Source organism: Cetorhinus maximus, chromosome 18, assembly GCF_964194155.1.
Source record: "Cetorhinus maximus chromosome 18, sCetMax3.hap1.1, whole genome shotgun sequence".
NCBI lineage: Eukaryota > Metazoa > Chordata > Chondrichthyes > Lamniformes > Cetorhinidae > Cetorhinus > Cetorhinus maximus.
Window position 1 is genome coordinate 72395587 of NC_135896.1, and position 144179 is coordinate 72539765.

The window sequence follows — 144179 nt, forward strand, 5'->3', positions numbered from 1 at the left end:
TGATGTTCACATGGGGGGTGGGGGGTGTTGTATTGGAGGTGATGGTTTTAACTCACTAACAGAATAGTTACTCAGGAAAAGTTAGAGGAATTAAAACTAGTTGTAACTCCTGGGCAGTTACTACTGACACCCAAATCCCCCGCTCCCATTCATCGACCTGGGTGGCTTATTTTTTTGGCTGGCGCAGGTGGCCTCTTTCTGTGCCACAAACATTCTTTGCTGGACCATTTCAGGGTCAACCACATCCTGGTGTATTGGGAGTCATATGTATGTTGGCAAATTTTTTAAAAATGGCAAATGGGATTTTAACCCATGCCCCCCCAGACCATTAGCCTGCACTTCTGGAGTACTAGTCCAGTGACAATACTACTATGCCACTGCTCCCCCTGTTTAATTCAGTGGGGGTGGGGGTGGGGGTGTGTTGGCAAGGGTGGACAGGGGGTTACAGAGAGTATTGTTTACAAGGGGAGGGTACAGGAGGTGTTGCTGTTTACATGGGGGAGGGAGGGTATAGGAGGTGATGATATTTACAAGGGGAGGGTGAAGGAGGTGAGGATGTTTACAAGGGGAGGGTATAGGAGGTGATGATGTTTACAAGGGGAGGGTATAGGAGGTGAGGATGTTTACAAGGGGAGGGTATAGGAGGTGATGATATTTACAAGGGGAGGGTATAGGAGGTGATGATATTTACAAGGGGAGGGTATAGGAGGTGATGATGTTTACAAGGGGAGGGTAAAGGAGGTGAGGATGTTTACAAGGGGAGGGTATAGGAGGTGATGATGTTTACAAGGGGAGGGTATAGGAGGTGAGGATGTTTACAAGGGGATGGTGAAGGAGGTGAGGATGTTTACAAGGGGAGGGTGAAGGAGGTGATGATATTTACAAGGGGAGGGTAAAGGAGGTGAGGATGTTTACAAGGGGAGGGTAAAGGAGGTGAGGATGTTTACAAGGGGAGGGTGAAGGAGGTGAGGATGTTTACAAGGGGAGGGTAAAGGAGGTGATGATGTTTACAAGGGGAGGGTATAGGAGGTGATGATGTTTACAAGGGGAGGGTGAAGGAGGTGAGGATATTTACAAGGGGAGGGTATAGGAGGTGATGATGTTTACAAGGGGAGGGTGAAGGAGGTGAGGATGTTTACAAGGGGAGGGTATAGGAGGTGATGATGTTTACAAGGGGAGGGTGAAGGAGGTGAGGATGTTTACAAGGGGAGGGTGAAGGAGGTGATGATGTTTACAAGGGGAGGGTGAAGGAGGTGAGGATGTTTACAAGGGGAGGGTATAGGAGGTGATGATGTTTACAAGGGGAGGGTGAAGGAGGTGAGGATGTTTACAAGGGGAGGGTATGGTAGGTAATGATGTTTACATGGGAGGGGGGGAGAGAGGGTATAGGAGGTGATGATGTTTACAGGGGGAGGGTATAGGAGGTGATGATGTTTACATGGGGGAGGGGGAGAGAGGGTATAGGAGGTGATGATGTTTACAGGGGGAGGGTATAGGAGGTGATGATGTTCGTTATGAGCGTGGGATAAAGATGTTTGCACAGGGGAGGTATGGGATATAACGACGTGCAACGCCGATGGGATGATGAACTTCCCGGACGCGGAGTTATGATGATGCGGAGACATATTGACACAAGGAGCAGCGTGCGCGGCCACGAGGTGACGCAGGAGAAATCGCGCGCGAGCACAGGGTGACGCAGAGGCAGTTGTTCCGTGAGCGAGGCCGTGCTGCCTAGGAGTCGCCATTGACTCCGAGTCAGAATCTCCGGGTACAGTGAGCCGTTCGGTTCGGTGAGTCTCGCTGCCAGCCGGGAGATGGGAGTTAAGGTTTTGGGGGGACCGTCGAGGGTGTCAAAGGCCCCCTGGGTTGGGGCGATCGCATCGAGGCCCGGTCTCACCGCTGCTTAAACTAAGAGTGGGCCTGGGTCCGGGCCCGGGCCCGGGCCCAGCGTCTCCATCATTACCGCTCCGTGTGGTGGAGCAAGGGAGAGGAAATTGAGGGGCCTGGGACTGGAGTTGGAGCTGGCCTTCAGTCTCAGGTCGGCCTGGGCCTGGTCAAGTTCCCTGTCGCTGAACATAATGTTACCGGTCCTGCCATCAGTTTTGTCAATCAGTGAGAACGGCTGCAGTTCCAGTCGGCTTGAGTCCGGATTTGGAAGCAACGCTGCTGTTTGCTGTGGTAACCCAGTTGTGGTAATATTTCCAGATTTTCCAGGATTATTGCACATTACAGTTCCGTGCAAACGGGAAAATACTCTTGTCGCCATCACTAACTGCTTCTAATTTACAGCTTTATTCTGTACAAGTTTCCAAAATCATTTCAGAGTTTTTCTCGGAGAAGCTGAGTATTTTCGCCATCTTGTGTAATGTCCCCGGCACAGACCTGAGGGATTCACCGAATCAAATTACACCCAGCCTTGCATTTCCATAATGCAATCTCGTTTAAGTCAAAGCCCCCTTAGTTGATGAGTCTCTTGCATAATAAATATTTAAGAAAAGGCAAAATGTGGTTTGTGGCACGCATGTCCAATCTTATCAAAGTACAGTACATGGTATCAAGCACACCAGCTACATTACCGTTAAATTATGGAATTGGAAGAAAAATGTTGCCACAAAATGGTGGGCATTACAATGAAATGCCTATCTGCTGTATATACCCAAAAATCAGTTATGTGATTATAATTTCTCATTCAGGAATTCGGATGGGAAACTAACAACAAGAGTAACATTTTACTTGTGGTTGCACATCAACGAAACATTGAGATTGAATAACTTAAATTTTCGGATAATTTGCCCATCATGATCTTTTAAACCACAAAGCATTGTGTAAAAACACGATAGAAGGATTGTGACATAAGTGAAGGGGTAATAATTAGCTTGGGTGGACAAGTTAGCATAATCTTATGAGAGTATGCAGGAGCAAAGTTCGATTTGTAAATTGTTACATGGAGATGCGAAGTGCTATTTTGTTTTCTAGAATAGTACCAAGGAATATATTTTTAAATAAACTAATTTCCATCACAGGTAAGTAACTATAGATTTCTTCTGTACTGGTACTAGTTTAGGATTTATTTTGGGAATTCTACTGTTAATCTTTCATAGAATCCTGTTTAGCAGCAGCTCCCTCAAAGGATCTCTTTTGGTTTTTGGAATTATGTCTAATTGTTAGCTCTTGCCCATTTTCTACACTCCTGAAGACATTTATTTCTTGCTGGGGTATGATATTATGATGCCAGGGTCATCACCCCTGTCCTCATGTCAGCATTCACTGTCCCTCAATTTGAGGGTAATGTCTACTCAACGTTGAGAGTTTCTGCATGGGTCTTCATGTGACTGCACAGGCTAATTCTCAACGCACAGATCTTTGGGTGCATAGGGCAGCATGTCCCATGAGGTAGTGAGATCCAGAGTACAAAACTTGCTTCCTTTTCTTTCCTTCTCTGCTGCTGCTTTGTCTCATCATTAAGACATTGTGACTCAAAGCATGATGCTGGTTGATGGACAAGTTACCGTCATTTTGAACGATTGTTAGCAGACTCCTTTGAGTCATTAATATCAATGCTGTCACACTTCAAGGAGAGCTTCACAGTGTCTTTGAAGCATTTTCTTTGTCGTCCTTGGAACGTTGACCATTTGAGAGTTGAGAAAACAGAACCTGTCTGGGAAGACTGTTTCTGGGCAAGCAGACACTGTGTCCAGTCCATCGGAGTTGATTTTGCGGAGTTTTGCCTGAATGATTGTGGAGCTGGCTTCAGGAAGGGTGCTAGCGCCTGCTCAGTCCTCCCATTGCATCCTGAGGATGCGGCAGAGGCATTGCCGATGGAATTCCTCTAGTGCTGATACACAGTCCAGATCTCATTGCAGTGTGGTGTTGACAATTGTTTTGTACATTAGGACTTTTAGTGACTTGCAGAGGTGTTTGTCGTTTATCTGCCGTAGTCTGTAGAAGGCTGAGATAGTGCAGCTGATTCAAGGTTGGATCTCCAGTCAATGGTGACCTTTTTGAGAAAGGTGGCTGCCAAGGTGTGGGAAGTGCTCCAGAGTCTTTCAATGTATATTGGAGATAGAATATTTGGCTGACCAGGTGTGGGTTGATATATGAATTTTCTTTTGGTATCATTCAAAGTCAGGTTTAGAGTGGCTTGCAAGTCTGGTGCAGAGTGGGCAATGACACTGCAGTTGTTCGCAAACTGTAAATCATGTATCGGAACATAAGAAGTAGGAGCAGGAGTAGGCCATTCAACCCATCGAGCCTGCTCTGCCATTCATTTAGATCATGGCTGAAGACCTACCTCAACTCCATTTTCCCGCACTATCCCCATATCCTTTGATACCTTGATTATCTAGAAATCTATCAATCTCTGGCTTGAACATACTCAATGAGCCTCCGTAGCCCCCTGGGCTAGAGAATTCCAAAGAACTATCACTCTCTAGATGAAGAAGTTCCAGCTCATCTAGGCCGAAAACTGTTGTTCTGATATTGTGTTTCCTGGTTCTGGAACACCACCCCTCCCAGTGGAAACATCCTTCCTGCATCTACTTTGTTGAGCCCTTTAAGAATTGTTTGTGTTTCAATGAGATTATCTCTCATTCTTAACTCTAGGGAATACAGGCTCAATCTCTCCTCATAGGACAGTCTTGTCACCCCAGGAATCAGTCTGTTTTGTACTCTCTCTATAGCAAGTATATCCTTCCTTAGGTAAGGAGACCCAAAATAGTATGTATTACTCCAAGTGCGGTCTCACCAAGACACTACGTGATTGCAACAAGACCTCTTCTGTGTTCAAATCCTCTTGCAATAAAGGCTGATGCACCATTTGCCTTCCTAGTTGCTTGCTGCATCTGCATGCTAGCTTTCAGTGACTCTTGAACAAGGGCACCCAGGTCCCTTTGGGCACCAATACTTCCTAATCTCTCACTTATTTAATAAATACTCCGCATTTCTGTTTTTCCTACCAAAATGGATAACTTCATATTTTTCCACATTATATTCCATCTGCCATGTTCTTGCCCACTCACTTAGCCTGTCTAAATCCCCTTGGAACCCCTTTGCATCCTCCTCACAACTCACATTCACACCTAGTTTTGTGTTATTAGCAAACTTAGAAATATTGCATTTGGTCCTCACATTCAAATCATTGGTAGAGATTGTGAATAGCTGGGACCCAAGCACTGATTTTTGTGGTACTCCACTGGTCATGGCCTGCCAACCTAAGAATAACCATTTATTCCTACTGTTTTCTGTCCATTAACCAATTCTCAATACATGCCAGTGTATTAAACTACAGTGCTCTAATTTTTTTTTACAAACCTCTTGTGTGGGATCTTGTCAAAAGCCTTCTGAAAATCCACTGAAAACCCCTTCTCCATTCTGCTAGATACATCCTCAAAAAACTCTCAACAGGTTTGTGAAACACTATTTCGCTTTCATAAATCCATGTTGACTCTGCCCGATCAAAATCATTTTTTTCCTAAGTGTTCAGTTATCACATCCTTTATAATAGATTCCAGCATTTTTCCGACTACTGATGTCAAGCTAACAGACCTGTAGTTCCCCATTTCCTCTTTCCCTCCTTTCTTAAACAGTGGGTTACATTTGCTACCTTCCAATTTGCAAGAACCATTCCAGAATCTATAGAATTTTGGAAGATGACCGCCAATGCATTCACTATCTCTAGAGTCACCTCTTCAGCACTCTGGGATGTAGATCGTTAGGTCCAGGGGATTTATCAATTTTCAGTCCCATTGTTTTACTAATAATTTCTTTCAGCTCCTCATTTCTGCTAGTCCTCTGGTATTTCTGGAAGGTATTTTGTATACATTAGAAGCTTTTACAGTCCGTTTTTATGTTTCTTGCTAGTTTACTGTCATTCTGTTTTCTCTTTCTTCATCAGTTTCTTGGTCCACCTTTGCTGAATACTAAAAAGCTCCCAATCCTGAGGCTTACTACTTTTTTGGCAACTTTATTAGCTTCTCCCTTTGATCTAAATACAAGCTTTAACTTCTCTTAGCAATGGTTGGATCACTTTTCCTGTTGGGTGTTTGTACCTCAAAGGAATGTATATTTGTTGTAAACAATGCATTGATCCTTTAAATGATAGCCATTGCCTGTCTACAGTATTACCTTTTAATGTAGTTTCCTAATTTACCACAGCCAACTTGCCCCTCATACCTTCGTAGTTTCTTTTAAGATTTAAGACCCTAGTTTTGGATTGAACCATATTACTGTCAAACTTAGTGTAAAAATCTATCATCATATCACTAAAGGCTCCTTTACAATGAGATTATTAATTAGCCCTTTCTCATTGCACAGTATTGGATCTAAAATACCATCTAAATTTATTCCATCTATCCTATTCATACCCCATCTAAAATATCCCAGCTGTGAAGAAGAGTCATACGGACTCGAAACGTTAACTTTTTTTTTCTCCAAAGATGCTGTTAGACCTGCTGAGTTTTTCCAGCATCTTCTGTTTTTGTTTCAGATTTCCAGCATCTGCAGTATTTTGCTTTTATCCCATTCCTTAGTTTGTTGCTCAACAAACTGTTCTAGAAAACCATCTCTTATTCCAGGAAATTATGCTACAAGCATTGGTGCTAATTTGGTTTACCCAGTCTATGTAGATTGAAGCTAATAATGATGATTATTTTTGTACCTCTAATTTCCTGATTTGTACCATACCCAACATAACCACTACTATTTGGTGGCCTGTGAATAACTCCCACCAATGTTTGCTTCCCATTGCTGTTTCTTAGCTGCACCCAAACTGATTCTACATCACTGATGATTTTATGATTTTTATCCTTTATTAAGTGCTACCCCACCTTCTTTTCCCTTTTGCCTATCCTTCCTAAAATGTTGAATACCCTTGAACATTCAGTTCCCAGTCTTGATCACCTTGCAGCCACGTCTCTGTAATTGCAATTAGATTATACCCATTTACTTCTATTTGTGCTGTCAATTCATCTGCCTTGATGCAAATTTTGCATACATTCAGATAGAGTGCCTTTAATTTTGCCATTTTAACATTTTTTGTGTTTTGACCCAATTTCTTGCAGGCCTTTGTTTCCTCTGCCTTCCAATTTCCCTTCTACTTTTCTTCCTACCATTACCAGCTTTGTTTCTGTCCTATTTAAATTCCCTCCCTGGTTCCTATTCCCCTTCCAAACTAGTTTAAACCCTCCCAACAGCACGAGCAAATTTCCTGGCGAGGATATTGGTTCTGGTCCTGCTAAGGTGTAACCTGTCCATCTTGTACAGGTCCTACCTGTCCCAGAACGAGTCCCAGTGCCTCAGAAATCTAAAGCTCTCCTTCCTACACCACCTCTTCAGCCACATGTTCATTTGCTCTATCTTCCTATTTCTGTACTCACTAGCACATAGCACTGGTAGATTACTACCTTTTGAAGCCCTGCTTTTTGATCTCTTTCCTAGCTCTCTAAAATGTACTTTCAAGACCTCATCCCTCTTTCTAGCTCTGTCGCTGGTACCGAAGTGGACTCCAATCTCTGGCTGTTCAACAACACCCCTCAATAACAATGCCCTGCAGCTGCTCAGTGACAGCCTTGGCCCTGGCACCAGGGAGGCAACATACCAAGCTGGAGTCAGGTCTGTGGTTGCAGAAACACCTGTTTTCCCTAACTATTGAATCCTTTACTACTATTGCTTCTTCCTCTCCTGTGCACCTGAGATACCCCTGGTGCCATGGACTTGGCCTTCGCTATATTCTCCTGAGAAACCGCTGTCCTCACCAGTATCCAAAATGGAAAACCGGTTAGTGATCAAGATGGACTCGGGGGACTCTTGGAATACTTGGCTGGTGATCCTAGACTGTCTGGTGGTCACCCATTTGCTCTGCCTCTGCTCTCTTAACCTGTGGTGTGACCACCTCCCTAAACATGCTAGCCACGTAGTTCTCAGCTTTGCGGATGCACCACAGTGACTGCAGCTGTTGCTAAGGTTCCAGAACCCGGAGCCCAAGTTTCTGGAGCTGGAGGCATCCTCTGCACATGTGGTTGTTGAAGCCATGACTTTCCACAGGCACCAGGATGGGCATTTCATGCAGCAGAGCTGCCCTACCATGCCTTAACTAAACTTAGACTATAAACCTAGACCCTACTGCTCCTATTATGTTTACTAGTAATCAAGCTTTACTACTGCTCATAAAATCTTACAGTTGCTACTAAGTTACCCTAGTTTTGAAAGATGAATGATTAAAATACTCTCCAATCATTTATCTGTTTCCTTGTGATGTCATACTTTGAATTTTTCTCAGAATACGGCCGGTCCACAGACTGAGCCCCCTAGCTATTTTAAACAGGTCCGTCGCTTTTCACGCTCTTTTACTCCAAGTTAAGGTAGCTACTTAAGTGAACAGCACCTCCTCCCTCGCTGCACCGGGTTCCCTTGCTTGCACTCTGTGACTAGCTGCTGTCTTCATGTTTGATGTCTATGGTGGTCAGTTTAGTTTTGGCATGGAGGCAACTTAGGTTGACGGGTTTTCCATCTAGGCAGCATGTAATACTCACACCAGAGGGCAGTTTATCTTTAAGGTGAATAGCCCCTGTCAGGTAGATTGTATGGGGGCTATCGGACAGCCTTGCTTATCATTGGTCCATATTTTGATGGCATCTTATTTCAGATCTCCCATTCAAGGCAGTTGCAGTTATATCTTCATGAAACAGTTGCAGGATTGTGATGAAGTTTCTTGGACATCCAGATCTTTGGAGCACAATCCGCTAGTGAGTCAAATGGTTTGGTCATGTTGACGAATGCAATGAAGGGTTCCAAGTGGTGTTCTCGACAATTTTCTTGGATTTGTTTAGCAACAAAGACCATGTTGGATATTCCTCTGGAAGGTCTAAAGCCACTCTGTCTCTGGGAGGATTTCCTCAGCCACAGCAAATAGGCCATTCAGGAGAATGTGTTAGGATTTTCCCTGCTATGGACAAGAGGGGAATACTTTGATAGTCTCTGCAGCTTGATTTATCTCCCTTCTTGAAGATTGTGACAATTGTAACATTCCTGAAGTTGGGGAGGGGTGTTTGTTTTTTTCTTCAAAGTCCATAGGATTGATAGCTTTGAGTCTTAATGTGAGCAAAGTTCTGCCAGCTTTGAAGTCCACAGCTGGAATACCGCTAAGACTGCAGGCTTTGTTGATTTTCTTTCATTTTGCTGCTTGTTGCAGCAGTCCCATCCATGGTGGTTCACCCATGGATTCTACCACAGGGTACTGGGGAATAGTTTGGAGAGTATCGCTGTCACTGTGGGTTCATGGTTGAGTTGTTGAAAGTCTTCTTCCCAGCGTTGACACTCTGCATTGTCACTCTGAAGAAGAGAAACACCATAATGTGAGTGAAGGGGATTTTGTCCTTTTGAGGTTCGAATATAGATGGCCCTGGTGGCTTCAGAAAAGCTTTGTATGTTATGATGGTCAGCATATTGTTAGCTATCTCGGGCTTTTTCTTTCTACCGCATGCCCTTTTATTTTCTGCTTTTGTTTTTGAGCCTCGTCTAACAACATACAAATAGAATCATTAAATAACAATGATAAGAGTATTTAAAAGTTTGAGAAAGATAAAGATCATGCATAAACCTTCAGGTTGACTCAGTGGAATGAGGTGTACACCAAATGCGTTAAAGTGGGCTGAATTGTTGAGGAAAAAACCTATCAATGAACAGTGGAGGTATTCAAAGAAGCATTTTGTACAGTGCTTCCCAAACATTTTTGTGGTGTGACCACATTTAATCCCTCAGTTTTCTTGTGACCCCAGAGTGAAAATATAGGATGTACAAGAATGAGCAGGGAGGGGAGATAGGCTTTGGTTGTTGAATAACAGGGAGGCTTTAGTAGTTGGAGGGGGGAAGCTTCAACTGTTGAACAGCGAGGCAGGGGTGCTTTAGGACTTGACTGGAGAGATGGTGGGGGAACAGGAGTTAAGCATGAGGAGGGAGTTGTTGAAAAGACAGGGTTTCTACAAAAAATACATATACCTACCTTTTCACAGGTTTTTTTTTTGCAGAAACAGTTGGACCTCAGAGTAGTCATTAGGCCATACCCGTCAATAGAAAAAGAGCAAGCATTTAAAGGGGCCTTACAGCTTTCAAAAATCAGTCTGAGCTTCCACAGCAGCTATTGATGTCTTGGAGCTTGCAACCTCAAAATCTCATTTTGCAACCCTACTGGCCCACTTTTTGGGGAGCCCTTATTTAGTAGTGTCAACACATGCTTCATAAAGACCAAAATTTCATTTGTACAGTCAGGCAGTAATGATCAGCATACAGGGTGAGACTCTAGAAAGCTAAAGCAAGTGACTTGCAGAAATATCAGGAAAAACTAGTAGATTGAAACATAGAAAACAAAGACACAAAATATTAAAAGCTCGGAAGGAAAAATAGAAACAAAGCATGGGAATAATTTAGCGTTTTCTAAATGTATCAAAAGTTTTATAAATGTATCAAGTGATATGTTCCTATTAGAGGTAGGTGCAGGGGATATAGTAATATAAAACAAGGAAATAGCTGGTTTATGAAATAAACACTTTGTATCTGTGTTCACTGAAGGAAAATGGAAGGGAAGCTAACAAATCAAGGTGGAGGGGTGGCAGGGAGGTTGTAAACCTATTGGATTCAATATTAGTAACAAAATGCCAATAGGGGAAAAAATGCAACTTTGAATGAATAAATCTCCACCAATTGATGATTTCCACCCCAGGATGTTAAAGAAGTGATGAAATCACTGAAGAGTTAGTTATCTCTCAAAAGTTCTCTTGGTTTAAAATTGTGTCATTAGACTGGAAAATTGCTAATGCCATGCCTACCAATTTGATGTCACTTGTGGGGAAGCTGGTGGAACCTGTCATTGGGGGTGAAATGACTGAGCATTTGGGAAAATATGAGCTGTTCAGAGAGGCATTAATGCTTTGTTAAAGCTGAATCTTGTCTGTTGAACGTTGTTGAAATTTGAAGTGTTATGGACAGGAGGGGGGATTAATTTAAACAGCCTTGATTCCTCCTCTCACCACCTGTCCGTAAACAGAAAGGTATTTTGATTTTCCCCATTATAAGTGGTGGCGTATTTTCTCCAACCCCTGAGTTTTAGTGAGATCCATTTCTATTTACTCAACAGCAAACAGAAGATAGAGTAAACTCAGGAGGTTAGTTTATTTTGCACACACTCAAACACAGGAGGAGGGTTTGCAATGTTCCCCCGCCTCCCCTGCTTTTTGTCTTCATACTGTAAAGGGGGATAAGGAAAAGAAAGAGGTACAGGGCAAAAGACTACAGAGAAGATATTGTTTCACAAGAGTCCAGAATCAAAGTCCAATGGTGTATTCTTTCACAGAGTCGGCAGGCTGAAGACTGATGTTGATGCTACTTCTCCAGTAGAGATGACTTCCACGCTGAGCTGGGCACGCAGAGGTGAATTGGTTAAGCAGGTGATGGTACAGAAGCTCCAGTAGAAACAGTGTAGATGGGGGGGGCAGGCATTCATTCACCTGGACTGAGCCCTAGTTCTGACCTGCTGCTTGGTTGGTGGAAGATGGCAGTCTGCTTTCCTGCTCCACAAGGCAAGCTAACTGGTTCTCCTAGCTGGGGGATGGGTTGGGTTGGGTGGGGGGGGGGGGGGGTGTCATGTGATATGACTCCCACTCCTCCCCTTTGGCTTGGACAAAGGATGTATGTTTCTTATTTTAGATTCTTAAGATTGTAATGTTTCAACTATTAATAGTTTCCTCTTACAGATGGGTTGTCTCTGTTGGCTCGGACTGGCCTTAGAAATGTAACCCCACCCACCTTAAACCAATTTATATTTCTCCCTTGTTGAAACTATGCTTCAGTTCTGCTGAAGGGCCATGAGGGCTCGAAACGTTGACTGATTTCTTCTCCGCCGATGCTGCCAGACTTGCTGAGTTTTTCCAGGTAATTCTGTTTTTATTTTGTTTTAGAAATGTAAATGGCCTTTGTACAATTCCCTTGGTTTTGATCCCTGCAGTCACAGGGGTAATTAGCATCTCTGAAGAGATAATGAAGTGGCAGTTGTTCTGAATGTCAGGAAGTTCCTTTTGTTTAAGTCTTAGCCAGTCATGTCTTCAGTCATTTTAAAGCCTTTGTCCAGTTTTTTTTTAACGGATTTTATATATATGTGTATGTGTGTGTATATTATATGTGTATGTGTGTGTATATTATATGTGTATGTGTGTGTATATTATATGTGTATGTGTGTGTATATTATATGTGTATGTGTGTGTATATTATATGTGTATGTGTGTGTATATTATATGTGTATGTGTGTGTATATTATATGTGTATGTGTGTATATTATATGTGTATGTGTGTGTATATTATATGTGTATGTGTGTGTATATTATGTATGTGTGTGTATATTATGTGTGTGTGTATAGTGTATGTGTGTGTGTATAGTGTATGTGTGTGTGTATAGTGTATGTGTGTGTGTATAGTGTATGTGTGTGTGTATAGTGTATGTGTGTGTGTATAGTGTATGTGTGTGTGTATAGTGTATGTGTGTGTGTATAGTGTATGTGTGTGTGTATAGTGTATGTGTATAGTGTATGTGTGAGTGTATGTGTGTGTGTATAGTGTATGTGTGAGTGTATGTGTGTGTGTATAGTGTATGTGTGTGTGTATAGTGTATGTGTGTGTGTATAGTGTATGTGTGTGTGTATAGTGTATGTGTGTGTGTATAGTGTATGTGTGTGTGTATAGTGTATGTGTGTGTGTATAGTGTATGTGTGTGTGTATAGTGTATGTGTGTGTATAGTATTAGTGTATGTGTGTATAGTATTAGTGTATGTGTGTATAGTATTAGTGTATGTGTGTGTATAGTATTAGTGTATGTGTGTGTATAGTATTAGTGTATGTGTGTGTATAGTATTAGTGTATGTGTGTGTATAGTATTAGTGTATGTGTGTGTATAGTATTAGTGTATGTGTGTGTATAGTATTAGTGTATGTGTGTGTATAGTATTAGTGTGTATAGTATATGTGTGTGTGTGTATAGTATATGTGTGTGTGTATAGTATTAGTGTATGTGTGTGTATAGTATGTATGTGTGTGTGTATAGTATGTATGTGTGTGTGTATAGTATATGTGTATGTGTGTGTATAGTATTAGTGTATGTGTGTGTATAGTATTAGTGTGTATAGTATATGTGTGTGTGTGTATAGTATATGTGTGTGTGTATAGTATTAGTGTATGTGTGTGTATAGTATGTATGTGTGTGTATAGTATGTATGTGTGTGTGTATAGTATATGTGTATGTGTGTGTGTATAGTATATGTGTATGTGTGTGTATAGTATATGTGTATGTGTGTGTGTATAGTATATGTGTATGTGTGTGTGTATAGTATATGTGTGTGTGTGTATAGTATATGTGTGTGTGTGTATAGTATATGTGTGTGTGTGTGTATAGTATATATGTGTGTGTGTGTATAGTATATGTGTGTGTGTGTATAGTATATGTGTGTGTGTGTATAGTATATGTGTGTGTGTGTGTATAGTATATGTGTGTGTGTGTGTATAGTATATGTGTGTGTGTGTGTGTATAGTATATGTGTGTGTATAGTATATGTGTGTGTGTGTGTATAATATATGTGTGTGTATAGTATATGTGTATGTGTGTGTGTATAGTATATGTGTATGTGTGTGTGTATAGTATATGTGTATGTGTGTGTGTATAGTATATGTGTATGTGTGTGTGTATAGTATATGTGTATGTGTGTGTGTATAGTATATGTGTATGTGTGTGTGTATAGTATATGTGTATGTGTGTGTGTATAGTATATGTGTATGTGTGTGTGTATAGTATATGTGTATGTGTGTGTGTATAGTATATGTGTATGTGTGTGTGTATAGTATATGTGTGTGTGTGTGTGTATAGTATATGTGTGTGTGTGTGTATAGTATATATGTGTGTGTGTGTATAGTATATGTGTGTGTGTGTATAGTATATGTGTGTGTGTGTATAGTATATGTGTGTGTGTGTATAGTATATGTGTGTGTGTGTATGGTATATGTGTATATGTGTGTGTATAGTATATGTGTGTGTATAGTATATGTGTGTGTATAGTATATGTGTGTGTGTGTATAGTATATGTGTGTGTGTGTATAGTATATGTGTATGTGTGTGTATAGTATATGTGTATGTGTGTGTATAGTATATGTGTATGTGTGTATAGTATGTGTGTGTATAGTATATGTGTATGTGTGTGTGTGTGTAGTATATGTGTATGTGTGTGTGTGTAGTATATGTGTATGTGTGTGTAGTATATGTGTATGTGTGTGTGTAGTATATGTGTGTGTGTGTATTGTGTGATCGTGTATGTGTGTGTGTATAGTGTATGTGTGTGTGTATAGTGTATGTGTGTGTGTATAGTGTATGTGTGTGTGTATAGTGTATGTGTGTGTGTATAGTGTATGTGTGTGTGTATAGTGTATGTGTGTGTGTATAGTGTATGTGTGTGTGTATAGTGTATGTGTGTGTGTATAGTGTATGTGTGTGTGTATAGTGTATGTGTGTGTGTATAGTGTATGTGTGTGTGTATAGTGTATGTGTGTGTGTATAGTGTGTGTGTGTGTATAGTGTGTGTGTGTGTGTGTATAGTGTGTGTGTGTGTGTGTATAGTGTGTGTGTGTGTGTATAGTGTGTGTGTGTGTGTATAGTGTGTGTGTGTGTGTGTGTATAGTGTGTGTGTGTGTGTATAGTGTGTGTGTGTGTGTATAGTGTGTGTGTGTGTGTATAGTGTGTGTGTGTGTGTGTGTATAGTGTGTGTGTGTGTGTATAGTGTGTGTGTGTGTGTATAGTGTGTGTGTGTGTGTATAGTGTGTGTGTGTGTGTATAGTGTGTGTGTGTGTGTATAGTGTGTGTGTGTGTGTATAGTGTGTGTGTGTGTGTATAGTGTGTGTGTGTGTGTATAGTGTGTGTGTGTGTATAGTGTGTGTGTGTGTGTATAGTGTGTGTGTGTGTGTATAGTGTGTGTGTGTATAGTGTGTGTGTGTGTGTGTATAGTGTGTGTGTGTGTGTGTATAGTGTGTGTGTGTGTATATAGTGTGTGTGTGTGTGTATAGTGTGTGTGTGTGTATAGTGTGTGTGTGTATAGTGTATAGTGTGTGTGTGTGTGTGTGTATAGTGTATAGTGTGTGTGTGTGTGTGTGTGTATAGTGTATGTGTGTGTGTATAGTGTATGTGTGTGTGTATAGTGTATGTGTGTGTGTATAGTGTATGTGTGTGTGTATAGCGTATGTGTGTGTGTATAGCGTATGTGTGTGTGTATAGCGTATGTGTGTGTGTATAGCGTATGTGTGTGTGTAGTAAATGTGTATGTGTGTGTGTAGTATATGTGTATGTGTGTGTGTAGTATATGTGTATGTGTGTGTGTAGTATATGTGTATGTGTGTGTGTAGTATATGTGTATGTGTGTGTGTAGTATATGTGTATGTGTGTGTGTAGTATATGTGTATGTGTGTGTGTAGTATATGTGTATGTGTGTGTGTAGTATATGTGTATGTGTGTGTGTAGTATATGTGTATGTGTGTGTGTAGTATATGTGTGTGTGTGTGTGTGTGTAGTATATATGTGTGTGTGTGTGTGTAGTATATGTGTGTGTGTGTGTGTGTGTGTGTGTAGTATATGTGTGTGTGTGTGTGTAGTATATGTGTGTGTGTGTGTGTAGTATATGTGTGTGTGTGTGCGTGTGTAGTATATGTGTGTGTGTGTGCGTGTAGTATATGTGTGTGTGTGTGTGTGTGTGTGTGTGCGTGTAGTATATGTGTGTGTGTGTGTGTGTGTGTGTGTAGTATATGTGTGTGTGTGTGTGTGTGTGTAGTATATGTGTGTGTGTGTGTGTGTGTAGTATATGTGTGTGTGTGTGTGTGTGTAGTATATGTGTGTGTGTGTGTAGTATATGTGTGTGTGTGTGTATACTACACACACACACACATATACTACACACACACACACACACACACATATACTACACACACACATATACTACACACACACACATATACTACACACACACACATATACTACACACACACACATATACTACACACACACACACACACATATACTACACACACACACACATATACTACACACACACACACATGTACTACACACACACACATATACTACACACACACACACACATATACTACACACACACACACACATATACTACACACACACACACACATATACTACACACACACACACACATATACTATGTGTGTGTGTGTGTGTAGTATATGTGTGTGTGTGTGTGTAGTATATGTGTGTGTATGTGTGTAGTATATGTGTGTGTGTGTGTGTAGTATATGTGTGTGTGTGTGTGTGTAGTATATGTGTGTGTGTGTAGTATATGTGTGTGTGTGTGTGTAGTATATGTGTGTGTGTGTGTGTGTAGTATATGTGTGTGTGTGTAGTATACGTGTGTGTGTGTGTAGTATACGTGTGTGTGTGTATAGTATACGTGTGTGTGTGTATAGTATACGTGTGTGTGTATAGTATACGTGTGTGTGTATAGTATACGTGTGTGTGTATAGTATACGTGTGTGTGTATAGTATACGTGTGTGTGTATAGTATACGTGTGTGTGTGTGTGTATAGTATACGTGTGTGTGTGTGTGTATAGTATACGTGTGTGTGTGTGTGTATAGTATACGTGTGTGTGTGTATAGTATACGTGTGTGTGTGTATAGTATACGTGTGCGTGTGTATAGTATACGTGTGCGTGTGTGTATAGTATACGTGTGTGTATAGTATATGTGTGTGTGTGTGTATAGGATATGTGTGTGTGTGTAATATATGTATGTGTGTGTGTAATATATGTATGTGTGTGTGTGTATATATGTATGTGTGTGTATATATGTATGTGTGTGTATATATGTATGTGTGTGTATATATGTATGTGTGTGTGTATATATGTATGTGTGTGTGTATATATGTATGTGTGTGTGTATATATGTATGTGTGTGTGTATATATGTATGTGTGTGTGTATATATGTATGTGTGTGTGTATATATGTATGTGTGTGTGTATATATGTATGTGTGTGTGTATATATGTATGTGTGTGTGTATATATGTATGTGTGTGTGTATATATGTATGTGTGTGTGTATATATGTATGTGTGTGTGTATATGTGTATGTGTGTGTGTATATGTGTGTGTGTGTGTGTGTGTGTGTGTGTGTGTGTATATATGTGTGCGTGTGTGTGTATGTGTGTGCGTGCGTGTGTGCGCGCGCGTGTGTATGCGTGCGCGTGTGCGTGCATGCGTGTGTATGTGTGTATATATGCATGCGTATGTGTATATATATATATGTGTGTGTATATATATATGTGTGTGTGTGTGTGTGTGTGTGTGTGTATATAGAGTGAAGTCGTAGCTCCCTGAATTCTATTTTATTTTTTTAATGTGGTCTTAAGGAAGAATAGGAAGTGAAGAAGCATATATGTAATCTCTCCTCATACTGGCACATCAAACACACAACCAGCAGTAGTGGCAGTTCCCTGCTGCATTTTCTTTTGAGCTTTAAGCCTGCATCTGTAAGGACATTGTCCTTTCCTGCGATATGGGGGTTTCGTAGGTTGAAAGGCTGTAAGAACAGAATTCAGTGAAATGGTTGTGTATTGGTGGCTTTGAATTTTTCCAAAAAATTTCAGAAGATTGTGATGAGTGTATACTAGGGTTTCCTAGTGCCCGTGACAAATGTAAATTTCAAAGTGCTAAAGCCCTAGGAGACCTAAGGTTTCTTTCTCCACTGTGAAGTATGTTTCCTGGTGTGGGTTGACATTTTTTGAAAAATAGCCAATGGGACTCTTGATGCCGGACTCTTACCTGGATGGCTCCCATTCCTAGATCGCTGGTGTCTATGGCTGCTTGATAGGTTTACTGAAGTTGGGAGCTGCTAGTATTGGCTCATTTGTCAGGACAGCTTTCAGTTTTTCAAAAGCTTCTTGGCAGGCCTTTGTCCACACCATCTTTAAGTGTTTTTTAAGGCATTGGTTAAGGGGGAGGTGAGAGTGCTAAAGTTTGGAATAAACTTCTGATAGAAACTTAGGAAACGCCTGATTTCCCTATGGTTTTTGGGAGTGGGAAAATCGATTAGGGCCCATACTTTGGTCTCAGGAGGTAGCATACTCCCTTGTCCCACCACATGTCCCAGGTAAGTTACCTCAGCCTGAGCGAGCGAACTCTTTTCTAAGTTCACCGCCAAGTTGGTTCTCTTCAGACCCTGGCACACTACCTCCAAGTGGATCGAGTGATTTCTCCAGCTGTCACTGTTGATGATCAGGTGCTCCAGCTAGACTGCACGATTGTTGAGGCTAGCTACTACCTGGTTGGTCAGTCTCTGAAAGGTGGCTGCAGCATTTTTAAGGCCAAAGGGCATGACTTTGCATTGGTACAGGCCATCTGGGGTGAAAGATGCAGAGATTTCTCTCACCTTGGGGGTCATGGGGATTTGGCCAGCACCCCTTTAAAAGGTCAGCCTTGCTCAGGTAGGCTGAGTGACCCACCCTGTCTATGTAGTCCTCAAGGCGGGTATTGGATTGGAGTCAGCCTTCATTATCGCGTTGATTTTCTGGTAATTGATGCAAAGCTGCTTTGACCCGTTTGACTTTGGGACTAGCACAATGGGAGAGCTCCAGCTACTCTGGCTCAGCTCAATGGTGCTATTTTCCAGCATGTACTGAATTTCCGGTTGGACCTGAGGCAGCTTGTTGGGGCCCAGCCAGTAAGGGTGTTGTTTGATTGGTGAGGTGTCTCCCATGTCCGCATCGTGGACCGTTAAGGTAGTAGACCAGGGCTGGCCCAAAGAGCACTCTAAACTGTTCTAGCAGGTCTACCACGTTCTCCCTCTGTTCCCGGGTCAAATGGGCTCGGTAAAGGTCGACTTGGTCTCTGGGTTGCAGAGTTTGGGCCTGGGCACGTCTGTTTGCTTGCCTTTTTATTGTCTGTTGGGAAGCTATCAGATGCTCTTTAGCCATTGCACAGCATTGAGAAGTCTTTCCTCGAAGTTGGAGACATACTCCAACATGGAGGCATCCTCCCTGGGTTGCCTCCTTTAGCAGTTTTTGGGGGCTCTGCACCTCATGCCCGTAAATTTTTTCAAAGGGGGCGAAACCAGTGGATTTGTTTGGGTGGCGAATAACAGGAAGCCCAATTCTTGTCCCAGTCATGGGACTATTTGGTGCAGTAGGCCCTAATTATGGTTTTCAGTTTGGTGATATCGCTGTAGCGCCACCTGTAACTGTGGATGATATGCTGAGGACTTCAGTTGGGTTATACCTAAGCTGTGCATAACTCGCTGGAACACTTGGGGCTGAAAGTTAGACCCCTGATCCAGTTGGATCTCTTTCAGCAGGTTGTACTGAGTGAAGAACTGGGTCAGCCTTTCGATCATGGCCTTGGCTGTGATCTTCTGGAGGGGAATGGCTTCAGGGAACCTGCTGGCTAGATCCATTATGGTTAGGAGATATTGGTAACCAGTCATACAGTCTACCAGTATTCAATTGAAGTGTTCACCAAATGCTGGGGTTGGCTTGAGATGGGGCTGGTTTAATAGCGGCCTGGGGTTTTTCCTGCAACCTGGCAGGCATGGCAGGTTTTGCAGTATTCTGCTACATCAGACCGCAGACCTGGCCAGTGGAATCGCTCACTGACATGCACTAAAGTTTTACCATCAGGATGGCATGGGCAATTTTTTAGAATTTCCTGGTAGTATTCTGAGGGCAGGACAATCTGGTGCACCACTGCCCACTCTTAATCTGCAGGCCTCCCTGGAGGTCTACCTCACCTTGTAGGTAATAACACTGGGACCTAGATGGCTTCTTCTGAACAGCTAGTTTGTGCTGTGCGCTGGACCTAAGGATCTGCCTGCTGGGCTTTAATCAGGGAGTTGTGGCTGAGCACTTCCTCCCCTTCAGTCAGGCTTTAAAAGAGTGCTTCCACTAGCTCTCTGCTGACTGAGCTTGCCTGCCTAGACCGGGATCGGGACACTGCACAGCCAGGGAATATCTCTGGGATGTCCTGGGATTGTTGAATTTCTCTCTCTTCGTTTGGCTGGCCTAAAACTATAGGGGTGGCGACCACCTTGCTACCAGTCAAATCATTCCCAAGTAGAAAATCAATTCCACTCACTGGTAGTTCGGGGACAATCCCCATTGTCACTGGGCCAGAGACCAGGTCACATCCGATGGAGGGGTACAGACAGGTATCCCCCCCTCCCACTCCACTTATCAGGGCCTTGGTTTTCAGGGAGAATTCAGGGGCTAGTTTTAGGTTTCCCTTTAACATTAAGGATGTTAGAACAGTACAACAGACTTGCTCACATTTTGGGACGGGTACGGGGACACTGTTCTGGCAGGACAAAACGCTGATAACTCTCAAGAATTTTTGTCCAGCCCAGCTACACATTGGGCTGTGCCCTCAGGAAGGCTAGCCCCTGTAGCGAGAGACTCCCTGCTCAGCTGCACTACCCATTGGGGTGTCCTTTGGGGGACTACTCATGGAGCCCTTTTAAGCCAATGGGCATGCCGTGTAATCTCCAGCATAACAAAAATATATCCCCGTGAGGAAGAAGGATTCTAGCAAGGGGATAAACCAACCATAATTAACCAAGGAAGTTAAGGATAGTATCAAATTGAAAGAAAAAACATACAATGTGGCAAAGATTAGTGGTAAGCCAGATGATTGGGAAAGTTTTAAAAACCAACAAAAGATGACAAAAAATGAGGGAGAAAATAAACTGAGGGTAAACTAGCAAGTAATATAAGAACAGACAGTAAGAGCTTCTTTCAATATATAGGAAGGAAGAGAGAGGCCAAAGTGAACATAGACCCCTTAGAGAATGAGGCTGGGGAAATAATAATGGGAACCAGAAAATGGCAGAGGAGCTGAATAAATACTTTGCATCAGGCTTCACAGTAGAAGACACTAATAGCATTCCAAAAATACTAAATAATCAAGGGCAAAAGTGGGGGGGAAGAAATACAATTATTATCACGAGAAAAAGTACTAGGGGAACTAATGGGGCTAAAGGCCGATAAGTCTCCTGGACCTGATAGGTTGCATCCTAGGATATTAAAGGAAGTAGCTACAGAGATAGTGGTAATCTTCCAAGTATCTTTAGATTCTGGAAAAGTCCCAGAGGATTGGAAAACTGCCGATGAAATACCCTTATTCAAAAAGGGAGGGAGACAAACAACAGGTAACTATAGGTCAGTTAGCTTAACATCCATCATTGGAAAAATGTTGGAGTCTATTATAAAGGACGTAATAGAGCATTTAGAAATGCATAATATAGTCAAGCAGAGTCAGCATGGCTTCATGAAGGGAAATCATGCCTGACAAATTGATTAGAATTCTTTGAGGAGGTAACAAGCAGGATATATAAAGGGGAACCAGTAGGTGTAATATATTGGGATTTCTAAAAGGCATTTAATAAGGTACCGCACATAAGGCTACTTAACAAGATAAGAGCCCATGGTGTTGGGGGTAGTATATTAGCATGGATAGAGGATTGGCTAACTAATAGAAGACAGAGTTGGGATAAGGGGGGCATTTTCAGGATGGCAACTTGTAACTAGTGGAGTTCCACAGGGATCAGTGCTGGGACCACAATTATTTACAGTATATGTTAATGACTTAGATGAGGGAAATGAATGTACTATCTCCCAAGTTTGCAGATGACACAAAAGGTGGTATGACAAGTGGTGAGGATGATGCATAGTCTACAGAGGGATATAGACAGGTTAAGTGAGTGGGCAAAAGCTTGGCAGGTGGAATATAATGTGGGAAAATGTGAGGGTACGCACTTTGGCAGGAAGAACAGAGGAGCTGAATATTTTAAATGGAGAAAGTGCAGAAAACTGCAGCACAGAGGGATTTGGGGGTCCTTATGCATGAATCACAAAAAACTAGCATACAAGTTCAGGTAATAGGGAAGGCAAATGGAATGTTGGCCTTTATTTCAAAGGGAATGGAGTATAAAAATTGCTAAAACTATACAAGGCACTAGTTTGGCCACACCTAGGATACTATGAACAGTTTTGGTCAGATTTTTAATCAGTAAGGGAATCCAGGGTTATGGGGAAAAGGAAGGAAAGTGGAGTTGAGGATTACCAGGTCAACCACGATCTCATTGAATGGTGGAGCAGATTCGATGGGCCAAATGGCCTACTTCTGCTCCTATGTCTTATGGTCTAGGCCTGGAATGGCCTACTTTGTTGCAATGAGAACACACAGGCCTCTGGCTTCTCCTGCCCTCTTGTGTTTCCTTTCTAGGTGGGGATCTTTCCTATCTAGATCACCCTCCTTATCTTTCCGATGCTCACGGGTATGATTTGGAAAGGATTAGCCTGAGTTTTCAGTTCTATGGGTAAGATCATAGCAGTCTGCTGTGACTGCTGCACCCCTGGCTGTATTGATTCTCTGTTCCTCTAGATGTTTCCGCAGGTTGGAGGGTAGGCAATTTGTGAATTCCCTCCCGTAACAGGGGCTAGCCCTCCTGAGCGCACAGCCCTATGTGTAGCTGTTCTTGCTCATGCAATCCCTCATAGGTGCGCAGGATTCTTAGGGATCTTATCCATTGGCCAAACATGATTTCCTTCAACTGTTCAAACTTGATATAGTTTTGTGTGGGCTTCTTACGAGTGTTCTGGAATTGCTGGTGCTATACCTCTGGGGCTAACTTAGGATGGCTGCCTTGGTCTGCTTATAATTCAGGGACACATCAGGAGGCAGAATGGAGGTGTAGACCTCTTGCACTCTCTTGACAGCAGCCCTTGAATTAAAAATGTCCAGATATGAGGGCCATTTTAACTACCCTTTTCAAAAGTGGCAAAAAATGACTCCACACCACACTCTTCGAATTTGGGAATGAATCTTGCACACTCGAGGGCCTCAGAGTGGTTTCAGGTCAGGGAGATAGTGGGTGCTACTGGGTAGAGAGAGATTTTCCCTTGCTGCTTGCAATTGTCTGGTCTCTCGCTCCCTTTGAGCTGTTAGCTCCATTTCTAATTCTCAGAGCTGTACTTCTCTTTCCCTTTCCCTTTTTCCCTCTCCTGAAATTCTAGCGGCATTTTGAGTTTTTCCAGCTCGAAATTGGCTAGGGGAGAGGATTTGGAGTCATGGCTGAGCTCTACTTCTAACTGTTTGTGAGATCCAAATGTTCCAGCAACAAATGGATTAGTTCACTTTTCATTTTGCTGGGCAATGTTAACTGTACCTCCCGAGCTACAGCTTTCACTTGTTCTGTGCCAAGGGCTGCCAAAGTTTCACTGTTTAAATTCTGTTGCTGGACAAGTGACAGGGCATCAAAAGTTGTCATTTTCTTAGTGTTAGGGGAAAAGAAATTTGCTGTGGTAAGTTAGTTGTGTTTTAAAATTTATTTCTTAGCTTCCAGTTGACTCCTTCATATTAGATTTGGCTCGTCTGTTAACTTGGACCCTGGTCAAATTCAGATTGGTTATCCCGGAGCTCCCAATTTATGTTGCGGGGATGGGGTGGGGCAGAGAGGCAGTTTAACTTGAACAGCCCTGATTTCTTCTCCTCACCACTTGTCCGTAAACAGAAAGGTGTTTTGATTTTGATTTCCCCAACCCCTCCATTTTGGTGTGATCCAATTTCTATCAACAACTATCTATCAAAACATGGGAAGAGGGTTTGCAGCGTTTCCCCCCCCCGCATTCATACTGTAAAAGAGGGATAAGGAAATTAAAGAGGTACAGGGCAAAGACCGCAGAGAAGATAATCAGTGCTTCACGTGAGTCCAGAATCAAAGTCCAATTGTATATTCTTCCACAGAGTTGGCAGGTTGAAAAACAGATGCTGGATAATTCACTTTTTCAGCAGAGATGACTTCCATGATGAGATCGGCGCGCAGAGTGAATTAGCCTTGCAGGCGATGGTGCAGAAGTTCCAGTAAAAAAGTGTAGATGGGGGCCAGTTATTCAGTCTGGGCAGAACCCCATTTCTGGGTTGCTGCTTGTAGATAGTAAAATGGCAGACTGAGTTTTCAGTACAGCAAGGCAATATAACTGGCTCCACCAGCTAAAGGCTCATGTCACATGAGTTCCACCTCCCCACATTGTCTTTGACAAAGGATGTGCATCCCTTGTCCCGACATGGTTAAATGTTCCAACCATTAAGGCTTGAAAGGACAGTTGCAGTGTCCTTTGTCCTCGCAGACAGACAGGCTCCAGTTGGCCAGGCCTGGCTTATGAAATGCAGATGATTCCTGTATCTTTGAATTTGGTCTGTGCAGCCCACAGGGTTGTGTTTCTTCAGAGATAACTAGGTGCAAGTTTCTGTGATACTGCCATGGCAGCTCCTTTGGTTTGAGGGTCACAGACAGACATAGCTTTAGCCGTTTTAAAAGGTCCGGATTTTAAAATTTTATAAATTAACCATGAGAATATCTTTATGTAAAATATGGTGTGTGAGGTCCCCTGGGAGAAAGTTAATTCGTATGAAGATCCATAAGGCATTTGGTAAGGTTCCACATGAGATTATCTGAAGAGATGAGAATTGGGATGTAACATTTTGATTGGGTTGAAAGTTGGTTATTGAGGTAAGAGACAGTGAGTGGGGGCAAAAGAAATGTATTCTGATTGGCTGGGCATGGCAAGTGATTTTGTCCATGGATCTGAATTTATCACCACATTAAATGACTTGGATGAAGATATAGAGAAAATCAAATCCAAATTTGGAGTTGCCACTGAGGTGAGGGCAGTAGAATCAGTTGTAGAAGAATGTAGAATCACTTTGAGTTGAGATGATAAATGGCAAAGGTAAGAAGTCATTTGTCGGAGTAATTCATAGGTCCCCAAACAGTAACTAAACTGGAGGATGGGGTATACAGGAAGACATTTAAGGAGATATTTCAAAACACTCAGCAAAGATACATTCCAGTGAGAGAGAAATACTCTAGAAAAAGGATGCATCATTCTTGACTAACTAAGGAATTCGAGAAGGTATCAAATTGAAAGAAGTGTACAATACTGCGGAGATTATTGGCAGGTTGGAAGATTGGAAAATATAAGAAAACTAGCAAAGAATGACTAAAAAAAGGTGAGAGAGAAATTACAGCATGATAGAGAGTGCGCTAAAAATATAAAAACAAGCAGTAAGAGTTCTACAGCTACGTAAAAAGGAAAATAGTATCTAAACCGATTATTGGTCCTCTAGAGAGAGTCTGGGGAATTAACAATGGGAAATAAGGAAATGGCCGATGCATCAAAAAGATATTTTGTGTCTGTCTTCACTGTGGAAGATATAAATGACCTTCCAGAAAGAATTGTAAATCAAGAGGTGAAAGGAACAAAGGAGCTTAAAACAATTATAATCGCCAGGGAAAGGGTACTGAGAAAATTATTAGAATTAAAGGCTGACCAGTCCCCAGGTTCTGATGGACCTCATCCTAGGGTCTTAAAAGGAATGGCTGCTGAGATAGTAGATGCATTGGTTTTAATTTTACAAAATTCCCTACAATCTGGAAAAGCCCCATCAGATTGGAAAATAGCGAATGTACCTCCCCTATTCAAGAAAGGAGCAGGACAGAAAGCAGGAAAATACAATCCAGTTAGCCTAACATCTATCATAGGAAAAATGCTAGAATCTATTATTAAGGAGGTTATAGCAGGGCATTTCAAAATTCTTAATGCAACCAGGAAGAGTCAAGATGGTTTTGTGAAAGGGAAAATCGTGCTTGACTAATTTATTGGAATTCTTTGAGAAAGTGACAAGGAAGGTGGACAAAGGGGAACCTGTAGATGTGATGTACTTGGATTTCCAAAAAGCATTTGACAAGGTGCCACATCAAAGATTATTGCACAAAATAGAGTTAATTGTGTGGGGAGTAATCTATTAGTTTGAATTGAGGATTGATTGGATAACAGGAAGCAGAGAATAGGGATAAATGGGTCATTTTTGGTTGGCAAGATGCAACCAGGGATCAATGCTGGGGCCTCAACTATTTGCAATCTATATCAATTACTTCGATGAAAGGACTGAAAGAATGGTTACTAAATTTGCTGGTGACACAAAGATAGGTGGGAGAGTAAATTGTGAAGAGGACATAAGGAGCCTGCAAAGAGATATAGGTATGTAAAGTGAATGGACAAAAGTTTGGCAGATGGCATATAATGTGGGAAAAAATGAACTTGTCCACTTTTGCAGGAAGAATTGAAAAGCAGCATACTATTTAAATGGAGAGAAATTACAGAGCTGTGGGGTGGGGTCTGGGTGTCTTGGTGCATGAATTGCAAAATGTTAGTATGCAGGTACAATAAGTGATTTAGAAGATAAATGTTGGTAAGTATTACAAGGGGAATCGAATATAGAAATCGGGAAGTTGTGCTACAATTGTACAGGGCGTTTGTGAGACCCTATCAAGGAACACTGCGTACAGTTTTGGTCTCCTTACTTAAGAAATGATCCTCAGGGGACTTCACAGGATGGATGCTGAAAAGATGTTTCCTCTTATGGGATAGAGTAGAACTAGCCGACACAATTTAAAAATAAGGGGTCTCCCATTTAAGATGGAGATAGGAGAATTGTTTTTCCTGAGGGTTTAGTATGTGGAATTCTCTTCCCCAGAGAGCTGTGCAGGCAGGGCCATTGAATATTTTTAAGGCTGAGTTGGATAGATTCTTGACTGACTATTGAGTCAAAGGGTAGAGGGGGTAGACAGGTAACTAGAGACCACAATTTGATCAGCCATGATCTTATCAAATGGTGGAGCAGGCTTGAGGGACCGGATGGTCTACTGCTCCTAATTTGTATGTTCGTGGTAGGCATTGTGAAGATGGGATCAGAAAATTGCATGGGAACATGGGCATAGACTGATTAATAAGTGGGCCAAACTATGGTAGATGGGATTTAATGTGCGCAAGTAAGAGGTTATCCACTTTGGACCTAAGAAAGATCACAGAATTTTAATGGCACAGAAGGAAGCCATTTGGTCCATCATGTCTGCACTGGCTCTCCAAATGAGCATTATGACCTAGTGCCATTAGCCCTGTTTTCTCCCCATACCCCTGCACATTGCTTCTATTCAAATAATCACCTAATGCCCTCTAGAATGCCTCGATTGAACCTGCCTCCACCACACTTCCAGGCAGTGCATTCCAGACTCGAACCACTCGTGTGAAAAAGTTTTTTCTCACGTCACATTTGCTTCTTTTGCAGATCACTTTAAATCTGTGCCCTCTTGTTCTTGATCCTTTTACGAGCAGGAACAGCTCCCTACCTACCCTGTCAAGCCCCCTCATGATTTGGAACAACTTTATCAAATTCCCTCTTAGCCGCCTTCTCTCCAAGGACAACAGTCCCAACCTGTCCAATCTATTTTCGTAACTGAAGTTTCTCATCTTTGGAACCATTCTTGTAGTCCTCTTCACTTTCTCCAATGTGTTCACATCCTTTCTATACTGTGTAGCCCAGAACTGTAAATGAGAGTATTTTTGAAATGGTGATTAAGTGGGATCTATATAGACAGTAATGGATTGGAGGTCCAAGAACATATAGTTAAAAGCCACTGGATATGTGCAAAAAGCAGTCGAAAAGCCTGGAAGGAAGGAAGGAAGTTTTCCTTCAGTTGTACAGAACCTTAGACGTCGTTTTGAATTCTCTGTTAGGGGATTAAATTATAAGGACAGGGTGCATAAAGTTAGCTTGTACTTCCTTGCATTTGCAATAACAATTTGCATTTATGATGCGCATTTAATATAGTAAAACATCCCAAGGTGCTTATAGGGGTGTTTTTAAACACTCAGCCACATGAGCCATGAGGACAGGTGACCAAAAAGGGGGTTGTTTAAGGAGCGTCTTAAAGGAGAAAGAAAGGTAAAGTGGCTGAGGAGGGAATTCCCAGACAAAATATTTTAAATGGTCATGGTGTGATCTAATCAAGGTGTTTAAAATGTTAGATGGGCGATACAGACAAATTATCTTCTCTAGCAGTGGAATTGAGAACAATGAGTGAAATCAGGAAACACTTTTTAACAGAGTAGTAGAAATTTGGAACTCTTTCCCCCTTTTGGCTGTGGCTGCTGGAGATTAATTGGAGTTTTCAAGACAGAGATAGATGTAAATGCTTATTGGGCAGGGGATACTGAACAAAGATGAGTAAAAGGAGCTGAAGCACAGATTAGCCTTGTTCTAATCAGCTCCAGGGCTGAGTGGCCTACTCCTGTTCTGATAGTTTCCTTGGCATTCTTCTGTCTTGCAAACGCACTGTGATGGTGAACTGTGTTGTGCGTTGCTGGTGTGCCTCAGAAGCCCCACTCTGGCATGATGGTCTCTGCTGCAGAGGAAGACAGTGGGATGAGAAGGTCCATAATTTACTGACCTCTGTTTTCTCTGGGCCCTCTTCTCAGTCAGCTGAACTTTTCATTTCTGTTTGCCTCTTCAAATGCCCTTCCAAACATTGTCTCCAGTGCTCTCTGTTGTCAGCGATTGTCTCCCAATTATCGTTATCAATATCCGCCAGCTTCATATCTCGCTTGCAGGTGTCCTTGTAGTGGAGGTATGGATGTCCAGGAGGTCAAGACCCAGTGGCCAACTCACTGTACAGAAGGTCTTTGAGTACAGCTGTCATCTATACGATGAATGTAGCCGAGCCAGCACAGGCATTGTTGGCTTAGCTGATGGAATTAGCACGTTCCGGACCTCTGAGTTGCTCTTGTCCTGCCAAGAGATGCCGAGGATACATCTGACACAGCGAAGGTGGAAACTGTTCAGCCTTTTCTCCTACCTAACATATGTTGTCCAGATCTCACTGAGGATGCAGGCTTGGTAGACCTGCAGTTTGGTGTTCTCAGTTTGCTGTTGTTCCACACTTTCTTACTCAGCTTGGACATAACAGCTGCAGCTATTGCAATTCGTATGTTGATTTCGGCATCAATTAATGGATTGCTGGTGATTATGGAACCAAGATATGTGAAACTGTCAACAGCTCCAGCATCACATTGTCAGTGCTGATAGTTGGCGGTATGGTAACATTCTGGGCCATGACATTTGTCTTCCAGATGCTGATAGTCAAATCAAACTCTTTACAAACCTGAAAGTATCTGTACATTTGCCACTGTAGGTGTTCCTCGGTATGGAATATTAATAGGGTGTCGTCAGCGTAGAGCAACTCTCTGATGGAGACTTGACCTAACTTTGTCTTGGATCTTAGGCGAGCAAAGCCGAACAACTTTCCGTCAGTTTTGGTATGTAAGTAGACACCCTGTGTAGTTGACCTGAAGGTATATGACAGCTTCAAAGAGATAATGCTAAGGAGTGGCGGTGCCAGAGCACAACTCTGTGACCCCACTGTGGATCTCAAAGGATTCCGATGTTGCCCCATCATAGCTGACCTCATGGAAAGAGGAGATTGAGTAGCTTTGGCGGGCAGCCAATTTTTTCCAGCTTTAATAGATTGTCTCTGCTCACGTGGAATGCCTTGGTGAGATCAGGGAAGGCAATGTAGAGTGGATACCTTGAGAGAAATAATCGCGGCACACGATTTAGCTCATTGCACCTCTGCTGACTGAAACAGTTATTCACTTCAATCTATTCCTCACTATTTTCATTTTTTTCTTTAGAATATTTATCCACTTTTTTTTGCTTTTGTAGTTTCTGCTTCTACCACAAATTCTAATGGTATTCAGTGCCGTAACTGCCAATGGAATAAAGATAATCCCTAAACCCCCTCCCTTTTGTTCTTTAGTGATAGCTTAATTTAGTGTCCTCTCGTTACTACAGACCATTGCAGGCAGTTTCCCCATTTACCAGAACCCCATAGAAGTTTATATTTAACAACTTCCATTTTGATCTGAACAGCAGACACTCATACTAATTATCTTCTTTCCTTCCCTAGCCCAGAGCAGTAGTGCCCAGTTATATTCCTTTGACAGTCCTCACTGTTAAACATATATCCTAGCACAGGCTTGGGATTGAATATAGGACTGTCTATGTCAGTGTAGCTCAGGCTTAAATCAGCTGAGCATTGAGGGAGGGAAGAAAACCAGCTAGCCTTTGAAAGGTTTTATTAATATCAGAGCCACTTGTCCCCAAAAATTGAAAAGGGAAACACTTGACCTGTTAGTTGTTTTAAAGCTCTTTCAATCTGATGTTTCTGTTTTTGTCTGCTACATGCAACATGTCTGTGATGGAGGCTAGGAGATCTTCCATTAGGGAGTACTGTAAAGGAAAATTACTTCCCTTATGTTTTCTTGTTAATTAGTGTTAGATTTTTAATAATGTACTCGTGCATAGGATGTGGGCTTCATTGACAAGCAGGAATTTGTTGCCCACCCTTAATTGCCCTTGGAAAGATGGTGAACTGCCTTTTTGCACAGCTGGAGTCCGTGTGTTGTAGGTACACCTGCAGTGCTATTCCACAGGGAGTCCCAGGATTATGACTCAGCAATGATGCAGGGATGGTAATATACATCTAAGCCAGGGTGGTGTGTGGCTTGGAAGGAAGTTGCAGGTGATGGTGTTCCCATGCACCTGATGCCCTTGGTCAGAGGTTGAGAGTTCAGGAGGTTCTGTCGAAGAAGTCTTGGCGAGTTGCCTGTAGATTTCAGTACACTGTGGCTGTATCAGAAATGGATGCTTTGTGCTACAGGGTCCTGGATAAGAAACCTGTGTTTACCTGTGTTGGTAAATTGAATACTCAGTTTGAGAGAGCGCCAAATGGCAAAATTCAAACATTAGGACTGGTGGGAAATAATCAGATTTCTTTCTGACATCTGGTTCAAGCTCCTGGTGCCTGTTTCTCTTAGGTCTCACATTGTTCCCTATCAGTTTAGTTTCCTGCACTGCACAGTAAAGCCAACAAGTTCTCACTGGATTTGTGTGCACTTGTACCTTGCCCATGAGACCCACATACCTTGCCCATGTGACCCATTTTCAGCAGGTCAAGCAGCATCTGTGGAGAGAAAGAGAGTTAATGTTTTAGGTCTGTGACCTTTCATCAGAACACTAACACAGAACGCATTAATTCTCTTTCGGTCTCCATACATGCTGCCTGACCTGCTGACCTCGGGGGAAAAAAACGGGTCAGTAGAATGCCACAGAATCACAGAATTGTTACAGTGTAGACGGAGCAATTTGGCCCATCGTGTCTGCACTGGCTCTCCGAATGAGCATCTTACTTAGTGCCATTTTACTACCTTCTCCCTGTAGCCCTGCAAATTGTTCCTTTTCAAGTAACAGTCTGATTCTCTTTTGAATGCCTTGATTGAACCTGCCTCCACTATACTCTCAGGTAGTGCATTCCAGACCTTAATCACTTGCTGTGTGAAAAAGTTTTTTCTCATATCACTTTTGCTTCTTTTTGCCAATTATTTTAAATCTGTGCCCTCTCGTCCTTGATCCTTTCACGAGTGGGAACACGTTCTCCTTTCCTACACAATGGGCTGAATGGCCTCTTTCTGCTCTGTAACATTTCTATGGTTCTGTGGTTCTATGGTGCTCTGTCCAAACCATGATTTTGATTACCTCTATCAGATCTCCTCTCAGCCTTCTCTTCTCCAAGGTAAATGGTCCTCACTTCTCCAATCTATCTTCATAACTGGGACCATATCCCTGGAACCACTCCAGATTTTTTATTAGTCTGTGTCAGCACTCCAGTTGCCTGACGTAATTTTCCAACAATGAAACATGCAAAAGGGAAAAGAATAACCTATAAATGGAAAAAGGCTGGACAAAATTAGCAGGTCCTGCAGCATTTGTGTTGAAACTCAGCTTCACGGGCCAGAGTGCTGAACCTTGTCTAGAACTGAAAGCTAAATCTGAGATTCCTCACCAAAGATATAACTTCAGTTTATTCTCCTTGATTTCTGCCCTGGCCACTACCTACTCTGTCGTTCCCAGTGATGTCATGGAGTAGCACTGTATTGGAAGAAAATGCAGCCATTTTGAAATTGTGCCCTGGATACCAAGCTCATTAATATATATCAGGAAAAGCAGGGGTCTCAACACTCACCCCTGGGGAACCCCATTGCAAACTTTCCTCCAGCCATAGTAGCATCATTAACCACTACTCTTGTTTCCTGTCACTTAGCCAATTTTGTATCCATGTTGCTACTGTCCCTTTTATTCCATAAGCTATAATTTTACTCAAGTCTGTGTGTGGTACTGGAGCAAATGCCTTTTGGAAGTCCATGTACACCACATCAATAGCATTGCCCTCATCCATCTTCTCTTTCTCCTCTTCAGAAAACTCCAGCAAGTTAGTTAAATATGATTTTCCCTTAAATCCATGCTGTCTTTACTTAATCAGCCTGCAATTGTCCATGTGACTATTAATTTTGTCCCAAATTATTGTTTCTGGAAGTTTCCCCATCACCCAAGACTGTCCTGTAGTTGCTGGGCTTATCTTTACACCCTTTTTTGAACAAGGGGGTAACTTTTGGCTCTGGTACCACCCCTTGAGTCTAAGGAAGACTGAAAAATTATGGCCCGTGCTTCTGCAATTTCCACTCTCACCTCCCTCAATGTCCTTGGATGCATCTCATCCTGTCCCAGTGACTTATCAACTTGAAGTACAAATGGCCTATCCAAAACCAGCTCCTAATCAATTGTAAATCCTTCTAGTGTCTGAATTACCTCCTCTTTCACCATGGCCTGGGTAGCAACTTTTCTTGCTTGGTAAAGACAAATGAAAGTGTTAATTTAATACCTCGGCAATGCCCTCTGCCTCCATGTGTAAATTCCCCTTTAGTTCCGAAACGGCCCCCCTCCTTTTTCCACCCTTTTACTATTATATGCTTACGGAAGATGATAGGATTCCTTTCTAGTCCCTTTTCATACTACCTCTTTGCTTCTCTTATTTGCTTTTCTACCTCCCCTCAGCCTGGTTCACAATTGTATTTTCTACATGACATCTGTAATAAGCACACCTTTCGAGGGAATATACCATGACTGTGCCAGAACTGTCTCTTTTTTTTGAAGGTAGCCCATTGTTCAGCTGCTGTTTTTCCTGCCAACTACTAATTCCAATAAATTCAGCCCAGATCTGTTCTCATCCCATTGAAGTTGGCTTTCCTCCAGATAATCGTACTACTCTGGATTATTCTTTGTCCTTTTCTATAGTCAGCCTAAACGTTATGATATAATTGCTTTCCCCTAAATGTTCTCCTACTGACACTTGATCTACTGGGCCTACATCTAGTACCAAGTACCATGTCTAGCAGTGCCTCCTTACCCATTGGATTGGAAGCATACTGCTGAAGAAAATTTTCCTTGCCCCTCTCTGATCTTGACACCACAATTATCCCAGTCTATATTTGGGTAATTAAAGTGCCCCATTATAACTACTCTAATTTTTGCACCTCTTTGTAATTTCCTTGCAAATTTGTTCCACTACAATATTCCTATAGACTTTACTGAGCAATGTAATTGTACCTATTTTGTTCCTTAGCACAAGCTATATAGATTGTGTCCTTGACTCCTCTGAGGCATCATGTTTCTCCAGGACAGTAATGCTCTCCTTAATCAATATCTTCACACATACCCCTTTTCTTCCTTTCCTATCTTTCCTGAGCATTTTGTATCTAAGACTATATAACATCCAGTACTGCCCTCCTTTGAGCCAGGTCTCTGTTTTTGCCACAACTTGTTAATCTGCTCTTATAACTTACCGGTCTTATTTACCTGATTTTGACTTTATTTACTTTCTCTCTGATTCTGACCTCACCTCTTCATTTACTTTTCATTATTCTATTGCTGTCTACATCTCCTAGCATTCTGTGCACTTTGGCATTCATCTCTGATATTACCTCCTGTTCCCATACCTCAGTCAAGTTAGTTTAAACCCTTCCAAATAGCTTGAGCAAACCACCCCGCAAAGAACTCAGTCCCAGTTTTGTTTAGGTGTAACCTGTCTGGCCTGTGCAGGTTCCATTTCCCCCAGAGCCTGTCCCAATGTCCCAAGAATCTAAAGCCCCCCCTCTTGCACTATCTTTCCAGCCACACGTTCATCTGCTTTATCCTCCTTTTTCTATACTCGCTTGGGTGTGACACTGGGAGCGATCTGAAGATTATTACATTTGAGTTTATGCTTGCTAATTTCCTACGTAGCTCCCTAAAGTCTGACTGCAGGACAACATCCCACTTTCTGCCTATGTTGTTGGTACCAGTGTGGACCATTGCTGCTGGCTGTTTATCCCCCTTCCTGCCCCCTGCCCCACCCACTTAGGAGGCTCTGTAGCATCCTTGACCCTGGCACCAGGGAGGCAGTGCACCATCCTAGATTCACGTCTGCAGCTGCAGAAACACCTATCTGTTCCCCTAACTCTCGAATCCGCTATCGGTATTGCTCTTCCTGTCTTCCTAGTACCCCCGTATGGCCGAGCCAACTGTGGTGCTATGGACTTGGCTGCACTCCCCAGGTGAAGTGAATCATCACCCTCATCAGTATTTAGAACTGAATACTGGTTGGAATGGGATGCACTCAGGACTCCTGCAGTAAACGCCTGTTTCTTTTTGACTGTCTGGTGGGTGACCAACCCCTCTGTCCGTGCATACTCTTAAGCTGTGGGATGACTACGTCTATAAATGTGCTATCCATGACTTAACCTCGGATGCAGTGACACCACCTGCTGCTCAAGTTCCAAAACATGGAGCTTGAAGCTGCTGTAACTGGCGACACTTTCTTCACGAATGGTTATCCAAGACACAGGAAGCATACTGGAGTTCCCACATAGCACAGGATATACACTCTCAAAGCTGTAGCAGCCCTACCATTTCTCTATTTATTAATTAATAACCTTGTTACTGCAAATAAACGTTAATATTGCTAATAAACCATACCAATGAAGCTTTATCAATCCTAATAAACCATACTTCTAGCAATAAACCCTACTAACACTTAATGTGCCGTACTAGTGGTAATCCTATATAAAAAATAAAAGGTGCACCAGCTATTCATTTGTTACTTATTATTTAATATTTTAACTTTTTAAAGCACCCAATTGTTTAGATTCAGTCCTAAAGCAGTAATATTCACCAGCTAGTCACCGTAGGATTTTCCTATGATGTCATGGTTTGATTTTTTTGGTCAATCCTGCTTTTTCCTGTCAGCTGCAGCAGCTCCATTCTGCCTCCGTGCTCTCCCAGGTAATGAGGCCCCAAAGTTCGTTCTGTATTTACACCCTCCCTTTCTGGTGCTTTCTTTTGCAGGTCCGCTACCTGCCTGCTGCCTCCACACTCTCACAGGTAACTCATTTTTGAGCTCTTACTTAGCAGAGATTGTTCTGGGTTCCCCCAGCAGAAGAATTTGTTTCACCATACCTACTCAATTGAATCTCTTTGTGATTTTAAGCACTGGGTAGGTCATCTCTCATCCTACCTTTCAAATGTTGTATTTCTATGTTTGCTTAATACAAACTTACCAATCTCTCACATGGCTGGCAAACTAAACATTAGTTCAGTTTATTTCAAGTTGTAGCACTGGATTACCACAAGTGGCTTGGGCCCTATTTACAAGGTTGCCAATAAGACCAAACTTATAGTGTGTGTAACTATAAGAATCCCAACACGTATATTGACCATGAAGGTCGGCTTGCAGTAGACCATGGTAGAGAATTCCTTGGCAGATTTCTGAACTACTGTGTCAAGGAAGGGGAGTTTGTTTGGTTGCTGCATTTCATAGGTGAGTTTGATTGAAGCCAAAAAGATGTTCTGCCTATTACACAAATGAATAATGTAGTATATGAGTTTCAGTGCCAGTATAATGCTAGGTATGTAAGCCGTACGTTCCAAAGACTGGTGGATCATATCAACTAGCATGTCCCAGCCGCTGTTCGCAATGAGCAGGGCACAGACTGTACCCAACTAGCCTGGGCTTGCAAAACTCAAAACACGGTGTCCAACATTAGAAGTGATTCCACGATTGGACAGCATTTGCTAAATAATCCTCAATGCGCTAAGAATTATGCAGACAATCAATTTAGGATCATTAGCCGGGCTCACAATGTGGCGCATTTGTGTGTACTGGAAGCTACATATAATACACAGGGATAAAAGCAAAAAACTGCGGATGCTGGAAATCCAAAACAAAAACAAGAATTGCCTGGAAAAACTCAGCAGGTCTGGCAGCATCGGCGGAGAAGAACAAAGTTGACGTTTCGAGTCCTCATGACCCTTCAACAGAACTAAGTAAAAAAAAGTTTTTTTTACACAGGACTCTATACTTTGCAGACTGAAAGAACATGTACATACATTGTGCCTGTTTCAGCTAAACAAAATAAGTGACAGCCATTCACTGACTCATTCCCCAGAGCAATGCCTTGACCAATCAGGGTCAAACTGCCTGGTTTAAATTTCAAACAATGCTTGGCTGTTAACTGTCAGTCACCATCAGTGGTGCATTCTCTATTGCAATGCCACGTGCCAAACAATCAGCACTCTCTTCACAGACAGTATAAATTGTTTTTGCCTTATATTGGTATTCTTGTGAGTGTCCTGATGAGTGCAAAATGATAAGCTTAGATCTGTCTCTTTTTCCAGCAATACTCAAGTTTTGTACTACGAAATGACTATTTATACTACCTTCTGACTTTATTGCATTGCTGTATTGATTGCTAGCTTAGGCAAGTGTGTTTCCATAGTTTCATTGAATTTTATAGCAATTTCTTTGATCCATCATCAGGCTTGTGAAAGGTAATTGCTTACACCCTTTTTACACAAGTTAAATACTTTGCAGCTCAACATGCTCAGTTTATCTTCACAGGAGCATCCTCCCACTCTACTTCATCTCACTTTACTAACATATTCTTCTATTTCTTTCTCTGTTATATTTATCTAGCTTCCTCTTAAATGCTGTTCGCTTCAATTCATGTGGCAATGAGTTCCACCTGAGATTTCTCCTGAATTCTTCATTTGATTTATTAGCAACGGTCATACTTATAGTCTGTAGTTTTGAGCTCTCTCAGGTGGAAACATCACTTTATGTTTACAGTAACAAACCCCTTTGTGATTTTATAGACCACTACCAGGTCACCCCTCAGCCTCAACTTTGCTAGATCCCCAGCTTGTTGAGTCTTTCCTGATAGATGTATGTTCTCAGATATGGCATCATCACTAAGTCTTTTCTGTACTTTGTCCACTGCTTCCATATCCTTGTTGTAGAGTGGAGATGGAAACTGTGAAAATACATCATTTAACCAAGGTTCTATATAAATAAAGCCATATCCTTTAAATTATAATTTTATAAAGATTTGAAAAAGAATACAGAAAGAGACTGGTCCTTTGGGTTTATGCTAGAACTTTGAAAGATATCCTATCACCCGTCCAATCTATCCTCATAGACTTGAGTATTGTTGCCCTTCGATTCCTTTTTGAAAGTTACTACCCTTTCAGTCAGTGAATTCCAAATCAGAACAACTTTGTTTATTTAAAAACTTTTGTTAGCCCCCCTGATTTTTTTTGGCAATTAACTCAAATCTGTGTCCTCTGATTACCTGTCACTGCAAATGCTTTCTCCCTATTTACTGTATGAAAACCCGTCACAATTTTGAAGACTTCGTTACCTTTTTATTTGCTCTAAGGAGAACAATCTCATCATCTTTTCCAGTCTCTCCCCATAACTGAAGTCCCCCATCCTGGTACTATTCTAGTAAACCCTATCCAAGGCCTTTTGCACTTCCTTGTCATATGATTGTACTGTTTCTTGTAGAATGCTGCATGTCCTAATAAACCATTCTGATTACGTCCATGCAGTCACTGACTTGCTGATCAGAGAAAAAGCTTTTCTCTGTTTACAATATTAAAACCCAAGTTACAGCATTAGATTGAAGAAGCTGGGGCTGCTTTCCTTAGAGCAGAGAAAGTTGAGAGAACATTTGTTAGTTGTGTTCAAAACCATTAGGGCTGGTGGAAAGGTCAAGAACTGTGGGCAGCAATTTAAGACGAATGGCCAAAGAAGCAAAGGCGGCCTGAGGAAAAATTTTATCCAGTGGGCTGTTTAGGATCTGAAATGCACTATCTGAGAGTGTGGTGGATTCAGTCATTGCTTTAAAAAGGAAATAGGAGAAGCACGTGAAGTGAAAGAACTTGCAGAGCTATGGAGGAGGAGTGGGGTAGATGGTGTTGGACTGGTTGGGTTTCTCTTACAGAGAGCTGACACTAACACAACGGGCTGAATGACTTGTGATGGTGCCATTCTGTGATAATTTTGATACCTTTACCCAATTGCCACTGTCACATTTTTGAGATTTTTTTCTTACATAAATTGCAATATCTGCATTTGTGATTGAAAATATCTGTAAGTATATCAGTTTGTAATGATGTAATTTGACCAGCAGCTGGCACTTTACCTTTACACCACAAAATTGTTTGAAATGCTTTCTGAATACTTTTTGTCATTTGTCCTCCATAACTGAAAGTTCCAATGTTCAAATTCAGCTTGGTGCTTTTTTAAAAAAAACTTGCATGTTTCATATGATCATTAAATTCTACCTGGCTACTGATGTGGTGTCGGAGGATTGGAGGACATTGTAGCAAGAGCAAAGGATAGTATGAGTAATTGTAAGCTAGTTAGCTTAACTTTGGTTGTGGGCAAATTATTGGAATCCGTTCTGAAGCACAGTATAGACCATCATTTAGGAAGGCATAGATTAATGAAGGAAAGTTGGCATGGATTTTTTTAAGTGAAGGTCATGTCTGACTTTATTGGTTTTTTTGAGATGACAGTTGGTCTGATGAGGGCAGTGCAGTGGATGTGGTCTACTTGGATTTTTGCAAGACTTTTGACAATATTCCACATTGGCTGGTTGCAAAAGTAAAAGTCCTTGGGATCCAAGGGAGAGTGAGCGTATTGGATCAAGAACGCAAAGGGTGATGTGTTCTTGTGACTTGAAGGCTGTTACCAGTGGTGTTCTGCAGGGCTCAGTACTTGGTCTATTGCTGTTTATAGCTTATATAAATGGCTGAGACAAAGGGTTTCCAAACTGTGGGTCGTGGTACCAGTGAGGCAGCAGAGGTCACATTTGGGGTCACGAGGTCATCCCCCTCTGAGCTGCAATGGCGACTCTGAAGAGATGACCCAGCCCGGAGGCTCTGGTGGAATAGCCCTGGACTTACTGGATCATTTCCGCCAAGCAGGATGGGGTGGTGAGCCCTCAGTGCTCTTTAACTTAAGAAAACACTTCTAGCAGTGAGTTCAAGTGGGCCCACGATGTTTGTGCACCGGCATGGTGCAGCTAGAGGCCTGCAAGTGCAGCTCGGTCATTGTCTGAATGTGGGAAAAACTGGGAGGCATATGGCGCTGCCAGACATGTGTGTGGCAATTCAAAGTTACTGCGTTTCTGCTCCTGTCTGTCTGTTGTACTTGTTCCTTACCCCAGGATAGCAATGACTGGCAACTAGACCAAAAGGAGGGGAGGAGAGAGGAGCTGGTGAGTGAGCGGGGTTGGGAATAGGGGCTGCTGAGTGCGTATAGTGGGGGGTGATTAGGAAGAAGGGGCTGAATGAGAGAGTGGCCGAGGGGTTGGGTGGTGGCAAGAGGAACTAGTGTAAGTGAGTGTGGGGGATAGGGGTTGGCAATAGGAGCTGCTGAGTGAGTGGGGGAAGCAGTTGGGATGACGGACTGCTGAGTCAGTCGGGGGAGAGAGTTTGGGAAGAGGGGCTGTTAAGTGAGTGAAGAGGGGCTGGTGTGTGTATGGGAGAGGGGTGGAGGGATGAGGGGCATGTGTGTTTAGGGGAGAGGCTGATTGCAATGAGTCTGTTGGGGTGTGGGGAGAGGGGCTTCAATGAGTGTTCTGTTGCCAGGGAATACGGGGAGCTTGGCTGGAACCATGAGTTCAAAGAAATAATAACATTTAAAACATAGACTTTGTATTTATGTAATGTATTTTAAGTCAGTATACGAGTTTTAATAATTATATACGGAATGTTACGACGTTGTTTCATTGCTGTTTTGCTTTTGTTGGCATCTGGGGTCACATTAATTTTCAGGTGTTGAAATAGGTCCACATTAGAAAATAGTTTGGGAAGCACTGGTTTAGACTCACATGTAGTGGGCATGATAAAGAAGTTTGCAGATAATATAAAAATTAGCCGTGTGGTTGACATTGAAGAGGAAACCCTTAGCCTATGGGAAGATATAGATGTCTGCTCAGTTCGGTAGAAAAGGGAATTCAGTCTAGAAAAGCATAAGATAATGCATTTCAGGAGGTGCAACAAGGCAAGAAAATAGACAGTAAATGGGAGGATACTGAGTAGTGGAGAAACCAAGGGAGCATGGAGTGTATGTTCACAGATCCTTAAACATAGGGCATGTCAGTAAGGTGTTTCAGAAGGCATCTGGCATGCTTTCCTTCATTCGTCGAGGCATAGAATACAAGAAAAGGGAGGTTATGCTGGAACTGTATTCAACACTAGTTAGACAACAGCTTGAGTACTTCATACAGGTCTTGTTATCACATTGCAGGAAAGATGTGATTGCACTGGAGAGGGTGCAGAAGAAATTTATGAGGATGTTGTCAGGACTAGAAAATTTTAGCTATGAGAAAAAAATTGGGCTGGGGTTACTTGGAACAGAGGAGGCGGAGGGATGACTTGATTGAGCTGTTTAAAATTGCAGGGGCCTACTTAGAGTAAACAGGGGCAATCTACTTATCTCAGCAGGGGAGTCACAAACTAAGGGGCATAGATTTAATTGATAGCAGGATTACGGGATTGATAAAGAACATTTTTCCATCAGATAATGGTAGAGATCTGGAACTCAGTCTTGCAAGGACGGGAGAGGCAGAATCTCTGACCTCATTTAAGAAGTGCTTGGATGTCTACTTGGAGCTGTGAGCTGCAGGACTACAGACCTAGTGCAGGAAGATGAGATTAGGCTGAGCCTGACTAGCATGGACATAACGGGCATAAATTTTCTATGATTTCATATTATGAGAACAATCATCCACCCTGTCTTTTTGTGCTCTGTTATGTCTTCGTTAAAGATTTTAGTTGAAAACCTGGCATGGACCTTTGTGACTAAGAAGTGTGTGAGCATGAGCTTGCTATCCAGTCGTGTTTTTGTTTTTGAGATTATCTGTTTACTGTCATTCGTTTTATTTTGTGTTCTGTCTTAGAGTTCATCCCTTCTAAATGGTTAAGTGGAAACTGAGATACTGCTTTTGAATTTCTTATTTCTCAAGATACACAAGTATCATTTAGTCAGCTGTAGTATGAAACATCTTTAGCTTTTAGCAGTTTCTGCTAAGCTGTTCTTCAAAATTATTTGGAGGGGACGAAAACAAGGCAACAATTTCTAAAGCATTATCTAGTTCAAGTGTATAAAGCACAGACTGTGGAGAAAAATGGCTGCTAATTATATGCTTGAGTTCTATAAACTTCCGAAAGCTGAATGTGTTATTGCTGATGTTCAATTTTCAAAGAAACTAATTGGTTGAGTTTAGAAGCCAACCAATTATCTTGCTTATCTTTGGAATAGGCAAATGTTCTGGTTGCTTAGACTCGAGGTATAATTACCAACACAAAGTCAAAAGACAGTGAGGGAAAAAACAGTGTGTTCTCAATTACCACTTGCCACACCATGGGAAATTGACTAGAAATACCAATGAAATGGGACTGAATGTAGGGGACATTGAGCGGAAGCAAAATGAGGATTAAAATAATCTTGCACACAGCTGGGACAAAAGCAGAGATACAATGAAGGAATCTGCAGACACCATTGACAAGTCTCAAATAGCCTCCTTTCCCCAACAGTACCTGTCCTTATTCTAATATATGTGCCAGTGTCGCTGGCTTTTGCCATACGATTCTAGGGTCAGTTAGCTCAGTTGGCTGGATAGCTAGAGCGTGGTTCAGAATGATGCTAACAGTTTGTGTTCAAGCCATGTATCAGCTGTGGTAGTTCATGGAGGTCTGCCTCCTTGCTTTGCCCCATGCTTGAAGTAGAATGGTTCCCCTCAAGCTATATGACCAATTGTCCCTCTAATGGAGAGAGGTGCCTGTGGTTCCTTGTGGACTATGGCTAATTACCTGTAAATTATTTTGTACAGCCAGCTGCAACCCAAAGTAGTACTTTAAATGGTGCAGCCAACTAATAACTTGTTCTGCTTCAGCTAATTCTACTTTGAACCCATAATCAGGCAGCATTTTGGGATTTTCTGCTCATCCACCCACCCACTTCATAAATTATGAACATACGAAAAATGACACAGAAAAGGCTGCAAGTACTTTCAGTGTATCCCATACAATTGTGATGCCCGGTGCACCATGGAATTTACATTCCATACGTGGGCAGCAAAAGCAGCTTATATTTAGCACTTTTGATGTAATAAAATGCCCGAGGCACTTCACAGGAGCTTTATAAAGCAAGATTAAACACGGAGCCACACGAGGTGATATTGGCACCAAAGGCTCAATGCTTGGTCAAAGAAGTAGGTTTTAAAGAGTGTCCTAAAGGAAGAAAGAAAACGAGGTAGACAGACGGGTTTAGGGAGGGAATTCCAGAATTTAGGGCCTTGGTAACTGAAGGCACAGTCATCAGTGGTGGAACAATTAAAGCAGAGGGGATGCTCAAGATGTCAGAATTGTATGAGGGCAGCTCTTGAGGGCTGTAGGTTGGGAGGCAATTACAGAGATGGGGAGGGGTGATGCCATGAAATCAAGGATGAGAATTTTAAAAATTGAGGCGTTGCTCGACTGGGAAGCAGCCTGGATCAACAAGCACAGCAGTGGTTGGTGACTTACTTGGTGCAAGTAAGCTAGCGGGTAGCACAGCTTTGAATGACCTAAAGTTTACAAAGGGTAGAATGTAGGAGACCACCTCGGAGTGCATTGGAATAGTTCCCAAACCATCATTAAGACCATTAAGGTAACAAAGGCATAAATGCGGGTTTCAGCAGCAGATGAACTTTGAAGGGTGAAGTCAAATGATGGTACCAAGTTGGAAATATGTGGTCTTAATGGTATTGCGAATATTTGTCCCAAAGCCAGTTATAACTATAAGCTTGTGAACAGTTTGGTTTAGTTGCAAACTGTTGTTAGGGAAATGGATAAAGTCAGTAGCCAGGGAACAGAGTTTGGAGCTGGAGCTCCGTTTCAGTCTGCCCAGTATTTAAGCTGTATTTCTGGATGATATTGCCGAGGGGCAATATGTAGATGAGAAATGGGGAGGCGACAACACGTTCAAGGACTTGGAGAGGAAAGGGATGTTGGTGATGGGGCAGTAGTTTGCAGGAATGGTGGGGTTAAGGCATTTGTGATGATGATAGATTTAAAGGAGATAGGATGAATGAATGATTTACAGTAGAGAAAAGTAGCTGGGAGTTGTGTGTTCCCAGATAACCCTGGAATTGTGAGCAATTTTCAGAGTTTGGGGACAGATGTAGTGAATGAAGTCCAGAAGCTAATTAAGGGAGCAGTATTGGAAGTGGTGCTGATGGTATTTTTGTTAGAATGAAAATTCGGGAGGTGAACAGAGTTAGTAGTGGGATCAGAAAAATGAAGAAATTAGAGGACATCATAAAATTCACAAGCAGCAGATGCTTGTTCTTCGGTCAAGGCAGTGAGTTTCTGGTTTGGACAGACTGAAGTTGAGAAAAGCAAGTGGCCAATCACAGGCCCAGCAGGTCTTTCAGTCACAGCGGAGGTAGGGGCACGGGCAATAAATGCCCTTTAAAATATTGCACAAGTGCAGCGGGTCAAGCAGAAGTTGGGCCTTACGGTCTAGCCAGTACAATCCTGAACAGAAGTATTGTCTTGATATCCAGAGAAGTTAGGGGTTTGAAACCAAGTTTGGGAGAAAATCCAGATATTTTCCAGAGTGCTCAGTGTAAGATTGGGGGTGGAGTTTAAACCAACAGGCTATTTAAACTTAATAGTTAACTTGTTAGAATCAGGGAAACTTAAAACAATAGAAGAGAGGATTTTGGAGAAGAAACAGCAAAGGATAGCAGCACAGGGCCAAAGATAGATGTGCACAGATTTTCCTTGGGGAGCTGACTGTCTTGATTTCACAGAAATGAAATAGTTTGAAGATTTGGAGAACAAAATCTGGAAAATTGCTCTCTGACTCCTTAGATGGTCACCCTGGCTCTGATCAATGTTACTAGGTACATACCTATCTATTATAAAAGATTGTTTGTTCCCCAACCAGAAGCAGCTTCAGCAAATTGGCTTCCACCACACAAGCTAACAGCCTGTGCAACAGGTCTGTTATTTTCTGGGGTGGGGAAAGAGCCACCTCCTGACAAACTTAGGCATCCCCTTAAATAACTTGTAAGAGTGACCCTGGCCCTCACTGACCCATCCAGTTGAAACACTTGATCTTCAAAAACAGTTTAGTCCTTCCATCATCTCGTAAACATTGGTCAAAGTCAGCCCATTACCTGCAGTTTTCTAAAGTGTAGAATCCAGCTCTTTAAGCCTGTGTGGGCAACTAGGATCTTGTAAACTTGGAATTGATCTTGAAGCCCTCCTCCACTCTTTCTAAAGTCTAATTGTCGCCCACCATACAGGGAAAGCAAAACTGGGCATAATTCCATTTGAGGTTTAACCAATTGTGTTCTTTTTGTGACTTGTTCTGGAAATATATCCCAGCACCCTAATAAATTATTGTAACAAAGCTTGAAAATTTGGACTCTGTAACCGGTGTTGTCTCTTGCAGGTTGGTGCTGAAACAATGTCATTTCCACCGCATATGAATCGCCCTCCTTTAGGGATACCTCCATTGCCACCGGGTATTCCTCCTCCACAATTTACAGGTTTTCCTCCTTCTGTGCCACCTGGTATGTAAATTGGATATTGTTTTAAAAGCAATAGAAAACTACCTCGTGTTTTTAAATATTTTACTAAGTGGTTTATTTATTGGTATATTTATGTGCAAGTGCCCCTGTAGCATCATATACATGTGAGCACATTTACTTCACAATATGATACTGAGCTATGGACATCTAAAAGGCTCTAGCCTCAATCCATGATGTAAGCTCTGTTGGCAGATCTAAATTTGGACAGGGATAGAGTGGCTATAGCTGCCCTCAACATATTGAAGTTGAGAGCGAGGGTGAGGATCCCTACTTTCATGTCTAACCAGTGGTCTTTGCCATTGTACATACACCATTGTATGAGGACATGAAAGCTTGCAAACCATGCTGACAATTATTTGGCTGCCTGGCCAAAAGCCTTTTGGGCTGGCAGTGCAACCATACCTGGCATGAATGAGCAGTTGTATTAAGATAGGGAAGGCAGGTTGGTTGGAGTGATGATCTACTTGACATTTTCAAACTTGGTTTTTTTTAGGGGCACCTGTGATTCCTGTACCTATGGGAATAATGACACCTGCCACAACTGTAAGTATTGTCAAGCTCTGATATTATAGTTCAGCTTTTTTAAAAGTTTGAAGGCTTTGTAATGGTACCAGAGACCAAATTGCAGAAGCAAATGAAGTTAGCTGGTAGAATTTGTTTTAAGTTCGTTAATTTAAATTTGCACTCCGTCATCCAGGGCTAACTTGCTTGATGATTTCAAATGATATAGGTTGAATAAATGTTTAAAGCGAAAATCCCAGACTCTAATCATATTTAACACTTAACACTCCAATATCAAGTGTCTTGCACAAATTTGAATGTTTAATTACTTTGTTTCCCTAGTTCCAACAGGTTGTAAAGAAGAGTTATTTCCCCTGCACTTAATGGCCATTAGAAATCAGATGCTGCGCCTAATGCTGACCACACAGCCCTTCGAGCCTGTTAGATAATGGCTAATCTGTATCGTAACCCCGTCTACCTGGCTTGGTCCTGTAACCCTTAATACCCTTATCCAATGTAAATCTATCAATCTCAGTCTTGAAATTTTCAATTCACTTCCGTCTTTTCTTTGGCGGGTGGGGATAGAGTTTCAGATTTCCATTACCCTGTATGTGAAGAAGTGCTTCCTGATGTCACTCCGAATGGCATAGCTCTAATTTGAACTTTATTCCTCCTTGTTCTCTTTATTTACCCTGTTGAATCTCTTTGTCATTTTAAAAACCTCAATTAGGTCACCACTTAATCTTCTGTATTCAAGGGAATGCAAGTTTTGTCTATGCAACCATGCCTCATAAATTAACCCTTTTCTTCGTGGTATTGTTCTGGTGAATCACTGCTGCATCCTTTCCAAGACTGTATAACCTTCCTGAGGTAGGAAGCTCAGATTCCAGATGAGATCTAATCAGAGTATTATTAAAGTAACCATTTGTATTCCAGCCCTCTTGAGATAAAGTCCAGCATTTCCATCATGCCCATTAACATGAGACCATTCTATCTTAAATTTTCCCAGTTTTGTTGTATAATTGCCAGCACAAAGCATGTTTGGCTGATGGCAGACAAGATCTTCATAAATTCTATTTTTTCATGCTTGAAACTCCAGAAGGCCATTTGGTAATAGATTATCAACAAGTGCTGTGAAGTAGTTAGTGGCTATTGGCTGTTAAAGGCTCAGTTTGAAACTTGGTACTCGTAAAAGTAGAAAATTACAGGAATAAGATATTGGGGTTGTGTTTGGTTCTGTATAATGCCGTCTGGAATCTCATAAATTAAATGTAATGCTCTTACAGAATAAGGAAAGAAACTTCAAAATTGCACAGGATTAGCTAGGGCATATGACACAGAAACAGGCCATTTGGCCCAGCCAGCCCATGCCAGTGTTTATGCTCCCCTTGAGCCTCCTTTCGTCTTTTCTTACCTAAATTTGTCATTGTAAAACATCAATTTCTTTCTCCCTCACATTCTTGTCCAGCTTCCCCTAAAATGCACCTATACTATTCACTTGAACCACTCCCCTATGATGTCAAATTTCACCTTCTCACAAAAGCAAAACGAAGTAGATGCTGGAAATTTGAACTAACATCAGAAATTATGGGAAACACTCATTAGGTTTTGCAACATCTGGAGGGAGAAACAGTTAATGTTCAGGTCTGGGCCTTTCACATTGAGAATTTCAGTCTGATCCAGATGTAGAAATTAAATGAACAATCCTAATCTAAAAGTAATATTCTCTAATTTTTGATTGCTCATAACAATTATTTTCTTTCTGCAATGTTTTCTTGCCTCTTCTGAAAGCATTGAACCCTTGCTGCAGGACTGCTGCACGCTGCCATGTGGTCATCATTCATGTGTTGGCGAGCTTGTGGGCCACAGCTCAATTATGTCATCAAGAGATGCTTACATGCAATTATAACATCAATTTGGAAACCCCTTTCTCAAATCAGAGTGCTGAAGTAGTAATCCTACTACTGTTCTGACTGAGTGTGGCTCATCAGCATAGAGTGGGGGTAGGATCTGCCACCTCCCATTTGGAAAAATCTTGCTTGGTTTCAGTATAAGCCATTCAACACCTGAGGATAATTGATTTTTAAATGATTGAATAATGGAAATTTGATTAATTTAATATTTTACCTCAAAATAAATAACATTTGAGGCAAAAAATATCTTCCTGAAATCAGAGGACTGACTTACGAGGAGAGATTGAATATTGCTGAAAAAAGAGATGTGTCAAAGCTTTTCGTCTTGCACTCATCAGGGCACTTCACAAGAATACCAATATAAGGGGAAAACGACACTCTTTTCATACATTATAAATGTTCGACATGTCTTTTTTTCAGCAATACTCAAGTTCTGTACCACCAAACGACTATAGGTGAGATTGAATAGAATGGGCCTATATTCTCTGGAGTTTAGAGGAATGAGAGGTGATCTCATTGACATATAAAATTCTTAGATGACTTGGCAGGGTAGATGCTGTTTCCTCTGGCTGGAGAGTCTAGAGCTAGTGGCCACAGTGTCAGAATAAGGGGTCAACTATTAAGGACTGAGATGAGTAATTTCAACACTAAAGATTGTGAATACTTTTGGGGTGTCTGAGGGCTGTGGATGCTCAGTTAATATTTTTAAAGACTGAGATCCATGGATTTTTGAATGCTGAGGGAATCGAGGGACATGGGGATCAGACAGGAAAATGAAGTTGAGATGAAGATCAGGCATGATCTTATTGAATGCCGGAGCAAGTTTAAGAAGCCGTACGGCCTACTCTTCCTTTTTCATATGTTGTTAACAGTTTCCAGTAAAATCTGGTAGTATAAATTTAAGCTGTTGAAAGTGTAATCTTCAGAAAGTAGGCATATTTTTGGGATTGTGTAAAAAATGAAGTTAAAATGAGCACAGCCCTCCAAGCCTGATGTTTAAAAGTTATAATTTGAACACTTAAGGATGTTCGCTTCAAATTAAGCCATCATTAAAAGCTCTGATTTTCATTCATAAGAGTCAGAGTCATTTAAAGCTCAGAACTTGTAAAATAGTTCCAAATTCAGAGGGGGTTATCTGGGACTATTGTTTGGCACACTCCTTAATTTATAAGTGCTTGAAAACCAGATTCATAACAGACTGGAATCAGTTTGGAATAGGAGGTACCATTTGTAAAACTGTCTTCCATGTGTGACAAGACTTAATCCCATGTTTCTGTAAGATGTGTTGTATTTATACTGTTGTTGTCTCCCTCCCCCTTTCCAGGTCTCCATGCTGTACACCATGAACCGTTGCCCAACAGAGGGCAAGCAGGTAACCTGTTCTGGGACCACTGCCAATGGCAGTCTATAACTGAACATTAAGCATTGTATGAAAGCGGTTCCTTTGTCCCTTTTTCCTTCTCCTTTTCCCAAAGTACCACTTTTTTTTGTCGAGAAAAGAGACATACTATCGAAACTTTTCACTTTGCATTCATCAGGACAGCTATGCAAGGTAAACCAGCAGTAAAGGGAGCAACAATTTATGGTGCATGAGAAGAGAGTGCTGATGGGTTGGCAAGTGGACTTTGATTGGTAGAGGCAGTGCCATGGAGAATGCAGCAGATTACTGTTAACTGCTAAGCTTTTGTTTCAAATTCAAACCAGGCAGGTTGACCTTGATTGGTCAAGACATTGCCATGGGGAATGAACTGGACAACAGGCAAAGTATTGACTGTGCTCAACCAGCTCATGCTTGCAAAACTCAAAAAAAAAAGTGTCCAACATTAGATGTGATTCTGCAATTGGACAACACTTGCTAAACAATCCTGATTGTGTGAAGAATTACACTGGAAACCAATTTAAAATTACCAGTCGGGCTAGCAGCGTGGCTCACTTACACATACTAGAAGCCACACATTTACACACACAGGACCCTGTCCTTTGTAGACGGAAGAAGCATGTCCATGCATTATGCCTTTTCCAACTAAACAAAAGCTTGGGGGACCACCATTCCCTGGCTCGTTCCCCATGGCGATGCCTTGACCAATCGGAGTCTACCTGCCTGGTTTGAATTTGAAACTAAAACGTGGTAGTTAGCTGTTCTCTGCTGTGTTCTCCATGGCAACACCTTTACAAATCAGTGTTCACTTACCAACCAATCAGCATGCTCTTTTCATGCAGTATAAATTGTTGCTCCATTTACTGCTGGTTTATCTTGCATAGCTGTCCTGATGACCGCAAGACAAAACACTTTGATAGTATGTCTCTCTTTTTCAGCAATACTCAAGTTCTGTACTACCAAACGACCTTTTTTCCCTTCAGTGAAATCCCCAGGCACCCTTGCTGAACTTGTAGATCCTGTGTGTTAAATTCTGGGCATTAACTCACATCACACCAATCACATTTAAGCAGCAAAAACAGAAGAATGCCTCAAACATATGTGCATATAATCAGAATGTATTACTGGAGTTAGTATGATTGAAGCAGAGACCATGCCAACATTTAAGCTAGCTGCTGAAAGAAATGGAAATTAGCAGATATGGCAACAGGGCAAGAGGATAAACACCAAAACAGAATGGTTCGGCCAAATGTCCTGTTTCTGTGTTCTGATTTCTATATAATAGTGTTTCAAGGGATGGTATATGGAAGAATTTTAATTGTGCCATATTTTAACATGTGTTTTGTAATCAGATAATCATTTAGAAGTTAACTAAATTCAAGTCCAACTGAGATTTTAACACCTTTTTTTAAAAAAAAATTAGATATTTGATTCAACAATATTGTGTCAGGAATTTTATAGCAGTGGTGTTGACCTCCTGTTGAGTTACATTGCATAGATGCTGACACCCCTCCAATATTTCGCTAGAGTCAGTGTTTGAAGGCTTTGCCATCATGGAGAGCATCACAACTAAATTAAAAGTAAAGTATTGCCGATGCTGGAAATTTGAAATAAATTAGAAAATGCTGAAAATAATAAGTCTGGCAGAATTTGCGTTGGTGACCTTTCGTCAAAGTTGGAAAAAGATAGAAGCGTAGCAGATTTTAAGCAAGTTCAGTGGTAGAGAAAAGGGACAGGTGGAAGAACATATGAACATTACATAAGAAATAGGAGCTGGAGTAGACCATATGGCCTGTCGAGAAGAGTAAAAGGCAAGTTCTGCATTGGGTGGAAGGTAGGAGAGATTGAATGACAAAGGGGATGATGGTGCAAGGCAGAAGGAAATGGTAATATGACAAAAAGGAAAAAGATGGGTGTAGAGGAGTTATATATGACTGAATAGCAGAATCATCAGCTGCTTTCTGAGAAAATGGAATCAGAGGTTACAGCCTGAAATTGCGGAACCCACTGTTGAGTTTGGAAAGCTGTAAAGAGCCTAATTCAAACATGAGGTGCTGTTCTTTAAGCCTACACTGGAACAGTGTTGAAGACAGGCCAGAGTAGGACAGAGAATTAAAATGACAGCTGATCGGAAGCTTGGTGTCATGCTTGCCAACTGTATGGAGGTTCCAACATGACCTGTGTTTGGCCTCCCCAGTTTAGAGGAGAAGACTACATTGTGAGCAGTGAATACAATATACTAAGTTGAAAGAAGTGCACATAAATCACTGTTTTACCTGAAGGAGAGTTTGGGACCCTGGGAAGTGAGAAGGGAGGAGGTAAAAGAGCAGGTGTTGCCTGCACAAAAAGTCGCCATGGGAAGGATTGAACAGTGGACTAGGTGTCATGGAAGGGTGCGGTCCCTTTAGAATGCTGAAAGGGAAGGGGAAGATATGTTTGGCGTTGTCGTCATTTAGATAGCAGAAGTGACAGAGGATGATCTGTTGACTGCAGAGACTGATGGGGGAGTGTACAATGAGGAGTAGGAGAAAACGACTTTTCTGGGAGGTTTCAGGGGGAAAGGGTTGAGACCAGAAGTGCAAGAAATGCAATGGACACGATTGAAGGCCCTGTCAACCTGTGTTAATGAAATACATTTATCAAATGTTGATTTTTAACCCATCAGCTGGAAACATGAAAATGGATTTTTAAAATACAATAAAAGCAAAATACTGTGGATCCTGGAGTTCTCAAATAAAAACAAAGTGACAAGGTTTTCTTTTGAAAAGACAGACTTGGTTGAAACAGACTTTAACTCACAGCAAGATGGCCAACATTAATTTGCATTATGACCTATTCCACATTCCAATTCTATGGAGAAGGGACAGCAAGTATGCAAAACCCGTCACTATGGCACCCACCCCCTCCCTGGGGTTTGTGAATGACTTTCCTTCCTGCCCTATCAATAAGATCTGTAGAAGCCATCCACTGTATCCAAAGACTGAAGTCAGACCATTCAAAGGTTAATTGCTTGAAGAAAAAGACACTGATTTTTAAGAGAGCTACAATTATGTTTGAATTACTGGCAGTTAGAGAGAGATCACATGACCAGCCCATTCTTTTGTGTAGTTTACGCACATGGGTTTGAGCACAACTGGACTACCAGCTAAGAAGCTAAGTGGGGCCTTCCTGCCTTTGTGTCTCCACCCACCTGGCAAGCTTGGACCATTTGCAGCAGAGATTTTTAAAGAAAGAACTTAACTCCACAACTGTGCCTCCAGGAGAACAACCAATTCCGATGTCTACATCTTCTTGGAAGCATAAAGACCATCGAATCCAGCCTGAAGCCAGCCGAGTCACTGAGCTGTGAACTGTATATTCTTTTAATAAAAACAGAAAGTGCTGGAAATGGGTCTAACAGCATCTGTGGAGAGTGAAACAGAGTTTTCTAAACTCTTTGAAATGTTAAGTCATATTGGACTCAATGTTAATCCTGTTTCTCTTTCAACAGATGCTGTCAGACCTGTTGAAGTTTTTCCAGCACTTGATTTTTATTTCGGATCGCCAGCATCTGCAGTATTTTGCTTTTATTTTAGTGTGTATTGTTTTGCCTTTTTTGTGGACTCGTAACTTGCTCAATCTATCCTCCCCTAGTCTGTAATCTGTATCTGTGTATGTGGACTTCCAACGTGTGTGCGCAGAAGTCTGAGTGCCTTTTATTAATTTGCCCAGATCAATATAAATATAATAAAACTAACCACCTCCTTTGTTAAACTCAAGAAAACCTGTTCAATTGGTTCTTTTATGATCACTGTGTAGCAGTTATATACTCACTGAATTGTCAAGTGGAACCTTGTTTGAACAGGAAAAACATGTTGAGCAGTGGGAAAAGAGGGAAGCCATTTGGCCCCTCCTCTTCTGGTCGAAACGGGGGACTCAGAGTAAGGAAGATGTATTGGAAGCACTAGTGTGGGAGGCTAGAACAGATGGCAGAAATGGAGAAACTGGGAGAATAGAAGAGTCGTTCCAGGAAGTGTGGTGGAAGAAGCATATTCGAGGTAGCAGTGGGAGTTGATAAGTTTAAAGTGGATATTGGTCAGTGGGAAGAGAATGGAGATGAACGGAACTTCCAGTCATGCTGAATTCAGTTGCACCCCTTTGCTGCCTCCCGCTGAGCCATGAGGAGAGCTTCGCATCAGCCTTCCGTGTTAATTGTGGTCAGTGCCACACTGCAGTATGTTGTTTACTCCTTAGCAATTTTAGCAAGGAAATCAAATTTTTTCCACTATCTTGGTTGGGTTTTCTTATATTATTTTCTTATAATTAGAATTTAATGTTAGGAAGTTGCATCGAAACTGAAATTGCATTTTAAATCTTCTATTTACAAGCCTGTGTTATTCTGTGTTAGTGGCTAATTGAAAGTAATTGTATCAGCGCTTAGTAGCAAAATTGGGAGCGAATGTCCTTAACATTACAAAATGCTTGTTCTTTGATAAGTTGTTAACCTTCTGTTGAAGAACAAATGGTACATTCTTAAATATTGCGATGTTTTTAAATTATGGAAGTTGAGACATAATTTGGGCTGTGAATTTATCCTGATGTCATTTGCAAATAATTGTTGATTAACTGTGGTGGAAATGCTAAAAGTGGAAATTATGGACAACATGTTTGTTGTAACCAAACTGTCTTTAATTTCTTTCACCGAATCTACTTCTATTTCCTTTTTTACCACTAATGAGTGAGCTGTCCCACTCTAGCATCTAAGGACACTTCCATCAAAGTCTATCTCTAAAATTTGGCAGATTATTCCAGATATTCTTCACCCTCTTTGTGAGCTTCCTAATTTTCATTTACCAGTACTTTTTGCCTCAATGTACTTTTTTGCACTAGATGTACTATTGTCTGTTTTTATAGTACTCAGAACTTGCCTTATCTAAGACATTTAGTATTTTCTATATTTTAATGAGGGTCTAGAGATGAAGCTTTGTTTATAGCCCCTTTTCACATGCATTTTCGTGTTTCTCTTTGCAGCTTTTTCAATGTTTGCAACTGCCATTTGTTTTTACAGTGGTGAACTGTATATTCAGTGTGATCCAGCTCATGCATTTTGCAGTCTTGGCATAATCTCACTAGTTTTTAGCAATTAGGCTTTCAAAATGCTGGAAGATATAAGCTTGTTTAATAGCCTTGCCACTTTAAAACTAAGACATGTTTTGAGACTTTTGTTCTACACTTTTTCACTAATCCAGCAAAACACCTGGCATTAGTATTTTCCTATGCTTTAACTTAGGATAGATTATAGTGTTGAATACTGATTTTGTTTAATCTAAAGCTTTATTAGTCACCTTTGAAGCAGAACTTTAAATTAGCTTTCTGAAGCTCAAATAAGCAATAATTGCATTCCACACTCTTTAGTGTCTTCAATCGACTAAATGCTGAACTTGTTCATCAATTTATCTCCTTCACTTCTTTTGTACTGCCCATCTCTGTTCTTTTGCCTACGCATTCCTCTCCTCCTTTACCTGTTCTTGCTCTTAACTGTTGCTGCTCTTAACTGTTGCTTCCTCATAGCTATTTCTTTCTTTCCCTCCCTGTTTTACCCTCTCACACCCATTCGTGCTTCTGTTTGCCCCCATTCCTTTACCTCTGTTTATACTGCTCATCACTTCCTTTGCTTCCTTCTTGAACCTGTTTCAGTCTTTAACTTTTTTTCCTTCTCTATTCACTTTCTCCCTTCCCTTTTTGCATTTGTTGCTCCCTCTTCATTTCTGTATCTTTCCTCTTTTGCTATTTTTCACTTAACATTTTTCTTCATTCCTTTGTTGTCTTTCTGTTCGCTCATTCTCATGCTTGTCCCTGCAGCCTTGAGGAGAAACAGCAGCATTTACACAATGGTTGCTTAAATAGGAAGCATTGGCTCTCATTCTAAGGGAAGCAATTCTGTTATTTGTTATAAATGTTATTGACAGATCCCAGCCAATCAAGAGTAACCACTTCATGTCTATATTCCATGAAATTGTAAATTAAAAACATTAGATTTGTGGGATCTGTGATTCTTGTGATAAAAGCTTAACTACATTAGGATGTCAAATTGACATTCTGCTGTAACAGTCTTTTAACTTTAGATCCACTTTCTCTAGTCTTCATTATTCACAATATTCTAGTGGTTTACTGTTGTCTCTAAATTTAGACCTGAACAAATTGATTATATTTAAATAATGAAATTTGTGGAGGAACATACTCTCACTTGGACTTGGTGATATCAATAAGTTCATACAACTGGCGTCCTTTATTCTTTATTATGCTCTCTAACCAATATTACTACTTAGTACAAGGGGATTGTCTTCGACTTTTTTTTATTTCTTGAATAATAGATTCAAACATTCCAGTGTTTTACACAGGTATTGGTACCAACCTCTGTACCTATGGTTGGAAAGCATATTGGACCAAGGAAGGACCATTCTAGTCAGAGGAGCCGCGATAATGATGAAAACAGTGGCCCTACCACAACGGTTTTCGTTGGCAACATATCTGAGAAAGCTTCTGATATGTTAATCAGGCAGTTACTTGCAGTAAGTTTCTATTTTGCACTATTGTAACTTGTAGAGCAGTTGTTCATACAAAAGACCTTTTTTTGGCAATTTTCTCCCTGATGCGTTGTTGGCTCATGCTGATATATTACCAGCCAGCTAGCCCTAGTCCAGGTGGTCAGTCTTCATGTATGAGCCCAGACATTTACTCTTGACGGGCTATTTAACCATAGGTACATGGCAGTGGAGTCTAATCCCTTTCCTCGCTTCCCGCACTCCCAATGCCCCAATCTCATACCCACTCTCAAGCACAGGACATGCAGTTACAAGTGCGGAACTGGCATATGTGCCCCCCAGACCTGGATTGCTATAACAGAAATTGTAATGCCTGTTTTGCATTCTGTAGATTAGGAAATTTTAAAAAAACCTTTAAATTTACTGTGATGAATTCCATCGATCTTTTATTACTGGTAGGTTAACAACTCATGTTTTGACTTGGCAAAATGATGAATAGAAATGTTTAATATAAATCATCAACATTTATCTTATAATTACTTGTAATATTTTCATGTATGCAAGTACACTTTCCAGTGATATGTTTTGCAAATGGTAGGTGCAAATTTATTTTGTACAACATATTGTAACAATGCTTTCCAATTTGCAGAAATGTGGCTTGGTTCTAAGCTGGAAGAGAGTACAAGGGGCTTCAGGAAAGTTGCAAGGTATGTATAATTTGTACATCTAATTCTGAGTTGTATGTAATTGGTTAGAATTCACTGAGTTGTTAATTTAGTCTGCTCATAAGTATATTCTTGACATATTTTCTATTAGAATGTGTTAACAAAGTACTTGAGTTTTTGAAGAGCTTAATCATAATTTGTTCCAAAATATCATGTGATGAAGATAGGACATGGTGTTCCCACAGACAGTTTACTGTGCATTGTTTCTCCTTTCTCTGCTAAGGCACTAGAAGTTGTTGAGCATGCACAGTGTACATCATGGAAGAGAAATTCCTTTAGATTATGTAGTGACTCCTAACTACAACTTTGGATGAGCTTGATTCATCTTTAGCATCCAACTTTGAGCCAGAAGGTTGATGGTTTAAGTCTGATATTATTGACCCAAGTTAGTTATTGTGGTTCAGCAAATTACCGGGAATGTACCGCATTGTTGGAGGTGTTTGACCAAGACCCATTTGTCTGCTTGATGGATGTAAATGTTCACATGCTACTTTTCACAGAATAGCGGAGCGATTTCCTGGTGACCGACACGCCTCCCTCAACTAGTGCCAGTAAAAACAAGTTGGTTCAGATTTTCCTGGCAAAATAGGGCTAGCCGTTCTTTATGCACAGATGGTACAACAGCTTCAGGCAAGGAGCTGATGCACGGTTAATCTTAAATGCCCAAAAGTTGCAACATTCCATCGTTAACTTTGCAAAACATTGTAGAATCATAGAATGATATAGCACAGAAGGAAACCATTTGACCCATTGTGCCTGTGCTAGTTCTTTGGTAGATTGATTAATCCCGCTTCCCAGCTGTTCCACCGTAGCTCTGTAAACTTTATACCTTCAGTATTTTTCCAATTTCCTTTTGAATGTTACTATTGAAACTGTTGCCATTGCCCTTTTTAGACAGTACATTCCAGATCACAACAACCTACTGTGTCCTCCTTTTGCTTCTAGTCTTTTTTTGTCAATCACCTTAAACCTGCATCCGCTTCTGCTACTAGAAACTAGAGTTTCTTCTCATTTAGCCTTATCAAAACCTTTTCTGATTTCGAGCACCTCTAGTAAATCTCATACTATCTGTCTATGCTGTAAGGAATACAGCTCCAGTCTGTCCAGATAAATCTTTTATCCCAGGAATCATTCCAATATATTTCTTCTGTGCTGTCATGAAGGGCTTTACCTCCTTCCTAAATTGTGGTGCCCAGAATCTGGCATGCATTACTTGCTTTTGTATTTATACAGATCCTGTATGCTTTTTAAAAATAGCCGTCTAAAATTGTCCTGCCACCTTCAAAGATTTGTGTGCATACACTCCTACATGTATCCCTTTCCTGCACCCCTTTAAAATTGTATCATTTTTATTTAATTGTAAAATTAATTAAAATACTGTAGATGCTGGAAATCTGAAATAAAAGCAGAAAATGAAGGAAAAACTCAGCAGGTCTGACAGCATCTGTGGAGTGAGAAACAGAGTTAACGTATCGACTCTAAATGACCTTTCTTCAGAGCTAAAGAGAAGTGGAAATGTGATGAAATTTATACTGTTTAAGGAGGGGAGGGTGGAGAAGGTGAAGCTGGATAGAAGGCCAGTGATAGATGGGGGCTAAGGAGAGATTGACAAAGATGTCATAGACATAAGGACAAAGGGAGTATTAATGGTGGTGGTAAGGGCTAAACGAAGTGCTCGTAGTGGCATAAAGGTAAGAAAGCAGAATGTGTGAATAGCAGAACAAGGGCAAGCACTCTGAAAGAACAACATGGAACATGTAACAAATGGCCTTTTGGGGATGGGGTGAGGGGAGGGGGCGATGGCTGGGGAAAAAGGATGGGAAAAGTGATAAAAGGATTTAAAACAAAAAGAGATAAAACAATGAATAAAAATGAAAATAAGTGGATAAAAAAATAATTTTTTTCTTAAAAAGGGGTTAAAGGATGAAGATAGAGGAGAGAGTTCATGGTCTAAAGCTGTTGAGCTCGATGTTAAGTCCAGAAGGCTGTAAAGTGCCTAATCGGAAGATGAGGTGCTGTTCCTCCAGCTTCACTGGAACATTGCAGCAGGCCAAGGACGGACATGTGGGCATGAGAGCAGGATGGTGTGTTTAAATGGCATGCAACAGGAAGGGTCATGCTTGGGAACATAGAAACTAGGAGCAGGAGTAGGCCATTCGGCCCTTCGAGCCTGCTCCGCCATTCATTATGATCATGGCTGATCGTCCAACTCAATAGCCTGCTCCCGCTTTCTCCCCATACCCTTTGATCCCTTTCGCCCCAAGAGCTATATCTAACTCCTCCTTGAAAGCATACAATGTTTTGGTCTCAACTACTTTCTGTGGTAACGAATTCCACAGGCTCACTACTCTCTGGGTGAAGAAATTTCTCCTCATCTCAGTCCTACGTCATCTCAGTCACATCTACCCCACACCCTCAGACTGTGACCCCTGGTTCTGGACTCAACCATCATCGGGAACATCCTTACTGCATCTACCCTGTATAGTCCTGTTAGAATTTTATAGGTTTCTATGAGATCCCCCCTCATTCTTCTGAACTCCAGCGAATATAATCCTAATCGACTCAATCTCTCCTCATATGTCTGTCCCGCCATCCCAGGAATCAGTCTGGTAAACCTTCGCTGCACTCCCTCTATAGCAAGTACACCCTTCCTCAGATAAGGAGACCAAAACTGCACACAATATTCCAGGTGTTCTGCAAAGTGGTCACCCTGTCTGCGTTTGGTCTCCCCAATGTAGAGGAGTCCGCATTGGGAGCAGCAAATGCAGTAGACCAAATTGAAGGAGGCACAAGTGAAGTGCTGCTTCACCTGAAAGGAGCACTTGGATGGTGAGGAGGGGGGAAGTAAAGGGGCAGGTGTTGCACCTTCTGCTTTTGCATGGGAAGGTGCCGTGGGAAGGGGATGAGGTGTTGGGAGTGATGGAAGAGTGGGCCAGGGTGTCCTGGAGGGAATGGTCCCTATTGAATGCTGATGGGGGGGTGTGGGGGTGAGGGGAAGATGTGTTTGGTGGTGGCATCATGCTGGAGTTGGCAGAAATGGCGGAGGATGATCCTTTGAATATGGAGATTGGTGGAGTGAAAAGTGAGGACAAGCCTTTGAATGGTGAGGAGGGAGGAGGTAAAGGGGCACCTTCTGCGATTGCATGAGAAAGTGCTGTGGAAAGGGGTGATGTTTTGGGAGTGATGGTTAATAGCAGGACCCTTGTTCTGCTATAAGCACCGCCTTTAGCCCTTACCATTACCATTGCCACTTGCTTTGTCTTTTTGTCCGTGACATCCTTGTCAATCTCTCCTCAGCCTCCACCTATCGCTGGCCTTCTATCCAGCTTCACCTGCCCCACTCCCCTTAAGCAGTATAAATTTGATCACATTTCTACTTTTTAACTCTAAAGAAGGGTCATATGGACTCTAAACATTAACTCTGTTTCTCTCTCCACAGATGCTGTCAGACCTGCTGAGTATTTCCAGCATTTTCTGTTTTTATTTAATTTTGCATCTCTTCCTTTTCCTACCAAAATGTATCACTTTGCACTTTCTCTTGTTAAATTGTATCTGCTGTTGGTCTGCCCAATTGATTACCCTGTTTATGTCCTTCTGAAGGCTGTTACGATCCTCCACAAGTGTCATGTCATTTGCAAGCTTTGAAATTATATCCTGAATACCCAAGTCCAGGTCACGATTGTATATTAAGAAGAACAGTGATCCCAACACCCTGGGATTACAAGATTTTCAGTCTGGAAAAACAACCGTTCACCACTATTCTCTGCATTCTGTTCCTTGGCCAATTTTATCTTTGTCCTGTCACTTTCTTGAATCCCATAAGATTTAATTTTGCTAATGAACCTATTATATGCTACGTTGTCAAATACCTTTTGTTGTTCCCCTATTACAGTTCGGTAACTTCTTGCGAGCTATCCTGATGAGTGCAAGACTAAAAGCTTCGATAGCATGTCTCTCTTTTTCAGCAATTGTTGTAAACTTTCTTTGTCTCATTTTAACCTTCATTTTTAGTCACAAAGGAAGTTCTGGCTTTGAATGCCTTTCCTTTCTCCCTCAGAAATCAAATAATTCTGTACCTGATCCATCTTTTTTTGAAGGCCATCCCGTTGTTCAGCTAGTGTTTTGCTTACCAACCTTTGATTGCAGTCCACATAGGTCAGATCCGCTTTTCAAGTTACTGAAGTTAGGTCTGCTCCAGTCAAGTATTATTATGCTTGTGTGTACCTTGTCCTTTTCCATAACCCTTCTAAACCCAATGCTCTTGTGATCCTTGTTCCCCAAAAACACTTCCAGTGAAACTGCTCCATTTGCCTCCTTTATTCCTAGAACTAGATTCTGCACTGCATCTTTCCTCATTGGGTTCGTAACATACTGAGCCACATTTCAGAAATTCCTCTCCCTTTAAACTGTTACTAGCTCAGCCTATATTAAGATAATTGATAATTAGGATAGTTGTCATGACTCTATATTTCTTGCATCTTCTCTACTTGCCCAGAAAGCGATTTGGGGAGATAAAAAGTAACCTATTTGATATGAAGTGTTTGGATCTTCCTGAGGATATACTAGCTGCTGTGCAAATGCAAGTTCCTTGCAATCAGCTCAGCTGGCACTGGCAGTGGCTTGGAGCAGCGACCTCCACACACCCTCTGACCCCTTCCTTAAGAGCAGGGAGTTATTAATGAGAAGGAAAAAAAATGTTCAGAGGATTTTAAACAACTATTCAGGGGCAAATAGGAAAGGAGCAAGTTGAGCAGAGCATATCAAGTTTTATTAATACTAAATGTAAATGGAGCCTGAAATGTGCTGATTGTGGTAATTAAAGTCACGCATTTAAAACTTAATCCCCAATACTTTATCACTGAAGAAATGAAGCCTAGCAGTTCAGCATCTATATAGGATAGCTTGTCCAGCAGGTTGGATCATATATCCCGCAGTATATTCGTCTTTGGACCTTTTTGTGAAAATGATACGTTGCCTAAAAATTCAAGTCTACTTTTTCATCCCTGCCTGGTTTCAGACTCTGTTCTTTTTGTCTTGGTAGCATTTGGTTTTTGTGAGTACAAAGAACCCGAATCCACGCTGCGTGCTTTAAGATTGTTGCATGAGCTTCAAGTGGGAGACAAGAAACTGCTTGTAAAAGTAGACGCAAAGACCAAAGCCCAGCTGGATGAGTGGAAGGCCAAAAAAAAGGGAGTCAATGGAGTATGTTGCATTTCCATAATCATCTGAAACCTTTTATATTTGTAACTTCAAAAACCTATCTACATTTCAAGTAAAATGTGCCTTGCAGTTCTCAATAAATGTTTACTCATACATGAGGTGTATCAAGCCTTGTTTTTGAAGAATTGTGTCCATTTTTTGCTGATTTGGATGGCTATAATAAATTATGGCATACCTTATCCAGTAACAGCAGATAAGCTAATATTAGGACAAGAAGATTGGAAGGTGAAAGAAAATTAAATTGTTGAGCATTATTTATAAAATAAATCTATCATTGCAAAATGGCCCTCTTGGGGCCCTTAATTGCATTTGAGTTTATGTTCAAAAAATTAAAATGAAACTTTTTTACTTTGAGTAGAATTCAGTTGGGGGGAAAGAATACTGTCCAGTCAAGTATAGACTTGGGTCTTCAGAGAGGGTATACATCTTTATATCTTATAGCCCTGATTCTGTTGAGTATTGTCCCAGTGATAGTGGTGAGACAGCATTTAGTGGGAACAAAATTAAATTTACTATTCTGTACCAGTTGATGTGTGTAGATTTTGAGTGTTGTGGTCATGTGGTGATGGCTTTTGTTGTTGAGCAGCCTACTTTTCCTATATCTTTAAGACTCTCAGCTTGGACTCTTGATAAACTATTAGGGAGGTGATGGCATTGTGGTATTATCACTACACTTAGTATTCCAGAGACCCTGGGGTAATGTCCTGGGGACCTGTGTTCGAATCCCATCAGGGTAGGATGGTAAAATTCAAGCAAAATCTGGAATTAGAAGCCTGATGATGACCTCGAAACTATTGCCAATTGCCATTAAAAACCCACCTGTTTCACTAATGACCTTGAGGGAAGGAAATTTGCTGTCCTTACCTAGTGGCCTACATGTGATTCCAGACCCACGGCGATGCGGTTGACTCTTAACTGCCCTCTGAACAAGGGCGATTGGGGATGGGCAATAGATGTTGGCTAGCCAGTGGTGCCTGCATCCCATGAACGAATAAAAAAAATGTCAATTTAGTCCAGTGCCTGTCGAACTGTGTTTTATGAAAGTAGTTCAAAATAGGATAGATGGGGCGAAAATTGTCTAAGAGGAAAAAAATGGATTTATGTAGTATATTGCACATGAGCTTCCCATTTGAATCGATGGACCTTGGCAATTCAAAACCTTCCAAATTTTCAAATCCAGAGACAGAGTTGCACATGGCCGATTTAAAAATATAGACAAAATCCTTCCTCTTGAAATATAATTATGTTGGCAATACTGAATATAAACGATGCATGAGGAAGATACGTTTATTTTTAGCTGGAACTGTTTGGTCTGTGAGCAATCCTTAATGCTGGATATAATTTTGATTCTTGTTACGTCCTGAAGGATACAAAGACAGAGGATTCATCAGATGATGTTGTAGATGAGGAAACCAAGAGAAGAGACCAGATTGTGAAAGGAGCAATTGAAGGGCTAATAAGAGAGTACTCCAGTGAACTAAATGCACCGTCTCAAGATCAAGATGCACATCCCAGAAAGAAGAAAAAGGAAAAGAAGGAGGAGGTATTTATTTGTATTATACCAAGGAAATTTATGGCACAGGAGTCAGTTCAGCCCATACTGTCTGTGCTGACCAAAAAGGAGCTATTTTTGGGAATTCCACTTCCCAGCTCTTGGTCCATTGCCTTGTAGGTTATGGCACTTCAAGTGCATATCCACGTGCTTTTTAAATGTGATGAGGGTTTCTGCCTCTACCCTCCCCTCCAGGTTGAGAGTTCGAGAACTCCACATCCTTTTGGATGAAAACATGACTCCTCAATTTCCCTCTAATACTTTTATCAATTACTTTAAACTTATGCTTTGTGGTATTGACCTCACTGCTACAGTAAATGGGTCCTTCTATCCACTCTATCTAAGCCGCTTATAATTTTTTACAACCAATTAAATTTCGCCTAAGCTTTCCCTGTTTCTGAGAAATCAACAACAGCCTACTCAGTCTTTGCTTTTTGCTAAAGTTTTCCATTTTTGGCATCTTCCTCTTAAGTCTTTGGTACCCACTGTAGTGTGATCATGTCCTCCTTGTAATGCAGTGACCAGAACTATTCAGCATACTCCAGTTGTGGCCTAACTGATGTTTTATACAGTTCTAGCATAGATTCCCAGCTGTCACTTTATTAGCCAAGGCAAAGAATGTGTTAACTACCTTAACTACCTGTCCTGCTGCCTTCAGGGATCTGTGGATATGCATCCAATGTCTTTGTTCCTCTGCACTTCTCAGCATCTGACCATTTATTGTGTTTTCCCTTGCCTTTGTTTTCCCTCCCCAAATGCATTTCCTCACACTTCTCCAGATTGAATTCCATTTGCCATTTTTCGATCCACTTAACCAGTTCGTTGATATCTTGCTGCAATCTAGCATTTTTCTTCATTATAAAGCAGACAGCCAATTTTCATATCATCTGCAATTTTTTAATCATGCCCTCATATTTAAATCTAAAACATTGTTACATGCACCACACAAAGAGGTCACAAAAAAAATACCTGTCGACCTTCCAGTGCTTTCTGCCAATGAACTAATTTTTGGATCCAACTTGCCCCTTGCTCTTGGATCCCATGAGTTTTAACCTTTTCTGGCCAGCCTGCCATGTGGGACCTTGTCAAAAGCTTTGCAAAAATTCGTGTAGGCTACACCAAACAACATCTATGTTTCCTCAAATTCAATCAGGTTAGCCAGACTCCATCTTCCCTTAATAAATCCATGCTGAATTTCCTTGATTAATCCGTGCCTTTCTAAGTGGCAATTAATACTGAGCCTGAGAATTTTTTTCAATGATTTTCCCACCACTAAGGTAAGACCAACTGGCCTGTAATTACTCGGGCTATCTGCAGGCTCCTGGGTAATTCAAAAAAGGCACAATGCTTGATCATATTCCTTTTGTTTGCAGAGAATGAGCCTCTGTGTATGAATATATGTAGCTTCTAGCAGGCGTAATTGAGCCATGTTCTGAGCTCGACTGATTATCTTAAGTTCTATGCGCTTTTTAAAAATTACCTGGGAGCTTGGGGTGCCCTGTTGCTTTCTTCATGGCAATGCCTTGACCAATCAGAGTCAACTTGCCAACTAATCAACACTCCTTTCTTCTGTAGTGTAAATTGTTGTGATGATTTGAAATTTTGCATTTTTGTGTTAGTCCTGAGAAGTGCAAGCTGTCTCTATTTTCAACAGTATTCAAGTTCTGCATTAAAAAGCGATTGTCCTCCTTAGTTACAATGTCTCATCTCCCTTCTTTGTGAAGACAGGGCAAAGTTTTCATTAAGAACTATTACCCATGTCTTCCACTTTCATACCCACATTACGTTATTGGTCTTAAGTAGAATCACAGAATGATAACAGCACAGAAGGCGGCTTATTGGCCTGTTGTATCTGTGCTGCCTCTTCAAAGGAGCAATTCACCTAGTGCCATTCCCTTGCCTTCTCACTGTTGCCTTGCACATTCTTCCTTTTCCAATCCAATTCCCTCTTGAAACTTTGATTGAACCTGCCTCCACATTAGTCTCAGGCAGTGTATTCCAGGTCCTAACTACTCATTGCATAAAAGGTTTTTCCACCATTCGCTATTGCTTTTTGCCAATCCTTTTGCCAGTTACCTTAAATCTGTGCCCTCTTGTTCTCGATGTTTCCACCAAGGGGAACAATTTTTCCCTATCTACTCAGTCCAGACCCCTCATGATTTTGAATACCCCTGTCAAATCTCCTCTCAATCTTCTCTCCTCCAAGGGAAACAGTTCCAACTTTTCCAATTTACGTAAATTGGAAACTGAAGTTTTCTCATCCGTGGAACCATTCTGCTGACTCATTTCTGCATTCTCTCTAATGCTTTTGCATCCTTCCTAATGTGTGCCACCTAGAACTGGATGCAATTCTCCAATTGAGGGCCAACCAGTTTTCTGTACAAGTTTGACATAACATCCTTGCTCTTGTAATCTATTCCCCTATTGATAAAGCCCAGGATGCTGTATGCTTTTATCAACCGCGCACTCAACCTGTCCTGCCGTCTTCAGTGTTTTATACATCTATATACCCAGGTCCCTCTGCTACAGCAGTCCCTTTGGAATTGTACCCTTTACTTTATATTGTCTCCCCACGTTCTTCCTACTAAAATGAATCAGTTCGCACTTCTCTGCGTTAAATTCCACCAACCTGTCTTATATCCTTTTGAAGTTCCACACTGTCGTCCTCACGGTTCACAAAAGTATCATTTCATAAATTTTGAAGTTATGCCCTGTAAGAGCAGGGACCCTAGACTGACCCATAGGCAAGTCCACTACAAACCTACCTTCAGTCCCCAAAACATCCATTATATTCTACTAAGATAAAAGCAAAATACTGCTCAACCAGCTTATATTTCACCACATTTCCATATTTCTTTAGTTTTGATGAAGAGTCATATGGACTCGAAACATTAACTGTGTTCCTCTCCGCAGACGTGTCAGACCTGCTGAGTTTTTCCAGCTATTTTTCTTTTTGTTGCATTAGCTTCTACTCTTTGTTTCCTATCACTTGGCCAATTTTGTATCATGTTGCTATTTGCTTGTAGGCCTTGGTGTTTCCCTAGTTATTCTGTGCACTTTGTGTTTATCAAAAGGTTTTCCTTAATTTTACCTGCCAAAATTTTTTCATACCCTTTCTTTGTTTTCTTATTTCCTTTATCATTTCATCCCTGCACTTCCTATACTCTAGGCTTTCTGCATTACTGCGCTCTTGGCAAATCAAAGAACAGAGAAAAGTACAGCACAGGAACAGGCCCTTCAGCCCTCCAAGCCTGTGCCGATCATATTGCCTGTCAAACTAAAACATTTTGCACTTCCGGGGTCCGTATCCCTCTATTCCCATCCTATTCATGTATTTGTCAAGCTGCCTCTTAAACACCACTATCGTACCTGCTTCCACCACCCCCTCTGGCAGCGAATTCCAGACACTCACTACCCTCCGCGTAAAAAAACTTACCCCGCACATCTCCTCTAAAGTTTTCTCCTCTCACCTTAAATCTATGTCCCCATGTAATTGACTCTTCCACCCTGGGAAAAAGCTTCTGACTATCTACTCTGTCCATGCCACTCATAATTTTGTAAACTTCTATCAAGTCGCCCCTCAATCTCCGTCGCTCTAGTGAGAATAATCCGAGTTTCTCCAACCTCTCCTCCAGACCAGGCAGCATCCTGGTAAACCTCCTCTGCACCCTCTCCAGCGCCTCCATATCCTTCTGGTAATGTGGTGACCAGAATTGCACGCAATATTCCAAGTGTGGCCTAACCAAGGTTCTATACAGCTGCAACATGACTTCCCAGCTTTTATACTCAGTACCCCTGCCGATGAAGACAAGCATGCCATATGCCTTCCTGACTACCTTATCCACCTGCGTTGCCACTTTCAGTGACCTGTGGACCTGTACACCCAGATCCCTCTGCCCGTCGATGCACTTAAGGGTTCTGCCATTTACTGTATAATTCCTACCTGTATTAGACCTTCCAAAATGCATTACCTCGCATTTGTCTGGATTAAACTCCATCTGCCATTTCTCCACCCAAGTCTCCAACCGATCTATATCCTGTTGTATCCTTTGACAACCCTCTTCACTATCTGCAACTCCTCCAACCTTAGTGTCGTCTTCAAACTTACTAATTAGCTCAGTTGCATTTTCCTCCAAATCATTTACGTATACTACAAACAGCAAAGGTCCCGGCACTGATCCCTGCGGAACACCACTCGTCTCTCCATTCAGAAAAGCACCCTTCCACTGCTACCCTCTGTCTTCTATGACCAAGCCAATTCTGTATCCATCTTGCCAGCTCACCTCTGATCCTGTGCGACTTTACCTTCTGTACCAGTCTGCCATGAGGGACCTTGTTAAAGGCCTTACTGAAATCCATGTAGATAACACCCACTGCCCTTCCATCGTCGATCATCATTGTCACTTCCTCGAAAAACTCGCTCAAGTTAGTGAGACACGACCTCCCCTTCACAAAACCGTGCTGCCTCTCACTAATACGCCCATTTGCTTCCAAATGGTAGTAAATCCTGTCACGAAGAATCTTCTCCAATAATTTCCCTATCACTGACGTAAGGATCACTGGCCTGTAATTTCCTGGATTATCCCTGCTACCCTTCTTAAACAATGGAACAACATTGGATATTCTCCAGTCCCCTGGGACCTCACCCATAGCCAGTGAGGATACAAAGATTTCTGTCAAGGCCCCAGCAATCTCCTCCCTTGCCTCCCTCAGTACGCTGGGATAGATCCCATCTGGCCCTGGGGACTTATCCACCTTAATATTCTTCAAGATGCCTAACACCTCTTTTTTGGTCTCAACATGATCCAGGCTATCTACACACTCTTCCCTTGACAAATCGACCGCTGAGTCCTTCTCTTTGGTTAATACTGATGAGAAGCACTCATTTAGTATCTCTCCCATTTCTTCTGGCTCCACACACAAATTCCCACCTCTGTCCCTGAGTGGGCCTACCCTTTCCCTGGCTACCCTCTTGCTTTTTACATATGTATAAAAGGCCTTGGGATTTTCCTTAATCCTGGTTGCCAATGACTTTTCATGACCCCTTTTAGCCCTCCTGACTCCTTGCTTAAGCTTCTTCCTACTTTCTTAATATTCTCCACGGGCTTCATCTGTTCCCAGCCTTCTAGCCCTTATGAATGCTTCCCTTTTCTTTTTGACTAATCTCACAATATCCTTTGTTATCCAAGGTTCCTGAAACTTGCCATACTTATCCTTCATCCTAGCAGGAACATGCCGGTTCTGAATTCTTATCAACTGACGTTTGAAAGCCCCCCACATGTCAGTTGTTGATTTGCCCTCAAACATCCGCCTCCAGTCTAGATTCCTCAGTTCCTGCCCAATATTGTTATAATTAGCCTTCCCCCAATTAACCACCTTAACCTGAGGACTCCTGTTATCCTTATCCACCAGTACCTTGAAACTTACTGAATTGTGGTCATTTTTCCCGAAATGCTCCCCTACTGAAACTTCGACCACCTGGGCGGGTTCATTCCCTAATGCCAGGTCCAGTATTGCCCCTTCCCTAGTTGGACCATCTACATATTGTCTCAGGAAGCCCTCCTGGATGCACCTTACAAATTCTGCACCATCCAAACCCCTAGCACTAAGTGATTTCCAGTCAATATAGGGAAAGGTAAAATCACCCACCACAACAACCCTATTGCTTTTACATCTTTCCAAAATCTGCCTACATAACTGTTCCTCAATCTCCTGCCGGCAATTAGGGGGGCCTATAGTAAACCCCCAACATTGTGACTGCACGCTTCCTATTCTGGAGCTCTACCCATATTGCATCGCTGCATGAGCCCACCGAGGTTTCCTCCTGTCGTACAGCTGTGATATTCTCCTTAACCAGCAGTGCAACTCCCCCACCTCTTCTACACCTCTCTCTATCCTGCCTGAAACATGAGCTTTTGTATTTTGTCTTGCCCTACTCTGTATGCTGTTTGACATCTAGGGGTATCTACATTTGGGAATCCTGCCCTTTTTCTTCATGAAACATATTCGTTCTGAACCCTCTGCCGTCCCCCACTGCTCGGACAATGAGCTACATACAAGTAGTTGTTTCCAGTCCACTTTTGCTAAATCACATCTCAGTTTCACAAAGTTTACTTTTCCCCAGTTTAAAACTTTTATTCTTGGTCCATCTTTTCCATAACTGCTCTAAATCAAACTGAATTATGATCACTACCACTAAAATGCTTTCCCACAGATACTCCTTCCACATGTCTGCCTCATTTCCTAAAACTGAGTCCATACCTGCCCCTTCTGTTGTTGGGCTGGCTACATACTGGCTTAAAAAGTTGTGAATACATTTTAAAAATCCTGTGCCATTCGCCTTTTACAATGATTCTATCCCAGGGTCTTCACCATGTTTCAGTTGGTAGCACTCATGCCTGAGTCAGACGTTTGTGGTTTCATGGCCCTTTCCAAGACTTGAGCATAAAATAAATTAAGGCTGACACTCCAATACAGTACTGAGGGGCTGCTGCATTGTTTTTCAGAAGAGACATTAAACCAAGGCTCAGTCTATCCTCTTGGGTGGATGTAACAGTCACCATGGCACTATTTCAAAAAAGAGAGGAGAGATCGCTCTGGTGTCCCGGTCAATATTTATCCCCCAGTCAACACCTCAAAAAAGATTATCTGGTCACTACTAGGTTGTTTGTGGGAGCTTGGTTTGTGGCAGCATGAATTGGCTTCCATGTTTCCTACATTACAACAGTGAATACACTTCAAAATTACTTCATTGAAAGATGCTACTTAAATGCAAGTCCATTTTTTCAGTGTTAGGGCAGTACCATTACTTTTGTACAAGAAAAGCTTATAAAAGGGGTGCCTAGTTTGGCTATCCATTTGATGGCCTTCTGAAATGCTGAGTGGAGAAATGAACTGCCTCCTTCAACAAATTTTACTGGTCAGATTAATGTGATGTATTCCATGGTCTGGGACATGGCCACATTGTCTTGGGCAGGCCCTGTGCAGATTTTGTTGAGCACTGTCTTTGAGGGAGGTTGAAGCCAGGGACCTCTGCTGTTAGGTCAGTGATGATAATCCATGCACCCCAGGAAAATACCCATCTGGATAGTGAGATAGTGGGTTGATACCAATTTCATGACTGTTAGCTGCTGTTCCCTAGAATGGCCAATGTGATTTGAAGTGCCTTCTTGGTAGGCTTTCTAAGTCTTCATGAATGGAAAGGCTGCTCTGGTCATGATTTTATCCATCTCACGGAGCCTGATGGCTTTGTGATGAATGACAGATGGGCAGTGTGGGACAGCACTAGAAGCCAGTTGGAGTGGAATTGAGCATCGTGGACACTGCCCTCGTGACGTTTAGTTGCACATTCATGATCTTTGTGGCAGCTGCAGGAACATGAGGCAGTAGAATAGATTAGGGCCACAGTTGCAGTGCTACGTGTTCAGGCTATGTTTCCAGCAGATTTCTGGACCAAGTTCATCCTGGGGTTTTACCTTTTGGCCCGTGTTGATGAGATAAAGAAAATAAGTGAGAGTCCTGTCCAGGGTGACACAGGAATTTTGGGTAGGGGTCATGGGTAAGTCACCACTTGCAGAAGGAAAAATTGAGATCTTTACTGGCGGAGTTACGATGCAGACCTTGCTGAACCTGTGCAACCGTCTTCTCTAGCTTATGGTAGTGGTGCCCTGTTCAGAAGTAGCATTCCAGTTGGTCCAGCTAGCCTGTGAGCATCCTACTTGCTTTCTCCAGAGCTGATGCCTGCATCAGCAGTGCTATGTCATTGACATAGATGAGCTTCAGGGAGTTGATGCTAGCTACACATGGTCTCCCTATGTGTGCTGGTTCACAGAATCTTTACAGTGCAGAAGGCAGTCATTTGGCCCATCAAGTCTGCACTGTCTCTCTGAAAGAGCATTATACCTAGTCCACCTCTGCCTTAACCCCGTATACCTGCACGTTCTCTCTTTTCAGATAGCAATCTAATTCCCTTTTGAATACCTCGATTGAAACTGCCTCCACCACCCTTTCAGGAAGTTTGTTCCAGATTCCAACCACCCTCTGGGGTGCTCTGGATTTATTTTTCCTACTTTTCTCCTTCAAAGAATGTGCCTTGACATTGCCTGCAATGCTTTTTCTTTGAAGGTGGGCCAATAATTAGTCACTTCCTTTTCTGCCAACATTTTGAACCCTTCTCACTAGATACATTCTCATGCCAGCGAAGTTGGCATTCCTGTTATTAATTATCCCCAATCTGGATCGTTCCATATCCTTTTCCATGGCCAACCTAAACCTTATGATACAATGCTCACTGCCCACTAAATGCTCTCCCACTGATAGTTGATCCACCTCATTCCCAGAACCAGGTCCAACAGTGCCTGCCCTCTCGATGGACCGGAAACATAGTGCTACAGAAAATGATCTTGAAGACACTCTAGGAAATCCTGCCCCTCTTGTTCCCTTGCACTATTCCTATCCCAGTCTATATTTAGATGATTGAAGTCCCCATTATAATTACTCTATAATTCTTGCACTTCTCTGTAATTTCTACATTAAATATGTTTCTCCACATCCCTTCCACTAGTTGATGGTCTATATGCTACTAATGTTATTGCACCTTTTTCATTCCTTACCTCTAGCCAGAGAGATTCCATCCTTGACCCCTCTGGAACATCCTCTTGCTACAGTACTGTAATGCCAAATTTAATCAACACTGCCATTTCCCCCACGCCCCAAACCTCTACCTTTCTTTCCTTTCATGCCTCTTCTAAAGACCTTGTACCCTAGAATATTTAATGCCCAGTCCTGCCCTCCTTCGAGCCAGGTAATTGAGAACTTGCCAGCAAATGTTGTTAAGATGATGGCCAAATGTCTCCTTGCCTGAAAAACATGAAAGCATTCAACCTGCCAAACAAAGATCCCTTTCATGGCCTCAGCCACTTTAAAAAGGCCATAGTCCTGTTTTATGCCTGCCTATGACCCTCAAACAATAAGAGCTAATGCAGTTTCACAGAAACTGACACCTCATCTCTGAAGAGACCCTAATGACCCCCTTTGTGTTGCAGAGACCAAACTCACAGAACTATACAAAGGCCATCTACATTTCATAAGCCAGACCTGGCCAACCAGAGCCAATTTTTCTGCTAAGACCCTGCAGCTGAACCTCCCTTTAAGATTTAATGGTTGGAACATAAACAATCTCAGGGACCCAGACAAAGGGATATACACCCTTTGTCAAAGCCAGAGTGAAGAGGTGGGAGTCATGTGACACCTCTAGCTGGTGGAACCAGTAATATTGCCTTGTGGTACTGAAAACCCTTAGCCTGCCATTTTTCAATCTACCTAGCAGCAGCACAGAAAAGGGGCTCTGCCCAGGCTGAATACCTGGCCCCATCTACACTTTCCACTGGAACTTCTGTACCGTGGCCTCCAAGACTGATTCATCTCTGCATGCCCAGCTCTTCGTGGAAGTCATCTCCACTGGGAAAGTAAATTATCCAGCATCAGTTTTTAATCTGCCAACATATGTGAAGCAGTACTTCATTGGACTTTGATTCTGGACTCCAGCCACATGAAACAATAATTCTTTTTTCTGTGGCATTTGCCCTGTAAATCTTACTTTCCGCTATACCTCCTTTACTGTGTTGAGTGCGCAGGGGGCTACGTTACGATCCTGTCCGGCCCAACCAGAGTCTGTGTAAATCAGCTAATGCTTTGAGTTCATCCTATCTTGAGTTTGCTGTGGGGTTATTAATGGAAAATTGGATCACACCAAACTGAGGAGTTGGGAAGCACCCCACCGCTTAGGAAGGCAGAAACAAATCAAAGCACCTTTTTACAGTTGGGTGGTGAGTGGAAAAATCAGGGCTGTTTAAATTAACCACCTCCTGTCCATAACACTGACTATACCTGCATACTAACTTTGTGATTCATGTGCCAGAACACATACATCCTTCTGCACCATCGAGTTCTGTAATCTTTCTCCATTTAAAAATGATACTGCTTTTCTATTCTTCCTGCCAAAGTGAAGAAGTTCACATTTATCTACATTATACTCTACCTGACAAATTTTTGCCCACTCAATTAACCTGTCTATATCCCATTACAGATCCCACTGGCACTCCATTAGTTACAGTTTGCCAATTCGAAAAAGACCCATTTATCCCTACTCTCTGCTTCCTGTTAGCCAACCAATCCTTTATCCATGCTAATATGTTACCCCCTACACCATGTGCTCTTATCTTGTGCAGTAACCTTTTATGTGGTACCTTATCAAATGCCTTTTGGAAATCGGTACCACATCTACCAGTTCCCCTTTATCCACCTTGAATGTTACTTCGTCAGAAAATTTTAATAGGTTAGTTAAACATGATTTCCCTTTCATGAAGCCATGTTGGCTCTTCCTGATCACATTTGTGATTTTCTAAGTACCCTTAATAATGGACTCCAGCACTTTCCCTATGATGGATGTCAGGCTAACTGGCCTACAGTTTAATGCTTTCTGCCTCCCTCCTTTCCAGAATAAAGGTGTTACATGAGCTATTTGTTGATCTGCTGAGATCATTCCAGAACCTAAGGAATTTTGGAAAATTATAACCAATGCACTTGCTATTTCTATCACTTCTTTTAAGACCCTAGGATGCAGGCATTTTTGAAAGCTGATAAATCCCCAGGGCCTGATAATCTACATCCCAGAGTACTAAAGGTGGCTGCCATGGAAATAGTGCATGAGCTGGTTGTCTTTTTCTGTAGATTCTGGATCAGTCTCAGCACATTGGAGGCTGGCAAATGTAACCCCACTGTTTAAAAATGGAGGGAGGGAGAAAACAGGGAATTACAGACTGGTTAGCCTAACTTCAGGGAAAATGCTAGAGTCTGTTATAAAGGATGTGATAACAGGACACTTAGAAAATATCAGTGGGATTGGACGAAGTCAACATGGATTTATGAAAGGGAAATCATGTTTGACAAAACTACTGGAGTTTTTTGAGGACGTTACTAGCAGAATAGATAAGGGAGAACCAGTGAATGTGGTGTATTTGAATTTTCTGAAAGCTTTTGATAAAGTCCCACATAAGGGGTTAGTGTGCAAAATTAAAGCACATGGCATTGGGGTTAATATATTGGCATGGATTGAGAATTGGTTAGCAGACAGGGAGCAGAGAGTAGGAATAAATGGGTCTTTTTCGGAATGGCAGGCGATGATGAGTTGGGTAATGCAGGGATCAGTGCTTGGGCCCTAGCTATTCACTATATATATCAATGATTTGGATGAGGGAACCAAATGTAATATTTCCAAGTTTGCTGACGACATGAAACTTGGTGGAAACGTGAGTGGTGAGGAGGGTGTTAAGAGGCTTCAAGGCGATTTAGATGGATTGAGCGAGTGGGCAAATACATGGCAGATACAGTATAACATGGATAAGTGTGAAGTTATCCACTTTGGTAGGAAAAACAGAATGGCGGTATTATTTAAATGGTGATAGATTGGGAAATGTTAATGTACAAAGGAACCAGGGTGCCCTTGTACACCAATCACTGAAAGCAAGCATGCAGGTGCAGCAAGCAGTTAAGAAGGCAAATGACATGTTGGCCTTCATGGCAAGAGGACCTGAGTACAGGAGCAAGGATGTATTACTGCAGCTTTACCTGGCTTTGGTGAGACCACACCTGGAGTATTGTGTGCAGTTTTGGTCTCCTTACCTAAGAAAGAATATACTTGCCATAGAGGGAGTGCAGCGAAGGTTCACCAGACTGATTCCTGGGATGGCAGGATTGTCGTGTGAGGAGAGATTGAGCCGACTAGGTCTGTATGCATTGGAATTTAGAAAAATGTGAGGGAATCTCATTGAAATATGTAAAATTCTGACAGGGCTGGACAGACTGGATGCAGGGATGATATTTCCTCTGGCTGGGTGAGGGTGGTCTAGAATAAGGGGGTCACAGACTCAGGATATGGGGTAGGCCATTTAGGACTGAGATGAGGAGAAACTTCTTCACTCGGTGGTCAACCTGTGATAGTATTCCACAGGTTGTCCACTCTGATTTGAAGAAGTTTCTCCTTATCTCAGTCCTAAATGGCCTACCCTGTATCCTGAGACTGTGACCCCTTGTTCTAGACCCCCCCCTTCTCTACCACAGAAGGCTGTGGAGGCCAAGTCACTGAATATATTTAAGGAGGAAATGGATTTCTGGACTCAAAAGGTACCAAGGGGTATGGGGAGAGAGCGGGAGTTTGGCATTGAGATAGAGGGTTAGCCTTGATCATATTGAATTGCGGAACAAGCTCAAAGGGCTGAATAATCTTCCCCTGCTCCTATTTTCTATGTTTAGGTCTAATAGTTTTCTTAGCACCTTTCCCCTGGTGATTGTGATTTGTTTGAAGTTCATCCCTCCCTATCACCTCTTGACTATCAAATATCTTTGGGAAATTTTCAAAGTCTTCTACTGTGAAGCCAGACGCTAAATACTTGTTCAACACCTCTGCCATTTCTTTGTTTTCTATTATCAATTCCCCAGACACTCTCTTAGAGGACCAACACTTGCTTTAGTTACTCTTTTCCTATTTTAAATATCCTCTCAGGTGAGTGTATAAGACTGCAAGACAATATTCAAAGATGAACAGTACCTTAAAAAAACATTTAGTCAGTCACATTTCTTTGCTGTTTGTGTGACCTTTGCTTATAATGCACGTTTACTTCCATGTTTCCTATATTTCAACAGTGACTACGCTTCAAAAGTACTTCATCAATTTAAAGGGCTTGGTGACATCTCATGGTCAAGAAAGGCACTATATAACTGGAAGCCTGTCTTTATATTCTTTACCCAGGATCTTTACCTATACTTGATTGTCCATTCGGTTCAGATCTGGTAAAGGATTCATTTCAGCTCTGGTAAAGGATCGCTACCCAAAATATCAAATTAACCGTTGTCCGTATGGATACTATGGCTGGGATTTTCCAGCCCCAGCGTGGCATGTCCCGCTGTGATGAATGCAGGAGCCATTCAAACTTCCATTCACCTCGGCGGAACCGGAAGACCCTGTCAGCAGGAGGGACCGGAAAATCCTGGCTTATGTATTTAGAGCCAACTCCATTTTAATTCTAAATGTGTCACTGGCACAACAAAGGACAAGTTGCAATTAAATGGTATGTTTTGGGTAACTATTGTGTTTTATTCTGTAGGATGACATAAGTGCAATGGAAATGGAAGAAGACAAACGAGACCTAATTTCTCGAGAAATTAGCAAATTCAGAGATACTCACAAGGTAGTACCAAAATTCACTATTCCTACAAATATAAGCACAAGAACTACAGGCACTTTCACTTTTTTTTAGAAAGCTGATAGTTCATTAAAATATTTGCTGTCATTAGCTTTTCTTTGTAAAATTGAAGCAATCAGAATTTTACCTTTGCAACCTTAAATATATGGATGGATGTTACATTAGGCCCATTTTAAGTTAGATAGCAGAAAATAAATTAATCCACAATGAATATATGAGCATATAATCTGATTTTTCTCAGGAGTACTTATAAATGAATTGTAAGGGGAAACATTTTTCATGTTTTATTTAGTCAGTATTAGTTTGAGTATCAGTTGATAGACTAGTGGTTAATCTTGTCTTTTAATGCATTATGAGCTTAGTATTGCTTGTATTTAGCAACCTAGCGCACTGCGAATTTAGCATCCTAGTAAAGGAATCAAATCTAGAAACTTGAAGTTAACGCAAATTTGAGGAGGGAGAACAAAGTATAGAGCCCTGCTCCAGAACTGTTGGCTAGTGGAAAAGTAAGTGGTGTTATGTAGTTCTTTTGAATTGTAGGCATATATTTGAGCATTGAAGAAGCAGCTAGGGCAAGGGGAATCCAAAACAGGTACCATATAGCATGCATGGAATAATGTACATGCCCTTAAAGCTAATCTATTCATTGACCCCCACCATTATGATAGAGATCATATGGTGACTAAAGCAAGATGAACTCAGAACTTGTGAAAATGCATGGATAGGATGTAAGTATGAGCTTCAGTTTCTTTTTTATAAAATTCATGGATACCCCCTTAGAAATATGCAAAGGTGCAACTGGTCGTTCTTTAAAGTCTAGCTCGTTGTCATGACCTTGAGCAATCTCTTTATTTCTGTACTTGTGGTTTAATGCAATCATTTTGACTATTGGGATTCTTTAATACTTGCACAGTCAACCTTTGCATGTTTTGATTCTTTTATATTGTAATGTATTTGCTGCAGTCTTTCAGACTGTTGCTGTCAGATGTTCAGTTTAACAGGGGGTGTCCATTTAGAGCACTGATGAGTCTGAAGAATATGAGGTAAGACCCAATAAATTTATATCTTCTCCCTTTCCACTTTATTTTGCTTTTATTTTGCATTTGCTGTGTCATAAAGTCTTACATGTTTTAAATGTTTTCATTTAAACTCATTCCTTTTAAAACCACAGTAACTTAGTTTGAAAAGCCACATTAATGTTGAAGCAGCTTTGATCTTTTGTAGTGTACAGCAAAAAATATCAAATAGTAAAGTTAATTGTAATATATTAATAGTTGAAATAAAAATTTGAAACGTTGTTACATTCATTGAAAGCTCAAGGAATTAAACAAAATATTCAAAGGTGTGGGAAGCTAGAACTTGAAGCCTGCCTTTTTATATTTTCTTACCCGTATAAGTTTATGCTCGTAAAATGTACTCAGCTAAGAGGGATTTCAGACTTTTGTAAGTATGTAGAAGAATATATTTTTACTTCACACCAAAATATTAGCATTTAGGAAATTTCAGAGGTAAGTTCAAATAAATCCTAATATTTTGTTACACTTTAATTGACTGCCCATCAAATCTAGAAATTACCCTTTTTTGTAATTTTGCGTTGCTTTTAACAAGAGGTTCCAGCATGTTTTGTGCTTTGTATATAGCTGGCACTGTTTAACTTAATATATCAGTAGTTTTAATAATTTATAATGACCAGACTTGAAAATTAGATGCATAAATATTTGCCCTGATTCTTTGCAACTTAATATTTAGAAGGAGCGTAGGACAGATTGTGCTTCTGCACTTAATTCATTTTGATATTTTTAAGAGTTTTGCATCTCTTTCAACATTAATTATGGCAGTTACATCAGTATATCTGGCAGTGGGTGGTGATGATTTTATTTAAATATTTTGTGTTGCCTCATGCTGGTTGGATAAACTGATGTGTTGTAAAAGCTTTCTTTTCGCTATTGTTTGCTGATTTGAGTCATTGGTGACCGATCGACAACAAGAACCTTGAGGTAAGAACCTGTGTTTACAATTGTTTAATACTTTTGAATTGTTGTACGTTGTAATTTTTCAATTTGCTATGTTTAATTATGAAATAGGGATGATGTGTTATATGTAACATATAATTTGTAAAAGTTGCTTTTTTAATGTGTTGGCACAGCTTGGTCGTTCTATTACTTGTGAACAATTTACTTGCTCTTCCCAGACACTTAGCTTTTAGGCAATGTTAATCCAGTCATGACGGTCCAAGTCCTAGCAGACCACTGTAAGTCAAATCACTTCCAAGGATGGATTGTAGTTTATTGATGTTTTCATTTTCTTGTAGGAATTCTGGACCTTAAAGTTTTCATTAAAATTTGAATTTCTTATCAGTACTGTAAATGATCATCTAAACTGTACAATACTTTCCTATAATTGACAGGTTCTATGTCAACTTGCGCTTTTTCTGCACAATAAATATGATCTTGTGATTAATGCATTCTTCTTTAAAGCATTGTGTTTCAGAATTGCCTCTAATGGCTAAGGATTATTTTGTTAATTTTTAGAAACTAGAAGAAGAAAAAGGAAGGAGGGAAAAAGAAAGACAAGAAGTTGAAAAAGAAAGAAGAGACAGAGAAAAAGAACGTGAACGAGAAAGGGAAAGGCGTGAGAGAGAGAAGGAACGTGAAAAAGAAAAGGAGCGGGAACGGGAACGTGAGCGGGAACGTGAAAGGGAGAGGGAACGTGAGCGGGAGCGTGAGCGGGAACGAGATCGAGATCGTGACCGCGATCGTGAAAGAACCAAGGACAAAGAAAGGGAGCGAGACCGAGAAAGGGACCGAGAACGGGATAAGGAGAGAGAAAGAAGCCGGGACCGGGAAAGAAGCAAGGATCGTAGTAGATCCAGGTTTGCACTGAATTTTGTAAAAGTATTTAGCATTATGTTTCAAAATTAGATTATATTTTGCAATTTCTCTCTTGGTGTAAGTCCTATTTCATTTGCTAATTTGAAAGTAAAATTGGAGAAAATCATTGAAATTCACTCCGTCATTTAAGAAAGCAGGGAGGATGAAAGCTTTCAGGGTATTGTTGGCTCCTCCCGATCTTTATAATTGACTCTTTTTTTTATTCGTGGGCATCGCTGGCCATCGCCTCCCCAGATTTGTCTCCTGTATTGAGCATGTCAGGTTACATGACGATGAGGGCTATCACAAGGGCCCAGTTCCATTATTGTGTGCATAAAAGGAGGGCATGTTAAAATCAGTCGCTTGTGTTTCATTGAAATTTGCAGAGAGAAAAGCCGAGAAAAGGAGAAAAAAAGGGACCGGGAAGAAGATGAGGAAGAAATGTATGAACGTCGGAAACTAGAAAGGAAACTCCGTGAGAAGGAGAATGCTTACCAAGAGGTAACTGTTTTGAGATTAAAGGAATTGATCTTGTGGGAATTCAAAATCAACACTACCGTAGTAATGGTTATGTATGTTTGAAGTTGAGGCAGATGTGTTGGGTTAAAGTTGAGGCATATTTACTTTGATTGTTCTGTATTTCATCTTGGGAGTGGTTGGTCTTAAATGTGCCCAACATTGGAAGCACCCTCTGTTCCCAGAACAGAACAAAAGCTGACACTAAGTCAGATATGTTTTGGTAAAACCTTTGCAATTAAGTTTTATTTCAAGATTTAAAATGCTTAATGATGTTAGATGCCTTGGTATTAAAGTGCTACACCACTTGTACAAGCACACTTAACTAGAGATGTTTGTGAGATTAGTTTCTGCCTCATGCCATTGAATTTTGAACTGCTGCTTTTATTAATTTTTGATCTTTTGATTCAGCGTCTTAAAAATTGGGAAATAAGGGAACGGAAGAAGGCAAGAGACTATGAAAAGGAAGCTGAAAGAGAGGAAGAAAGAAGAAGAGAAATGGTGAGTGTGGCGTGATGGGGTTTGTGAACCTCAATATGCCAAAGCCCCAAATTCTCTCTTGAATGACAACATTCCCAGCAATTTTACTCTTTTTAAAATTGGCTTTACTTCTCCTGGCTTCTCCTGGCTTTGTTGATTTTATGACATAGAAACTAGGAGCAGGGGTAGGCCTTTCGGCCCTTCGAGCCTGCTCTGCCATTCAATATGATCATGGCTGACCCTCTATCCAATGCCATATTCCCGCTTTCTCTCCATACCCCTTGATGCCCCTAATATCCAAAAAATTATCAATTTCTTTCTTGAATATCCTCGGTGACCCAGCCTCCACAGCCTCCTGTGGTAGAGAATTCCACAGGTTGACCACCCTCTGAGTGAAGAAATGTTTCCTCATTTCAGTCCTAAATGGCCTGCCTCGTATCCTGAGACTGTGGCCCCTGGTTCTAGACTCCCCAACCAGGGGAAACATCCTCCCTGCATCTAGTCTGTCTAGTCCAGTTAGAAATTTATATGTTTCAATCAGATCCCCTCTCATTCTTGTAAATTGCAGTGAATACAGGCCCAGTTGAACCAATCTCTCCTCATACGACAGCCCTGCCATCCCCAGTATCAGCCTAGTGAACCTTTGCTGCACTCCCTCTATGGCAAGTTTATCCTTTCTTAGGTAGGGAGACCAAAACTGCATGCAATACTCCAGGTGTGGTCTAACCAAGGCCTTGTATAACTGCAGTAAGACATCCCTACTTCTGAACTCAAATCCTCTTGCAATGAAGGCCAACATATCATTTGCTTTCCTAATTGCTTGCTGTACCTGCCTGTTTACTTGCATTGACTGGTGTACAAGGACACCCAGATCCCTTTGTTCATCCACATTTCCCAATATATCACCATTTAAATCACCATAACATGACCTTGCTTCTCTTCCTGCATATGATTTCAGTCCTTCACTTGGCTTGGTGCTCAGCCCCCATGCAAGAGTCCCCAAAGCTGGTTTAAAAAAATTGTGCAATTGGTGCTGGAACTGGGGCCAAGTCAGGGAGCACACTTAAAGTTGATGAAAATAGTGGGGCATCAGTAGAAGGGAAGGGGAATGAAAGGAAAGGTGGGCAGGAAATAGATGGGCACAGACAACCTTTGGTGAGTGGAACAAGTAAGGGGTCAAAAAGGATATAGTGGTTTGTAGGAATTGGGTATACATGTGACGAGTAAATCAAAACAGGGTGAGATAGCAGTTCATGATGTATTTCAAGCAGTTGCAGGGAGCTGTTAGGATGGTGTGGGGGTGTCTGAAGTTGAAAACATAGGATATGTGTTAGGATTGAGAGCGCATGTACAGTTAGAATGAGTGAAGGTCTGAAAAATAGTTGCATTATGCCTTAAACACCAAGAAATCAGATTTTAGTCCTGAACTCCCTTACATGTCATGCTGCACTTATCCTGCCCGAAATGAAAGAGAGATAATGCAAGGAGCAGACAAAATCTGAGCCAAGAGTTAAGTACAAGAGCAGTACAAGACCAGAGTAAGAGAGATTGAAGTTGAACAAGTGACACAAACAGCAATAGCAAAGTGAAGGGATTGTAAGAAATACTCCATCATAATATGTAAAACATTCATTGACAATATTAACAATGTTTGCAATCTTAGAGGTGATTATTGTATTTGTGCAAATTAAACTTGCAATTCTGTTAGGCAGAGCTTTTGTGCAGATAAAAAGAGGAATTCAATAAACTAGCTGTTTTTGATCTCTTTACAAAGCCATATTGAAAACATAATTTATTACTTGCTTAGCAATATGGAACTAAGCCAAAAGAAGCTTACATGTTTGATTCCTTGTCTGTATTGAGTTTACTGATCTTGGCAGTGATGATGATTAAATGCATTCCTGTGTGTTCACTTTGTGTCATGGGGCACTTATCTTATCAATGCGCATAGTGTGATGACTCCATTCTCCACAAGGAGATTACTTTCCTTCAGCCATGGTGCTGAGTCGGAGATACTGAGGACAAGAAGCCAGAACAGATCAATTTTGGCCAGACTTGTACTGCTTGTAACTGGCTTTAGGTGCCAGTGACACCCGAGGGAGCAGGCTATCCCACTACCCTTCAGTGAAAATGCAAAGTGCGCTGCTGGAAAGGAGGACAAAAATAACTCAGTGACTTTTTTGGAATTGGAGGTTTGGTTTTACTTGTTAAACATTCAGAACACAAAACCTATTAATAGCAAACCTTTTGGCTATAAAATAATTTATAACTTAAATACAATGTTATTCTTCACAGGCAAAGGAAGCAAAAAGACTGAAAGAGTTTTTGGAAGATTACGATGATGATCGAGATGATCCAAAGTATTACAGGTAAATCTAGCCTCTCTCAACCCTGTGCAACATCAGGTTACGTTTTGGTGTCTTATGTCTGCATTATGTGAAATTGTTTCCTTGTTGAATCTTAGAGGGAGTGCTTTGCAGAAGCGCTTAAGGGATCGAGAAAAAGAAATAGAAGCTGATGAAAGAGATCGCAAACGAGAGAAGGAAGAGCATGAGGAGATTCGACAGCGTTTGCTGGCAGAAGGGCATCCTGACCCAGATGCTGAGCTTCAAAGGGTAAATCACAGCTGAATATTAGTCACTGCCTAACTTAATGTGCTGTTCTGGATGTGTAACTGATAGGAATCATTACAAATATTGCAAACAAAAGTATTTTAATTAACATGTAAAACAGTAAAGCTGCCATACTATTTCATAACTTGTACTATTGATTGGAAAGCTAGTGAAAGGGGTGGCTTGATTTCAGCTGATAATTTAGGAAAAAAATGGTTAATTTACACTAGGAGTTCACATTGCGAAATAGATATTTGGAGGCAGTATTTGTCTCAAGTTCTTGAACTTGGCAGAGCAATTGTTTTAAGAATGTAGCTGATTGAATTCATCTTCTTAAGTTGGATCTATCTAAAGTTTCACCTGAGAAAGAAAAACTTTTGAATGATGGAGCCCCATCACCCCTTCCATAGCCGAAGAGCCAACCAATTCGCACTGTAGCATTCGTATATTTAACCTACTACCTGTAATCAGAAACACCTCAAAATATGTGAGCTTATTAATAGCCATGAAGCTTTTTATTCACTTCTAGGGAAATTTCTGTCAGTATCCTTTGTGAATCTATAACTTACTACAATACTAATGGGGCATAATGTAGATGTAACTAGGCTTGCTTAACTTGATACGGGGGTAGAAGACAAATGAACAACCCCCAATGAAAGACACACTTTGCTTACGAAGGGAAATGTTGAACAGATGCTTTTGAAAATTACTCAAATCTGTTTAGTTCCTTATTTGAATGCTATTAAATGCCTAGCTAGGAATAAGACATGTGTAATAGAGTTGATTCATCTATGTGAGCCATACATTCTGTTCTGCTGTAACCTTTCTGGGCAAACCCATGGTATGCACGGCAAGGCATGAATTTGCACCATTGACAGGTGATAGCAGGGAGTATGGAAGAACCTGAGTTATTCTGATGGCTCAGTGAGTATGTCCACAATAGCTTAGCCACACAGACAAAGTCCCTGGTTGATAGTGTTAGCTGATGACCTTGGGAGTTGAGAAATGTCCCCTCAGGAAATTAGATTCCATGATGATGTAGTTTGTGATTTTTGGGAAGAGTGGACTTGATGTCAATAACTCTTGTCTTGTTGCATGTTATCATCTTATTGCGAACAGATGGAACAGGAAGCAGAGAGGCGGCGGCAACAGCCAATCAAGCAGGAGCCAGAATCGGAAGAGGAGGAGGAGGAGGAAGAGAAGCCAGAGAAAGAGGAGCGACGAGATGAAGAGGAGGAAGAGCCAGAGCAGAAACCCTGCCTTAAACCCACCTTGCGCCCTATTTGTTCTGTCCCCTCTGTTTCATCAGCAAGTGGAAATGCTACACCCAATACTCCAGCAGATGAGTCTCCCTGTGGCATTATTATTCCACATGAGAACTCTCCAGATCAACAGCAAGAGGAGCAGCGGCCTAAAATAGGACTGAGCCTCAAATTAGGTTAGGCACTATAAGTTAACATGATATATAACTTGCTGCTGGTCATGAATTTTTTATGAAATTGCCTTTTCTCATTCATAACATTTTAAGCAGCATTGTTCTTTTACTTTTGGGATCTGGATTCAATTCAAGCACAGACTAATAAGATAAATCTTCTGGCTGGATGGGTGCTGTGTAAAATGAGTTTGGGGAATCTTGGACCAGTTACTAGTGGCCATGAGCTCATGATGGAAAGCTGGCACTAAAAATAGCACTGTTGGTTTAAAAAAGCCCCAAAAACATTCGGTACGGTAAATAAAGATGTATGGACCAATGTATTTGCGGTGCTGCTCAAATATAGTGCAGAATGGAGGAAGCTTTACTCTGCATTGTGCTTATGGTGGGCAGTGAGGACTTGATAGCTGACACCAAGCCCTCATAGTGGGAAAACTTCCACTTTTCAATGTGGCATCCTAAATGTTGAAGAGCAGGAAGGTATACAAACAAATTATCCCTGCAGCATTTTTACCAGGCAGTTCACGGGCTGCCTATGTTCAAATAATTAATGTTGAACACACAATTTGATTTGTGATCTACATTTAATGCTAACAAACAATGCTAGTGATATGGTCCCAACCAGCACTGAATTGACTAGTGAATCTGAACCTGATTTTTATTCCTTTTTCTGTTCAGGTGGTTCCAATAGTCCGAGTCAGACAATTTCAGTCAAAAGAAAGAAACTTCCGGTTGATAGTGTTTTCAATAAGTTTGATGATGAAGATAGTGATGAAGTTCCTCGTAAGCGGAAACTTGTCCCATTGGATTATTCCGAGGACGAAAAGGGTGCCTCTAAGGGAAATGTAAATACTGAAGAAAAACGAAAACACATAAAAAACCTGATTGAGAAAATCCCAACAGCTAAGCCAGAACTCTTTGCATATCCTCTTGACTGGTCTATTGTGGACACGGTACGCTTCTCTACTTTTGTTTGTGCGACATATAACTGGTAAACATGACAGTAACCTATCCATTTCCCAAATCATTGGAGAATACTTGTGAAGAGAAGTATAGGTTGTACTGTTTTGACATTGTTGATGCATAAATGGAGCCAGTGGCTCATTTTAAATATAATCTGCTCTGTTTACTGTAGTGGCTCAAGAGACTAACCTACTACTGTATAGATGTAAATTCAGTAAATCATGCTGTTGAGATTTGAGAGTGAACAAATGAATGGTGCAATGTGCTGCTGTACTAGGTCACTGTCTTAAACTATGTCAGATACTGGTTTGATCCCACAATTGAATTCCTGCTCTCAGCAGGTTGTTGAGGCATCAAATGTAAATACTGGCAAGGAGGATGAAACAACTTCGAATTCTTTGGCTCTTTGGGTTTATTCAGTTGATATTTTAGCCATACAGGAAATTCCTAATTGCAATCCTGGTCTAGCTGAGTTAACGGATTTTTGCTATGGTGGCAGTAGTAGTACAACAATCGTCATCAGTGCTTCTTGGTTAGATTGGGCTATCTCGGTCAAGATTTTCACTTCTGGTTGCTAGTATAATCTTTATTACCTCTGTCACTCCCTTCAAACAATATATCTCAGAAAATTAATGGGCAAATTCCAACAAAACATAGTACACAGGGTATGACCCAATGAAGAACTGATTAGTTTTTGGTGAAGATGTGGATCCGGATCCTGGAATTTTTTTTTAAGGATCTGTTAACATTGGGAGAGCGGGTGAATGGATCTTTTTTTAAAGAATGTTGTGGGTTTGTTTAATTTAGAATGTTGTTGATTGTTTGGAAATTTTGTGAATTGTCTCAGCTGTTGTGGTGGAATTTGTCATAGCTGCCAAAATGTGAGCAGAGTTTTAAGAGCAGGCTGTTGGATGTGCATTGGCCTGAAGCCTCCTCAGTGAGATGGAAGCTCTTAATAAAAAGATTTATTTTTTCACCTTTGTAGTTACAGAGCAACAACCAGGCAGTGAAAAGCCTCAAAAAAGAGCTACGTAATGGTTATATTGTTGAGTTAACACAGCATGGCAGAGATACTGAATGCCCTCTTCACTTGATGAAATTATGCATTTGTGAATGCTGAATGAGGGCAGGGTTGAGTATGGCTGTTGACCACTGGTAAAGAGAGGACAGCCATGGGCCCTATCTCAGTAAGGAGTTAACATCATCAGAAATGGAGGGATGAAGATGGGCAAGGGTTAAATAACAACTTGAACTGACAGCGAGGCTGTCAGTGTGGTCTGTGCATTAGTTACCTAATTGAAGCCTTTGAAATGGATCTTCCAGACTTAAAATGGAATAAGTACTAAATGAGCTGAACTATGTTTTCAATTAAGTCTTCGGTAGATGTGCGGCTGATATTTATTTCAAATTCAGTTATGATTTTGGAAAGGGGACAGGGTTGTGGGATCACATTAGGAACAGCTTGCATTTATATGACTGAACCCTTTCGAGGTGCTCCACAGAAGCAAATTGGGACAAATAGAAAGAAACCAGAGAAGAAGATATGAGGAGAGGTGACTAAAAAGCTTGGTCAAAGAGCTGACTTTAAAACAGGAGAAGGGAGTTAGAGAGGACAGGAGATTTAGGAAGAGAATTTCAGAGCCTGGGATTTTTTGACAGCGAAAAGCATGACTGCTAATTATGGGGCGAGAAGAATTTGGGATGTATAAAAGATAACAATTGGCAGTTATATGGCTAGAGATGGTTGCAGAGATGAGGGCACAAGAGCATGATAGGTTTTAAGCACAAAATATGAGAATTTTATATTTCAGGCATTGGAGAACAGGAACCAATGTATGTCAGTGACCACAGAGGTGAAGGCTGACCAGGACTTGGATGCAGGTAGCAGAGAAAGAGGACGCAGGCAAAACAGTTTTGGTTGTGCTGAAGTTTATGAAGAACAGAAGCTCAACCAGTTTAGCATTGGAATGGTCAAATCTGGAGGAGAGAAAGGCATGCATGTGGATTTCAGAAGGGGATGGATGCAGGATAGATGTCTTTGTAATAGAGAGAGGATAGGTGTTCGAAAGTGCAACCTTGGGTCAAATAAGGCACCTAGTTTGCAAACACTTTGCTTCAACCTGAAACAGTGGGCAGGTAGGAGCAATGGAATCAGTGGTGAGTGTTTGGAGATTGTGGCAGGGGGTAAAGGAGAGATGGCTTTGGTTTTCCACACATGTTGAACTGGAGAAAATTCCAGCCCACCCAGTGGATGGTTGTTGGGTTGATCTCTCAGGTGGTGGTGAAAGGGGAGAGTTGGAGCTGAATGTATAAATAAATCTAATTTATTCAGTATTTCAATGAAGAATTTGGCAAGAACTTATTTTATCCAGAGAGTGGTTGGAATATGGAATTCGCTACTAGATGGACATGTTGAGGTGACTATCATAGGTGCACTTAAGGGCACAGATAAATACATGAGGAAGAAAGGGATAGGAGGTTATGCTGATAAGGTAGGATGTGAGGGGGCTGATGTGCGACATAACCCAATTGGCCTGTTTGTGTGCATTCTGCGTAGTACAGCTAATCAAGGTCCTTAATGGGATTTCATTCCTGGTTGGTTGCCTTGCCACTTGGTATGAGGCACCAGAGTGCCTCTTGTTAGTTGTGGAGCTGCACCTTATTTTGAGCCATTGCCTTCTAATGGAGGAATGATAGAACACTCTGGGAGAGCTAAGCTTTTTGATTGTAGAACTTTGATTTTTTTTCTTCTTTAACTTCCGAACTGTCAAAATATTCTATGACAACAGCTTTTTGGGGTTTATTGAAAGAAACTGAGTTAAGCTTCTACTGTTAAAAGGGGAATTTCAGGCTTCAGCCTGCCCAGTTCATAATTTTTTATTCCGCAGTAAAATCAGTTTTATAATAGGCATGATTTTACACCTGCCCTATGCTGATCTAGCAAACCACAAAGTTATATCAAATCACCACAAAGAATGAGACTGCAGCAATTCAAGAAAGCAGTCAACAACCGCTTTCTGGGAAACTAGCTTTGGGCAATAATACTGGTGTGGCTATTGACTCCTACAGCTCGAACATTAGGAAAAAAATGGATAATTTCCACTCAGAGCAAATTAATGCTGCTTTGGTGTAAACATTAATAACTGTCACCAAAAATGTCACTTTCAATTGGCTAAAATGCTTGAGAAATTAGATCGGTCAACAAAGTATTTTTTAAAATTTAATTGAGTAGGTTCATGAGCAGTTCTGTTAAGAACAAAAACTATGTACAGATTTTCTTCTTCCATTAGCATGTGGGGAAAAAAACTAAATGAAAAGTGCAACTCTGTGTGATTCCAGTCAGCTGGTTCACATCAAAATCTGGGGTGATTCTTGCCACCAGTTTAAAAAAAAATACTCCATTTGGAGATGTTTTCCTTTGTAGCATTCAATAAAAACAACAGTTGCAAGAAGTCAAATACTGAGTTATTTATTAAAATTAGAAGTTTGGAGTACAGCATTTCTCTATGTAAATTTCTCAAATTAAGTACTTGGCTGAGAGGTGGGGCAGGAGGGCTGTTCTGATGCATCTCTCGTACTAGTTTGGTAAAAGTTTATCTAAGACGTTGAGTTGTGTGTGTTTTCTCCTCTTTCCTTCTACCACTCAGAACTCAGGTATAATTGAGAACTCTCCACTTTGAAATTTGTGAATGCAAACCCACCTCCTACACTTGTATACTATGTGAATTGATTGTATTAGAGGGTGTGTTGATTAATATGAACTGCAATTGTCATATATTTCTGGGTTACAGTTGAATATCATTATTTTAATTGTTCTACCTTTGACTTTTCTTTTAACAGAACTTGATGGACCGACGCATTAGACCATGGATCAATAAAAAAATAATAGAATACATTGGTGAAGAAGAAGCAACATTAGTTGACTTTGTTTGTTCAAAGGTTAGTGATTTCAAGGTCTTTTAAAAAAATGCATTAGTTTAAATCTCAGCCATTGCTGTGAAGTATGTGCCTGATGACCTTGATTGAATTTTTTGAATGGGTGACTAAAGTAGTGGACAGAGGAATGTCAACATGTGTCATTTGTGGACTTACAGAGGGCATTAGGTAAAGTTACTCGTGAGAGACTGTTAGCTAAAGTTGAAGCTCATGGAATTGAAGGAAAATTATTGACCTGATTAGAAAATTGGGTGAGCGAAAGGAGACTAGCAAGTAGGACCTTACGGGTAATAATTTCCAGATTGTTCCTGATGTCACGTCCTAGTGAGTATGGAAATAGGACAGAGCAGATGAATTCATGGCTGGATTCAAGAAGGAGGGCTTAGATTCCTGGAACATCTGGACCGGTTCTGAGGGAAGTGGCTCATGAACAGGCTAGATGGGTTGCACTTCAGGAAAGGTGGGAGCCATGCTCTCACAGACTAATTTGCTAATCCTGGAGAGGATAAACTAACATAGCAAGGAGGCGCTGTGTTAGGACCCAGAATGTGGCACCAGGAAGGAAAAACCAAGTGCACAAAGGATTGGGAGAGACAGATAGCACTAGACTAAGAAATAGTAAGGTAAGGTGAGGTCAGAGTAACAGGGAATGCAATAAGGTCTAGATTGGGTTTGCAGTGCATATATGTAAATGCACAAAGTATGGTAAATAAGGTTGGTGAGCTGCAGGTGCAGATAGCCACATAGGAATATGATGTCATGGTGGAGACCTGGCTCAGAAAAGGACAATACACAGCTACTAAATATTCTGCATACAGGTATTCAGGAAAGATAGGAAAGGAGGTGGGGAGGCAGTATTATGGATAGTATTACAGTGCAGAAGAGAGAGGATTCCTAGAGGGGTCAAGGATACAATCTGTTTAGTTAGAATTAAAAAAAACAATGGAGATATCATTGCTCGAGGTGTAATCTGTAGAACACCAATCAGTGGGAAGATACAGAAGAGCAAATTTGCAAGGAAATTTCAGAGAAGTACAAAAACTATAAAGTAGTTATAATGGGGAATTTAAATTTTCCTGCCATAGGCTGCACATTTTTCCTTTTCAGACAATAATCCAATTCTCTTTTGAATGCCTTGATTTAACCTGCCTCCTCCACACCCTCAGACAGTACAGATCCTAACCATTCCCTGCGTAAAAAAAAAAATCCTCATGTTGCCTCTAGTTCTTTTGCTACTCACCTTAAACTAGTGCCTGCTGGTTCTTGACCCTTGCGCCAATGGGAACAGCTTCTCCCTATCTACTCTGCCCATACTCCTCGTGATTTTGAACGCCCCTAACAAACCTCCTCTCAATCTTCTCTAAAGAGAACAGCTCCAACTTTGCAAATCTATGAACTTAACAGTAGTCCCAAATCCCTGGAACCAATCTTGTTAAGGCCTTCACATCCTTCTTAGAGTGTGGTGCCTAGAATTGTATGCAATACCTTAGTTGAGGCCGAACCAGCATTCTATTCACCATAATCTTGCTTTTGTACTCTCTGCCTCATGCCTCAATTTATAAAACCCTTAGAAGCCTTAAGTACACTAATCACTTAAGTCAATAAGCCTCTGTTCCTGCACCTCCTTTAAAATGTACTTATTTTATATTGCCTTTCCTTGTTCTTCCTACCAAAATGTATTGCTTCACATTTCTCTACATTCAATTTCATCTGCCTTGATGTTTATCACTATCCTCCTCAGAGTTCATAATATGTTTTTGTGAACTGTGATGAGTTTTGTGCCATCTGCAAAGTTTGAAATTGTGCCCAGTGCACCTGAGTCTAGGTCATTAATACATATCAAGAAAAGCAGCAATGTAACTTTTTTCATTCTTTCATGGGATGTGGGTGTTGCTGGCAAGGCCAGCATTTGTTGCCCATCCCTGATTGCCCTTGAACTTGAATGACTTGCTAGGCCATTTAAGAGGGCAGATAAGAGTCGACCACAAAGCTGTGGATCTGGAGTCACCTAAAGGCCAGGTCAGGTAAGTAGGGATGGCAGATATCCTTCCCTAAAGGACATTAGTGAACCACAATTGATGATAATTTCATGGTCACCATTACTGAGACTAGTCTTCAATTCCACATTTTTTTGTTAATCTGTGAAGTAGTTCAGCATTATCAGGCTTTGATTAATTGGCAAAAGTAAAATTCTGCAGGTGCTGAAAATCTTAGTAAAAGCAGAAAATGCTGGTAATATTCAGACCTGGCAGCATCTGTGGAGAGAGAAACAGATTTAACTTTCAAGTCCTTCAAAATTGGGAGAAGTTGCAAATAGGTTTTGAATAAATGAAAGGTCGAGTGTGGGAAGAAGAACAAAAGGGAAGATCTAAAAGGGAAGAGTGGAGGGCAGGAAAGATTAATGACAAAATATTTCATGATGTAAGTCCAAAGGGAGTGGTAATGGCACAAGATGTGTTTAGATGAGATTTGAATGGGAGGATATCTGCCATCCAAAAGCAAAGTAAAGGAAATAGGAGAGAAGATAGAGAAAAAAACGAACCAGCAAAAGAAACAAGATGGAGGTAGAGGTTATGATCTAAAATTGTTGAACTCAGTGTTGAGTTCAGGAGGCTATAGAGTGCTGAGTCAAAAGATGAGGTGCTGTTCCTTGAGCTTCTGTTGGGCTTCTTTGGAACACTGTAGCAGGCCAAGGACACAGAGATCAGATTGAGATCAAGGCAGGGGATTAAAATGAAGGCTCGGGGTCACGCTTGCGAACTGAATGAAGGTTTTCCACAAAGCCAGTCAGCTGGGAGACCCAATCTGGTCTCCCCGATGAGGAGCAGTGACGACAGTATACTAAATTGAAAGAAGTACAAGTAAATTGCTGTAACACTTGGCAGAAAATCACCTGTTGAATAAGGAGGTAAGAAAGGGGGCGCATGGTCAAGGTCTCTATCAATCACAATGGGAGGGTGGGGGGTGGAGGGGAGCTCTTGGTTAAGGAAAAAGGAAGACGTAACAAAAGTGCTAGAATGGAATGTTGCATCGTCTGAACCGATGCAATGGAGACAGAAACTGGGGAATGATATTGAGTGCTTACAGGAAGCAGTGTATGAGTAAGTGGAGCCAAAGTAGTTATGGGAGTCAGCGGGGTTATAGTGAAATATTTGATTAATTGGAGCCATTTTTAACAGAAGGAATATGTTTAAAATTGAACCACTCAATCGTGTCCTCCTTTCATCATCTAAAGTAGATACCCCAACTTAGTACTTTGTGATATTTATTACAATCCCGTAGAGACCAATAACATTTAAAATGAAATTTGAACTTCCAGTTAACAGCTAAAAAGGATGGACACGAGTTCACATTAAGATTTTTACTGTAACAAATGACTAAAACCACTTAACTAAACACTTTTTTGTAGGCAAACTATATTTTAAACTACAGAAAGGTGCGTTTCCCTTTTATACTTAGCACACGTTGCACTCTCCACGGAATTACAGTCCTTATTATAAACAGTCTACTGTTGCTACCAGCTTCCCCATTTTGCTGAATAGTAACTTTGAGTGACCGCCTCAAGGCACTTCGCTTAGTTTTTGGAGAGTATCCAAATTCCACTACCAGCAGTAAAGCTTGTCTTGATGATTCTTCCCTTCTGGCCACGCCAGGACAAACCTCCTGGAATCCCTAGATGGCTGCAGGATGTGTCTTCTGACTAGAAACTTCCACATTCAGCTGTAATAGTTTGTAAAACCAAACAATAACTTCTCTCTGCTGATCACCCAAATACCGTCTGTCTGTGATATTCATTGATTTGAAGGGAAGCCTGTAACCGGAACTCAAAAGTGGCTTCCTTTGCATCCTTTCCTAAGGCAATGTGAATCCCATTGGCCTTATGTTTATAATGCTAATTAACTTTTCTGGACCCCAACTCTCTTTCATCTGAGAATTAAATGGATAGTTTACAGCACAACTGTTTGCAACCCAATACTTTTACCTTTCTGGATTTTGGGACATTTGGAGATTGCTGCCATTGTCTCCATTGTGTGAACACCTTACACCCTCGCCCCAGTAACACAATCTGGGCCTCTCTTTGATCTTCAACCACCCCAGACTTCAGGTCACATGATCTCCTCCATTTTTCCTTAAATCAAAGACACAGTTACAAAACATCATAATCTTATAAACCTCTTAACCTTTTAAAATGTCAAATATGTTACAATTATCAGTTAAGCTGATGAAAGCTCATCAATGCGAAACAAAATCAACTTTATCTCTGCTAGTAAAACTCATAAGATTATGGTATGCAAACCACAGGCTTATGAATCAGAGCCGAGAATACCTGCTCCCTCTACACCTTGCATTGTTAACTTGAATTTTTTGCAGATTTTATGAATACTGTATCAGGCTTCACTAAAAACTCAGCAGTAGAAATTTTTGGTGATTGTGTGCGCTACAAATATACTTTTAAATTTTAATTTAAAATTGTAAAATGTCTCTTGTGACTGAAATAATTTGTTTCCACAGGTCATGGCACACAGTTCACCACAGAGCATTTTAGATGATGTAGCCATGGTGAGTTTTTTGCTTTTTTTTTTCTGAGATTCTGTATTCCATTAGTTTACATTTTCATAGAATGTTGCTTTCGATGGCAAATCTCCAGTATGGTAAGCTCTTAAAGAATGGCATGATTAGTGGTAGGTCAGAAGGTTAGACACAATTTAAAATCCAGCACAAAATAATGAAAAACTGAAAAATTAGAGAAAGCTAGCCAGAAATGTAAAAACAGATTGCAAGAGTTTCTACAAGTATTTAAAAAGGAAAAGAGAAACTAAAGTCAGCGTTGATCCTCAAGACAGTGTTTGGGGAATTAATAATGGGAAATAAGGAAATGGCGGAAACGTCACTCTAGAAGACACAAATAACACCCCAGAAATACTTGTAAATCAAGAGGTGAACGGGGGAGAGGATCTTAAAACAATAACAATGACCGGGGCAAGTGTACTGAGAAAACTTTTAGGACTAGAGGCTGACAGGTCCCCAGGCCTGCATCCTGGGCTCGTAAAAAGAAAAGTGGTTGCTGAGATGCATTAATTTTCCAAAATTTCCCAGATTCTAGAAGGGCCCAAACAGATCGGAAAATAGTGAATGTAACTCCTCTATTCAAGAAAGGAGGGAGACAAAATTCAGGAAAATACAGACCAGTTAGCCTAACATCTGTCATAGGGAGAATGCGAGAATCCATTATTGAGATTATAGCAGGGCACTTAGAAAATCTCAATGCAATCAGGCAGAGTCAACTTGGTTTTGTGAAAGGGCAATTGTTTCACTAATTTACTAGAGATCTTTGAGGTAGTAGCAAACAAGGTGGATAAAGGGGAACCTGTAGATGTGGATTTCCAAAAGACATTTGGTAAGAGCTCTTGGTTGTAGGTGTTAACATATTAGCATGGTTGGAGGATTGGTTATCTAACAAAGCAGAGATTAGGGAGAGTAGGGATGGTAGTAGATAGTAGGCACCCCATCCACCACCTTAAACATTGCACCACGGAGGCACAGTGGCAGCAGTGTGTACCATCTTCAAGATGCACTGCAGCAAACTCACCAAGGCTCCTTCATCAGGATCTTCCAAACCCACAACTTCTGCCTCCCAGAAGGACAAGGGCAGCAGATGCATGGGAACAGCGTCACCTACAAGTTGCCCTCCAAGCCACATACCATCCTGATAGGAACTGTACTTCATTGTTGCTGGGTCAAAATCCTGGAACTCCCTGCCTTACATTACTGTGGGTATACAGCAGTTCAAGAAGGCAGCTCATCATCTCAAGGGTAATTTGGGAGGAGGTGGTGGCATAGTGGTATTGTCACTGGCCAGTATTCCAGAGACCCAGGGTAATGCCCTGGGGACCTGAATTCAAATCCCACCACGGCAAATTTGAATTCAATAAAAATCTGGAATTAAAAGTATAATGATGACCACGGAACCATTGATTGTCACAAAAACCTATCTGGTTCACTTGTGCCTTTTGGGGAAGGAAATCTGCCACCCTTACCTGGTCTGGCCTACATGTGACTCCTTGAATCTTAAATGCCCTCTACACATAGGGATGGGCAATAAATGCTGGCCTAGCCAGCACTGCTTACATCCCATTAACGAATAAATAAAAAAAAGAACTGGGTCATTTTCGAGTTGGAAAGCTGTTCCGAGTGGAGTGCCACAGGGATCAGTGGAAAGCTGGGGCCTCAACCATTTACAAACTATGATTAATGACTTGGATGAAGGAGACAGAGTCAACAAAGGGATTTAGATAGGGCGAGTAGACAAAAATTTGGCAGATGGAATAAAATGTGGGAAAATGTGAACTTATCCACTTTTGGCAGGAGGAATAGAAGCGTAGTGTATTGTTTAAATGGAGAGTCTGCAGAGCTCTACGGTACAGAGGGATCTGGGTGTCCTAGTGCATGAATCGCAAAATGTTAGTATGCTGGTACAGCAAGTGATCAGCAAGGCAAATGGAATGCTGGTGTTTCTTAAAAAGGGAATCGGGTATACAAGTAGGTAAGTGTTGCTACAGCTATACAGGCCCTTAGTGAGACCGCATCTGGAGTCCTGTGTACAGTTTTGGTCTCCTCAACAGAGGATATAATTGCATTAGAAGCTGTCCAAAGAAGATTCACTCAACTGACTCCTGGGATGAAAGGATTATTTTATGAGGAAAGGTTGGGCCTGAATCCATTAGAGTTTAGAAGAATGAGAGGTGATGTTATTAAAACATATAAGATCCTGAAGGGACTTGACAGGGTAGTTGCTGAGAAGATGTTTCCCCTTATGGGTGAGACTGGAACTAGGGAACACAGTTTAAAAATAAGGGGTCATCCATTTAAGACAGAGATGAGTTTTTTTTTGAGGGTTGTTAGTCTGTGGAATTCTCTTCCCGGAGAGCAGTGGAGGCAGGGCCATTGAATATTTTTAAGGCGGAGTTAGATAGATTCTTGATTGACAGAGGAGATGAAGGTTATAGGAGGTAGACAGGAAAGTAGTGTTGAGGCCGCAGTCAGATCAGTCATGACCTTGGCAGAACAGGCTCGAGGGGCAAACGACCTCCTCATTCTTTTATTCTTGTGTTCTCGTATGACCCAGAAGCAGGTTTACATAATTCTGCTCTCTGATTGGAACCAGTTGTTCTAAGCAATGTGAAAATTGGGGGGAAAGAGTTTGCCCCTCTTCAGACAATACATCGCCTTAGAAACAAAATTTCAGTTTATATTATATAAATATATATATATATATATATGTGTGTGTGTGTGTGTGTGTGTGTGTGTGTGTATCCTACTTTTTTTAAAAAGCGATAAGGGTTTCTGCCTCTACCACCCTTCCAGAGAGTTCCAGATCCGAACCAGTCTTTGGGTCAAAAAAAATATTCCTCAAATCCCCTCTAATCCTTTCAGCGGTTGTTTTAAATTTATGCTGCCTGTTGATGACCTCTGCAACCCCATTTGAATCTCTCCAATCAGTTTTTCTCCCCTGCCACAGTACCTAATCAGTCCCAAATGAACGGGGCAGTGACCATTCTTAACTCGACATGTCTGCAGCCATTGACACGATTGACCACACCACCCTACCCCAACACCTCTCCTCCATTACAAAGCCAAAATCTGAATTATAGACAGAAAATGCTGGAAATACTCAGGCCAGGAGGCATCTGTGAAGAGAGAAACAGAGTTAACTCTTCAGGATGATGCCCCTACATGAAACATGTTAACTTCCTCCCTCCACTATTGTTGCCAAACTTGCTGAGCATTTCCAGCAATTTTCTTCTTGTCCGCCTTGTGAGACTGCCCTCTGCAAGTTCCACTGTGGACTTCCCAATTATAGCTGAAGCACCTCCTCCTCATCTGCCTCATTACTTCTCTAGTCTCCCAACAATCTGCCTTTGGCCACTTCCTCCTCTTCATCTGCATGCTGCCAATTAGTCAAATCACCTGCAGACACAGGACCAATCTTCCAAATGTATGTTGTCAACAAGCCCCAAAATCCCACTACTGCTCTTGACTGCTCCACTGCCTCTGTTATCAAACTGCATGTCCAACATCCAATCTAAGGTGAGCTGTAATTTGATCCAAGTAGATCGATTGAAGCGCTTTGGTTTCTGCCACAAACTTGGTACCTTTTGCCATGGATTCCATCCTGCTCCCTAGCCACTGTCATGGTTTAAACTAGGCTGTTTGCAACCATTTATTTTAGTTCTTTCATGGGATGTGAGTGTCGCTGGCAAGTCCAGCATTTGTTCCCATCCTTTGTTGCTCTTTGCATCCTCTGCGGAGCTTCTAACCCCTTAGCTTCATCAAACTTAATGTCTGCTTATATAATATAGCCTGCATACACTGTTGACCATGCCTTCAGTTACCTAGGAGCCAAGATTGGAATTCGTCTGTAAATCCCTCCACTTTGTCATCTCACGTTTCTTCCTATAAAAGCATCCTTAAAACCTACCTCTGACCAAGCTTTTGGTCCACCCCTCCAAGTATTGCCTTCTTTTGCTTGGAGCCCACTTTTTCTATTCTGATGATTCCTCCTGGTAACAGCAATATGACACAGCAGCTGTGTAAGATTGAAAATACTTAATGTTTGAAAATGACATAGATAAATTGCAATGAGAACGAAAATTCCAAGGACTCACCATCTGTGGTTAACTAAAAAAGTTAAATACAGTATCGATCTCAAAGAAAAAGCATACAATTGCGCAAAGGTGAGTGGCAGATCAGAAAATTGGGCAGAATATAAAGAACAGCAATAAATCACAAAGATTAATAAGGAGAAAAAAACCAGTATACGAGAGAAAGCTAGATAGTAATACAAAGATGGATAGTAAGAGTTTCTATAGATATTTAAATAAGAGCTGACAAAGTGAGCGTTGGTCTTACAGAAAGTGAGCCTGGGGAATTAATAAAGGAAAATAAGGAGATGGCAGATGAATTGAACAGGTATTTTGCATCGGTCTTCACTATAGAGAATACAAGTAATATTCCAGAAATAGCACTAAATCAGGAAATGGGAGGGAGGGAGGAACTCAGGAAAATTACAATAGCTGGGGAAGTAGTGTTGAACAAATTGTTGGAGCTACGGGCTGACAAATTCCTGTGTCCTGTTGGGCTTCATCCTAGGTCTTAAAAGAAGTGGCTAGTGAGGTAGTTGATGTGTTAATTTTAATTTTCAAAAATTGCCTAGATTCGGGGAAGGTTCCATTAGATTCGAAAATAGCAAATGTAACTCCTTTATTCAAAAAGGGAGGAAGACAGAAAGCAGGGAAGTAGTTAGCTTAGCATCTGTCATAGGGAAAATGTTAGCAGCTATTATTAAAGATGTTATGGGAGGGCATTTAGAAAAATTCAAGGCAATCAGGTGGAGTCAAAATGGTTTCGTGAAAGGTAAGTCATGTTTAACCAATTTATTGGAGCTCTTTGAAGGAATCCCGTGTGCTGTGGATGAAGGGGAACCAGTGGATGTACTGTACTTAGATTTCCAGAAGGCATTTGATAAGATGCCACATCAAAGGTTATTGCAGAAAATGAAAACTTAGGGTGTAGGGGTAACATATTGGCATGGATAGAAGATTGGCTAGCTAACAGGAAACAGTAGGCATAAATGGGTCTTTTTCTGGTTGGCAGGATATAGCGCGTCGTGTGCCACAGGAATCAGTGCTAGGGCCTCAGCTTGTTACAATTTATGTAAATGTCTTGGATGAAGAGACAGAAGGTATCATTGCTAAACATGCTGATAAGTAAGTTGTGAAGAGGACATAAGGAGGCTTCAAAAGGATATAGGTTAAGTGAATGGGCAAAGATCTGGCAACTGGAGTATAATGTGGGCAAATGTGAAATTGTCCATTTTGGCAGGAAAAATAAAGAAGCATATTACCTAAATAGTGAGGATATTGTGGAGCTCTGAAATGCAGAGGGATCTAGTGCATGAATGGCAAAAGACTAGTATGCAAGTATAGCAAGTAATTAGGAAAGCAAATAGAACATTATCGTTCATTGTGAGGGGAATTGAATATAAAAGTATGTTTCAGTTGTACATGACACTGGTGAGACCACATCTGGAGTACTGTATATAATATTGGCCTCCTTATTTAAGGAAGGATGTAAATGCGTTGGAAGCAGTTCAGAGGTTTACCAGACTAATACAAGGAATGGGTAGGTTGTCTGTTGAGGAACGGTTGGACAGGCTAGGCTTGTATCCACTGGAGTTTAGAAGAGTAAGAGGCAACTTGATTGAGGAGTGCTGGAGGCATGCCAAGAGCAACACCAGACATACCTAAAAATGAGGTGAAGCTACAACTTAGGACTACCTGCGTGCCAAACAGCATAAGCAGCATGCAGTTGACAGAGCTAAGTGACCCCACAACCAACGGATCGAATCTAAGCTCTGCAGTCCTGCCATGTCCAGTCATGAATAGTGGTGGACAATTAAACAGCTCACTGGAGGGAGGAGGCTGCACAAATATCACAACAGTGCAAATGATCAGGCTGAAGCATTTGCAACAATCTTCAGCCAGAAATGCCAAGTGGATGATCCATCTCGGCCTCTTCTGGAGGTCCCCAGCATCACAGGTGCCAGTCTTCAGCCAACTGATTCACTCCGCATAATATCCAGTGCCTTCAGCTGTTTCTTGATACTGCAGAGGTCCTGACAATATTCTGGCAACAGTACTGAGTTGTTCCAGTACAGCTGCAACACAGGCATCTACCTGGCAATGTGGAAAATTGCCCAGGTGTGTCCCATCCACAAAAAGCAGGACAAATCCAACCCGACCAATTACCGCCCCATCATTCTACTCTTGATCATCAGTAGTTATAGAAGGGGTCATCAATGGTGCTATCAAGTGGCAGTTGTTTAAAAATAATCTCACTGATGCTCGGTTTGGGTACTACCAGTATCACTCAACTCCTGACCTCATTACAGCCTTGGTTCAAATATGGACAAAGGAGCTGAATTCCAGAGGTGAGAGTGACTGCCATTGACACCAAGGCAGAATTTGACCGAGTGTGACATTTAAGGAGCCCTAGCAAAATGAGTCAATGGGAATCGGGGCGGGGGAATAACTCTCCGCTGGTTAGAGTCATACCTAGCACAAAGGAAGGTGGTTGTGGTTAGAAACATAGAAAATGGAAGCAGGAGTAGGTCATTTGGCCCTTCCAGCCTGTTCTGCCATTCAGTATGATCATGGCTGATCCTCTGTCTCAACACCATACTCCCACTCTCTCCCTATCCCCTAGATGCCCTTTGAGTCTAGAAATCTATCTATTTCCTTCTTAAATAGATTCGGTGACTTGGCCTCCACAGCACTCAGTGGTAGAGAATTCCACAGGTTCGCCACCCTCTGAATTAATTATTAATTAGTTTCTCCTTATCTCAATCCTAAATAGCCTATTCCGTATCCTGAGACCCCCCCCTGCCCCGAGAGAAGAAACATCATCCCTGCATCCAGTCTGTCCAGCCCTATCAGAATTTAAAATGTTTCAATGAGATCCCCTCAATGCAAACAGGCCGAGCTGGCTCAATCTCTGCACACAACACTCCAGGTGTGACCTCATCAAGGCCCAGCTATACAGTAAGACATCCTTGTTCCTGTACTCAAGTCCTCTTACAATGAAGGCCAACATACCATTTGCCGCCTTAACTGTTGCTGCACCTGCATGCTTGCTTTCAGTGATTGGTGTACAAGGACACCCAGGTCCCTTTGTACCTCAACATTTCCCAGTCTATCACCATTTAAATAATACTCTGCCATTCTGCTTTTCTTACCAAAGTGGATAACTTCACACTTATCCACTTTATATTGCATCTGTCATGTATTTGCCCACTCACTTAACTTGTCTACATCGCCTTGAAGCCTCTTAACATTCTCCTCAGCACTCACATTCCCACCTAGTTTTGTGTCATCAGCAAACTTGGAAACATTGCATATGGTCCCCTCATTCAAATCATTGATGTATATTGTGAATAGCTTGGTCCCAAGCACTGTTCCCTGCAGTACCCCACTAGTCACCACCTGCCATTCTGAAAAAGACCCATTTATTCCTACTGTTTCCTTACTGCTAACCAATTCTCAATCCATGCCAATGTATTACCTCAATCACACGTGCTTAAAATTTACACACTAACTTCGTGGGTGGGATTTTATCAAAAAGCTTTTTGAAAATCCAAATACACCATGTCCACTAGCTCTCCCTTATCTATTCTGCTAGTTATGTCCTCAAAAAAACTCCAGTTGGTTTGTCAAGCATGATTTCCCTTTCATAAACCCATGTTGACTTTGTCTAATCCAGTTGATATTTTCCAAGTGTCCTGTTATCACAGCCTTTACAATAGACAATAGCATTTTCCATACCACTGACGTTAGGCTAACTGGCTTGTAATTCCATGTTTTATCCCCTCCCTGCTCTTTTAAATAGTGGGGTTACATTTGCCATCCTCCAATCTGCCCGGACTGTTCCAGAATCTACAGAATTTTGGACGCTGGCAATCAACTCATCCACTATTTCCATGGCCACCTCCTTTAGTACTCTGGGACGTAGATTATCAGGCCTTGGGGATTTATCGGCTTTCAGCCCCATTAATTTCTCCAGCACTGTTTCTTTTGGTAATACTAATTTCCTTCCATTCCTCATCCTCACTAGGCCCCGATTCCCTAGTATTTCTGGGAAGTTATATTTGTCTTCCTCCGTGAAGACAGGACTAAAGTAGTCATTTAATTGCTCTTGCCATTTCCTTGTTCTCCATTATAAATTCTTCTGATTTGGACTGTAAAGGACCTACATTTGTCTTCACCAATCTTTTTCTTCTTACATACTGATAAAAGTCTTTACAGCCCTCTTTTATGTTCCTTGCGAATTTACTGTCATACTCTATTTTTCCTCTCTTAATCAATCTCTTGGTCCTCCTTTCTAGCAACTTTATATGACTCCTCTTTGGACCTAATACTATCTGTAATTTCTTTTGTTAGCCATGGTTGGGCCACTTTTCCTGTTGTGTTTTTGCACCAGGAAGGAATATATAACTGTTGCAATGCGTACATTCGTTCCTTAAATATTAGCCATCGCCTATCCACCATAATGCCGTACGAAGTTCCCTAATCTATGTTAGCCAACTCACACCTCATCCCTTTATAGTTTCCTTTGTTTAAGTTTAGGACCCTAGGATTGGACTACTTGACTTTTCAACTAAGGAAGAATTCCTGATAATGTTATGGTCACTGTTCCCTAAAGGAACCTGCACAACAAGATTATTTATTAACCCCTTCCCATTGCACAAACCAAATCTGGGATAGCCTGTTCCCTAGTTGGTTCCCCGACATGCTAGTCTAAAAAAAACACCTCATTACACACTCCAGGAATTCATCCATCACAGTATTATTGCTCATTTAGTTTGCCCAGTCTATATGTAAATTAAAGTCACCCCTGAGTATTGTAGCATCCTTGTTACATGCATCTCCAATTTCCTGTTTACCACTACTGTTTGGAGGCCTATAGACAACTCCCACTAATATTTTCCACCCCTTGTTGCTTCTTAGCTCCACCCAGACTGATTCTACATCTAGGTTTTCTGAGCCCATATCCCCTCTCACTATTGCACTGATTTCATCCTTAACTACAATGCCATGTCACCACCTTTTCCTTTTTGCCTGTCCTTAGATATTCAGTTCCTAGCCTTGGTCACCATGCAACCATGACTTTGTAATTGCAATCATATCATACCCGATTACATCTATTTGCGCTGTTAATTTGACTATCGTATTGCGAATGCTCCATGCATTCAGATACAGTGCTTTTAGACTTGTCTTTTTACACTTTTTTGTGCTATGGCCCGTTAGCCCGTTTCCTCTACCTTCCACTTTTGCTTTTAACATTCCTGCCTTTCATTTCTATCTTTGCTTCTGTCTCTTGTGTCACCCCACTCAAGCTCCCATCCACTTGCCACTCTAGGTTAAACTCTCCCCCACAGTACTAGCGAATACCCCTGCGAGGGTATTGGTCCCGGTCCTGCAGAGGTGCAACCCATCTAGCTTGTACAAGTCCCATTTTCTCCGGAATCGGTCCCAATGCCTCAGGAATGTAAATCCCTCCAGCCACACATTCATCCGGTCTATTCTCCTATTCCTGATCTCGCTAGCTCGTGGCACTGGGAGTAATCCTGAGATTATTACCTTTGAGGTCCTGCTTTTTAATTTATTTCCTAGCTCCCTATATTCTACTTGCAAGACCTCATCCCACTTTTTACTATGTCTTTGGTACTGATATGGACCACGACCTCTGGCTTTTCACCCTCCCCCCTTCAGAATGTCCTGCAGCCGCTCAGTGACGTCCTTGATATTGGCACCATGGAGGCAACATACCACTGTGGTGTCACATCTATGGCTGCAGAAATGTCTATCTGTTCCTCTTAAGATAGAATCCCCTGTCTCTATTGCTCTCCCAATTTTTCTCCCCCCCCCCGCCCCCTCATGCAGCTGAGCCACTCATGGTGCCACGGACTTGGCTCTCGTTGCATTCCCCTGAGAAACCATCTCCCCCAGCAGTATCCAATCTGTTGGAGAGGGAGATGGACCCAGGGGACCCATGCACTACCTGCCTAGTGCCTTTACTTTGTCTGGCAGTCACTCGTTCCCTTTCTGCCTGTGCACTCTTTTACCTGCGGTGTGACCACCTCATTGTACGTGCTATCCATAAAGACATCCTTGTGGATGCTGCACAGTGACTCCAGCCACTGCTCCAGATCCAAAATGCGGATTTCAAGTAGCTGCAGCCAGAGACACTTCTTGCACACGTGGTCACTATGGACACTTCCCTGACTTCATGAGAAGCATTTTACATGACCGAGCTGCCCTGCCATGACTTTACCCTTAAATTACTCCCTTTACTTTTACTTCCTCTAGCTTAGACAATATTAAGGACAATAGACTCGCCATGGTTGCTCCTCTTCTTTCTGAGGAAAGGTAGAAAATGAAAGGATCATCTTCCCTCTTCACTGAACCCCCTCACTCACCAAACTCCAACTGAAGTACTCAAATGCAGCCCAAGACAGCACTTAGTGCAGACAATTGTTGGAGGTTAATCTAGATCTGGACAATATCAAGACTTGGGCTGACAAGCAGCAAGTAACATTTGTGACACACAAGTGCCAGGCAATGACCATCTCCATCAAGAGAGAATCTATAGCCCCTTGACATTCAATGGCATTATCATCACTGAAACCCCCACTATCAACATCCTGGGGGCGGTTACTATTGACCAGTAATTGAACTGGACTAGCCATATAATTACTGTGGCTACAGGAGCAGGTCAGAGGTTAGGAATCCTACGACAGGTAATTCACCTCCTGACTCCCCAAAGCCTGTCCACCATCCTCGAGGCACAAGTCAGGAGTGTGATGGAATACTCCCCACTTCCCTGGATGATTGCAGTTCCAGCAACACTCAAGAAGCTCGGCACCATCCAGGAGAAAGCATTTGATTGGCATGCTATCCACAAACATTCACTCCTTCTGCCACAAACATGTAGGGCAGCAGTGTGTACCATCTACAAGATGCACTGCAGGAATTCACCAAGGTTCCTAAGACAGCACCTCCCAAACCCATGACTGCTACCACCTAGAAGGACAAGGGCAGCAGCTGCATGGGAACACCACCACCTGCAAGTTCCCCTCCAAGCCGCACACCTTCCTGACTTGGCAATATATCACTGTTCCTTCACTATCGCTGCATCGAAATCCTGGAGCTCCCTCCCTAACAGCACTGTGAGTGTACCTACCCCACATGTACTGCAGCAGTTCAAGAAGGCAACTCACCACCACCTTCTCAGGGGCTATGAGGGATACTCGGTAAATGCTGGCTTAACCAGCAACGGCCACATCCAATGAATGAATAAAAAAAAAGAGACCTTTAAGATCCTGAGGGGTCTTGACAGGGTGGACGTGGGGAGGATGTTTCGTCTTGTGGGAGAATCTAGAACTAGGGGCTATTGTTTAAAAATAAACAATTGTCCATTTAGGGCAGCATGAAGAGAAATTTTTTTTCTGAGAGCCGTGGGTCTTTGAAATTCCCTCCATCAAAAGACCGAATCTTTGAATATTTTTAAGGCAGAGGTAGATAGATTCTTGATAAACAAGGGGGTGAAAGGTTATGGGGTTAGGTGGGAATGTGGAGTTGAGGTTACAATCAGATTGTCCATGAACTTATTGAATGGCGAAGCAGGCTCGAGGGGCCGAGTGGCCTGCTGTTGCTGCTAATTCATATGCTCGTATGTAAAAAGTCATCTTTAACTAAAGTTGTATATAAACCTTATGGAAACTACTAAAAACATGTGTTGTGCGACTAAAATGTAGTAGATAGAAATTAAACCCGGTCCCTCTTCTCCCCTGTTTTTGAAGTATTCTCGTCCCTTGCACTCCACTAGCTACAGACAATTAAAATAGATGAATAACAGTTGGCAGGCCTGTTCTGAGCACTTACCTCATTGACGCAGTTTGAAGTGTACAGATGTAGTCACCTTGGAAAGTGGATCTGTGCTTCAGTCACAGATAAGAATCAGTCCCAGATGTTTGCTACCTTATTGACCTTTTGTAGATTTTTTCAGCGCTGCTAGCCAATTCACTTGTACATGTTAATTGCCTTTCCCAGTTACATTCTGGTTTGTGGCCATCGCCTCGGAAGACGGGCCAGCCATCTGTCCTGGCTGAACCTTGGTTGAGGGAGATGCATAGAATCCAAGCGCACTTGGCACCCCTTGTGGCACTGTACAATCAGGAATTCAGCGGGTTAAGGGGCACATCCACCTTCCTGTATCTTTCCCAGCTCCCTTTTTGCTTGTACTTAACACTGACAGAGAACTTGTGCAACTTAAAAATTATGCCTTGATGCACCTTTATTTGGATTTAAAGTTTTTTCTTCGTAATAAATAGAAGGGAGTATCTAATCTAGTGTGGAATTCAGAAGGAGCTTCTTTACCCAAAGAGTGGTCAGAATGTGGAACTTCGTCATTTGGAGTAAGGGTCATTTACGACACGCAAGGAGACCATTTGACCCATCAAGCCTGTGTCAGTTCTCTGCAGAACAATCCAGGCAGTCCCATTACCCCATTTGGTCCCCGCAACTCTGCAAGTTTATTTCCTTCAATTGCCCATACAATTTCCTTTTGAAATCATTGTTTCCGCATCCACCTCCCTCATGGCCTGAGTTCCAGGTCCACTTGCTGCATAAAAAAGTTCTTCCTCACGTTCCCCCTGCACCACTTGACCAAAATACTAAAAATGTGTCCCCCAGTCCTTGTGTGCTTAAGACAGGTGTCAGGTAGAAAATACAATTGAGAACCAAATGGAATACAGAAGGTTCAGAGGGGAGGTGAAAAAGCAAATAAGAGAAGCAAAGAGGGATTATGAGAAAAGACTGGCAGCCATCATAAAGTTTTCTAACGTTTTCTATTGGCACACAAATAGTAAGAGGGCGGTAAAAGAAGTAGGGCTGATTAGGGACCAAAACGGGGATTTACATATGGAGGCGGGAATTTGGCTGAGGTGTTAAATGAATACTTTGCACCTTGTCTTTCCCAAGGAAGCAGATGCTATTGAGGCCACGGTGACAGGAGGAAACTGTGTCACTAGAAGGGTTCAAAATTGATGAGGAGGAAGGAAGTGTTGGATTAATTGTCAATACTTAAAGCTGGCAAGGCACCGGGACCGGATGAGATGCATCCAAGGATATTGAAGGAAGAATGAGGAAATTACAGGGCACTGACCATAATCTTTCAGTCTTCCCTAGACTCGGGGGAGGTGCCTGAGGATTAGAGAATCGTAAACGTTACGTCCTTGTTCAAAAAGCTTGTAAGGATAACCCCAGCAATTACAGACCAGTCAGTTTAACATCAGTGGTGGGGAAGCTTCTTGAAACAATTATTCGGGATAGAATTAATAGTCACATGGAAAAATGTGGGTTCATTAGGAAGACCCAGCGTGAATTTCTTAAGGGGACTTCGTGTTTAACTTGTTGGAGTTTTTGGAAGAGGTAACAGAGAGGGTTTATGAGGGTAATGCTGTTGATGTGGTGTACATGGACATTCAAAAGGCATTCGATACAGTGCAACACAACAGACATGTGAGAAAAGCTATAGCTCATGGAATAAAAGGGACAGTTGCAGTGTGGATTCCATAATTGGCTGAGTAATAGGAAATAGAGGGTAATGGTCAATGGATATTTTTCAGACTGGAGGATGGTTTGTAGTGGAGTTCCACAGGGGTCGTTGTTGGGACCCTCTCTTTTCCTGATAAATATAAATGATCTAGATTTTGGTATTTAGGGGACAATTTCAAAGTTTGCAGATGATGCAAAACTTGGAAGCATTGTAAACTGTGAAGAGGACAGCATAAAACTTCAAAAGGACAGAGACAAGTTGAAGTGGGCAGACAGGTGGTAGATGAAGTTCAATGCGAAAAAATGAGAGGTCATGCATTTTGGTAGGAAGAACATGGAGAGACAATATCAAATAAGGAGTACTGTTCTTAAAGGGGTGCAGGAGCAGAGGAACCTGCATGTTTATGTGTATAAACCATTGAAGGTAGTAGGACAGGTGGAGAGAACAGTTAATAAAGCATACAGTATCCTGAGTTTTATTAATAGGGGCATAGAGCACAAGAACAGGGAGACAATGCTGAGCTTATACAAAACACTAGTTAGACCTCAGCTGGAGTATTGTGTATAGTCCTGGGCACCACACAATAGGAGGGATGTGAACACATTGGAGAGAGTACAGAAGAGGAAAGGTTCCAGGGATGAGAAACGTCAGTAATGAAGACAGATTGGAGACGTTGGGTCTGTTCTCCTTGGAGAGGAGAAGGCTAAGAGGAGATTTGATAGAGGTGTTCAAAATCATGAGGCGGCTAGATGGAGTGGATAGGGAGAAACTGTTTCCCGCTCTTAAAAAGATCAAGAACGAGTTAGCGCAAGTGCAAAAGTGATTTACAAAAGAAGCAAACGTGATCTGAGAAAAAACTTTTTCACACAGTGAGTTGTTCTGAAATACACTGCCTGGATGTGTGGTGGAGTCATGTTCAATCGAGGCATTCAAGAGGGCATTAGATAATTATTTCAGTAGAAACCATGTGCAAGGGTACGGGGAAAAGGCACTAAGTCAAAGTTCATTCGGAGAGCCAGTGCACAAACAATGGGCTGAATGGCCAACTCCTGCGCCATAACACTCTGTGATTGTATAGTTAGCTAATGGGAAGATTTTTTTCCATGTTTACCTTTAGGCCTGTCATAATTTTGAATGCCTCTATCAAATCTTCCCTCAAACCACTTTGTTCCAAGGAGAAAGACCCCAGCCTTTCCAACTGAACCTTGTACTAAACCACTCCCCATTCCTGGTAACCATTTTGGTAAATCTCTATTACACCCTCTCAAGGACCTTCACATCTTTCATAAAGTGTGGTGACCAGGACTCTAGTTGTGTCTAACCAAGGCTTTGTGCATGTTCAGCACAATTTCTGTGCTTTTGTACTTAATACATCAAAAGCCTGAGTTCCCATTTGCTTTGCTCACCAATCTGTCTATGTCCTGCCACCTTCAAAGATCAATGCGCATGCACCCAGAGGCCCCTCTGTTCCTGCACACACTTTAATGTGTCATAAGTCTATATTGCCTCTCCCTAGCCCTTCTGCCAAAATAGATCACCTCATACTTCACTGCATTTCATTTCATCTGTATTTCCATTCAACTAGCCTATCTGGTTGCAGGTAATTTATGTAACCCTCACTGTTCACCACTCCCCAATTTTTGGTATCATCAGCAAATTTTGAAATTTTACTCCTTATTCCAAGATCCAAGTCATTTATATGTAAAAAAAAAAAGTAGTGGATCTTGTACTGACCCTTGGGGAACATTACAGTCTTTCAGCCTCCAGTGTGAAAGAAAACCATCTACCACAGCTCTGTTTTTTGTTCTTAAGCCAAACTTTTTACCCACTTGCACATTGATTCTCCTATACCATAAGCCTCAATTTTGTTAATCAGCCTTTACAAACCCTTGTCAAACGCTTTATTAAAATCCATATAGACAACATCAACCTTCTGTTACTTCATTAAAAAATTCATTTAGATTAGTCGAACACAATCTGCCTTTTTCAGCTATGTGCTGGCTCTCCGTAACTAACTCATATCTTTCCAAGTGCTTGTTGACTTTTCTTTTTCATGATTATGGATTCCAAAACCTTATCCAGCACTGATGTTAAACTAAACAAAAACAAAAATTGCTAGAAAAACTCAGCAGGTCTTAAAGAGTCATATAGACTCGAAACGTTAACTCTGTCTTCCCCTCCAGATGCTGTCAGACCTGCTGAGTTTTTCTAGCAATTTTTGTTTTTGTTTCAGATTTCCAGCATCCGCAGTATTTTGCTTTTATCACTGATGTTAAATTGACTGGTCTGTAGTTGCTAGGACAGTCCTTACACCCTTTCTTGAATAAGGGCATACCATTTGCCGTACTCCAATCCTCTGGCACCTTCCCAATAGCTAGGGAAGTTTGAAAAGTTAACGCAAGCCCTTCCACTATCTCCTCCCCCGTTTCCTTCAGCAACCTGGATACAATTCATCAGGACCAGGTGACTTATTTATCCTAAGCATAGCCAGCCTTTCCATACCTGCTCCCTTTCAATTTTCACACCATTTCCACTTCATCTAATATTTTGTCAGATTCCTCTTCCTTCATCAACAGTGATAAAAAGAATTCATCAAATATTCCAGCCTTGCCCTGCACCTTTAAGCATTATCACCCTCTTTGGACCTAATAAGACCCAATCCACTACCTGCTTACTGTTTACATGCTGGTAGAAGTTTTTTGGGTTCCCTGTTATGTTGATTGCCTTTCTATTTTCAAACTCTTTGCCAGTCTTATTTTCCTCTTCACCTTTCTTTTCAATCTGTTGTATTTGATCTGGTTTTGCCCTGAAGAACTCACCTCACATACTTCTGACACCCTCCTTTTTCGTTTCATCATAATCTCTATATCCCTTGTCATCCATGGAACCCTGTTTTCTGTTTCCTTTCCCCCTGTTTTCTGAGTCCTTTCACCTGTTGAAATGTACCTAGCCAGTGCTTGAAGAATCTCCTCTTTAAAATCACCCATTGTTCTATTTACAGTTTTTCCTTCCCTGTCAGCCTCTAATTCCATTTTACCCTGGCTAAACCCTTTATTGCAATGAAATTGGCCCTCTTCCAATTTAGAAGCTCTATCTTATATTATTCCTTTTTCTTCTCTATTATTAATCTCTAAACCTTATGATACAATGATCACTCTTACCTGAAAGTTCTACCACAGACTCTTGGTCCATTTGCCCCACCACAGACACTTGGTCCATTTGCCCCACCTCATTTCCCAGCACCAGACCCAGCAATGATTAGGCTGAGAGCATCCTGATCAAGGAAGTTCTTCTGAACACAGAGAAAACTCCCCCTCCTACCCTTTACTCCCAGTAAAGGCTCCCAGGATTATCATTCAAAAGTTCTTGGACATTGCCCTGCAGATTTGTTCCCCTCTCAGTCACACTCACTCTCTCACCCTCACACTATTGGGAGGCCTATAGAATATCTTACATTTTTTGCTTCTCTGTAACTCATCAACCTTAATAATCACACTGGCTGCATTTACATACATGTATTGTAATCCTGTCTTTGCATTCTTCGTAGCCCTTAGTCCACCTCTACCTAATAAAATGGGACCAGTTTTTTCTCTTGTACTCTCCAGCACATTCACTTTATGCACCTTATGCAGTGTTTTCGAGTTCTGTATGCTGGTGCCCAACCACACTAGTTTACCTCTCCACGAGGACATTGATCCCAGTCCTGTTGAAAGATAGAAACATAGAAAACAGGAGCAGGAGTAGGCCATTCGGCCCTTCGAGCCTGCTCTGCCATTCGTTATGATCATGGCTGATGATCCAACTCAATAGCCTGATCCCTCTTTCTCCCCACATCCTTTGATCCCTTTCACCCTAAGAGCTATATCTAACTCATTCTTGAAAACATACAATGTTTTGGCCTCAACTACTTTCTGTGGTAGTGAATTCCACAGGCTCACCACTCTCTGGGTGAAGAAATTTCTCCTCATCGCAGTCCTAAATGGTCCACCCCATATCCTCGGACCGTCACCCCTGGTTCTGGACTTCCCCACCATCGGGAACATCCTTCCTGCATCCACCCTGTCTAGCCCTGTTAGAATTTTATAGGTTTCTATGAGATCCTCCCTCATTCTTCTGAACTCCAGCGAGTATAATCCTAACCGACTCAATCTCTCCTCATATGTCAGTCTGGCCATCCCAGGAATCAGTCAGGTAAACCTTTGCTGCACTCCCTCTATAGCAAGAACATCCTTCCTCAGATACGGAGACCAAAACTGCACACAACATTCCAGGTGTGGTCTCACCAAGGCCCTGTATAATTGCAGCAAGACATCCCTGCTCCTGTACTTGAATCCTCTGGCTATGAAGGCCAGACCATTTGCCTTCTTTACCGCCTGCTGCACCTGCATGCTTACCTTCAACGACTGGTGTACGAGGACACCCAGGTCTCGTTGCACATTCCCCTCTCTCAATTTATAGCCATTCAGATAATAGTCTGCCTTCCTGTTTTTGCTACCAAATTGGATAACCTCACATTTATCCACATTATACTGCATCTGCCATGCATTTGCCTACTCACTCAGCTTGTTCAAATCACACTGAAGCATCTCTGCATCCTCCTCACAGCTCACCCTCCCACCCAGCTTTGTGTCATCTGCAAATTTGGAGGTATTACATTTATCTCCTTCATCTAAATCATTAATATATGTTGTGAATAGCTGGGGTCCCAGCACCGATCCCTGCGGTACCCCACTAGCCACAGCCTGCCATTCAGGAAAAGACCCGTTTATTGCTACTCTTTGTTTCCTGTCTGCCAACCAGTTTTCTATCCATCTCAATACTACCCCCAATCCCATGCGCTTTAATTTTACATGCTAATCTCTTATGTGGGACTTTGTCGAAAGTCTTCTGAAAGTCCAAATAAACCACATCCATTGGCTCTCCCTCATCAACTCTACTAGTTACATCGTCAAAAAATTGCAGTAAATTTGTCAAGCATGATTTCCCTTTCATAAATCCATGCTGACTTTGTCCGATTCTACCACTGTTTTCCAAGTGCTCAGCTATTAAATTTTTTATAATGGAATCTAGAATTTTCCCCACTACCGACGTCAGGCTGACTGGTCTATAATTCCCTGTTTTCTCTCTACCTCCCTTTTTAAATAGTGAGGTTACATTAGCTACCCTCCAATCTGTGGGAACTGTTCCAGAGTCTATGGAATCTCGGAAGATGACCACCAATGCATCCACTATTTCTAGGGCCACTTCCTTAAGTACTCTGGTATGTAGATTATCAGGCTCTGGTGATTTATCGGCCTACGATTCCATCAATTTCCCCAACACCATTTCCCTACTAATATTGATTTCTTTCAGTTCCTTCCTCTCACTAAACCCTGTGTTCCCCAACATTTCTGGTATGTTATTTGTGTCCTCCTTTGTGAAGACAGAACCAAAGTATGTATTTAATCGGTCAGCCATTTCTTTATTCTCCATTATAAATTCTCCTGTTTCTGACTGTAAGGGACCTACATTTGCCTTCACCAATCTTTTTCTCCTCACATACCTATAGAAACTTTTACAGTCATTTTTTATGTTCCCCGCAAGCTTACTCTCGTACTCTGTTTTCCCCTTCTTAATCAATCCCTTGGTCCTCCTTTGCTGAATTCTAAACTGCTCCCAATCCTCTGTTGTTTTTTCTGGCCAAATTGTATGCCTCTTCCTTGCATCTACTACTATCTCTAATTTCCTTGTAAGCCATGGTTTGACCACCTTTCCTGTTTTACTTTTGCGCCAGACAGGAATAAACAATTGTTGCAGTTCACCCATGCACTCTTTGAATGTTTGCCATTGCCTAGCCACCGTCATCCTTTTAAGTAACGTTTCCCAATCCATCCTAGCCAACTCGCGCCTCATAATAAAGCCTCCTTTATTAAGATTCAGGACCCTAGTCTCAGAATCAACTACGTCACTCTCCATCTTGATGAAGAATTCTATCATATTATGGTCGCTCATCCCCAAGGGGCCTTGCACAACTAGATTGACAATTATTCCTTTCTCATTACACAATACCCAGTAGAGGATGGCCTGTTCTTTAGTTGGTTCCTCAATGTATTGGTGCAGAAAACCATCTCGTATACACTCCAGGAATTCCTCCTCTACGGTATTGTTACTAATTTGATTTGCCCAATCTATATGCAGATTAGAGTCACCCATAATTACAGATGTTCCTTTATTGCATGCATCTCTAATTTCCTGTTTAATGCCATTCCCAACATCACCACTACAGTTTGGGGGTCTATATACAACCCCCACTCACGTTTTTTGCCCCTTAGTGTTTCTCAGCTCTACCCAAACAGATTCCACATCGTCGGAGCTAATATCTTGCGTCACTATTGCGTTAATTTCCTCTTTAACCAGCAATGCAACTCCACTGCCTTTTCCTTTTTGTCTGTCCTTCCTAAATACCAAATATTGAGGTGCAACCCATCCCTATAGAATAAATGCTTTCTGCCCCAGAATTGGTCTAAATGCCTCAAGAACCTGAACCGCTCCCACCAGTTCCATTCTTGAAGCCATGCTTTGATCCTTTCTTTCTATTTATACTCTGGCTAGTGCTTGTGGCACTGGGAGTAATCCAGTGATGATTACCCTCAGGGTCCTACTTTTTTAACTTCCTCCCTAGCCCCTAAAAATCTGACATTAGAACCTCAATATCTGCCCTCTGTTGTTGGTACCGATGTGCACCTCAACTTCTGGCTCACTCCCTTCCTCCTGCAGAATATTCTGCACCCTCTCCATGATATCCTTTACCCAGGGAGGCAATACATCATGCAGGACTCGAAATGACAGTTACAGATTTGCCTGTCTGCCCCATTAACTGTGGAATCTCCTATAACAACTGCATTTCTAAGCTTTTTGCTGTTCCCTCCTGTACAGCCCTTGCCCATTAGCGCCATGGTCAGGGTGCATTCCTTCAGGATATCGTTACTCCCAACAGTTTCTAATATGGAGTATCTGAGAGATACTAACACAGGGAGCAATTGAGGCAAATAGCATAGATGCATTCAAGGGATGATAAACACATGAGGGAGGAAGTAATAGAAGGATCTGCTGACTGGGTGAAATAGAGTTGGAGGAGGTTCATGTGGAGTGGTCTGTTTCTGTGTAAACTCAATGCAGCTTCTGAAATAGTGGTAGCATGGGGAAATTAGCATGCAGGGAGGGCTTCTCAGTTTAAGATCGGAAATTTTTCCCACTTTTTTTCAAGCCCAACTTCATAATCTGAAATTTATTAAATTGCAGGCTGCTGAAAATTTTGGTAAATACTTTCCGTCTAATTAACATGCCAGTATGAACAAGTGCACACGAAATGAAATTCCATGAAAATGGAATATGTGATGTTACTGTCTTCAGTACTATTTTCTGCACATGAATTTTTCAAATGCCACAAGATGTTGCTTTTCAGTTACTAAATTATATCGATCTGGTTCGTGGTAACATTATTATACGTAACTTAGTCGTTTAAACAGGATTATTACTCCATTGGCTTTTCAGTCCAGTAAAAGAGCAGTGCAGTATGAACAGGGCCCAATTTGAAATGTCTACGTACAATGTTATGTAGTCCAGAAAGCCAGGTGGTGAAAGATTGAATTGGAGCACACTTTTACAAACATTTATTTATGCGAAATGCATTTCAAGCATAACACTACCGAATCCAACAGCTACAGTTTCGAGCTATGTCTATTTATAGAGGCTCAGGTGAACCTTCAACTAATGCCCACCATTCTCGATACAATTAAAAACAATATACAATTAACATACCCTGTTGAATTAATCATCACCAATTCATAGGCGCTAATGATAATGTGCATCCAGCCTGTATATAACGTAGAAAGCTGGGAAGTTTTTAATCATCCAGTGATGCATGTTATTTCAAATAACCATTTGGTCATTGTCCACGCTTCATGGAATCTATGAAAGGACTATAGCGACTTGTGGGCAAGAAAATGCTTAGCATACTGTCAGTGGGCACTGGCAGTCTTGTTGTTTTCACTGTATTGCATGCTGAACTGTGGTGCATATCACTCAGGGTATTGCAGCAGTTCCCAATTCAATATTCACATTTGTTGCCTAGTTGAAGGTTAGCTTTTGAACCTAGCTAAGTATCACATTGTCTCAAGATTCCTGCAGTGTTACTTATTCCATTTTTTAAATCACAAATTGAAAAGCTTTTAAAAGCCACCTGAGCTAATATTGTAAGGAACTCCATCCCGTTCCATTATACAGTGTATTTTAAAGCAAAACTTCAGCTGTATGTTGGCAGTTATTTATTTAAATGGGTACCTAAAGGAACACAGTAAACTAGAATGTCTGAGATACAATCCCTGATCTGAAGTGATTTTTGATCACAAGAATGGCATTGGGATGCTTCAGTTGCTGTGCATCCCTTGTTAAATTTAGCCAGAGGTTCTGGCTCATCACCACTCTGTGTCGCCTGCCCTGTGTAAATGTGGACCACATACATCTCAACTTTGAAATTTCTCACAATATGTAGTGACATTCATTGTCTAGAACCTGTCATGATGAGAAGTCATAAGAACAAAGTGCCAAAGAGTTGGCAGTGGCCATGGAAATCTACCCCTGGATGAGTCGGTGCCTGGAGGGGAGAGGAAACCCAAGGGAGGGAACAAAAAAAGTCAAATTACTTTAGATGATATTAAACTAATTATTATCTCTTCCACCAGGTACTGGATGAAGAAGCAGAAGTCTTCATAGTGAAGATGTGGAGGTTATTAATATATGAAACGGAGGCTAAAAAGATAGGACTTGTTAAATAGATTGTAATTCATACACATAGGAATATGTCTTTTGGAAACATTTCTTCCATTCTTCAAAATTGTAACTTTCATCTGTCGTCAGAGGCACTTGTGAAGCTTGTATTTTTTATTTTAGAGATAATGTGAAATCCTGTCCCATTCCTTTGGTTTGTCATATCCCTAAATCATCCCTCTTTATTTCACTAAGATAAATGACTGGTTATTTTTTATAAATTGAATGCTTCTGTGTATTTTCATCACCAACACACTGATTTCTGTTCTGTCGGTGTTACATTTATGGAAGGTTGTGCTGTATTGATGCAAGGTATTTGCACTTAATATCCAGGTTGTTCCTGTGATACGGAGGAGCAGGTTTAGAAATAAGATGTTTATACATTTTTTGTTTTGAAACTAGTAATTTTGAGAGAGAAAAACTTTGAAAGATGCAGAAATGTTTTCTCATCAACATTATGAAAATATTTTAAAGTTTGCATTTAAAATGTTTGCATTTCCAGCAGGTGACAGAATAGGGGTTGAATGGTTTTGAAATAAATAAAAAGGTTTGCCAATGTCTTAGTTGACTTTTTAAAGAGATCTGTATCCCATTTAGTTGCCAACATAGGTTTAATTGAAAATGTGTTTTGAAATCAAATCTTCATTACATTTACAGTTACCATTTTTTATATAGCCAAAATTATTTGATGAGAATACAAGGAGCAAGCTATTGTTTTGTCAGCCTCATTCAAATTACTTTGGGGTGAAGTTTTAATAAACTACAATGACCTTTGTAAAGGGTGTAATGTGTTTTAAACTGTGATATGTTGGCCTCATGGTTAGCTTAGACATACAACCTATGTAGGCCCATTAAAAGGAATGCTATCTCTTTAATGGGTCTTTTTGATCTTGAGTAACTGTATCTAGAGACTGTTTATTTTAATCTAGGATGGTTGGGAGGCTTTATTTTAGAAAGTCTTCAATGCAAGATGTTGAGCAGCCTGTGTGGGACTCTAAAATCTGATGAGATTATTTATTACAGAATTGGAAGTGTTCTATTGGGTCCTGAAACGCTGTGAAGTATATTTGGGTTTCCTTCCAGTTTTTTTAAGTGAGTTTGAAACTCTAGATTTGACAGTGTTGCTGACACCAAGTGACTGAAAAAAGGAGCAGCTCTGATTGCAAGAAATAGAACAATTGTTTCCCTACATTGGTGATTACTCACCTTTACAATAAAGAAAGTGAAGTTAATTTTGCTAATACCAGTTGAATATTACATGCAGGAATTAGTACTGTAAAGTAAGTATACAATATAATTTTGCTCTTAAAATCAATCTTTCTTTCCCCCACAACCTAGGCTGAGCCACTGAGTTATGTCAACTCATTATGGATAGAGATGGGCTAAATGATCCGTCCCGTTTGTACATACCTGTCTAGAATTTTTTTTTTAAAGTGTTGTATCTGCTGGTGCTTTGGAGAGAGAAGCACACAGATTTCCTGGGTCACATCTGGTGTAAAATCCATGTAAGTAAACAAATTATTTGGACATTTCCGTGCAGTGTTTTAAAAAGCATTTCAACCCAGACTCTTCTGCAGACTTTGGGGGGGTGGTGTTGATGTGGGCAACAGGTCAGAGTGCTATTGAGATACTATTTCACACATTGTTATTGCTTGGAATAATGATGACCATCTGTTGCCAGAGTCAGGGTACTAAACCAGAAGAACACACAAGTTCACTCAGATTGCCAAGCCCCACAGGGCATTGAAGACAGTACAAATAGTCTTCCGGGTGTCACTGCCACCAGTTCATCCAAGTTTTTACTTGTATCATTACTCATCCATTCTTCAATGAAATCCTGAATAAGTAATCTCAGGTCATGTAAATCCTATCCTCACATCTTTCAGGATCAGATTTAAAAACCTGTTTTCATTTTTTTTTTAGTCCAATGGGAGGACATGCACTTTTGGACTTGGTTCTGGGGAATGAGTTGGTTCAAGTGGATCAGATATCAGTGGGAGAGCTTCTAGGAGACAATGACCATAATATAAGGTTTAGGTTAATCATGGAAAAGGACAGAGAACTGCTCTGGGAAGGGATAATTAATTGGATGAAAGCCGACTTCAATGTCATGAGAATGCACCTGAGTCAAGTAAGTTGGAGTCAAATGTTGGCAGAAAAGATAGTGGCTGAACAATGGGCCACCTTCAAAGAAACAAAGTATTGCAGGCAATGTCAAGGCATATTCCCTTGAAGGGGAAAGGTCGGACAAACAAATCCAGCGCGCCCTGGGTGACAAAGATAGAGGTAAAGATAAAAAGGAAGAAGTGCGTGTACAACAGATGTCAGATAGAAAATACAAGGGAGAATTAGGCTGAATATAGAAGGACCAGAGGGGAAGTGAAGAAATTAATAAGTAAAGCAAGGAGAGAGTATTAAAAGAGGCTGACAGCGCACATAAAAGGAAACCCCATGGTCTTCTATAAGCATGTAAATAATACAAGGGTGGTGAAAGAAAGAGTAGGGCTGATTAGGGACAAAAAAGGGGACTTGCATTTGGAGGCTGGAGAAATAGCGGAGATGTTCAATAAGTACTTTGCATCTATCTTTACAAAGGAAGAACTTGCTACCCAGGCTGAGGTGAGAGAGGAGGTAACTGGTACACTTGAAGAACTTGCAAGGTGTTGGAAAGGCTATCTTATCTTAAAATAGATAAGATACTAAGACTAGATGAGGTGCATCCAGGGGTATTCAGGGAAGTGAGTGTGGAAATTGCAGAGGGACTAGTGATAATCTTCCAGTCTTCTTTACACACAGGGGAGATGCCAGAGAACTGGAGAATGGTGAATGCTACACCCTTATTCAAAAAGGGGTGCAAGGATAATGTCAGTCCCCTACCAGTTAGTGGTAGGGGAACTTCTGGAAACAATAGTATAGGATAAAATCAATAGTCACTTAGACAAGTGCAGGATAATTAAGGAAAGCCAGCATGGTTTCATCAAGGGAAAATCATGTTTAACCAACGTGCTAGAGTTTTTTGAATAGGTAACAGGAAAGGTTGATAAAGGAAAAGCTGTTGATGTAGTATATATGGATTTTCAAAAGGCAATTGATACAGTGCCGCACAACAGACTTGAGCAAAATTCTAGGCCATGGAATAAAAGGGAAAGTAGGCATTTGGATAAGAAATTGGCTGAGTGACAGGAAACAGAGTAGTGATATATGGTTGTTTTTCAGATTGGAGGAAGGTTTGTAGTGGAGTTCCTCAGGGGTCAGTCTTGGGACCCTTGCTCTTCCTGATATATATTAATGACCTAGACTGGTGTGCTGGGCATGATTTCAAAATTTGCAGATGAGATGAAGATTGAAAATGTCAACTGTGGTGGGGATAGCCTTGAACTTCAAAAGGGCATAGACATATTGGTGGATTGGGCAGACAATCCAATCCAATTAGGCAGATCAAGTTCAATGCAGAGAAATGTGAGGTGATTTGTTTTGGCAGGAAAGATATGGTGAGACAGTATAAAATGGAGAGCCTTTAAAGGACAGGGACAGAGGGACCTCGGTGTATATGTACATAGGTCATTGAAGATGGCAGGGCATGTTGAAAGAGCAGTTAAGAAAGCATATAGTATCTTGGACTTTATTAATAGTGGCGTTGAGTACAAGAGTAAGGAGGTCATGTTGAACTTGTATAAGACACTAACTAGGTCTCATCTGGAGTACTGCGTCCAGTTCTGGGCGCCATGCTTGAGGAAGGATGTGAAGGCATTGAAGAGAATACAGAGGAGATTCACAAGAATGATTCCCAGGATGAAGAACTGTAGCTATGAGGATAGATTGGAAAGGCTTTCCTTGGAGCAAAGAAGGCTGAGAGGAGACTTGATAGAGGTATTCAAGATCCTGAGGGGTATTGGCAGGGTAAATAGTGAGAAGCTGTTCCCACTCAAGAGAACATCAAGAACTAGAAGGCACAGATTCAAAATAATTGACAATAGGAGTAAATGTGATGTGAAGAAAAAAAATTTCACCAAGGGTGGCTGGAGTCTGGAATGAACTTCCTGAAAGGGTGGCGGAGGCAGGTTCGATCGAGGTATTCAAAAGAGAATTGGATTGCTACTTGGAAAGAGAGAATGTGCAAGGTTACGGGGATTAGGCAGGGGAATGGGACTAGGTGGAATGCTCTTTCAGATAGCCAGTGCAGACTTGATGGGCAGAATAGCCTCCTTCTGCACTATAAAGTGATAGAGCGTCCTGAATTACGATTGCTTGAGTACATTTTATGCTAAGGATTACTGTCCACTTGGAACAACAACAAAACTGCATTCTGACATAAGATTTTAGCTTCTACCTTATGTTATTACTGAATAAGTTTGAAAGTAATCTCTAATTTATAATGTAAGAACACAGGTGATACAACTCCATATTTATATGCTTGCAATTGAGCTTGGATGAACTTTGAGTTTAAGCTTGTTTGGTTTAATTTGTCTGCAAGAGTTTCCTAAGTTTCATACATTTTCTATAACACTTTTAGTGGCAGAATCTGATTTTATCAGACCACCATGAAAATGGACTAACACCAGTTTATTTCAATTGTGCGGTACAAATGGTTTCTTTGAATACTTCTTCAGTATGTCACAGCTAAAACCTTTCTGTCCAGGGCAGCGCTTCAACTATCTGACTTTAAGTTGCAATTGGAAGTTGTCACAACTACATGAGTTTCTGCTGTTCCTCTTAACTCCCCTTTTCAACTGTACTTACAAGAAGGTAATAAGTGCCTGAGATACATGGCTGTCTGGAAATATTGCTCAATCTAATGTAATTTATCCATAATTCCTGTACAATTTTGCAGCACAGAAGGAGCCATTCAGCCCTTCACATCTCTGCTCACTCATAAAAGTGTTGTCTCAATTTATGTCCACAACAGTATCTTCACAGCATGATTCACTAATATGGTTGGGATGGGTTTAAATTAAATTGGTAGGGTAGGTAGGAACCAACACTTAGAAGTAAGAAAGAGGAATAGGGTGCATACAGAAGTGAGACTTTTGGATAGTAGTAGAGAAGGATGTAATACAACGATACATTTACAATGTATGCATTAAATGCACCCAAGTGTGGTGAATAAAGTTGCTGAACTACAAACAACTCGGCATGTGGGAATGACACAGTGGCAATAATGGAAATGTGGCTTAAAAATGGTGAGGACTGGGTGGTTAATATTCATGGCTCCAAGTGGATGGGGAAGGAGAAAAGGGAGGTGGGATAACTACTGATGAGAACATTGTAATGTTAGAAAGAGGATGTCCTTGGGGGGTGAGGACGGTGGGGAAGGACAGAATCCACTTGGTTAGAGCTGAGAAGCAAAAAGTTAATGATGATGCTACTGAGGGTATTCTGTAAGTCTCCAAATAGTGAGAGGTGTACAGGAGCAAATCTGCAGCAAACTGCAAGCATTTATAGAGTTGTGATATTGGGAAACTTTAATTACCCAAATATCAATTGGGAGTAATTTCTGAACTGTGTTCAGGAGAACATTCTTAACCAGTATGTTCTCGATCCAACTAGGAAGGAGGCGTTGCTGGACCTGATACTGGGGAATGAGGTGGGCCAATTGGACCAAGTGTCTATGCGGAAACACTTGGGTAAGAGTGATCATCATATAAAGTTTTGATTAGCAATGGACAAGAGCAAGGGACAATCTAAAGTATAAGTTCTAAGTTGGAAGAGAACTAACGTCAATGAGTAGCTAGCCAGGGTAAAATGGAACCAAATATTGACACACAAGTCTACTGGAACAATGGATGACCTTCAAGGAAGAGATGTTTTGGGTCCATTCCAACAAAGGCATTAGGTAATGGAACCAAAGTGAGGGCTCTTTGGATGCTGAGGGAAGTAGAGAACATGATAAAACAAAAAAAAGTATGATGCATGTCAGAAATTCTGCAAGCATGAGCTTGGCCAGTACAATAAGTTGAGGGGAGGTGAAGACGAAAATATGACTGGTAAAGAGAATAAGAAAATAATGGCTTTTATCATAAAGAGGGTGCCAAAAATCTTCTACCGGCAAGCAAATATTAAGAGGAAAAACCAGGACCACTGCTATTATGGAAGTGTACAGGGAGAGGGGGACCTTGGACTTCACATACATAGATCTTTGAAGGTGGCAGGCCATATTGAGAGAGCATTTGGGATCTTAGGCTTCATAAATTGAGCTATCGAGTACAAAAGCAGACTGAATCTTTATAAAGCTCTGATTAGACCACGACTAGCGTATTGCATCCAGTTCTGGTCAGCACACTTTTTGGATGAATGTGAGAGTCATTTTGAGAGGGATTGTTGGAATGGACCTGGCCTGTACCTGAAACATCTCTTCCTTGAAGATCAGTTTTGGGGAAGAAATGCTGGGGGAATGAGACTTTACCACTTTTGGTAAAGTGAGTGATAATGACCCAAAACTTGGTGTTTTGAGGGTGGTGGGTGCCTGAGGCCAACTGGGGAGGAAGTCCTGCCTTGGAGAGCTGCCAGCCATTTGTTTGGACAGTAGTTTTCTGGTCCAACAGTGCCAATAGTGACCACTACTGGGACCACAACCAGTTCCAGTGAAGATGAACCAGGAGCTAATCAATGGAAGAAAGTCTGGGTAAGTCAGGACAAGAAGCCCAGCCAGGAGGTGGGGGGGGATAGAGTGCAGGTGCATACACCAGGCAGGAAAGTGGCACCCAAGTGGGGCTCTTGATTGCAAAAGGAGGCACTTCCCATTTCCCGCCTGAGGCCAGAGCAGACTATGTTGTTGGGCTTTCTAGCCCCACCGCCCATCCCCATCCTCAACCATCTCCTGCTGGCTGAACATCTGTGGGCAGGGTGGGAAATGGCTATTAATTGGACCACTTAAGGCCCTCATTTGGGCCAAGAGCAGGCTTGTCACCTGCCACCTGTAAAATCATGCTGAAAAAGCTATCTGCAGAATTTTATGGGCTACAAAATTCTGCCCTATGATCTTAGCTTTTGCCCCATAACCCTTTAAATTAGTCCTTTTCTAACAAATATTCAGTTGCCTGTTGCACTCTTTCAGAAATTCTGAACAGTTAGTTTTGAAGGAATTTCTCATTTCCCTTCAGGTTATTTTGACAATTTATTTTAAATCCGTGACTTCTAGTTTTCAATCCATTAACCAGAGGAAGCAGTTTCTCCCTACTTGCTCTATCAAAACCCTTCATATACACCCACTGGTTACACACTCACCCTCTATACGCACGCCTGTTCTTCACCCACACTTTCTTTAACCACTTGTTACACACACTACCTTCATTCACACATCTGTGAAACACACGCTAGTTATATGCTTGGCTGTTACACATCCGTCTTTCACCTGTCCTTTTTACATTTGCCCACCTGTTTGATACCTGCAATTTATACACCCACCTGCTACCCATCCTCCCTATATACAACTGTTTGTTACTCACCCTTCTTACTATACTAAGACTGTTACATACATGGCATTTACAGACCTGTGTATTACACAACAGCCCTTTATACACCTGGTTGCCTGTTGCACACCTTTGGCTCATGCATCTGTCCTTTACATATCTGCACTTTAAATCCAGCTGTTACACATGTGCCCTTTGTATACCCATCCTTTATAAACAAGCTTGTGAAGTACTGCAATTTATACAACCACCTGTTGCATTTGTTTGCTCCTTTGTTGGTATCGTCTTCCCAGAAGGTTGATTGCCATGTATCTCCACCTCAGTCTCGTGCTGCCTACAAGCCAATTCCACACAAGTCAACTGCATCCAGTCCATTATATTCATTGTCCTCTGCTTCGCACTCCTATGTTTTCCATTGATCTACCCCTCCAATAACTGTCTCTGTATACCGTCTGCTCTTGTATCTTTGTTATTTTCTCTCTCATCTAGACACTACCAGCACTTTGTTTGTCTTTGTGTAGGATATTTGGAACATCCTCCACATCTTGAATGCATTCAGCTTATGAATAGTCTCTTTGTTTGTTGTCCATGAACCTGAGGTATATAACATTTATAACATAGATGACAGAATGTAGCATCTCAGCATTCTTTTCCTAATATTCAGGTTCAGTTCCTTTGATGTTAACATGTCCTTCATTCTGACAAAGCGAGCCTTGGCTAGCCAATACTCCTTCGGATCTCACAATCACATCTTCTATTGTCTGTGATGATCTACCCAAAGGTATGTGAACCTTTTCACTTGTTCCAGGACGTCCATTTATTTAAAGTTTCACTTCCAGCATTAGGTCTTTGCTCATCACCATTGTCTTGGTGGTCTTCACATTTATTCTTAATTCATGTTTCTCACTCGTTGTTTTCATCTTATTTATATTTTTGTGTCATGCCTAACTCTGCAATTAGTACAGTGTCATCTGCAGTAACTCAAAGGCTCCTACTACAGTATTTCCCAAACCCATGACCTCTACCACCTCAAAGGACAAGGGCAGCAGATGCATGGGAACACCACCACCTTGAAGTTCTCCTTCAAGCCACATACCATCCTGACTTGGAACTATATCACTGTTCCTTCACTTGCTGGGGCAAAAGCCTGGAATATGGACTGCAGCAGTTCAAGATGGTGGCTCACCACCACCTCAAGGGCATGCTGGCCTATCCAGCGATGCCCACATCCTGCAAAAGAATATTTTAAATTAATCTCAAATTGCAGTGTTGCAACCTGGTATCTTCTGTATCTCTGAAGATAGTTGAACAGTTTTGGGATCATAACGTATCCCTGGTGCACCCCTCTTGATGGGGAAGCTGTTTGACAAACAGCTATCAAACCTCCCAACTGCTGATTGATGCCAGTGTAAATTTTGAATTATCCTTTTATCATTTCAGTCAATTTCTAATTTAAACACCTGCCTTTTCCCTGTAATTTGTTATATATTTGTTGCATTATCTACAATTTATATGCACACCCGTCGCACACCATCCCTTAATATATCTATTTTATATACTCAACTTATTATAGCCCCCTGTTGCACACCATCTGTCTAAATATTCACTTGTTGCACAACTGGAATGCATTCGCCTTTTTATATACCCAACCTAAGTAACCCACACCAGTTCTTTGTGCACCCATCTGGCCTGGTACATACACATCATTTCTACCACGCACTCTTTATATATCCACCTGTTATTCACACCCACCCTTTATAAAAACACCTGTGATATATCCGCCTATTACATTCCTACCTTTCACATCCACCCTATACATACACACCTACCCTTTATAAACTCACATATTACACAGAGACACTTTATGTACTTGCTCTTGATCCACCCTGCTGTTAAACATCTGCACTTTATGCACTCTTCCTTTTTACATATAACTGTTGCACCTATTACCTACACTTTATATGCCTGGCTGTCACACACAGTTAATATAACGGCCCATTGCACTTCCTTTATAGACCCACCTGTTAGACACTTGCCCTTTAAATATCTGCCAATCATACACCCATCGTATACAGCCTTGCCTGTTACACATCTGCGCTTTATACACCTACCTATTACACATTGGCTTGTTAACACACCCAATCTTTCCATATCTACCTGTTACACATCCACTTGTTACCCTGATTTTATATATCCATTTCATACACACCCACCTTTTATACACACCTACTCTTTATACAGCTGTCCTCCATGCAGGTACCAATGACATTAATAGCACTAAGAAAGAGGTTCTGCTGATGGAGCATGAGCTGCTGGGGGTAAATTAAAAAGCAGAACCTCAAATGTAATAGGCTCTGGAGTACTACCTTAAGCCATAAGCATCTGGGCATAGGGTAATAAGATCAGTGTTGAGTGTGTGGCCCAGAGATTGGTGTGGTTGAAATTCATGGGAAAGAGGAAACTGTTCCATTGGGATGGGCTTCACTTGAACCATCCTGATGAATTGAAAACAAGGGCTGCAGGCAGACTTTAATTGAAATAGTCAGGTGGTGGGTTCAAGTGAGAGGAAACGTAGAAAGTTAAAGAGAAAGGACAAAGCAATAGTGCAGGGTAGCAATATAAGTAATGATAACTAGTGTGTGACAGGAAAGAACCTGAAAATGGGGTCAGTGTAGGGAAAATGATAGAGCCTTTAATTTGTCTTTTTGGATGTACATAGCAAGATAGATGAATCGATGTCACAAATAGAAATACATGGTCATGATCTGATGGCCATGGAGTTTAGAAGAATTGAGATGATCTTGTTGAAACATATAAGATCTTGAGGGGATTTTTTAGGATGCTGAAAAGTGGTTCCTCTTTGTGAGAGAGACTAGGACTAGGGTACATAGTTTCAAAATAAAGGGTCTCCCATTTAAGATGGCGATGAGAAGAATTTTTTTGAGGGTCTTGAGTCTTTGAAACTATCTTCCCTGGGATGTATTGGAGGCAGGGTCGTTGAATATTTTTAAGGCAATGGTAGATTCTTGACTAACAAGGGAGTCAAAGAGGTTAACGGGAGGTAAGCAGAATGTGGAGTTGAGGCCACAATAAAATCGGCCATGACCTTATTGAATGGCGGAGCAGGTTTCAGGGGCTGAATGGCCTCCTCCCCATTTGTATTTTCATGTGTATGTATGTTTGTATTACAGAAACATGGTTGCAAGGTGACCAAAACTAGGAAGTGACTACTTGGAGGTACATGACTTTTAGGAAGGTTAGACAGAAGGAAAAGGGGATTTTTTTTTTTTATTCGTTCATGCTGGCGTCGCTGGCTAGGCCAGCATTTATTACCCGCCCCTAATTGCCCTTGTTCAGGGGGCATCTTTAAGAGTCAACTACATTACTGGGGGCCACATTACTGTGGGTCTGGAGCCACATGCCAGACCTAAAGGACATTAGTGAACCAGATAGGTTTTTACAGCAATCGACAATGGTTTCATGGTCATCATCAGACTTTTAACTCCAGGTATTTATTGATTCAAATTTCACCATGTGCTTTGGCAGGATTTGAACCCGGGCCCCCAGAGCACTTCCCTGGGTCTCTGGAACACTAGTCCAGTGACAATACCACTATGCTACTGCCTACCCGTAAATGGGGTAACTCTTTCAAAAAATGCATTCAGCACTAAAGTGAGAAATGACCTTGGCTCGGAAGATCAAGATGTTGAATTAGTTTTTGAGAAAACAAGAAATAGCAAGGGAAAGAAGTAGTCTGTAGGCCCCTAACTGTAGCTACACTCTAGGACAGAGTATATAAATCAGAGAATTAGTGGAGGCTTGTAAGAACAGTACTGCAAAAGTTGTGGGTGACTTTAATCTTCGTATAATTAGTCAAAACAAATTGGCAACGGTGGAGGGCAAGTTTATAGAATGTATACGGGACAGATGCTTAGAACAATTGTGTGGAACCAACCGGGGACCAGGTTATTTTAGATCTGGTAATGTGAATTGAGACAGGATTAATAATTAATCTCAGGAAAGAATCCAGGGAAGGGTGATCATGACATGATGGAATTTTATATTTAATTTGTGGTGAAAAACTTGGATATGAAACTAATGCCTTAAATTTAAATAAAGGCCATTACAAAGCTGTGAAGACAGTTGGCTGAAGTGTTCTGGGAAAATAGATTAAACTAAGTGGGTAGAGAAGCAGTAGCAGACATTTAAGGAGATATTTTATTCTCAACAAGCTATATTCCATTGAGAGAAATTTGAGAAGAATGAACCATTTATGGTGATTGAAGTTAAGTACGGTATAAAAAAGTGTACAATTTTGCAAAGATTGGGAAAAGTTTTGAAACCAGCAAAGTATGACTAAAATATAATTGAGGGAGAAAATAGATTGAGCAAACTAGGACGGGCTATAAAACACAGCAAGAGCTTTGACATGTATGTAAAAAAGAAAAGGAGGTAAAGTAAACATTGGTCCTTTAGAGGATGAGATTTGGAATTAATAATGGAATGGAATTAATAAGGAAATGGCAGAGACTTTGAACAAATATTTTAAACCTGTCTTCACGGTAGAAGACACCAAAAACATCCCAATTATAGTAGAGAATCGGGGGTACCTTTGAGAAAAAGTATATTAATGGAACTAAAGATGGACAAGTTCTCTGGACCTGATGATCTGCAGAAATTATAATGTAGAGATGCATCAGTTTTAATCTTTCAAAATTCTCTAGATTCTGGAATAGTCCCAGCAGATACAACACCCCTTTTCGAGTAAAGAGGGAGACGGAAAGCAGGAAACTATGGTCGGTTATCCCTTGGGAAAATGCTGGAATCCATTGTTAAGGAAGTAGGAGCTGGACATTTAGAAAATAAAATGCAATCAAGTCAGTATGGTTTTATGAAAGGAAGTAATTTATTAGAGTTCTTTGAGGATGTAATGAGCAGAAGAAAGGGAAACCAATAGCTGTAATGTATTTGGATTTCCAAAAAGCATTCAGTAAGGTGCCACATAAAAGACATGATGTTGGGGCAGTATATTATGAATAGAGGATTGGCTAATGAACAGAGAACTTCTGTTGGCATCAATGCCATTTTCAGATTCACAACCTAACTCGTGGGTTCCACAGGAATTAGTGCTAGGCCCACAACTATTTTACAATCTACATTGATGACGTGGATGAAGGAACTGAGTGTATTGTAGGTAAACTTTTTAACAATACAAATTTAGGTGGTTAAGCAAGTTGTGAGAAGGACACAGCATTTGCAAAGGGATATAGATAGGTTAAGTGAGAGAAAAGGTTTGACAGGGAGAATGTGATGTAGGAAGAATGGACAAACAAAATATTATTTAAATGGAAAGAAACTACAGAGTGCTGCGTACTGCAGTAGTCCTCTGTACTAGAGGGGTCTGGGTGTCCTCACATACGAAACACAAATGGTTACCATGCAGCAATTTCTAAGTGCAGCGTCCAGTTTTGCCTTCCTTACTTAAGGAGGGATAATGTTTGCATTGGAGCTTAGAGGAGGTTCACTAGGTTAATTCCTAGGATGTAGGGTCTGTCTTATGAAGAAGAGCCTGGACACACACCTGTCCTTTACACACACGCCTGTAACACATCCACACTTTATGTGCCTGCCGGTTACACACCAACTCTTTACTCAATTCCTCCTTTATAAACTTAATCTGCATTATCACAGCAAACAATCCCAGGGCAGGTGCAGTGAAAGTTAGATACAGATATCTCTACAACAGATCAGCAAGCTGCAGCTCCTTGAGAACTGATGTTTGGCTCCAGAGTGAATAAGTTTTTTAATTTTTCCCCATGCAAAAACAGTCAGGTATCCAATAAGATATTCTTGTTTAGTGATTTGTTTAACAAAGTAAAATGACATCAAGTGCTGTTGCCCACTATCTGGTCACATGCAGGCATATAACTCGTTAAAGGACTACTAAAGGTTCACACTAGGACCGGAATGAGGATGCTCTGGAAATGGCTGTGAAGAAGAGAAGAATTGAGAATTCAGTATTTCAACATCCTGACCACCCGATTTCAAAATTATTCAAAAATGCCTCAAACGTTTTGGACATTCATAGAAGTACATAACAAAAAATGCTTTAACCTTGAGTTAAGCATTTGCAAGAAATTCAAAAGTTTTCAAAAACAAGTCAAATTTTGCACATTCATAAGAATAGCAGTACACATGTAAAAACGTTTTAACTTGCGTTAAGCACTTCCATGAAAATCAATTTTTTTCAAAAATGACTCAAATTTTGCCCATTCATAAGAATAGTACTATATAACAAAATGTTTCACTTCATGCAAGAAAATCAAAAACATTCAAAAAGAGTAACATTTTTAAACATTCTTAAAAATAGACACTACCAAAAAATTTTAACTCAATGAAATAAGTATGTTTAACAAGAAAATCAGAAGTTTCCAAAATGGCTCAATTTGTTTTGAACATTCAAAACAAGGTAGAACATAGCAGGAAAAACACTTCCAATTCAGTGAGGCAAGCAAATTTGCAAGAACATCAAAACCTTTCAAAATTGACTTGATTTTGCTGTACATTCATGATTTTTTTTCACTCAAAATTTGTTTTTGTAAGAAATTAAAACTTTGCAAATGGACTCAAATTTTTTGTGCATTCATAAAAATAGAATTATATAACAAAAGTGAGATAATTGCTTTTTGCAAGATAACCAAAATTTTTCAAAATGAGTCAAATTTTGAAAGTTCATAACCATGCTGAACATTTTGCAAGAAAAACAACTTTCCAAAAACAATTTAATTCATCCTGGACAGTCATTTTAAAAGTTTGTACATAGCAAAACATTTTAACTTCATCAAATAAGCACAATTGCAAGGAAATTAAAACTTTTCAGAAATAACTCAAGCTTTATACATTCGAAAGAAGTAGTAGCAAATACCAAAAACTGCTTTACATCACTGAGATAAGCATTTTGTTCAAGAAAAGCAAAACTTTCAAAAAGGACTGAATTATTTTGGACGTTAAAAGAAAAACATAAAGTTTTAACTGAAAGATAAAGAATTGTGCAAAAATTAGAATTCTTCAAAAGTGACCCAATTTTGGAGAAATTCACAAAATGGTTCCTCACAAAAGTAGTTTCCGTTCTCAGTCAGACAGGCACGTTTTGCAAGAAAATCAAAACTTTTCAAAACCTTTTTCACAAATGGCTCGAACATTGCTGGAACTTGGTAAAAACAGTAGTGCATCACCCAAAAAATACTTAACTCGGTGAGAAAAGCACTTTCTGCCAGAAAATCAAAACATTTCTCAAATGAATCAAGAATTCTTTGTCTCAGGTTGAGACACAAAGTCCAGGGCTGGCATAATGGTTAACCAAAGGGACTTGGTTGCAGGAGAGAGAGACTAAGTCAATCTTCTTGGTGATGAATTGCTGTTTTTTAAGAAGTGTTTAGCTCAGTGAGATAAAAGACTTTCTGCCAGAATGTCAAAAAGTTTTTTCAAAATTGACTCAAATATTTGGACCATCGTTTCACAAAAAATGTTTAACTCGTTGAGGCAAGTACTACTTCCCCCACAAATCAAACTTTTCGCAAATAACTCAAAAAAATGTTGGACCTTCACAAAAAAATTAACTCAATGATATAAACAATTTTTTGGCCAGAAAATCAAAACTTTTCAAGAAGGACTCAAAGTGTGGGTTTTCATAAAATCATCGCCAAGAATGTTCAATGCAGTGAGATAAGCACTTATTCCCAGAAATTCAAAACTTTTTGCAAATGACTTAAAAATTGTTGCCCCTTCATAAAAAGAGCGGCACATCACAAAAAACACAACTCATTGAGATGAGCAGTTTTTGAGGGTAAATCAAAACTTTTCACAAATGGCTCAAAACTTGTGGACTGTCATATAAATAGCACATCATAAGAATGCTTAATACATTAACAGAAGCACATTTTTCACCCTCAAATCAAAACTTTCCACAAGTGACAGAAAAACAAAAGCTTTTCAGAAAAGAATGAAAAATTGATGGAGCCTCATTAAAAAGTAACAGTGCATCACAAAAATGCTTAACTCGCTGAGATAGCCATTCTTGTCAGAAAAACAAAATACAAAAGATTAACGGCACTTCATAAAATAATAGTATATCACAAAAGAATGGTTAACTGAACTAACCACTTTTTGCAAGAAAATCATAACTGTTCACAAAATACTCAGATTGATGGAATTTAATAACAATATGGTACCAATGGCAAAAAGTACTTAACTCAGAGATAAACACTTGTCAGTAAATCAAAACTTTTCACAAAAGACTAAAAAATTGTTTGAACTTCATAAATAATAATAATAGCATATCACAAATATGCTTAAATAACTGAGATAATCACTTTTTGTCAGAAAATCAAAACACTCACGGAAGACTAGAAGATTGATGGAGCTGCAAAAAAATAGTATATCACAAAATTGTAACTCTCAACTTACTTTTGGGGAAAAAAAATCATAACAGTTCACAAAATACTCAAAAATTGATGCAGCTAATAAAAAAAGTACTACATTTCAAAAAAATACTGAGATAACCAGTTTTGGTCAGAAAATCAAAACTTTTCACAATAGACTGAAAAAATTGATGGAGTTTCTTACAAAATAATAGTACAACACCCTGGACACCCTCTGTTACCCTCAACCCACTGGACACCCTGCACCTCCCCTCCATACACTCCTGCGCCACCCGGACACACCCACCCCCCTGGACTGCACCGGACAGTCCCATCATCTGCACCCCGCCACCCCCCCCCTCCCCAAAAGACACCCCTGATACATCCCAGACCCCGAACAACCCCAACCCTTGCCCCTCCCAGGCACCCCCGATAACCACACCCCCAGCCCCCCAGACAATTCCTCTTTCCAAACACCCACCATCCCAGACCCACTGCCCCAGCCAACCCCCCCCCCCCATGACCAGCCCTCCCCCTGGACACCTCCCGCCCCCTCTCAGATACCTCCTCTCCACCCCCGGTACACACCCAACAACCCACCCCCTCGGGCACACTCTATACCTCCACCTACCCCAACCCCTGCAACACTCCCATCTCCCACAATCACCAACCAGACACCCCTGACAACCCCACCCTCCAGATATCCCCCCCCCCCCCCCCCCCGGCCCACAGGCACACACGACATCCCCCTGCGGGACACCCCCGCGCATCCCAACATACACCCACACCACCCCCCACCTTCCTGGACACCTCTAACACCCCATACCCCAGGATCTCCACCGCCCCGGAACACGCGATATCCCCCCACACTGGCAGCCCCATGCCCCCACCAGATGCACTCACACCTCCCACCCCCCTTGGACTCCCACCCTCCCCTGGACACCCCCGACATCCTGACCCCCACCCCCAGACACCACCACTCCTGGTCACCTGCACCGGACTCCCCTGACATCCGACCCCCCCTCCCCAGGCAGTCTCACACCTCCACCCCCAGATAGCACTATTGCCCGACACCCCCACCTCTCCCATACCTCCCAAAACCCCCATCCCCCTGAATACTCCCAATGACACCCCTGTCAACCCACCCACCCCACCATGATAACCCTAGCCCCCCCCCCAGGCAACCCAGACACCCCATCCCCTTGGCACCCCCACTGCCCTCGGACACACCCAATACTCCCACCTACCCCAAACCCTGTGACATTCCCACACACCACCTAGACAGCCCCAACCCGCACACCCCCAATGGCACCACCCCCTAGACACATCCAATCCCCCTGGGTAACCCCAACACCCCCGACACAGCCGACATCCCCCTGCAGCCTGCTCAGACATCTCCAGGCCCTGACAACCCCCCCGACACACCCACCACCCTCAATTCCCCAACATATTCCAGACACCACCATCCCCCCAGACATCCCTGATACCCCATGACACCCTGCCTCCCCCAGACCACCCCACATCCCCCGAAACCCCCAACCCCTTCCCGGACACCCCCACCTCCCAGCACATCCAGCCAGCCACCCCCCAAGCAACCCTCCAACCTCCCAAGACACCCCCAGCCCCCAAATCCTATCTACTTGCCTTAGACACTTGCCTTCCCCTGGCCTGTCAATTTCCTTGGCCCTTTAAATTTACCTGCTTTATGGCAGCTAGTGCCATAAAAAGGGGGTGTGGCCTCCTTGAATACATTGGACCTCGACTTTGCTGGGGCCTGCAAGAAGTCTTTTGATGCAGGTCCCAAGCAGCTCCGGCGAATTCTAATTCCTGTGGGCTTGCACTTTCCAACGCTAGTTGGAGGTTACGGCCCATTCATTTTCTGTCACAAAATCAAAACTTTTCATTAAAGGCCAAAAAATTGAAGGAGGAGCTTAAAAACAAAATCACAAAAAATGCTTACATCACCATCATAAGCATTTCTTGACAGAAAGACAAAACTTCTCACAAAAGACTGAAAAATTGGGTCCTGTAAAATGTAATACTACATCAAAAAAATGCTTAACTCGCTGAGATAAGCACTTTTTATTAGAAGATCAAAGCATTCCACAAAAGACTAAAGAAATCATGAAGCTTCGTTTAAAAAAAAATCACAAAATATTGCTAACTCACTGAACTCGCTTTTGCAACAAAGTCATCATAACTGTTCATAAAGTACTCAAAAATTGATCATTTAATAAAATAATCTAGCAGATGAAAAAAATTGTTTCACTGAGAAAGCCAGTTTTTTTGGTCAGAAAATCAAAAGTCTGACTTTCATAAATAACAGTAGTACATTGCAAAGAAATGCTTCACTCACTGAGATAACCTTTTTGACAGAAAATCAAAACTTTTTCACAAAAGACCCAAGAATTGAAGGAACTTCATGAAAAGTAATAGTACATCACAACAAATGCTTCACTCACCTTTTGCCAGAAATTCAAAACTTTTCACAAAAGTCTAAATAATTGCTCAACCTTCATAAATAATAGCAATACGTCACACAAAAAAATGCTTCACTCAATGGGCGGAATTTTCCAGAACCCACCCCCACCTCCCCACAGCAGGTTTAATGGGTGGGGAGAAACAATGCAGCTGGAGCTGAAAAGTCGATTTTCTGCCAGCGTAAAATGATGGTGGGAACGTGCACTCCTGCCCATCCAGGTGGATTGCCATTCCCGCCAGAGGCTGGCGTGAAACCGTTTTATATCCCATTAATGGATGGGATAATCGAAGACTCGATCGGAATAGTTCACCCCCAACTCCCCACCCCTGCCCAATCATCCACGCCACCAGTCACCTTTCATGCCAGCCCAGAACACATTTGGTCCAGACTGGCATGACTTACCTACAAGGCAGCCTGGGGCAGCTCGCGGAAATTGGAAAGGAAGATGGAGGCCTCCGATGGCGGGAGCCTGGAGCACCAATGTGCAGTAGTGGGGTGGGTGCAGTGTGGATCTTCTCAGTGCAGCAGCTTCCAGGAGGTGGATCATCGAGCAGCAGTTTCTTCCAGGAGGTGACTTATCAGGTGAACAGCTACAGGAGGTACTGTTCGGCAGCAATGGCTGGTACTGGAAGTGGTATTGGGGAGTAGAGGAATGAAGATGTGGGGCCGGTGCAGAGGCCTATAGAGAGATGTGGGAGAGGTTGGGGGAAAGAGATGCATCAGGGGTCGATTGAACAGGTGAGCTGATATGGAGTGGGGAGGGTGGAAAGGGCTGTGCTGGATTGTAGGCAGGTTGGGGGGTGGTGCATGGGAAGGAAGAGGGGAAAGGGATTCTGAGGGAGGGGTGTGTAGTGTCAATTGAGTCCTGGGGGACATACTCAGGGAATTGGTGATAGGAAGGGATGATGAGGGTTAAAGGGGGCACGGCCATAGCAGGTGATGGGGCTCTGATAGTTGTTGGAGGAGATGCGGAAGAAGAGGAGGATTCTTGGGGTCGGCAGAATGAGGGGCAGATCTACAGTGGGCTCCTTGCGAAGGTAGGGGACTTTGACATTCACCTGCATAAGGCAGGGGGTCATGGGGGAGGGCTGAAGGGTAATGGGGGGGGAGGTTAAATGTTGCACCCGGGGGAGTCGATGGTAATGGGGGGAGGGTGTGGATGATGGGATAGGGTAAAGGTATTAGACTGGACACTGAAGGTCACAATAACCATGCCTGCTCTAAACTCTGCAGAGCCTCGTGGTGGAAATCTCAAGATGCTGCATGGGAGTTGGGTCATTGTGGGTGGGTGGAGATGCATGTCAGCTTAACTGGACGACTGAAGGGTAACCACCGGAATGCATTACTTACAATGCTAGGGCATTGGGACAGATGACCGTGTGAAGGGCAAAGGCTTAGCATGCACAGGAGCCTACTTGTGCATGACTCGCAAGGGCCCTGGCATATGCCTGATTCCAGGGGACACGGACTCAGGCTGGTGTGTCCATCAGAAGATGTTGGGGAGGGGGTGTGTGCACAGGTTTAAAGACTACATAGCACATAAACCACATCAGATCTCAATAATGTGCAAGTGGATTATATTTACAGAAGTGTAATTAACAATCATAGTGCACCCGTGCAACCTCATGTGAACTCCAACCTTCTTAATCTTACGTTTCCTACCACTTCTGGGTGCTCCCTTGGCTTTTGCAGTGGGGGTGGAGGCACCTTACTGACAAGTTTGCCCCCTTGTCTTGGATGACTTTAGTGCCTGTCCCCTGGAGACCATCTGGAGACTTTGGCTGTCCTGCAGTCACAGAGAATGAGGCTGAAGGGGTCACAATGAAGGGGGATGCTGAAGGGCTGGACACCCTCAGAGAGTCCTGAGTGGAGGTCCTGGGGTGTCCAACAGCCGCTCCTTCTCCCTTTGGGTACCTGAAGGCCCCTGCCTGACCCCTTGTGGGGAAGGCGCAGCTGGAGCTCAATCAAGGTCACCCTCTCGCTTAGCCACTGCGAAAGCTCAGCCATGGCTATGGCGATGGAGTGCAGTTCTGCGTGCATATCCATCAGAATCTGCAGGACCAAATTCTCCACGGCATTTGCCCATGGAGACCTCGATGCATGCACAGGTCAGAATCACTTCAAAGTGCAAGTGAACGGACTCCATCTCATGTTGAGGGCCTCCGACACCTCTGCCTGATGTTTCCCTGCCTCTTGCTGCCTCTCCAGCATCTTGTGGATGGTCGATTCGAGAGGCTCAACTTCAGAACCGGACCTCACAGATGCCTATTCTCCGGTAGTCCTCCAAGTGCTGGTGAGCTTGGCTGACCCTATCTCCTCCTGCTGTGGTCACGTGTGCATGCAGTGACCACCAGAATATGGGACCTGGCCTAAGCTTCATCCAGTACCCGTCCAGCGAGTGTCTCTGTGCTGATGGAGGGTGCAGGTGACTGCTGTGATGCCTCTACAGGTGCACATTCTCCTGCCTCCTCAATGTCCTCAGTCCTCAGTGGGCTGGTGTGACTGTGGACCAGGGCTTCACCTGTTTCGGACCTTGCCCTCTTCCTGCTGGCACCTGTAAGTGAGAGAGGAGAGAGCAAGTGACAGTATGAGCTGCCTCCAATATGGAGGAATGTGTGACCTTTAGGTTTTTATGTAGCATGCATGGATGCTCACTGGACAGAGGCCGTAAGCCAGCTGTCTCCGCAGGCTTGGTCAGGTTCCTCCCATGCCAGTTGGGCTGCCTGCTGCTTGAGCCCGTCAGGCAGCTTCAGGTCAGTCCAGTCCCCTCCTGTCTTCTCCCTCTCTCTTCCCTATTGTGCCTTAACTTTTCCTGCAGTAAGAGAGAAGGGGTTGAGAGCCATTGGGTTTCACAGATCCTTCTCATGCTGCCCATCTTACAAATAACCCACTGGATTGTGTGCCATGTGATTGCTGCACTGCGGGTTGTCTACAAGGGTTCTGGGGCAGGAACTCCAGAGCGGTGAAAACGTGCAGATATAAGGATAAGGCTGGTAGGGGCATGTCAATAGCAGTGCTTGCTGGTGTCCTCAATGCATGAGCCCTTTCCCTGCCCTGCCCTCTGTGTGGAAGGGTCAGGGACCTCTCAGCCTGCAGACTAGGTGGACTACACTGAGGCTATGAGGCATCACCTTATCACATTGCCACTGAGGCCTCTACCCCTCTACCATTCAGTGAGGTGAGCATAAGCATGAGGTTATTCATGCATTTCCTGTACTGCAGGGGAGTCCTCTGGGGGAAGCCTTCCTCCCATGCCAGATTGGTCTGACAGCTCAGCCTCTTCCTTCCAACCTCTGGGTAGAGGATGCCCCTTCTGGCCTCCACTTCATCCAGCAGGGAGATGTCACTGAATGTGGGGGCTGAAGGTCCCTGGAGTCAGTGGGCCATCTCCCCCTTGAACAGTGGATAGTTGTTATCATTGCTCCTTTTAAATGTGGCGCCCGGATATGACAGCAGCTTACGCGCCTTCCAACCTGTCCTGCCATATAATACATCAGGAAACCCCTGACTGCATAATTAATGAGTTTGGCATCTCACAATATGGCACAAATTCCCATCAGTCTCTGCGGCAGGAAACACTCACAGCTCCTGCTGTCGCCATGGGACTTAGTCCCAGAATGTAAAATTCTGTCCACTGAGATAATCAATTTTAGCCAGAAAAATCAAAACTTTTCACAAAAGGCTGAAAAATTGATGGACCATCATAAAAAGGAGCTCATACATCATTTTAAAAAAGCTTAATTCACTGAGATAAACACTTGGAAGAAAATCAAAATATTTCACAGAAAACTCAAAAATTGTTAGAAATTCGTATAACACATAACATGTTAAGAGAAGTGCGTTTTGCCAGAAAATCAAAACTTTTCACAGAAAACTCAAAAAATTCTTAGTGCTAGTACATCACAAGAAAATGGATAATTTACTGGGATAAGCACTTTTTGAAAGAAGATCAAAACATTTCACAAAAAAATTTAAAAACTGTAAGAACTTAATAAAGCATAGTATATACAAACATATCCAAGGAGGCAGTGGCATAGTGGTATTGTCACTGGACTAATATTCCGGAGACCCAGCGTAATGCTCTGAGGACTTGGCAGATGATGAAATTTGAATTCAATAAAAATCGGAATTAAAAAGTCTAATGATGATCATGAAACAATTGCCAATTGTTGTAAAAACCCACTAATCACTAATGCCCTTTAGGGAAGGAAATCTGCCGTCCTTACCTGGTCTTGCCCACATGTGACTCCAGACTCTTAAAAATGTCGTCTGAATGAAGGCAATTAGGGATGGGCAATAAATGCTGGCTTAGCCAGCAATGCCCACATCCCATAAATAAAAAAAATACGAAAAGGGAGCAGCAGTAGGCCATTCGAGCCTTCTCTGCCATTTAATAAGATCATGGCTGATCTGATATTACCTGACACCTGCATCACAACTACTGCCGATGACCTATCAACCCCTTGCTTACCAAGAGTCTATCCACCTTCGCCTTAAAAATATTCAAAGACTCTATTTCAACCACCTTTTCAGGAAGAGAGTTCCAGAGACCCTCTGAGTGAAAAAATGTTGTTTCATCTCTGTTTTAAATGGGCGACTCCTTATTCTTAAACAGTGACCCCTAGTGCTAGATTCTTCCACAAGAGGAAACATCCTCTCCACATCCACCCTGTTAAGACCCCTCAGGATCTTATATGTTTCAATCAAGTCACCTCTTACTCTTCTGAACTCCAGTGAATAGAAGCCTAGTCTGTCCAGCCTGGCCTCCCATTCCAGGTATTAGTCTGGTAAACCTTTTCTGAGCTGCTTCCAATGCATTTACATCCTTCCTACATGTGCACAGTACTCCAAATGTGGTCTCACTAGTGCCCTGTACAACTGAAACATTACCTCCCTACTTTTCAATTCCCCTCGCAATAAATGATAACATTTTATTAGCTTTCCTAATTACCAGCTGTACTTGCATACCTACACTTCACAAAAAAAGTTTTTACTCACTGAGATAAGCACATATTGCCAGAAAACCAAAACAAACCAAAACCAAAATTTTTCATAGAAAACTCAAAAATGATTAGAACTTCATTAAAAATATCAGTGCATAACAAAACAAATTGCTAAACTCAGATAAACATTTTTTGACAGGGAATCAATATTTTTCACAAAAGACTCAAAAATTGTTTTCACTCCATATAAAATGCTGGTACATCACAATGCTTAACTCATTGAGATAATCACCTTTTGAGAGGAAATCAATATTTTCCATAAAGGATTCAAAACTTGTTGGAACATCATAAGAATAGTAGTACATTACAAAAAATGCTTAACTCACTGAGATAAGTAGTTTTTGACAGATTATCAATATAATTCACAGAAGACTCAAATATTGTTAGAACATAAATAATAGTACATGACAAAAGATGCCTTCTGACTGGAAATCAAAATTTTTCACAAAAGGTGCAGAAATTGTTGTACAAAAAAGTAGTACATAGCAAAAAAACACAATTTTTTTTTATAAGCATAGTACATACGAACATATCCAAGGAGGCAGTGGCATAGTGGTATTGTCACTGGACTAATATTCCAGAGACCCAGCGTAATGCTCTGGGGACTTGGGGACCACGGCAGATGGTGAAATTTGAATTCAATAAAAATCTGGAATTAAAAAGTCTAATGATGATCATGAAACAATTGCCAATTGTTGTAAAAACCCACTAATCACTAATGCCCTTTAGGGAAGGAAATCTGCCATCCTTACCTGGATAAGCACATTTTGCTAGGAAATCAAAACTTTTCACAGAAAACTCAAACTATTAGAATGTCATTAACAATATACATAACAACAAAAGCTGAACTCACTGAGATAAGCACCTTTAGATAGGAAATTAATATTTTTCACAACAGATTAAAGGATTGTTAGGACTTCATCAAAAATGCTAGTATCACGATGCTAGCTAAATCACAAGAAATGATTAACTCACTGAGATAAGCACTTTGAGAGGAAATCAATATTTCTCACAATGAATTCAAAAATGGTTAGAACATGAAAAATACTAATACATCACACAGAATGTTTAACTCGCTGCAATAAGTGCTTTTTGCAAGAAAATTGAAACACTTCATGAAAAACACAACTACTGGAACTTATTGACAAATAACAGTACCTCTCAAAAAAATGCTTAAATGACTGAGGATTGCACTTCTTGGCAGAAAATCAAAACCATTCAGAATAAACTCCAAAATTGTTAGTAGTTCAATAAAAACAGTACTTCACAAAACATTGTTTATCTCAGTGAGATGAACAATCTTTGACGGAAAATCAAAATGTTTAACAAAAGGCACAAAAATTGTACTACTTTTTAAGAAGTAAAAACATCAGAAGAAATGCTTAATTCGCAGAGAAAAGCACTTCTTCTACAGAAATTCAAAACCTTACACAAATAACACAAAGATTGTTAGAACTTCAAGAAAAAAGCAGTGCATTTCAAAAATGGTTAACCCACTGAGATAAGTGCTTTCTGGCCAAAGACCAAAACTTTTCACAAAAACTCAAAATTATTAGTCCTTTGTAAAAGTGCAGTGCATCACAAAAAATACTTAATGCACTGTGAAACTCACTTCTTGCAGAACATCGAAAACTCACAAATCACAGAATTGTTACGATGCAGAAGGAGGCTATTCGGCCCATCGTGCTTGCACCAGCTCTCTGAACATTTTAACTTAGTACCAATCTCCTGCCTTTTCCTCATACCCCTGCACGTTGTTTCTATTTAGATTATCATCTAATGCCCTCTTGAATACCTCAATCAAACCTGCCTCCGCCACACTTCCAGACAGTGCATTCCAAACCCTAACGATTCACTGTGTGAAAAAGTTTTATCTCACCTCACATTTGCTTCTTTTGCAAAACACTTTAAAACTGTGCCCTCTGGTTCTTGATCCGTTTACGAGCAGAAACAGTTTCTCCCTATCTCTGTCCAGACCCCTCATGATTTTGAAAACTTCTAACAGGTGTCCTCTCAGCCTTCTCCTCTCCAAGGAAAACAGTGCCAACTTCTCCAATCTTTCCTCATAACTGAAGTGTCTCATCCCTGGAACCATTCTCATAAGCCTCTTCTGCACTAGCTTCAATGTATTCACATCCTTTCTATAATGTGACGCCCAGAACTGTACACAATACTCCAGCTGAGGGCTAATGAGTGTCTTATACAAGTTCATCATAACCTCCCTGCTCTTGTACTCTATGCCCCTATTAATGAAGCCTAGAATACTGTTTGCTTTAGAAAAAGCTCTCTACACCTGTCCTGCCATCTTTAATGACTTATGTACATATACACCCAGGTCTCTCTGCTCCTGCACACCCTTTAGAATAGTATCCTTTATTTTATACTGTCTCTCCATATTTTTTGTACCGAAGTGTATCACCTCACACTTTTCTGCATTGAACTTCATCTGCCACCTATCTGCCCACTCCACCAATGTGTCAATGTCCTTTTGAAGTTCTGCACTGTCCTCCTCACAGTTTACAATTCTCCCAAGTTTTGTGTTGTCTGCAAACTTTGAAATTGTGCCCTGCACACCCAGACCTAGATCATTGATATGTATTAGAAAAAGCAAGGGTGCCAATACCGACCCCTGGGGGACTCCACTACAAACCTTCTTCCAGCCCAAAAAATACCCATTAACCATTACTCTGTTTCCTATCCCTCAGCTAATTTTGTATCCACGTTGCTACTGCCCCTTTTATTCCAAGACATATAACTTTCCTCACAAGTCTGTTGTGTGGCACTGTATCGAACGCCTTTTGGAACTCTGTATACACAGGGCTTTGCCTTCATCAACCATCTCTGTTACCTCTTCAAAAATACTTCAACAAGTTAGTTAGACACGATTTTCCTTTAAATCCATGCTGACTCTTCCAAATCAGCCCACATTTTTCCATGTGACTATTAATTCCATCCTGAATAATTATTTCTAGAAGTTTTGCCACCACCAAAGTTAAACTGACCAGTCTGTATTTGCAGGACAGATCTTTACAACCTTTTTTGAACATGGGCATAATATTTGCAATTCTCCAGTCCTCCAGCACCTCCCCCAAATCCAGGGAACATTGAAAGGTTATGGCCAGTGCCTCTGCAATTTCCACTCTCACTTCCTTCGATATCCTTGGATGCATCTTATCCAGTCCCGGTGCCTTATCAACTTCAAGTACTGACAGCTTTTCCAATACCTCCTCCTTAACAATTTTAAACCCTTCTAGTGACTGAGTTTCCCCCTCTGTTACCATGGCCTGGGCAGCATCTCGTAGGCAAAGACAGATGCAAAGTATTCATTTAACTCCTCAACCATGCCTCTTGCCTCTATGTGTAAATCCCCTTTTTGGTCCCTAATCGTCCCTACTCCTTTTACCAGCCTTTTACTATTGATGTGCTTATAGAATACTTTGGGATTTCATTTTATGTTAGTGGCCAGTCTTTTTTCATAATCCCTCTTTGCTTCTCGTATTTGCTTTTTCATATCCCTCCTGAACCTTCTGTATTCAGCTTGGTTCTCAATTGTATTTACTACCTGACACCTGTTGTACACACACCTTTTCTTCTTTAACTTAATTTCTGTCTCCTTTGTCATCCAGGGAGCTCTGGATTTGTTTGCCCCACCCTTCCCTTTTGAGGGAACATACCTTGACTATGCCCAAACCATCTCCTCTTTGACGGTGGCCCATTGTTCAGCCACTGGGTGGAATTTTTCCAGAATTGTACTAAGTGCGATAGTGGGTAGGTAAAATGGAGGCCTACCCACCAACGAAAATGGTGGGTTTTCATGCTGTATTGTCCCGAGCCCACCTCATTATATATTCACTCCGCGAAATACACCGTTTTCATGGCGTGCGGGCTCTCATTCGCCCACCCGCCATCATCACCCAGGCTGCCATCGTTAAAAGGCAGCCGCCAGCAAAGCACTCAGCGCCACCAGCTCACCACCGCTGCCTAGAAGACATGGTCAGCAAAGGAAAAAAGACTGCAGCCACCCGCTTCAACGATGGGTCCCTCGAGCAACTGCTGGATGCCGTGGAGGCCCGCTGGGATGTGCTTTACCCCCACTCTGGCCACAGGATGGGCACAAAGTAACCAACCTGGCTTGGGAGGCGGTGGCAGCAGTGATCAGCACGAACGCGCTGCAGAGGAGGGCAGCCACCCAGTGCCACAAAAGGATGAATGATCTCTGTTCTACCAAGGTACTTTTTCATCACTCTCAACTCACACTCACAAACCCATCACACATCCACAGGGCCCTCACTCACTGCCACCGCAAGGGATATCACCATTCACTCTCTCACACACACCTTCATTGGCCTCATCCTGTCCATGGGACCACTCACCATGCACACAGGCCAGGCATACTTATCATCTGGCCTGGCAAGCGTCCTGATATGTTCTCCCCATCTCTATCCATGCAGGAAAAACTGGCTCACAACAGGAAGGAAAGGTCGCAGACGGGTGGAGGGATGCCGGAGGTCAAAGCTCTGACATAATTCAAAAACATCCAGCTGGCCGGCGAAGATCTGGACCAGTCCTGTGCTGACGCTGCTCTACCAAGTGAGGATCCAGCAGTGCAACATCCATCAGATAACCATGCAGTGAATGATGTGTCCTGTTTCACAGGCCACTGCCATGCACTAATTATCTTCCCTTGCTTTCGCAAGCGCATCTGCCAAACAGTTGACAAGAGCCCATGACCCAGGGCCTCCAATTAAGCTCCGAAGAAACCTCTGAGGTGGAATCTGGAGGCACCCTCCCTGAAGTCCCAACACAGCGCTCACCAATGCAGAGGCGCACACCTCGGTAGGACCTAGCTTTAGAGTAGCCTCGGGATCACAATCTGGTGAGCACGTTGCACTGCCTGATCCACAGCAGGCGGAGGCAGGGTCTTCCCAGGTCCCTGGCACTTGGAGGACTGCTGGAGGCCAGAACGTTGCTGAGTCCAAGTCAGATGACAAGCCTCTGGACTCAGCAATGTCACAATTGATAGAGCTGCAAAGGCAAGCTCGGGAATATCAGGAAGGGATATCTGCTGCACTCATCAGATTGCAAGGCACGATGGGGGAGTCTGTCTATCTTCAGGCTGAGGGGATAGTGCCAGTTTGGAATGCACCAAGGTCAACACTGGTCGGATGGCGGCCGCCATGGAGACCTTGGTCCAGGACGTCACTCCTGC

General features: G+C 41.6%; 1 protein-coding gene across 9 annotated transcripts; it reads left to right on the forward strand.

The window, feature by feature from the left end:
- Positions 1–1137: 1137 nt before the first annotated feature.
- rbm25b (RNA binding motif protein 25b) lies at positions 1138–116215 on the forward strand. Of its 9 annotated transcripts, none has more exons than XM_078562896.1 (20): positions 1651–1790; positions 11345–11438; positions 44652–44772; positions 45284–45333; positions 48529–48576; positions 54936–55133; positions 55756–55813; positions 60873–61033; positions 62418–62594; positions 75767–75850; positions 78397–78737; positions 79122–79236; positions 79663–79752; positions 82027–82100; positions 82196–82346; positions 83463–83781; positions 84454–84728; positions 88579–88677; positions 93187–93234; positions 115572–116215. In XM_078562896.1, the coding sequence occupies exons 2-20, from the start codon at positions 11391–11393 to the stop codon at positions 115662–115664; spliced, it is 2550 nt and encodes an 849-aa protein (XP_078419022.1). In that variant the 5' UTR covers positions 1651–1790; positions 11345–11390; the 3' UTR covers positions 115665–116215. The 9 variants fall into 9 exon arrangements, with proteins under 9 accessions (XP_078419027.1, XP_078419030.1, XP_078419022.1 ...); XM_078562897.1 differs by having other exon boundaries at positions 54951–55133; XM_078562898.1 differs by having other exon boundaries at positions 54963–55133.
- The last annotated feature ends 27964 nt before the right edge of the window (positions 116216–144179 follow it).

Bases quoted from the DNA above. Each gene is read 5' to 3' on its own strand.
- rbm25b (XM_078562896.1), top strand. From the start codon at position 11,391: ATGACTTCCACGCTGAGCTGGGCACGCAGAGGTGAATTGGTTAAGCAG. The intron at 82,347-83,462 runs GTAAATCACAGC...TATTGCGAACAG, and splicing joins CAGATGCTGAGCTTCAAAGG to ATGGAACAGGAAGCAGAGAG. The intron at 88,678-93,186 runs GTTAGTGATTTC...TTGTTTCCACAG, and splicing joins TTGACTTTGTTTGTTCAAAG to GTCATGGCACACAGTTCACC.